The 128,519-nt window shown below is 43.8% G+C and overlaps 1 protein-coding gene across 6 annotated transcripts; it reads right to left on the bottom strand.

Moving 5' to 3' along the window:
• Positions 1-65,302: 65,302 nt before the first annotated feature.
• On the bottom strand, positions 65,303-128,280 carry SLC9A6 (solute carrier family 9 member A6). 6 transcript variants are annotated; one of them, XM_053201727.1, is made up of 17 exons: positions 128,093-128,280; positions 118,502-118,726; positions 108,890-109,089; positions 106,334-106,411; positions 105,983-106,059; positions 105,570-105,682; positions 102,723-102,828; positions 97,929-98,075; positions 95,936-96,036; positions 95,542-95,630; positions 92,591-92,704; positions 87,570-87,681; positions 86,509-86,662; positions 80,132-80,162; positions 77,591-77,670; positions 71,807-71,912; positions 65,303-68,042 (listed from the first exon to the last, which is right to left on the bottom strand). In XM_053201727.1, the coding sequence occupies exons 2-17, from the start codon at positions 118,668-118,670 to the stop codon at positions 67,770-67,772; spliced, it is 1,950 nt and encodes a 649-aa protein (XP_053057702.1). In that variant the 5' UTR covers positions 118,671-118,726; positions 128,093-128,280; the 3' UTR covers positions 65,303-67,769. The 6 variants fall into 6 exon arrangements, with proteins under 6 accessions (XP_053057702.1, XP_053057703.1, XP_053057701.1 ...); XM_053201728.1 differs by lacking the exon at positions 128,093-128,280 and adding an exon at positions 126,606-126,739; XM_053201726.1 differs by lacking the exon at positions 128,093-128,280 and adding an exon at positions 118,858-118,943.
• Positions 128,281-128,519: the final 239 nt, after the last annotated feature.

The raw sequence follows: 128,519 nt of genomic DNA, 5'->3' as shown, positions 1-128,519 counted from the left end.
TCCTTCCTTCCTTCCTTCCTTCCTTCCTTCCTTCCTTCCTTCCTTCCTTCCTATTTTTTTAAGTAAGCTTCACACCTGGCACGTAGCCCAACATGGGGCTTGAACTCACGACCTTGAGATTAAGACCTGAGCTGAGATCAAGACTCAGACTCTTGAGCCACCCAGGTGCTTCATAGGCCTTCTTTAAACAATTTTTTTTCAGTTTCCAGAGCATAGGTTTTACACCTTTTTTGGTTAAATTTATTCCCGAGTGCTTTATTCTTTTGATGTTGTTATAAATGGAATTGTTTTCTTAATTTCAACAGCAGATTGTTCATTATTAGTGTGTAGAATTACAATCGATTTTTACATATTGATCTTGTACCTGCAACTTTGTTGACCTCATTTATTAGTATTACAAGATCCTGTCATTCACAAGTAGAGATACTTTTACTTCTTTCTTCCTAATCGGGATGTCTTTTATTTCTTTTCCTTGCCTGATACACTAGCTAGAACCTCCAGAACAATGTGGAGTGAAAGCGGTAAGAATGGACATCCTTGTCCTATAACTGAACTTAGAGGGAAAGCTTTCAGGTTTTCACCGTTAAGCTTAAGGTTAGCTGTGGATTTTTGTACAGGCAGATCCTCCCTATTACTCACTGGAGTGTTTTTATCATGAAGGGATGCTGGATTTTGTCAAATGCTTTTCCTGCGTGTATTGACATGACCATGTGTCCTTTATTCTATTGATATAGATATTCTACATCAGTTCGATTGATATGTTGTAGTACGTTGCTTTTCTGTTGTTAAATCACCTTTGCATTCCTGGGATCAATCCCACTTGCCCACATGCATAATGCTTCTTATATGTTTATATGTTGCCAGATTCAGTTTGCTCATATCATGCTGAGGGTTTTTGCACCTACATTCATAAGCGATATTGACTATAGTTTTCTTGTGGTGTCTTTGTTTGGCTTTGGCATCAGTATCAGTACACTGGCCTGACAGATGAGTTAGGGAGAGTTTCCTGGTCTGTTTTTTGGAAGAGTTTGTGAAGAATTGATATTAATTCTTCTTTAAATGTTTGAACAAATTCACCGGTGAAGCCATCTGGTCCTGGGCTTTTCTTTGTGCAAAATTTAAAAATTACTAATTCAGTCTTTTTATTTGTTAGAGCTCCATTCAGATTTCCTATTTTTTTCTTGAGTCAGTTTCAGTAGTTTGTATCTTTCTAGGAATTTTTCTATTTCGTTTATATTATCTAATTTATTGGTATATAGTTGTTAGCAGTACTCACTTATTCCTTGTAATTTCTATAAAATCAATAGTAATGTGCCTTGTTTCTTTTCTCATTTTAGTAAATTGAGTTTTCTCTCTTTTCCTGTTGGTCAGTCTCACAGAAGGCTTGTGAATTTTATTGATATTTTCAAAGAAACGACTTTTTATTTGGCTGTATTGTTTTTCTCTTCTGTATCCAATTGGTTTCTTCTTTTTTTTTTCAATTGATTTCTTATTGTACATACCTACCTCATAATCGATTAACATTTTATGCGTTAATTTTCCTTCTTTATCTTTGGAAAATTTATGTGTTTTTGTTTATATTTTTGTTTTCCTCAACTTTTTATTTTGAAATATTTCAAACCTCTAGAAAAATTGCAAGAATGGCATCATGAAAACCATCTACCCTTCACCTACATTCATCTCTTGTTAATATCTTTCCACATTTGCTTTACCTGTGTATGGACGTCTATATCTATACCGTCCTATCTATTTCTCTATCTGAACCATTTGAGAGTTATAGTTGCAGATGAAATGGCACTTCACCCATAAATATGCATTTCCTAGAAACTAGGGCATATGCTTGCATAACCTCAGTATGATAATCACACTTGGGAAATTTAACATTAATATTAAATCATTGAATTTGCATCCATAATCACATTTCCCCAGTTTTCCCAATAATATCCTTTAGAGTTGTTTTTATTTTTTTTAAAGATTTTATTTTTAAGTAATCTCTACATCCAATGTGGGGCTCTAACTTACAACCCTGAGATCAAGAGTCACATGCTCTACTGAACCAGGTAGGTGCTGTTTTTAAATCAGAATCCAATTGAGAATTAAGCATTGCATGTAGTGTCTCTTTAGTCTGCTTTGATCTAGAATAATTCCCCAGCCTTTTTTTTTTTTTTTTTTTGCTTTCCTGATGTTGGCATTTTGAGGAGTCCAAATCACTTATTCTTCTAGAAAGTCCTTCAATTTGGATTATATATGGGCAAGTATACAACATGTGTCCTTCTTAGTGCATCGTATCACAAGGCACACGATGTAAGCTTGTCCCGTAGTTATGTGAGGTCTGATCACTTGGTTCCAGTGGTTTCCGGCAGACTTCTCCATTGTAAGGGTTCCTTTCCCCCTTGTAATTAGTAAGGAATCTGTGAAGTGATATTTTGAGAATGCGCGTGAACACCCTATTCCTCAACATGCTTTCACTTGATAGTTTCAGCACCCATTGATGAATTTCACTTGAATCACTTGTTATGGTGGTGATTACAAAATGACGATTTTTTATTTCTGTCCTTTCTTCCACATTTCTGAGCTAGAACTCTCCTATAAATAAGAGCTCTCCCTTCTCCTCCGACTGTTTTTGAACTTGTTTCAGTATCTGTACGGACTCATGGGCCCTTTATTTATCATTATTCAGTGTGTCACAATACCTCCCTATCCTTATTCATTTTGAGGCTCAAATGATCCCAAATACGTCTAGTGAGGCCCCCTTCTAGCTGCCTCCTGTGTCTTTTTTTTTTTTTTTTTTTGTACATAGTCTCTCAGTGGATAGAGTGGGCATCTCCTCGCTTTCTGACATAAGTAGATATCTTCACATCATTCTTTCCTCACCTGGATATAGAATGACTCTGTTCTCCAAGGAGGTAGTGGGGTAGACGTGGAGACGTCCAGATCACCCTTCGGGAAAGGACGTGCGGTGCAGCTGCCGGGAGTGTGGTCAGTGAGCAGCCCCCAGCTGTCAGCTCCTCCTGGGTCTGCCTCAGATGCAGAACCACCCCAGCTAGGTGCACGCCTTCCCTGGGGCAACCCGCATCCAATGACTGAGGGAGACAGGGGTAGGAAGGCCCAGCTTTTCAACCCGATGCAGGACACTCTGGTAGGGCAAAATGCAGCTCCAGAGCTCCCTGCTGGGATGACGGAAGCTTTCTCAGCTCCGAATCTCCTTTCTCTTCTCAATCCTGCTTCCTCCTCCATCTTTATACATTGCCGATCCCTAGTAAATACCTTGGACTTCAAACTCCATCCCAGCATTGTTTCCAGGGAACCCAACCTGAGGTGTGTGGTACTTAGCATCCAAGATCTCGGTGCTGTGTGCTCATTGCAACTGGGATGTCATTGCTTCCAGCCCCTTTTAGTAGACAGATACGGATTTTTAAGTCATGAGTTCACGCTAGTAGCTATGTTCAATCCAGCATCACATGGTTCTTCCTTTCCTTTCCCCATAATACAGTTTGTGTTTACTTTTACTCACGGTGAGAACCCTAACTCCCAATGTATGTACTCATTTACAATGTATTGAATTATCTGCTCCATCTAATGGCACACACAAAATGGCTTCAAAATTGTTACAGCAATATATTGCCAAAAATAAACTTACCGAAAATCTCCAAGATTACTTTACAGCTATATTTGAACTTTGTATAACGTATCCCACTGAATGTGGACAGTGAGAGTGTCAAAAAGTTATTGGACTAACAAAAAAAAAGTTATTGGACTAAATTGTGTTTTATTCTGCTGTGTAGCTATATTTTCAATGTGGTGTGCAGTTAGGCTGATTTATTTGTGTTGAATTTTAGCTTTTTCCTCACATTAATTCAATTTTTGGAATACATAACAATTTATATATAAATATAAAACAGAAAAACATACAAACACGTACTCCCAAAAGTCCCATTGCCCTTTCTTGCATTCCATTTGTTTCTTTTTAAAAAAATATATGTATTTATGTATTTCTTTTTTGAGAGGCAGGGGACAGGCAGAGAGAGAAGGAGAGAGAAAATCCCAAGCAGGCTCCTCACTGGCAATGCAGAGCCCGATGCGGGGCTTGAACCCATGATCTGTGAGATCATGACCTGAGTCAAAAACAAGAGTCAGACACTTAACAGACTGAGCCACCCAGGAGCCTCTCTTGCATTTCATTTGCATCTACTTCCTTCAGGGAATCACTTTTCTTAATTTCTGGTTTATCTTTCCTGCAAAATGTATTTTGCAGATATTAGCAGATACGTACATATGTATTTCCCTTTTGTTAGACAAAACGTAGCCTACTGTATATAGTATTTTGCATCCTGCAAACACAATACAGTCTATGAAGACATAATACAAGGTTGCTTTAAAGTCCTCTTTAGATTGTCCTTCTGTCTTCATTTTTCAGTTACTGGGTTTGCTGACCACTTGCCAGGGTGCCCATCTTCCCATAAATTTGGTTTTGGAGCTAATTATCTGTGGGGATTTTCTTCTTGTATGCCCATCCCTGTGAGGGTGGTTTCTCAGTGGCCTCAGGTCTGGCCCCTCAAGTTAGCGGCAGCTCAGCTTAAGGGTTCTTCCTGCAAGATTTCACAGCGCTAACGCCCATGCCCACACGGCACAAACCCAGACGTAGGGGCCATGTTAGAGTTTTCTAATCAGCGGTTGCCTAAAGCAGGCAGGAGATACTGGCCCCATCCTGGTGGGTAGGCAGAATTCTTCCAGCCTTTGCTGTCGGGGAGAAAGCACAGTTCTAGGCCTTGGCCTCACAGCGGGATCCCAGTCCCAGCCCTGGAGCACATACTCAGCAAGTTTGGCTCCATTGCCCCATGGACTTGAAGCCCCAGTCCCGACTGCTCACGGCTCACCACTGTAGTTTCTTTCTCTGTTTTGGTCCATGCCGATTTTCCTCTCACATTTGCTCTTTATGTACTTCTGAATGCACCTTTAAAGACGTTATGGATCATTCCCGTGTGTTTGAAATAGCACGGGGAGAATTTTGCATGTTTGCTTCACCATCTTGACATGAAACGATTCATTCATTGATTCGATGAACCTTTATTGAGACCCACTATGTGCCAGGAACAGGTCCGGATTCTTGGGACACCAGAATAAATTGAAACTATCATAGGTAATCAAAGCTCACGCTTTTTTTTTTCTCGTTATGCTTTGTTTATTAAAAAATGTGCACTTTGCCTTCATAACCCAATAAACCTTTCAAATATGTTACGATTGCTAGGATCTCTTGAAGGAGTGCTCACCTCACCCGCCTCCTCCTCCCTCACCTCTACCTGGATATACACTCTCAAAATAAGAAGCATTTCTATAGAGGGGCACCTGGGTGGCTCAGCTGGTTAAGTGTCCGACTTCGGCTCAGGTCATGATCGCGCGGTTTGTGGGTTCGAGCTCTGCATCGGGCTCTCTACTGGTGGTACAGAGCCTGCTTGGGATTCTCTCTCTTTCTTCCTCCCTCTCTCTCTCTCTCTCTGCCTCTTCCCCACTTGCACTCTGTCTCTGTCTCTGTCTCTGTCTCTGTCTCTCTCTCTCTCAAAATAAATGAGCTTTTAAAAAAAAGCAAAGCATTTCTATAAAAAGTAAAAACTCACCCCGAGAAGAAAAGCTTTTCCTTTATTCCTTAAATCCTCCCATTGGATGCCCAGGAGCCCTTAAATGCTAAAATGGACCACGTGAATTTTTTTTTTGTAAAACAAAAACAAAAACACAAAAAACCCTGCCACCTACTCAGTACTCTGTATTACTCCCCAGGACCTCTTATGTAGATGGGATCTTGACTTTTTTTTAAATGGTAAATTATTTTAAGGAATTCACTGCTGATGTGAATTCTGGCTTCCGGGCAGACCTCTTACTTCTGTGGCCACCCTCCCAACGTTTCTTGGCTGACCAATGTGTACTGACGCCGTGCGTGACATTTTTCCTGATTGTTGTGTTTCACGTCTTTTTATCCTTCTCTGGAAATGCTAAAATTGGAGGCATTTTCAGTCTCTGGTTCAATGCTGAGACAAAAGGCCTCCTCTGCTCTTTGATATTTAACAGGCTGATGTGCTGACTAATTCTGCAGCAGCCTTCTGCATTAGTTCAGTTGCTAAATATAGCAGTGGACATAGTGTCTGATAAAAGCAAGTTAATTAAACATTACTTTTCAGCCATTAATATTTCAGTTGTTCACTGTTTAAGCACCAACAATATCGTGCAAAAAGCACAAACCAAAAGCGCGTGCCTATTCAGAATAGTTAAATGCAAGAGTCAACCATTTTTCTGCCATTTCAGAACAGGAAGCCACTGATAACTGCACTTCTTTCCCCCCAAAATGTGATCTCACCCACATCAGAGGCTAATGTTCCCTTTTTAGAATTGCTGAGGGCGAAGGGGGGCCAGAGAGACCTACTGAGGCAGAGCCAACTTAGGCTTGGGAGGGTTGTTCTGTCTGGGGTTAAATCACGTCAGTGTAATTGTTTTCTTAGTCCGGACTCTACCATGTATGCTTATGGTACGAATATGTGCACCCCTGGCCTGGGCTCCCCAAGCTTCGAGTCAGCTGAATATGAAGCAGCTGAACCCCAAAGAGCCAGGTAATTTATGTTGGGTATTGATTTATGATTTTGGCGACGTTGGACGAACATGCGGGCAAGTGAATTCTTGACTTGTTTTCTAGACTGGCATAGTTTAGGAGTGAGAGCCATTCTTGGTCGAGATTAGGCCTATATTTGGGAATTGGGTAAGAAGTGATTCTCTGTGAAGCTCACCGCGAGGACAGCCACAAAGGGGAAGCCGGTGACTGAAGTTACCGTTAGTTTGGGTCATATTTTTTCTTTTCTGGGTCCCCCACCCCAATATCTTGCTCAGACAGCACATCGTTAATTGCTGTGAATTCAGTACAAATGGAAACTGTCTTAATTCTATGTGTTTTTTTTTAAACATGGCAGAAATAAAGAAATAAAAATAGTTTGTGTTTGTTGACTACTCTGGCATTTTTTTAAATGTTTGTTTATTTATCTTGGGAGAGAGAGAGAGAGAGAGAGAGAGAGAGGGAGAGAGAGGCAGAGAGAGAATCCCAAGCAGGGTCTGCACTGTGAGCGCAGAGCCCGACGTGGGGCTCGATCTCTCGAACCATGAGATCATGACCCAAGTTGACATCAAGAATCCAATGCTTGGGGCGCCTGGGTGGCTCAGTCGGTTGAGTGTCCGACTTCGGCTCAGGTCATGGTCTCACAGTTCGTGAGTTCGAGTCCCGCGTCAGGCTCTGTGCTGACAGCTCAGAGCCTGGAGCCTGCTTTGGATTCTGTGTCTCCCTCTCCCTCTACCCCTTCCCCACTCAGGCTCTGTCTCTCTGTGTCTCTCAAAAATAAATAAATGTTAAAAAAAAAAAAAAAGAGAATCCAATGCTTAACCGACTGAACCACTCAGGCACCCCTGTGTCTGGCATCGTTTTAAGAACTTTACATGTATAATCTCATTGAAACTTTACAGTAATCCTATGAAGGAGGTACTATATTATCCTATTTCATAGATGATGAAACTGGGGGTTCAGAGAAGTTAAACAACTTTCCAAGGGTCACACAGCCATTAAGGGGTTTTGAGGGGCGCCTGGGTGGCTCAGTCAGTTAAGCGTCCGACCTCGGCTCAGGTCATGATCTCGCAGTTTGTCAGTTTGAGCCCCGCATCAGGCACTGTGCTGACAGCTCGGAGCCTGGAGCCTGCTTCAGATTCTGTGTCTCCCTCTCTCTGCCCCTCTCCCACTCACAGTCTGTCTCAGTCTCAAAAATAAATAAACATTAAAAAAAATTTTAAAAAGAGGGGTTTTGAATATTCAAGGCTGGGCTCTCTGACTCCACTGTGCTGGCATAGATAGACTTCTTTTCATTTTCGTGTTCCTCGCCATCGTGTATAATGTGTTTTAGAGGTGTTGGATCATGATTTGCCATTGACTTACATCATCATTTCAGGAGAATTTTTGACCATAGCCTGGCATACAGTGTTTCAGGTGTGCAACATCGTGATTCATCAATTCTATGCATTCCTCAATCCTCACCCAATAAGTATAGTCACTACACGATATTGTAATATTATTATAATTAATTGGGCAATGAACTAGTATTTATTTACTACTGTATGCCTAGCACTGTGCAATCTGCTGCAAAAGACTCAGAGGAAATTAAGGCAGGACTATGTAGTGGAAAGCCCTCCACTGGCTTCTAGACCAGAATAAAATCTGAAACTCCTGCCATGACCTATAAGGCCTTGCATGCCTGGCCCTTTCCTCCCTTCCCCATTACAGCACCTACCAGCCTCCCCCTCTTCCTGGGCTCCAGCTACACTAGCCTTTCCTTCACTGAACACACTCAGCTTATCTCTGCCTCAGGGCATTTGCGCTGGCTTTTCTCCCTGCCCAGAACCATCTTCCTCCACAATCTCATGTGGCTGGTTCCTTGCCATCAAGTCTCCTCTAACCACCCTATCTCAGCACCCACCCCCAGGTCACTGTCACAGATCTTGCTTTTATATCTTCACAGAGTCTGTAACGATGGGAAGTGGACTTGAACGTTTGCTTATTGTCTCTTTCTCCCACGAGAATGTGAGCTGCACAAGGGATTTTTGTCGCTTTTGTTCTCTGTGCTATCCCAAGTACCTAGAACAGCACCTGGCATCTAGCAAGTGCTCAAATAAACATTGATTGAATGACTGAATGATAAAGTGCTAACTTGCTTGTTACCCAGATATGTGAGTAAATCACAGGGGTTCTGAAGAAAAAGAGAGAAACGAAAGAAAATTTTAAATAGGAGGTCAGAGGAGCCCCTGAGTGGCTCAGTGGGTTGAGCATCAGACTCTTGATTTCGGCTCAGGTCATGATGCCAGGGTCGTGTGGACCGAGGCCCATGTTGGGCTCCATGCTGAGAGTGGAGTCTGCTTGAGATTCAACCTCTCTCTCTCTCTCTCTCTCTCTCTCCCTCTTCCAGCCTTTCTCCGCTGCTCCCGCGCACTCTCTCTCTCTCAAATAAACTTAAAAAAATAAAAAAAATAAAACAATAAAGAGGAGGTCAGAGTTCAACTGGGAGATAGGTTTTAAAAAATGACGACTCAGAGCGCATTTTATTGTTTTTCGATGTGATTATCTGTGGCTCCTCTGTCAGTTAATCATATTTAAAAAGCCTAAAGACATCAGGGGGATGCCATGGAACAAAAAAAAAAGCTTTTGAAATTTTAGGATAATTAGCCCTGTTTTATAAATAAGACGTCTGGCACTTGAGTCAAAACAAATTGAGAAATTGAAAACTAATCAGTTATTGGCTAATTTCGAGCAGTGATGATTGCTCCAAATCTCAGGAGAGGATTGAATGTGCTCAACAGTCAGACTCAAAGGCCTGCTGTGGGGGGGGGGGGTGGTGGTGGCGGTGGGGGACAGGCAGCTCCTGCAGGGACGCCCCTCCAGCAAATTGGAGTTGCGGCCCCCGTATATGCATGCAGCAGTGTAGGCCTGACACGGCCAGGTTTTCCCCCTTTGTTTGTTTGTTTGTTTTTTTCAAGAAAATCCAGAAATCCAGCTTTTTAGGTGAAACTGCTTGATTTTTCAATGTTGGCAGCTAATCTAAATAGTTTTAAAATACCACAGGGGCCAAATAAAACATGTCTACAGGCTGAACTTGGCTCACGGTCTCCTGCCCTGGCTTTCTAAAGTTCCTTCCAACTTCTCAAATGCCTCCAGCCCATGAAATTTCTTTTTTAAAGACACATAATCTGGGTAAACATCTTAAAACCCTGATTAGCATAGGAACCTTTTTTTTTTTTTAGATCGAAAGAAGAAAACAAAGTAGTTGAGATGTCTTAAAGCCAAGATGAAGAAGAAATGGGGACCAGGCTCGGTAGGTGAAAGGCTGGTGTAAATTTATGTTTAGTGCAAAACCCCAAAATTTATCCAAAACTTTAATTGCAGAGTCTTGATCTTGGTCTTTGAGAAAATTGTAATCACATTGGATCAGATTCTCAGTTCATTAAAGAAAGGAGGAGATTAATACCAGCACCCAGGAATTTTCCATGTCCTCTAGAAGAATGATATAGAAATACCCACTCGTCTGAGAAGTATACTAAATAACTATCACCGTACAACTTTCTAGAAGAACCAAATAAGCAGTTTCACATTAACTTTTCTCAGATAAGATGGGGTTGGCTTAGAATTTTTATAATATTAAATCCATTAGTGAAGTCAATTGTTTCCCTATTACCGAAACACATTAAGAGGATAATTTAAAAAGTTTTATTACTCAGCAGACTATTGCAAAACATTGGGACCCCTGAAAACAGCAACCTAAACATATTACCAACCTTTGATTTTAAACTTAGAGGTTGATTGTGGTGATTTTTTAACCTCTTATTCAAAATGTTACAGTAACAGAAACAACAAGTATTGATGAAGATGTGGAAAAAAAGGAACTCTTGTGCATTGCTGGTGGAAATGCCAACTGGTACAGAGGAAAACAGTATGTAGGTTCCTCAAAAAGTTAAAAATAGAACTACGCTATAATCCAGTAATTGCACTACTGGGTACTTACCCCCCAAATACAAAAACGTTAATTTGAAACAATACATGCACCCCTATGTCTATTGCAGCATTATTTACAATAGGCAATGTATGGAAGTGGCCCAAGGGTCCATAAACTGATGAATGGATAGAGAAGATGTGATATATATATATATATATATATATATGAATATTAGTCATCAAAAATAGTGAAATCTTGCCATTTACAATGAAGTGGATGGAGCTAGAGAGTATTATGCTAAGCAAAATGTCAAAGAAAGACAAATACGATAGGATTTCATTCATATGTGCAACTTAAGAAACAAATGAGCAAAGAAAAGAGAGGGAGTGAGAGAGAGAGACAAACCAAGAAACAGACTCTTAACTGTAGAAAATAAACTGATGGTTACCAGAGGGGAGGTGGGTGGAGGATGGGTGAAATAGATGATGGGGATTAAAGAGTGCACTTGTCATGATGAGCCCTGGGTGATGTATGGAAGTGTTGAAATCACTATATGGTCCACTTGAAACTAACATAACACTGTATGTTAACTATACTGGAATAAAAATTAAAAAGAAGTTAAAAATGTGACAGTAACAATTTGAAAATAAAATTAAGAAAAAATCCATTTACAGGGTGCCTGGGTGGCTCAGCTGGTTGAGCATCCAACTCTTGATCTCAGCTCAGGTCTTGACCTTGGGGTTGTGCATTCAAGCCCTGCCTTGGGCTCCATGTTGGGCAAGAAGCCTACTTTTAAAAATCATTGAAAAAAGAAAAATTCCATTTAAAATAGCATCAAAAGGAATGAAATACTTAGGAATAAATTTAACAAAAGAGATATAAAACTTGTACTCTGAAAAGTACAAAGCACTGTACAAATTAAAGAAGATTTAAATAAATGAAAGATATACCACATTCATGGAAGGAGAAGATTTAATATTTTTAAGTGGTAACATGCCCCAACTTATCTACAAATTCAATGCAATCCCTATCAAAATCCCAACAGTCTTGGGGCAGCTGGGTAGCTTGGACAGTTAAGCATCCGACTTCAGCTCAGGTCATGATCTCATGGCTCATGGGTTCAAGTCCCACATTGGGCTCTGTGTTGACAGCTCAGAGTCTGGAGCCTGCTTCGGATTCTGTGTCTCCCTCTCTCTCTCTTCCCCTCCCCCACTCATACTCTGTCTCTCTCACTGTCTCTCAAAAATAAGCATTAAAAAAAATTTCAAGTCTTTTTTTTTCTTTTGCAAAAATGGCAAAGCCCATTCTTAAATCCATATGTAATCACAGGGGTCCTGAATAGTTTAAAAAATACTGAAAAAAAAATACAGTTGGAATACCAACACTTCCTAATATCAAAATTTACTACAAAGCTCTAGCAACAGAAACAGTGGGGTACTGGCATAAGGGTAGACATATAGACTAACGAAATGAAATTGAGTGTTAAGAAACTAACCTATACATCTATGATCAATTGATATTCTACAAGGGTGCCAAGATTATTCAGTGGAGAAAGAATAGTCTGTTCAACAAATGGTGGCGAAGCCACCATTTTGCTGGATATCTACATGCAAAAGGATGAAGTTGGACCCCTACCTCACACCATATATAAATATTAACTCAGAATGGATTAGAGACCTAAACATAAGAGCTAAACTATAAAACTCTTGGGAGAAAATATAGCAGTAAATCTTGGTGACTTTGGATTAGGCAAAACCTTCTTAAATATGACACCAAAGGCACAAGTGACAAAAAAAATAGATAAATTGGACTTCATCAAAACTAACAACTTTTGTATTTCAAAAGGGCACCATCAAGGAAGTGAAAAAACAACCCAACAAAATGTAAGAACACATTTGCAAATCATATACTTCAGAAGGTGCTTGTATACAGAACATATAAAGAACACTGACAACTCAATAATAAAAAGGCAATCCAAATAAAAAGTTGACAAAGTACTTGAATAGACATTTCTCCAAAGAAGGCATACAGATGGCCAATAAGCACATAAAAAGATGCTCAAAATCACTAATTATTAAGAGAATGCAAATCAAAACCACAATGAAAGGGGAGATCATAAACATTTCCGTCTTGGGGCGCCTGGCTTGCTCAGTCGGTAGAACATGTGGCTCTTGATCTTGAGGTCATGAGTTTGAATCCCATGTTGGGTGTAGAGATTGCTTAAATAAATAAACTTAAAAAAAATTCCCATCACAAGGGAAAAAAAATTGTTACTACATGAGGTAATGGATGTCAACTAAACCCATTGTGCTAATCATGTTGCAATGTGTACATATATCAAAGCATTATGTCATATGCCTTAAACGAATACAATGTTATATGTCAACTATATCTGAAGATAACTGGAAAAAATAAAGTGAAAAATCATCTAAAAAAGAAAATAACAAATGCTAGAGAAGGATATGGAGAAATTAGAAACCTTGTACACTGTTGGTGGGAATGTAAAAAGTGATGTAACCACTGTGGAAGAGAGACAATTTCTCAAAAAATTAAATGTAAAATTACTATATGATCCAGCGCTTCCATTTCTAAGTATACACCCAAAAGAATTCAAAGCGGACTCTGGAAAAGATACTTGTACACATATGTTCATAGCAGCTTTAGCCACAATAGCCAAGAGATGGAAGCAATCCAAGTGCCCATTGGTGGATGAATGGGTAAGCGAAATGCTGTGCATACATACAATGGAATATTACTCAGCCTTCAAAACAAAATTGTGATACATGTACAACCTGGATGAACCTTGAGGATATTATGCTAAGCGATATAAGCCAGTCACAAAAAAGCCTAACATCTCTCTGTCTCTCAAAAAGTGAATAAAAACATTAAAAAAGCTTTTTAAAAAGTGGTTAAGATGGCCAATTTTCTGTTATGTGTATTTTACACAATTAGAAACAATTTTTTTTTTTTAAATTGGCAAAGGATCTGAATAGACATTTCTCCAAAGAAGATATACAAATGGCCAATAAGCATGTGAAAAGATGCTCATCATCCACTGGGGAAATGGGGACCAAGGCCATAATGACCTGGGGGGCGCCTGGCTGGCTTCGTTGGTAGAACATGTGAGTCTTGATCTCAGGGTTGTGAGTTCAAGCCCCACATTGGGCACAGGGCTTACTTAAAAAAAAAAACCAACCATAAAAACATGCCACTTCACACCTACTATGATAGCTATAATAAAAAAGACAGACAATAGCTAGTATTCACGAGGGTGCAGAGGAACTGGAACATTCGTGTATTACCGATGGGCTGTAAAATGGTGCAACCACTTTGGAAAACAGGTTGGCGGCTCCTCAAAAAATTAAACGTGGCGTTATCATATGTCCCAGCAATTTCACCCCTAGGGTCCTAGGCAAGAGAAACGAGAACGTGTGTTTCTCCGTAAAAATGTTCATAGCAACATTGTTCATAACAGTCAAACGCGGAAACAAACTAAACGTTATTCAAGTGCAGAATGGATAAGTAAAAGGTGATATTTTCATACTTTCGGTTCCATTAGTATGAAATGTCCAGAATAGGCTGATCTATAGAGACAGACGGTAGATTAATGTTTGCCTAGAGCGCGGTTTGGGGGGGTGGTGGGAATAGGGAGCATCTACTAATGGCTGCAGCGTTCTTTTTTGTGGTGATGACAATGTTCTAAAACTGATTGTGGTGACGATTGCACAACTCCGTGATTATACTAAAAACCACCGAACTGTATACACTTTAACTGGGCGAATTGCCTGGTATGTGGGGTATATCCCAATAAAGCTATTAAAACATGAAAATCTTCTGCCACATCTACAGAAATCACAGACTTATTTCACAAACATCGATGGAGCACCTACTATATGCCCTGCATTGTGCGAGGTGCCTTTCGAGGCAAAAAGCTAGATTTTACATCTGGACTGTCTCAAAGAGCTTTCAGTACAGGATGTGTGGGCATCAGTGACTATAATGCATTGAAGAAAGTGGAGACTGAACCAAAGAGATACCAAAAGCTATGATGAGGGTAAGATACATTCTTTTTTTTTTTTTTTTTTAAGTTTAATTAAGGGCACCCAGGTGGCTCAGTCGGTTAAGCGTCTGACTCTTGATTTTCGGCTCAGGTCACCATCTCACAGTTTGTGGGATCGAACCCCATGCTGGGCTCCATGCTGGCAGCACGAAGTCTGCTTGGGATTCTCTCTCTCCCTCTCTCTCTCTGCCCGTCCTTCGTTCTCTCTCTCTCTCTCTCAAAATAAATTAAAATAAATGAAGAGTTTATTGAGTTTATTTATAAAACCTTTTTAAGTTTGTTTATTTTGAGAGAGAGAGTGTGCGCACAAGTGGGGCAGGGGCCGAGAGAGAGAGAGACAGAGAGAGAGAGAGAGACAAAGAGGGAGAGAGAGAATCCCAACCAGGCTCCGTGCTGTCAGTGGGGAGCCCGACATGGGGCTTGATCCCACAGTCTGTGAGATCATGACCTGAGCCAAAAATCAAGTCAGATGCTTAACCGACTGAGCCACCTAGGCGCCCCAAGATAAATTCTTAGTGGAGGTACCACTTGGGGTATTGAAGGGTAGTGGCATTTTGACAGGTATAGTTCAGTGGGAGAGGCATTCTATCTGTGTGTGGGGTGGCAAGGCAGGGATGGGGGTAGCAACACACAGCAGGAACAGTGGAAATGAGAAGCGCCTATTGTGTTTAAGAGATGTCACGCATCCCAGTCGACCTGGAGGTAAGACCTGGGATGTAGTGACACCCTAAGGCAGCACAGGCGGGTTGGGTCATATCCTGGAGAGCATTGGATGCCACGCTCACGGGTTTGGACTTGCCTCACTGGGCAAGAGAGAAACACGAAGGCTTTTGAGCAAGGGGGTTACCCTTGCCCCCCACACTACCTGCACCGCAGCCTGAATCACCCTCACCTTTACCCTGCATCACACATTATCAACTGCACATCTTGTCCTCCAGCGAGAGATCTGAGCAAGTGAACTAGAGAGGCTTGTTGACCCGACACCAGGCTCAGCACAGATGAAGCTGAACGGTCAAAACAATAGGTATAGTTTGTCTCTTGTGTATCTTTCTCTGAAGCTACGGGTGGATCTGCAAGAGGAGGAATTTAGGGTATGTGGATGATATATAAGGTAAAAGAAAATGAAGCAAAAGGTAATTAGAAGTTCCAGGAAAAAATACATTACAAGACAGAAAAAAATCATATTACTTGACTCCACAGTAAACGATATTAACATAGTTGTAATGGTATAAACACTTTTTCATTTTATTTTATTTTATATTTTATTTTATTTTATGTTGTTTTTTAAATGTTTTTTTTATGTTTTTTTATGTTGTTTATTTTACGTTGTTGGGGAGCCACCGACACTTATTTGATTTTATTTTGTATTTATTTTTTAATGTTTTATTTATTTTTGAGAGAGAGAGCGAGCGAGCAGGGGAGGTGCAGAGAGGGAGGGGACAGAGGATCCCAAGCAGGCTCCACACTGACAGCAGCGAGCCCCGTGCGGGGCTCGAACTCGCAAACCATGAGATCATGACCTGATCTCATGAGGTTGGGTTGCTCAACTGAGCTGAGGTTGGATGCTCAACTGACTGAGCCACCCAGGCGCCCCAACACTTGTTTTATTTTAAAGTATAATTACTTACAACTAGATAGTGTAAGATTGTTAGATTTCATCTATGTAGTCCTCTCGTAGCATAACAAGAAATCGATAGATGATGTCTGAAACCGATGAACTCAGAAATACCAACAAAATCATACTGTAAAGAAATGTGGTCATAATTACTAGAAGGAGGAGCAGAAGGTATTTAAGTGGTTGCTTCTGTGGAACAGAACTAGGGTGTGATAAAAGGTGAGTAGGGGAACTGTGGCTTTTCATTGTGTGATATTTGATTCTGAATTAATTTTTTGTAGTATTCATATATTAACAGATATTTTAAATGATGTGTTTATAAAAAAAAAAAATCTAACCGTGGATCTGCTGTGAAGTTTCACCTGGAGACGGTTGAAACCTAATGAGAAGGATAGTATGAAAGTCATGACAAGAGATACTAAGGGCCTGGGGTGCCTGGGTGGCTCAGTCAGTTAAGCGTCTGACTTCGGCTCAGGTCATGATCTCACAGTTGGTGGGTTCGAGCCCCGCGTCGGGCTATGTGCTGACAGCTCAGAGCCTGGAGCCTGCTTCGGATTCTGTCTCCCTCTCTCAAGGTCCCTCCCCAACCAGTGCCCTGTCTCTCTGTCTCTGAAAAATAAATAAATGTAAAAAAAAAAAAAAAAAGAGAGAGAGATATTAAGGGCCCGAACTAGGCTGGTTAGGCAAGCAAATGTTCAACCAGATTTGTTCAATTCACATTCATCCAGACCTTCTTCTGTCAGGAGTCTCATTACAATGTTCTCTCTCTCGTCTCTCCTATCCCAAGAAAAGACCAAAGAGGGTGGAGCCATTTCATCTGACAGAAAGCAGGGTGACAGCTGGCTTCAGGAGCACAGAGAACTGTAACGCCGATGTGTGTGCTCGCAGGTAGAAGGTTACGGGCAAGAGTGCATAACCCTTGTTCTATTTGCCCCCAAGAGCTGGAGGCTTCCCAAGATTCCATTCTCTTTATCTTCAGCAAATAGATTCTGATCAAATGCAGAATTGAAGATCCAGATATTTTCAAACAGGGTGTTTTCATAGAATTGTGTAGAGGAGCCCCACAAGCTTTCCTGGAATTTGAGAAAGCCCTAGTTCAAGAGGCTAAGTGCCTGAGAAGTATTCTATCGAGTTATACAACCGTCTAGAAGCAGTGCCCAAGGAACTCTGCATCGAAGTATTAAAAAATAAGAAACAGGGATGTTGGTTACCCCATGGTTGCACACAACCGAGTGTATATTTAGTCTGCAAGCCCTCCTCCCGAGTCCTCTTGGAACTCTGAAGATTTCCCTTCGAAGCAGAGGTTTCGATGGTAAAAGACGCCAGCACGGTTAGATTGTATGTAAGCCCTGCCATCTGAGCAATCGCCAGGCAGGTTATAGATTAAGTGAATTCAGCCATGTGTGGTGGCTGCAAATCCCTAGACATTTAAGTTTAGGGTCTGATTATTTGAGTGTGTCATGATATTGTATGTACAGACTAAACAATATCTGTTCGCTGCACAAAGACAAGTTACCGAGGCAAGAAGCCAGCTACAGGGGAGGAAGACGAGAATCATGACAGTGGCTTTGGGGTGCGGGGTGCGGACTGCGCTTGGTTTCCATCCCTCCCTCCCCCCTTGCCCTCATCGATTTCTCAGTATCCCAGCCAGGTCCACTCTGCCCCAACCCTGAGGGGCTGTTCCACCTCAAAGAATTTCACCCTTGAAACTTGGGATCGTCCCAGTTTGCTCTAACTTGTAGCAGTTAACCCTGCTAAGTCCTGTTAACCTCTGGAATTTCTAAGCTAGTCGATGCAGCTTGTATTATATGGTTTGGGTTCATTGCTACTTTTAGAATATGAAAAATACTTTTTTAATAATTGAAACAATTTTTTTAATGTTTATTTATTTTTGAGAGAGAGTGAGTGGGAGGGGTAGAGAGAGAGAGAAGGAGACACAGAGTCCGAAGCAGGCTCCAGGCTCTGAGTGGTCAGCACAGAGCCTGACGTGGGGCTCAACTCACAAACCGTGAGATCATGACCTGAGTCGAAGTCGGACGCTTAACCGACTGAGCCACCCAGATGCCCCTGAAAAATATTTTTTAAATTAGAAGTTGGGAGAATGCTCAAGAATGAGAGACCGTTTGTATTTTCACCATGGGCACAAGGCATAAAACATGTCTCAACATTGCAGCTGCTAAGTAACGCAGCCAGGTTCCCAGTCTCCTAAATGTTTGCTTATGTGCCTCTGCATTCCCATGATACCATTCAAAAGTTCTCCTGAAGTCCCCCACGATTTAGGTGCACAATAGGAACAGGAAACATCATTTCCCATTTATTCTGATTCCTTTTGCGATAGACCGAATGTTTGTGCCTAACCCCCTTCCATTCTTATGTTTGAGCCTAACCCCCAATGTGATGTATTAAGAGGTGGGCCTCTGGGAGGTGATGAGGTCATGAGGTAGAGCCCCCACGATGGCTTTAGTGACCTTATAAAAGAGACCGCAGAGAGCTCCCTCACCCTTTCCACTATATGAGGACACAGCAAGAAGATGGCTGTCTGTGAACCAGGAAGTGGGCTCTCGCCAGACACTGAATCTGTCAACACCTTGCTCTTGGACTTCCGGCCTCCAGAACTGTGAGTAATACATTTCTGCTGTTCATAGAGCCACCCAGTCTGTGGTCTTTTGTTCTAGCAGCCCAAACAGACCAAGGCATCTTGGGAACCAGGAGGCAACACCATCGCCATTCTAGACTAGACAGTTCAAAGCAGGAAGGGTTTGCTCAAGAAGAGGTGAGTGTGGTGTTTTGTCCTAAACGCTGAGGTTCTGTCATTCATCCAGTGTTGGGGCCTGTGCTGGGTCCTGGGGCTATGGGAGTGGACAAGGCAGGTCTCTTCCCTGCCCTCATCACGCTCACAGTCTAGTAGGGAGAGACAGACCCGAAACAAGAAAACAAAGGGAGAGCATTTCAGGGTGTGAGTAGAACTATGGTGGACATAAACAGGGAGGGAAGGTAAGAGTCACCGGTGGTGGGGGGGGACTATTACGGAGGTTCAACATTTTCCTTTTGGTTATGACGGCCTTGCCCCGAGAACTTTTCAGTCTAGCGAGGGAGACAGACTAAAAACAAGTAGATCAAAAAAACAAAACAAAAAAAACCCAAAAAAACCCCAAAAAAACCTAATTGCGGGTTATGACAAAAGAAACAAACAAAGAAACAAAGGGTGGTCAGAGAAGGTCTCTCCCAGGGGGTGCTAATTCAGCTGAGGCCTCGTGGGGGAGAAGGAACCAACGAGCCCAGAGCTGAGGAAAGAACATTCCAAGCAGCGGGAACAGAAAATTGGAAGTCTTTAAGATGGGGGAAAGCAGGTCATTTTCAGAAAGGAGACCAGTGTGGCCTAGCGAACAAAAGGCAGACTGGAAGAAACAAGGTTGAAGAGTTACACAAAGACCGGCTCCAGCCCGCAGAGAGGAGTGGGGTTCTTGTTCAAACTGCACTGACAAAATGAAAAAGCCGCTTATGGTGTACCGTTCCTTGGCCTTCTGTTCCAGACTGGCTCTTTGTCTGTAAACTTTCATGGGGCAGGTGGGCACAGGTTGTCGGTGAGAAATGTGAAATGTTTGAAAGCAGACTAAGCTAGCCTTGGCCTTTAACAGCCCATAGATATCCAAGTGAATATTCAAAGACAGTGGTTATACGCAGACCGATCCTTCTGGACCATTATGGCCAGCAACCTGGTAAGCCAAGTGAAGCTTGAGTCTCTTCCCCCTTCACTTTCTTTAAAATGTCTAGCGGGGGGGGGGGGGGCCTGGGTGGCTCAGTCATTGAGCGGCCGACTCTTGGTTTCAGCTCAGGTCATGATCCCACGGTTCGTGGGTTTGAGCCCCGCGTTGGGCTCTGTGCTGACAAGGGTAGAGAGCTCTCTTTGCCCCCGCCCCAGTACTCATGCCTGTTTTCTCTCTCTCAAAATAAATAAAAATAAACTTAATAAAATGGCTAGCAAGGACAGTGTTTCTAACACGCAGTGATATTTGTTATGTTCATACCGTTTTCCTCTCTTAATAAGTAACTGAAGTAGCAGTTTGGTCAGTAACATACTGCCTCCTTCCAAAGGGGATATGAAGTGGGTCGCATAAATCCATGTAATACCACAGGATCAAAAATGATCAATAGATAAAGTTCATGACCAAGGGGAAATATGGGTAGGAAAAAAACATGAAACCGGGAAGAAAGTCAAAACAGTTTGCTGGAATTCTACAAGTGGTTCACAAACCTAGATACAGGCTGTCTGGTAGACGAATAAAAGAAGGAAGCAAGACCAAATTCATAATGTCTATAAGGTAAACCATAGTTTTGCTCAAGATAAGTGCAGCTTTTCCCGGTATGGAAGCCTGAGAGAAATGTCTCTCATGGGTCCTTCTAGACTGGGGACACTGTGCTCAGGTGCACTTATGTTGTTTTTTTTTTTTAAAGCAACTTTATTGAGGTATCATTTACATACCGCAAAATTCACCTGTTTTTTAAAATTTTATTTTAGTTTTTAAAGTTTATGTATTTAGAGAGAGAAAGCGCAAGTGGGGGAGGGGCAGAGAGAGAGAGAATCCCAAGCAGGCTCTGTGCTGACTGTGCAGCATATGGGGCTCGAACCCACAAACCATGTGATCAGGAGCTGAGCTGAAGTCAGACACTTAGCCACCCAGGCGCCCCTCACTTGTTTTTTGTTTTTTTTTAAGATTTTATTTTTTTACGTGATATCTGCACCCAACATGGGGCTGGAGCTCACAACCCCAAGATCAAGATTTGCACTCTACTGACCAAGCCAGCCAGGAGCCCTCAAATTCCCCTGGGTTTTTTTTTTTTCTTTTGAAGTTTATTTATTTATTTTGAAAGAGAGAGAGAAAGCATGAACGGAGGAGGGGCAGAGAGAGAGGGAGACACAGAATCAGAAGCAGGCTCCAGGCTCCGAGCTATCAGCGCAGAGCCCAACGCAGGGCTCAAACTCATGAACCAAGAGATCATGACCTGAGTCGAAATCGAGAGTCAGATGCTTAACCGACTGAGCCACCCAGGCGCCCTCAAATTCACCTGTGTTACGTGTGACATTTGCCTGTGTCCCTGGGTCTTCTGCAAGGCTTCTACATAAGAACACCTAAGGAGGTTTTGGAATCGGGGGAAAGTATTCTCTTTCCTTCAGATAAAGTGATTCACGTGGGTAATCATACTTTCTCCTAGCAAACAGCTCTATAATTGTTAGCATATTCCTTCTAATTGCTAATCTTAAGGATTACAGTATTAGTTCCACTTGATAAGATGGAGAACCTAAGAGCAGGGAAACTGAACAATTTAGCTGAAGGCAGACATCTGGCCGGGGCTAGACTTCAAAACTGGACTGTTACCCAAGCCATATTCTGATTCGAATTGCTTAATATGGGTTGATTTCTCCCTGTTTACAGATGGCTACTCCTGTAGTGTGTACATCTCACTCAATTGAAGTCCGGAAATGTGAAAGGGCTCCAGGAATTCAAACGCCCTTAAGGCCCCATGTCAGATGGCTAAGCACAGATTAACTGTGACTAATACACTCCAAAGCTATAAATGAAAAAAAGAAGATGTTTGCTTCTTCATTTTTGGAGACGCATACGAACATTTTATTTTGAACTTGAGAAAAGTACCATCACGTTGGTCCAACAGGGATGTATAGATAATCACTCAAGAGCACAATGTGAAATATGAGGATATTATTGCAAAAGACCTTGTTATTGTCCAGAATACACTAACAGAAGAATAGCAGGCAGACCGAAACGTTCATAAATTCATCCTTTTTGTTCGTCTGGCATTTTTGCACTCCTTGTAAAGTATTCTACACGGCCAAGCAAGGATTTGACCATTCTGGAGCCCACAGTCCTCGACCAGGACATTTTATGATCTCTCCAGACTCCAGCCAGCACAGACTAAGAGCTGGAGAGGGACAGAGAGGCCAGAAGGTGCTTTCTGGGATCATCTAAGAGTCCTGCACAGTGCTGAGAACATAGTAGGTAGTCAGTAATCGGATCTTAACCCGAAGATGCTAGGGTGGGGAAAGAGTTATTATTTTCCTGTTTTTTTTTTTTTCCTTAAAAGCCGACTTTTTTGTTGAGTGTAAGTGTATAGCTTGGTGAATTTTCACAAGCTGACCACGCCTGCCTAACCAGTTAGCCATTTCCAACGGAAGATTTTTTTTTAAGTTTATTTATTTCTTTTGAGAGACACAGAAAGTGTGAGTGGGAGAGGGGCAGCGAGAGGGAGAGAGAGAGAGAATTCCAAGCAGGTCCCACACGGCCAGCCCAGAGCCTGACGTGGGGCTCGAACTCACGCACTGTCAGATCATGACCTGAGCTCAAGTCGAGAACCGGACGCTTAACCGACTGAGCCACCCGGGCACCCCTCCGATGGAGGATTTTTAAGGAGAAATGCGCAAAAAAAAAAGAAATAGGCAAGACCTATCCTCTGCACTGGAGAAAAGCATAGTCTAGTAGAGGAGACAGATGGCAAGCAAAAATGCAAAAGCGTGTCATTATCATCCATGTGCTGAGGGCCCCAATAGAAGTGTGTACAAGGTGCCCAGAGACGCGGTGGAGAAAGGGGTTCACCCTACTTTGACTTACTGAAGTCCTCGGAGAGGAGGGGACATTTGGGATGGATCTTAGAGGACACGAGCGTCTTGGGTGGGGGAGGGTGGGGACAGAATTTGGCACGTGCAAAGAACCGCGTGGACAGAGGCAAGTTTGGGAGAACTAAGGGACGGAGACTGCAGCAGGAATGCCGGCTGCGGGAAACTTCCCCCGTTGGCCCCACAGCCTTCTCCCTCAGACACTCTCCTTTTCTGCCTGCCTCACAGAGCAACTTCTCCAAAGATTCGTCTCCTCACACCGCCTTTTCGTCCCCAGCCCCCATCCACTCCTCAACTCACTCTGATCTGTCTTCCTCACTCTCTACTTGACTGAAACCACTCTTGCTGAGGCAGCCAATTTACACGCTGGCAGAGCAAAGGAACATTCTTCTGTCCTATTATGTAGCCTCTCAGCAATATCCAGACGTCAATCCTTCTTTCCTAGGACTCTCTCTTTTCTTGGTTTTGGTGGCATCCCACATCTTGGCTTTCATCACGCTTCTCCTTTGGTGCCTTTTGCTAAATCCCCCTCTTCCTCTGCTCTTGCAAAGAGTTAATATGCCAATGCATGGAAAGTGTTTAGAAAAGTTCATGGTAAATAGTAAACACTCAATAAATGGTACGTGTTATTACTTCTAGTGTTCCTGTGTCATCTGTTTCATTTTTCCAGTCCTGCCATTGATTTACGCTTATTTTAAGTTATTATCCAACCTCTGAATTTTGTTGTTCCTCAGGACTCATGCTTGAAATGCCATCACCTAATTATGAATCACAAATTTCCAATTCTAGCCTTTCTTATCCACTGAACCCATTTTTAAAAAAAAATTTTTTTTAACATTTATTTATTTTTGAGACAGAGAGAGACAGAGCATGAACGGGGGAGGGGCAGAGAGAGAGGGAGACACAGAATCGGAAGCAGGCTCCAGGCTCTGAGCCATCAGCCCAGAGCCCGACGCGGGGCTTGAACTCACGGACCGCGAGATCGTGACCTGAGCTGACGTTGGACGCTCAACCAACTGAGCCACCCAGGCGCCCCTGAACCCTTTTTTTCACACAGTAGCCAGAATATTTTTTGACAGAGAGAGAGAGAGAGAGAGAGAAAGCAAGCATGCGCATGCAAGTAGGGGAAGGGCCGAGTGGGAGGGAGAGACAGTCTGCAGCAGCCTCTGAAGTGGGATCCGTGCCGACAGCCGAGAGCCTGAAGTGGGGCTCGACCTTCCGACTGTGAGATCATGACCTGAGCCGAAATCAAGAGTCGGACCCTTAAATGACTGAACCACCCGGGCACCTCCAGAGTATTCTTTTTGAGACTTACAGATCATCATATTCACTGGTGGATATATTGAGTAACTAAGATTGGTAACAAGGCAACAATATCTGCTTTTTTTTTAGAATAAACTCTGTGCCCAGTATGGGGCTTGAACTCACGACCCCGAGATCAAGAGTCTCCTGCTCTACTAACTAAGCCAGCCAGGAGCCCCAAGAATGTCTACTCTGGTCACTTTTTAAAAAGCCCAGTATTGTTAACATACAGTGTTATAATACTTTTGAGTGTACAATATAGTGATTCAACAATTCTATATATTACTCAGCGCTTATCATGATAAGTGTATTTGTCAAAAAAAAAAAAAAGTTTTATTGGGGCCCCTGGGTGGCTCAGTCTGCTAAGTGTCAGACTTCGGCTCAGGTCATGATCTCACAGTGTAAGTTCGAGCCCCACATGTGGAGCCTTCTGGGTATTCTGTCTCTCCTTCTCTCTCTGCCCCTCCCTCCCTTGCTCTCACTCTCTCAACATAAATAAATAAACCTAAAAAATAAAACAATTAAAAAGTGTTATTTATTTAAATGATCTCTACGTGCCATGTGGGGCTCGAACTCACAACCCGAGAACGAGAGTCGCATGTTCTTCTGACAGCCAGCCAGGCGCCCCTACTCTTGTCACTTTTATTCACCACCATCCTGGAGGTTCTAGCCAGTGCAGTGAGTCAAGAAAAAGAAATGAAGGCATACAAATTGGGGAGGAAAAAAATTAGTTTTATTCAGATACCATAATTGTGTATAGAAAAAAAATTTAAGGAATCTACAAGAATAAAACAACTACGGTAATAAGCACATTAAGCAAGGTCACAGGTATAAGATCAATATACAAATTCATTGTGTTTCTATATACTGGCAATGAGAAATCGGGAGATGAAAAATCAAAACACATTATTGTTTGTGATAGCATCAAAAAAAGCCTTCGAAACCCAGAAAAAATCTAATAAAAGACATTCAAGCTCTCTAGATTGAAAAATAAAACACATTGCCAAAAGAAATTAAAACAGACCTACATAAATGGAGAGATACATCATGTTGATGGGCTGGAAGTATCAATAAGGGTAGGATGTCAGTTCTTCCCAGATAGATCTATGGATTTATTGCAGTCCCATTTGTAATCCCAGCAAATTCCTCTTGTAGAGATTAACAAGATGATTATAAAATTTATATGAAAATGCAAAAGATCTGGCCCAAACAATCTTTTTTTAAAAAGTTTTTTTTAAATGTTCATATTTGAGAGAGAGACAGGGAAGCAGATCGAGAGCTGGGGAGGGGCAGAGAGAGAGGGAGACACAGAATCCGAAGCCGGCTCCGGGCTCCGAGCTGTCAGCACAGAGCCCATCGCGGGGCTCGAACTCACGGACCGCGAGATCGTGACCTGGGCCGAAGTCGGACGCTCAACCGACTGAGCCACTCAGGTGCCCCAAACCAATCTTAAAAAAGAAAAACGGTGGATGTTGCACAGTATCTGAATTAATGCTTAATTCTAAAGCTAATAATGTGTGATACTGGCATGAAAACAGACAGGTAAATAGAAAATGTAGGGAGTCCAAAAATATATATTCAATTGGTTTTCAACAAAGGTGCAAAGGCAATTAAATGGGGAAAAGATAGCCTTTTCAGCAAATGGTACTTGGAACAGCTAGATATTCTTATGGAAAAAAAAAATGAACATTGCCACCCCCTCACTGCTTACTTAAAAAGTAATCTCAGGGGGCACCTGGGTGGCTCAGTCGGTTGAGCGTCCGACTTCGGCCCAGGTCATGATCTCACGGTCTGTGAGTTCGAGCCCCGCGATGGGCTCTGTGCTGACAGCTCGGAGCCTGGAGCCTGCTTCAGATTCTATGTCTCCCTCTCTCTGGCCCTCCCCCCGCTCACACTCTGTCTCACTCTCTCTCAAAAATAAATAAACATTAAAAAAAAAGTAATCTCAGATGCATACTGTACCTCAATGCAGGTAGGTATAGTTAAAACTATAAAACTTTTAGAAGAATATTTGCATGAACTGGGGAAAGGCAACAGTTTCTTAGACAAGATATAGAAAGCCCTGACACGGGGTGCCTGGTTGGCTCAGTCAGTAGAGCGTGCAACTCTTGATCTTGGGGTTGTGAGTTTGAGCCCCACGTTGGGTATAGAGATTCCTTTAAAAGGAAGAATAAAGAGGAAATAAATAAAAGGAAAAAAAGTTACAAACTTTTTTTTAAAAAAGAAATCACTGACATAAAGAAAAACAAAGACAAATCAAATTTTAATCAAAATTAAACATTTCTTTTCATCAAAAGACACCCGTAAGAAAATGGACAATCAAGTCACAGATTGGGAAAAAAAAATTCACCATACACATTACTGACAAAGGACTGAAGACAAAAACCCCAATAGGAACATGGGCAAAAGGCTTAAACAGACACTTGACAAAAGAAGATAGATGAAAATACACACAATAGGGGCACCTGGCTGGCTCTGGCAGAAGAGCATCTGACTCTTGATCTCAGGGTCGTGAGATCAAGCCCCATGTTAGGTGTCGAGATTACTTAAATAAATAAAACTTAAAAAAAAAAAAGAAAAGAAGCACAATAAACTTATGAGAAGGTTCTTGACACTATTGGTCATCAGGGCAATGCACACTAGAGCTGCAGCGAAATACCTCTTCACGCTCTTTAGAATGGCTAAAATAAAAAAGACTGACAGCATAAAATGTTAGCAAAGTGGTGGAGCAACGGGAAACCCCACACGATGTTGGGGGGAATATAAAATGGTAAACCATTTTGAAAACCTGTCGAGCAGATCCTTATAAAGTGAAACATACATCTTGCCTGTGACCTAACACTTCCACACCTGGGCATCTATCCCAAACAAATGTAAGCTTATGGCCGCAAAAAGGCTCACATAAGAAGACTCCCAGTGGCCTTAGTCATGTAGTCGAAAACCAGGAGTAGAGGACCAAAACGTATGTACATCCACGGGAGAAAGGGCAAACGGTGGCAAATCAATAGCCTGGAGTATCAGTCACCAGGAAAAAGAACAAACTACTGATACATGCAACAGCACGGATGAATCTCAAAAATACAATGTTGAACAAAAGAAGCCAGACATAAGAGTGTATACCATTATGAGTTCATTTATATGAAGTCCAGGAACAAACAGAACTAATCTATAGGTGGGGGTAAGGGGCATGAAAGAACTCTCTAGAGTGATGGAGATGTTTTATTGATTTTTTTCATTAAGTGTTTCATTTTAATTCCAATATAGCTAACATGCGGTGTTATATTCGTTTCAAGTGTACAATATCGCGATTTGACAATTCCATACTTTATTCAGTGCTCGTGATGGAGATGTTTTATGGCTTGATTGGGGTGTTGGTTACACAGAGGTTTATAATTGTCTAGACTCGCTGAACTTAAGATTAATGAATTTTTGCAAACGTATAATTAAAATTTAATTAAAAGTATACATTAAAATGCAATTAAAATTAAAAATAAAGCCCCGGAGCCTGAAACAGCAGCAAAAACACGTCTTTTATCCCAGCTATTCGATTGGCAGCACTGCTTGGATGATTACGTAGGCATCTCAAATGGAACTCGGGTATTGAATGGTGGTCTCAAAATCCTTTGACACCATGAAGAGAATAACATAAGGTCATGTGATGGAGGATGACTGGACAAGGGATTATTTTAGTTTGGGTAATTAGGAAGCCATGCAGTGAGCTGAGGAAAGAATGTTCCAGACAGAGGGAAAGCAAATGCAAAGACTCTAAGACAGAAATGATCTGGCCACATGCCTGGAACTTAGTGAACAAGGGAGAAGTGGGGACATCAAGAGGACCTCAAAGAGGTCGGGCTAGAACGGTAGGGCCATGGTGGAGAGCTTGGATTTTGTTTTGTGTGGGATGAGAAGCCGTTGGAGGGGTCCAAACAGGCCCACCGTCTGCCTTACATAACAAAGGATCGCTTTGGCCGCTCTGTGGAGAGTCGATTGGGAAGAGTGGAAGCAAAGTGACCAGTCAGAAGCTGCACTGGTTTTTCCCCTTAACCTCTTTACCTCTTACCCCATTACCTTCTCTGCCTTCTCTGACCCTGAACGCTGAACCCCGTAGATAGAATCTTCAGGGCTCCTTTGCTGGCTGGTTTCTCGTTGAATTTGGCCAATGGCAGGCATTGGCAGGAGACCAGAAGGTGGAGAGGAGACATCGGGGTCCTCATTGCCACTCTTCTTGCCCCATTTCCCTTCTTCCTCAACCAGGTCCTGGCCATGGCTGTGTTGCTGAAGCTCCTGTGCTGGTTGCTGGTGCTTCAGACCTTTTGGTTGTTTTCTTAAGCCTGCTCATACCTTGGTTTAATGGTCAATAGCTCATGGTTTATATATAATAAAGTCAAGAATATCTTGTTTGCCATGATAAATTGGAATTGTCGACTAGGCATTCGAAGGGAAACATCACACAGGCCTGCAGACACACGAATCTGGAGCTCAGTACAGATGTTGGCTAGAAACAGAAATTGGGGGGGGGGAGACATAGACGTTTGGGGGCATCGGTGTGTCGGGAGGCAGGCCCTGACTTCCACTGGGGAAACTGAAATTGCCAGACACTCACTTTCCCTGACCCCCTGCAGCCGGGGCCCGGATGTGTGAGCGAGGCTCAGCTGCCCTAGGACTCCCGTCGGGGACTTTGAATCTGGAGCCAGTGTTACAAAGAAGCAAGGGACAATTTCGAATTTGTCCTGATGGCAGCAGCTGTGGCATCAAAGCGGTCCCCGGCAGCGGTTGGCGGTGACAGTGTCAGCCTTTGGTGTCCAGTCCAGAGGCACCTAACCAGGCTGTTTTTGTGGTGTGAGCTTGGCTGAGATTCTGACCCCTCAGTCCCAGATTGTTTCCAAGCCTGGTTCACTGGTTTTGCTGTCAGTTCTGTTTGCTACCTGATTCCTGCCAGTAAATTCCTTTTCTCCTTCCGTGAACCAGAGTCAGTTTCTGTTGATTGCAGCGAAGAGCCCTTTTAGCACCATGCCTTGAACTTGGGAGGCATTCAACAAGTATTTGCTGATTAAGTGTCTGAATAAGTTCCCCCTCACACAAAATTACTCAGTAAGGAGTCCCATGCTTTTCTACCATGGTCTAATGGCGGCCACTCTTTGTTTTGTTTTGTTTTGTTTTTTTTCATTGACAGCTTTCCTTGGAGTTTCTAAAGGACTGAGAAACAAGAGGTCAGCAGCTGAAGTGACTGTCATCCCAACCTAACAGGAATAAACATATTGACTCATGGGTGAAGTCAGTTTCCTTCTAAAAATAACACGTGGGAATTATTATTCATGGGGAAGGACCTTCTCTGGATCCTCTGTTATTTAATGATGTCCACATCAACCCACTCACCAGTCCCCACCTTTTCAACAGCACTGGTAGAGCCCATGACCTCCTGACTTTCACATACGTGTCCACAATGAAAGCAAGGATGCCTTTTGTACTTTGCCACGGGAATAAAGAGATCACATTTTCCCTTTCAAAACTTCTCAAGGTAATTCAATTCCTCCCTCCCCTCCAGTGCTTTTAAATGAAAGTCAACTGTTGTCTTTGAGGAGATTTAAAGAAACTATTGAAACAGCTGGACTCTAAATCTGCTTTGGCAAAAGCAAAAACAAAAAGTGTGGGATTATCCTTCACTGCTCTGTCTTACCTTTTATTAATTTTGAGCTGCATAAGAGGCCATCTGCTGTGACTCCTGGAAAGAAACCAACTTTCTGTCCACAGACAACTCCAAACCCCAAATGAAGGCCAGCTTCTCAGCTGTGGTGGGGACCCAGTCCAGGAGAGTGTGCGGTCCCTTGGAGCCTTTGCTGATGGAAAAGGGGGAAATGTCAGCAGATGGAGAAATGAATTAATTTAAAAGGGATCACTACATCTGATGCTAAATTCTGTCACTTCTACCTTCATAGCTGTCCCATACCTACGCTCTCCTGTCTATCTTTGTTTAGTCTTGGACATGAATGCTTCTCCATTTTTTTTAAAGTTTATTTATCCATTTTGAGCAAGAGAGAGAGACAGAGAGAGACGGAGGGAGAGAAAGAGAGAGGGGGAGAGACATGTGAGCGAGTGGGGAAGGGGCAGAGAGAGAGAGAGAGAGAGAGAGAATCCCCAGCAGGCTCCACACTGTCAGCGCAGAGCCCGACACAGGGCTCGATCTCACTACCGTGAATCCTGGGTCTGTAGCATTCTCTTTGTCTCTCTCCACTTATATTTTCCCAGGAGCGCCCAGTGTTCGTAGAATGCAACCTAGACCCCGTACTGCGGCACCATCGGTCTTTATGCCTACAAGCCTCTGAACAGCACTCTTTTCTACGTGCGCCCCGCAACCCAGCCGTCCCACAATCTGTGCTCTCTCCCAGCTCTACGTCTTTGCAAGTCATTTTTGTACTTCTTCAATGGGGCCTCCGCCCCTCCGCCTAGGGAGCGATAGTTTGGTAAGCGTTTTCCTTCTCTCCACAGCTCCTGCCTCCTTCACAGAGGGAGGACCTCTTCTTATGGGTTCCCACAGTCTCCTGAAGATATCTCTCCCACCGGTCTCATTAAACTACATTTTAATTGCGTTTATTATTCCCTAGTACTAAATTGTGAGCTCCTTAAAAGCATAGGCCTCCTTCCTTCCTCCCTTCTCTCCTCCCTCTCTCCTTCGGTCCCTTCTTCTCTCCCTCATTTCTTTCTTTCTGTCACACTGAACTATCTGAAATTTCTGAAATCTCCGGTCTGTGGGACTTTGCAACACTGTTTTACCTTCCTGGGCGATCCTTTTCCTACCTTCTAGACCTGGAAACTCCTATTCCTTCTGCAGGATTCCGCTGAGATGACATATACTCCAAGGAGCTTCCATTAATAATTCTTACCCCCAGTCCACCGCCCCCCCCAGCCTGACGAGGGGCTCCCCACCACACTCTATGCAAACATGTCATCGCACTGATTACACCCTACTGTGACTGAATGTTTACTCGTCTACCCAGCTAGACCAGGTACTCATTCATTCACTTATTCGTATATTTATTCATTTCCTCAAATATTTGTTGAGCACCTGCTGTTCTAGGCACCAGGGATACAGCAGTTAACACAAAAGGCACACGTTCTGCTTCTGCTTCCTTGGAGCTTGCATTCTCATGGAGGGAGACACACTCTAGACAAATACATATATCAGGTGATGATAAGGACTTTAAATAAAAAGAAATCAAGTCAAGGCGATAGCGAGGGGCGGGGAGGTGTGCTATTGAGGGCGGTGAGGAAAGGCCTCTTGGGTAAGATGGTACGTTTGGGCAGAGGACTGAAGGAAGGAAGGGACCAAGCCATGCAGGTATCTGGAGTGTTCTAGACAGAGGGAACAGCAAGCACAGAGGCCATGAGAATAGAATGTGCTGGGCATTTTTGAGGAACAGTGTGGAAGTCAGCGTGGCTGGAGCAGTATGAGTAAGGAGGGTGGTGGGAGGCAGTGCTGAGCCTTTGAGTTGGACAACCTTCAAAAGTAAAGAAGATTGGGGCGCCCGGGTGGGTCAGCCGGTTAAGCGTCTGAGTCTTGATTTCAGCTCAGGTCATGATCTCCTGGTTTGTGAGTTCAGGCCCCACGTTGGGCTCTGCGCTGACAACGAGGATTGTCTTGGGATTCTCTCTCTCTTTCTCTCCCCCTCTCTCTCCTCCCCTTCCCTGCTCTCTCACACACACACACACACACACACACACACACACACTCTCTCTCTCTCTCTCTCACAGAATAAATTAATAAACATGAAAAAAAATAAAGGTCACGGACTAGGGAAGACAGGGAGCTTCACGCATGTTCAGCACCCAACACAGAATAACATTTCGTGAGTATTAAGAGCCGTTGTTTACTTCACCTCTGCCATGGGCTTATTATCTTTAATGCTCACAATAACCCTGCCAGGGAGGGGGTGTTAACTGAATTGTACACATGAAGCAACTAAGCCTACGTGATTTGCCAAAGGTCACTAAGATAATAGGTAGGACAGGAGGGAACAGCACTTGGGTCCGTCTGACTGCAGGATGTATCCTTATAGCCGAAAAGCAGTACTGAATAACGCCATGGCCTGACTCGGGGAGTGAAATGAAACATTCGCATAGCTTGAACGGTTAAAAATAAAAAAGGGCACAGCATACCGTTTAAAACTTAGAAGTACAAGAAACACCAGGAGCGTGATGCCATGGTGTTCTTACCTTGACAAATGACCACAAACTTGGTGGTCTACGAGAACTGAAATTTATTCTGTTCTGGAGGCCGGGAGTCCAATACCAAGATGGCGGGCAGGGCCAAAGTCTCTAGGGGGAGAGTCCTGGTTGGCCTCCTCCGGTTTCTGGTGGCTTCTCATCTGTCTTAAACACTTGTCATGGGATTCAGGGTCCACCTGGATAATCCAGGATGATCTCGTCTCGGAACCCTTAACTTATTACATCCGTGAAGGCCTTTTTTCCAAATATGGTCACACTCACAGGTTCTAAAAGTTAGAAGGTAGACATATCCTTTTGGGGGGGGGGCACCATTCAACCAGTTACAGCTGGTGACATGACATTAAGAGATTCATAGTCCTCCAATGACCATCCTGACCACATTTGGGCCCCCACACTCCTCCTGAATCTCAGTCTTTCTCAAATGCCTCAGATCCTACAAAGGAGGAAGCAAAACCGTAATATCAGGTGTGTGTGAATTCTGCATTGAAGTATCAAAGTAAATCCAATAGGTTTGTATTTCGACAACCGTGTGCTTGTCTGTCACTCCAGACAACCACTGGGGCGACACTCAAAATATTTAACAACTGGTCTGATGCAGGTACCCACCCATCCGAATGGGCATAATCAGTAGTAACTGGTCACTAATCCATCCCGTTCCAGAAGTTTCTTGGTCTTCAGAGTTTTCTTTCACATTACTTACACTATTTGGTTTCCTCAATGACTCTGTGAGCGTAGCAGAGCATGTTATCTCAGAGATGAGCAAACAGAGGCAGAGAAGTTAGCTGACCATCCTGAGATCACTCAGTTTTGTGTGTTAGATGGAGTTCTTGAACCTTCTGATTCCTAGGCCAGTATTTGTTCCATGTTACCAGACTTGGACTGCTAGGGTAGACTTAGTTTATTTTGCAATGAATGTAACATCCATGGAAGATTAAGGCTGACCATCTCTTCAGGAAGTCAAATGGAGGAGCCAGGCCAGTGGTCAAGACCCAAAACGCCTTCAGGAGTTGGCAGGTGAACAAAGAGAGCCCTGCCTGGGGGTGAGACAGACAGCAGAATGGAGCCTGCGTTGATCTGGAAAAAAAACATATCTTGCCTAAAGGTGTTTAAAATAATTTTTAAAAAATGTTTATTTACTTATTTTGAGAGAGAGAGATAGAGAGCCTGAGCAGGGGGTGGGCAGAGAGAGAGGGAGAGAGAAAATCCCAAGCAGGCTCTGCACTGTCAGTGTGGAGCCCGACGCATGGCTTGAACTCACGAACTGCGAGATCATGACCTGAGCTGACGCCAAGATTCAGATGCTTAACAGACTGAGCCACCCAGGTGCCCCCCCTTTTTTTAATAACACTGAGCTCCCCAAACACAACACATCTGCTGCTTTGTGTGTTATGTACCCTGTGATACTCCAACCATCTCAATGACAGAAAACAAATTTGAGATTCAGAGAGGCCAAGAAATTCTCCCAAAGTCAAATAGCTTGTTATTGACAGCTGAGATGAAAACTGAGCTCCGCTCACCCCTGCTCAGTCCTCTTCCCATGCTTATCCCCAGTCTGCACTTGTCCCTATAGAGCCTACCACCCCCAGGACTGTGGATCATAGTCCGGGCTTTTCCTATCCCGGTGGCACCAACCTCCCTGGGTCCTCATAATCGATTCCCCAAACCTTCTCCCTGTTCCCTATGGCCCTGCCCCATGTTTGGCCTAACCCAAAAAAAGAATTCTTGCTAGCATAGCAGTGGGAGGCAATGCCTTAGTATGAATCGGTACAGCCAGTTAGGTCGGTTGGCTATGCCAAGTCAAGGATAAATTCCTTTATAGCAGAGTGGTCAGGGAAGGCAATATAACATCAGGGCTAACAGTTTGGGATCTCCACTTACAGGGACCTGGGTTCAAATCCTGCCCATGTTACTTTGGAAAAGTTACTTATCTCCTCTCTGCCTTAGTTTTCTTCTCTGCAGAATTGTTTCAGATTTGGTTTTTGCTTCCCAGCACTACAATGAGGATTAGAGAGAGTACACGCAAAGTTCTTAGCACGGTGTCTGGCATTCGGTAATCCATCACAAGTGACAGCATTTGGGAAAAAAAAAATCAATAAAAAAATACATCCCAATGATGAGTATTCTTCGGCAGTCTGGGCTGCTTCCGTACTCCAGGCCTAACCGGACTTCAGAGAAGAAAGGGGTGAGAAGGAAGAAAAAAATCTTCTAGGTCAAATGTGTTCCCATATGTGACTATATGTAGCCAGATTATGTTCATGTAAAGAAGGGATCTTTCATATACTTTCTCTGTAAATAGGGGTTCTTGGCAGGGATGTTTTTGGTGCACCAGGAATAAATTGACAGAAATGGAATAATCACGGAACAGACAAATTGAGACCAATATATATAATTGGGGATACCAGCCAGGAAACTGGAAGAGGCCAGAGATGACTGGGAATAAACCACAAGGGAAAGAAAACATGGGGCAGACTCCATATCCTCTTGTCCTGCTCAACATTTCTAATCAGTAACTGGAATTCAGACTAGAGGGAAAATTAATTGTATATGGAGGCAGCATACACCTTGCAAGGGATGGTTAAATACCTCACATGACAGAATCAGGTTTCAGAAAGACTTGAGGGGCACCGGGCTGGCTCAGTCAAGAGAGCATGAGACTCTTGATCCCAGGGTTGTGAGTTTGAGCCCCATGTTGGGTTTGGCGATTACTTAAAAATAAAATCTTAGGGGTGCCTGGATGGCTCAGTTAGTTAAGCATCTGACTTCAGCTCAGGTCATGATCTCATGGTTCATGGGTCAAGCCCACGTTGGGCTCTGTGTGGACAGCTCAGAGCCTGGAGCCTGCTTCGGATTTTGTGTCTCCCTCTCTCTGTGCCCTCCCGCCCCCTGCTTATGTTATGTATCTTTCTCTCTCTCTCTCTCTCTCTCTCTCTCTCTTTCTCTCTCAAAAAAAAAAAAAAGAATAAATAAATAAATAAAATCTTAGGGGAAAAAAAAAAACCAACCTGAAAAGAAATCTGACTTCCTGGCCCAATAAGATAGCTATTGCAACTAAAAAGCCCTGGACACAACAGAACAAACAAACATATGAAGACTCTAAAAGGTGTAGAGAAGAAGGCAGACTTGGCCAGGGACCTCAACACCTCAGGAATGACACGGCAGTGAGTTCTCTGGGTTTCCCTTTGCTGCCCATATATCTGGAATGGGCACTGGAGAAGCCTGCAACCTGGAACAACCAACAGGTATAGATGAAAAACTCTCCAAGAAGGGCCTGCTCTTTCTACCCGAAGGACTAGAAGGGTGGCCCACAAGAAGAGAAAACCTTTTTGACATTATCTGCCCCACCCCAGCTAAACACCAGTCTGTGTGTCTATCTCTCCACCAATTACCACGCTGTCTTGATTACGATGGGTATACAGTGCATCTTCCATTGGATGCACATTTCAATTTGAGTGGGCACTTTTATTATTGACTTGGGACATTTCCTCTTTTCTAATGTGTGAACTTAGTGCTGTGAATTGTCCTTCGGCACTGCTGTAGTCGTGTCCCACAAATTTGGATGTGTTGTACTCTCATTGTCATTTCTTGGAATGTATCATTTTGTTTCCTTGAGCCTCTTGGCCCATAGACTAGTTAGAAGTGTGTTACTTAGTTTCCAAGCACTGGGGATTTTCCTTTTATCTTTGTGTTCTTCCTTTCCAGTTGGTTTGTGGTTTGATTCCATTGTGGCTGGAGAACACACACTGTATGATTTGAATTCTCTCAAATTTCTGAATGTTCTTGGTGAATGTTCCATGGGCACTTGAAAATAACATGTATTCTACTTTTATTGGGTGGAGTGTTCTACATACATTGACTGGATACTGTTGGTTAGAGGTGTAATTGAGTTCTCCAATATCCTTGCTGATTTTCTTTCTAATTGTTCTACCAATTGCTGAGAGTAAGGTGTTGAAGTCTCCAGGTATAACTGTAGATTTTCCATTCCTTTTTTCAGCTTTTTCAGGAAGTTTTTGCTCTATGTATTTTGAAGCTCTGTTGTTTGATGAACATTTAGAATCACCGTGTCTTAGTGGTAGATTGATCCTTTTATCATTATGTAATTTCCCCCTTTCACCTGGTAGTTTATGGTTTTGGTCTGAAGTCTACTCTATATGATATTAATATAGCCACTACTACTTTTTAAAAATTAATGTTTGTACAATATTTCTTTTCCTATACTTTTTCTTTCAATCTCCTTATGTTGTTATGTTTGAAGTGGATTTCTTGTAGAGTTGGGTTATGCTTTTTAATTCACTCTGACATTTTCTTCTTTTAATTGATATATTTAAGCCATTTACATTTAATATAGTTACTGATATATTAGGATTTAAGTTTACCATTTCATTATTTTTTTTCTCTTTGTTCTCTCTGTTTCCTTTTCCTGCCTTCCTGTGGATCACTTAAACATTTTTTAGAATTACATTTTGATTTATGTATATTTGAAAAATGAAGAGTAAAAAAAATCCTACCAAAATTCTTTTTGTGATGACATATGAATTGTCTAAGATGATGTAGGCTTTCTTTACCATGCTCCTGACTTCCCCCTGAGCTCTCCCTGGCAGAATCTTTAACATCTATATTTCTATCAACAGCCTGTCCAAACTAACATAGTATTTTTCTATCATACTTTTCAAAATTCTCCCAGCCTCTACCCATTACCCAATTCCAAAGTCACTTCCACATGTTTAGGAATTTGTTGTAGCAGCACTCTCCTGGTACAAAATCTGCATCAGTCAAGTTTCAACCAGAGAAATAAAACCAGTTTGAAATATATATTGAAATTTATTGGAAGAAATTGGCATATGAAATTGTGGGAGCTAGCTAGGCAAGTTTGAAATCCACAGAATAGACCAACAGGAAGGGCAATCGGGAATTCTTGGTCATGAGCTGAAGATGCTGTCCAAAGGCAGGATTTCTCTGCCAGGGAAACCTCAGCTCTGCTCTTAAGACCTTTTGCCTGATTGAATCAGTCCCACCCAAATTATCTAGGATAATGTCCCTTACTAAAATTCAACTGATTATGGGCTTTCATCACATATACAAAATACTTTCATAGCAACACATAGATAAATGTTTGGTTGAATAACTGGGGACTGTAGGACACATAAAACTGGCCATGACAGACTGTAAATTACCACAGTCACCTTTTAAAACTGTTCGACAGCATATACTAAAGCTAAGCATACATGTACTCTATGAACCAGCAAGTATCCTTCTAGGTTTATACCTAATATAAATTCACGTATCCACCAAAAGTCATGTATAAGAATGTTGATAACAACATTATTTGTATTAGCCTGAAATTGGAAACAATGCAAATTTCCATCAACAGAAGAATGGATATGGGGCGCCTGGGTGGCTCAGTCGGTTGGGCGACCGACTTCGGATCACGTCATGATCTCACACTCCGTGAGTTCGAGCCCCGCATTGGGCTCTGTGCTGACAGCTCAGAGCCTGGAGCCTGTTTCAGATTCTGTGTCTCCCTCTCTCTCTGACCCTCCCCCGTTCATGCTCTGTCTATGTCTCAAAAATAAATAAACGTCAAATAAAAAAAAATTTAAAAAAAAACAGAAGAATGGATAAATAAATTGTGATACATCCACATAATGGACTACTACTTAGCAATGGAAAATAACCATCTACTGCTATATACAAGGGTATAGATGAATCTCAGGACAGTAATAGTTAAGCAAAACAAGCCATTCACAAATGAGTACATTTTGTATGATTCCATTCATATGAAGTTCAAAAACATGCAAAACTAATCTGCAGTGTTAGAAATCCCACCTTGGGGTGGGAGTTATTTGACTGGAAGCCTTCTGGGTGCTGGTAATGTTCTGTTTCTTGATCTGTGTGATGACTAAAAGTGTGTGTGTGTGTGTCGGTGGGTGGGTGGGTGGGAGAGGGAGAGAGAGAGAGAGACAGAGAGACAGAGAGATCAGTCAAGCTGTGCACTTAAGATCTATACACTTTACTTAAATTATACCTTAATAAAATTTTTTTTTAAATAATAAGAAGGTCCAGACAGGCCAGAATAATGAGTATAATGAGTAAAATGTCTAACAATTTTAAAGTAGTGTATGAGGAAGGCCTAACTGGCAGTGTGGAGAAAAACTTGGGGGCTTCAGTTAACCACAAGTTCTGTATGAGTCAGCCACATGACGTGGCAATTTTAAAAGCACGTGTAATTTAAGCTGCTTTAGCAAATGCAAAAGCTTCTCTTATATTTCATCTTGTTGGTTTTGGCCCATCATTTTCAAATCTCTTTGGATCTTCATTTTGTCATGTAGGACAGAATGGGGTTGTAAAAAGAACTCCTGGCTAGGAAAATAAAGACTTGGAACTCCCATCCTAATTGGGACAACCATTTTTAATGTCGAGCAAGAGTCCAATGAGTTGTTTTCTTTATGCCTGGGCTTAGATTTAGAGAACAAATGCAATGCTGCTGGAAAGTTCTTGACAAATTTAAGAGGGTCCAGAGGCCAATAGGAGGACAATGGGTAGTAACCCTGCCATATACGGAGGAGCTTGGGATAAAAACCTAAGGAGGGATATGGAAGGGTTTTTTTTTTCCATTTTGAATATTGGAAGGGCTAGTTTATGGAAGAGGGAATAGCTGTTCATTCCCAAGGGCAGAGCTAAACCTGCAGGGAGGTGTGATGGGAAAGCTTGCCTGTGTTCTGTATTAAGAAGGAACTGCCTATGGGGCACCTGGGTGGCTCAGCTGGTTAAGTATCCAACTTCGGTTCAGGTCACGATCTCATGGTTGATGAGTTCAAGCCCCACATTGGGCTCTGTGCTGACAGCTCAGAGCCTCGAGCCTGCTTCAGAGTCTCTGTCATCCTCTCTCTCTGCCCCTCCCCTGCTCACGCTCTGTCTCTCTCTCTCTCAAAAATAAACAAACAATTTCTTTTTTTTTTTTAAAGAAGGAACCGCCTAATGTCTGGGGCCCTGAGAAAGGAAGAGGAGGTGGCCGTCATGGGTGAGTTTAATCGGTCCCTCAAAGACCACAAGCTGGCTAGTGCTCAGAGGACCCTGCTTCACAGAGCCTCTTTCCAGATGTGAAGAAGCAAACAATGGCACCAAGGGGAAGGAAGGAGCGATTGCAAAGATAATGAGGAAGGACTCATGCTGATACCTGTGCCCCATTACCACTATCCATTTGCAATCTCTTAAAGGTGGTCTGGCGCGGGGGCTCTACAGGTAAAGCACCAAGCATTTTAAAACTAGAAATGGACCAGAAATAGAAGGAGAGCTTTGTTGCAGCTTCCTCGACTCACCTCTGCAAAATGGAGCTCGTATCAACCACCAGCATAATGTTTGTAGAACAGAGAGGCCATCCAAGTGTTGTTCAGACTCTCCAGTCCATTTATGGGGCCACCAGTTTCCAAATCTTGCTTCTGTCAAGCGGCATAAAAAACACCTTAGTATATAACCCTTTCAAAAACATCCTCTCCAGCCACACTCCCACTGCCCCTCCAAGATCTTCATGTTCATAAGAAAGTGATTTTGCTTTAACTGTATTTAATTTAGCCGAGCTGGCATCAAATACAAAGGATGCTGCCAGCAAGGGTTGGGCAATCTGACCCCGTCCAGAATGCGATGCTTGTTTTAATATAAGGCTGCAAAAATATTGTCACAAGTATCCCTGACTATCTATAAAGTACATAAAGTTATTAAAATACATTCTCTCACTAAAGCAGTACAAAAAATCGCATAAACAAAGCTAGAAGCAAGCATATTTCATTTGCTTAAATAACACTAAGGAAGCCACTGAAGCAAAGCTTCTGATGGGCTGGCAGGCAGCAGGGAGATAATTTCAGCGATGATATGACATGATAAATTGCCTCTGCTGTCCACAATTTTCACTCAAGAAAATAATTCATTCCTACTCCCATCACATTGTTCTTTCTCACTGATGCGTGTGTCGGTTCCGTCATCTCTGGTATCTGAGGACCAAGGTTGTCGTTTGTGGCTGTATCTCCAAAGATGCAAAAGCATGAAAGAAAAATAAACCCACAAAGTACAGCCTGCTTTTGGACAACTTCTTACATGTAAATGTCACCATTTGGGTCCCATGTACGCGTTTGCATTGAGAGTCCAGAGATACACATAGAACGGTACCTTTTTGCAACAAGGTACCTTGAGAGGAGGCAGAAGCAGCTACACGGTGACCCTATGGATGCTTGATTTGGAATTCTAGCATTTACCAGATGTGTGGGTTTCAGTAATTCACTTAGCTCTTCAGTTGCCTCAGCTGCAAAATATGGAGGTAATACAACTTCTTAGGGTTGTTACGAAAATTAGGTGATGTCATCAATGTCAGGTGTCTAATCACACGGTTTGCGTCTGTTAATTGGTATCACCTCGTATAGTTATTCAGTCTTTTGAAAAAGTGTATTTATTTATTTTGAGAAAGAGAGAGAGAGAGAGAACACAGGGGAAAGGCAGAGAGGGAGAGAGAGCATCCCAAGCAGGCTCCACGCCATCAGTGCAGAGCCCGAGTGGGGCTCGAACTCACGAACCATGAGGTCATGACCTGAGCCGAAATCAAGAGTTGGGGACACTTAACCAACTAAGCCCCCCAGGCGCCCCAGTTATTCAGTCATTTAATGAATATTTACTGAATACCTATTTTCCAAGCACTGTTCTAGGTGCTGAGAACACAGCATATGAATAAAGAAACCAAAATCCCTTCTCTAAAAGATCTTAAACCTACTGAAGGGAAACAAACAGTAAACAAACAAACAAAAAAAAACCAAGTATAACCTGCAGGTTGTGAGAAGGCAATAATTTCCATAGAGTGCACCATGGCAGGGGAAGGAGAATAAGCAGTGTGGGGATTGAGTGTGGGGTTGCATGTTTTCATGGTGTGGTTGCCTAAGATGATGGCATGTGAGCGGATGCCTGCAGGAAGTGAATGAAGGAGCCGTGGGCTATGAGCCATATGATGTCCAGGCGGTATGTTGCGGACAGAGGGAACTGTAACGCAACAGCCTTGAAATGGAAGCGGGAAGAGGGTGTTCAGAACAGCGGGGAGGCCATCGTGGAGTTGTATGAATGATGGGGGTGGGGAAGTAGTAGAAAATGAAATCAGAGAAGTACGGGGCCAGAGCACAGGAGACCTTGCAGTGCCTGGCATCTAGCAGGTGCTATGTATGTAATAGGTATTATTATGTAATGCCTTCCTTACCATCAAACTTAAATATTTAAGGAATCATCCTTGGGGGCGTCTGGGTGGCTCAGTCAGTTGAGCGTCTGACTTTGGCTCAGGTCACGATCTTGCATTTGACGGGTTTGAGCCTCACGTCGGGCTCTGTGCTGAGAGCTCAGAGCCTGGAACCTGCTTCAGATTCTGTGTCTCCCTCTCTCTCTGCCCCTTCCCTGCTCATTCTCCGTCTCTCTCTGTCTCAAAAATAAATAGACGTTAAAAAAAAATTTAAAGAATCATCCTTTTCTGGGGCGCCTGGGTGGCTCAGTTGGTTAAGCGTCTGACTCTCAGTTCAGGTCATGATCTCACAGTTTGTGGGATTGAGCCCTTTGCCAGGCTCTGTGCTGACAGCATGGAACCAGCTTGGGATTCTCTCTCTCCTTCTCTCTCTGCCCTGCTAGGTCTCTCTCTCTCTCTCTCTCTCTCTCTCTCTCAAAATAAATAAATAAACATTAAAAAAATCTTTTAAAAAATCCTCCTTTTCTGGGTTGGAAACTATAGAAGGCACAAGGGTGGCAACAGGGAGATTATTGAAATAATCAGGTGAGAAATGATGGTGGCATGGACCAGAGAAACAGCAGTGGAGATTGTGGGACACGGTTGGATTCTGGATATATTTCGGCGTCAGAGCCAGCAGGATTTCCTGATGTAGTAGATGTCGGGTGTGAGTGGAAGAGACGAGTCAAAGATGACCTCAGGGTTTTGGTGCCTGAGCCACTGGAAAGATGGGATTGTCATAATCTGAGATGAAGACTACAGGTAGAGCAGATTCTAGGTGGTCAGCAACTTGTTTTGGCCACATTATATTTGAGAGGTCTACTAGACACCCACGTGGACAGGTTAAGTAGGGAGGTGGATACCCACATCTAGAATTCAGGGGAGAGGCCCATGATGGTGGTATCAGTATATGGATTGTATTTAAATCCACGGAACTGGATGAGATCACCGAGGAGTAAGGATAGATAACGAGGAGGCTTCTTCTGAGGGCTGGGAAGAAGAGCCTGCTCCAGGCCTCTCCCCAGCTTCTGCTGGTTTGCCGGCAGTCTTTGGTGTTCCTTACTTACAGATGCACCGCATGGATCTCTGTCTTCATCTTTTTTAAAAATATTTTTTAAGTCGATTCATTTTTGACAGATACAGAGCGTGAGCAGGGGAGGGGCAGAGAGAGAGAGGGAGACACAGAATCCAAAGCAGGCTCCAGGCTCTGAGCCGTCAGCACAGAGCCCGACGTGGGGCTCGAACCCACAAACTGTGAGATCATGACCTGAGCTGAAGTCAGATGCTTAACTGACTGAGCCACCCAGGCGCCCCTCTGTCTTCATCTTCACACGACGTTCTGTGTGTGTGTGTGTATGGCCAAATTTCCCCATTTTTTTTTTCAACGTTTATTTATTTTTGGGACAGAGAGAGACAGAGCATGAACGGGGGAGGGGCAGAGAGAGAGGGAGACACAGAATCGGAAACAGGCTCCAGGCTCTGAGCCATCAGCCCAGAGCCTGACGCGGGGCTCGAACTCACGGACCGCGAGATCGTGACCTGGCTGAAGTCGGATGCTTAACCAACTGCACCACCCAAGCGCCCCAAATTTCCCCATTTTTAAGGACACCCACCAGTCATGGGATTAGGGCCCACACTAATGACCTCATCTTAATTTGACTATCTGAAAAGACCCTATTTCCATATAATGTCACATTCACAGAGACTCGGGGTTAGGATTTCAACATCTTTTGTGGGGGGATATAATGTAACCCATAACAACCATAAAGCTTAACTTTTAATGTTATTTTTCATTGTTCTCAACTACTTTTTTAGTTATAAAAGTTAACATACTGTGGCCAAGGGGCACCTGGGTGGCTCAGTCGGTTAAGCTAAGAAGTTAGAAAAAAGAATAGGTAAATCCAAAGAGATGGAAGTAGATTCATGGTTGGCTGCGGGTGGGGACAGAGAATGACTGTTCATAAATAAGGGTTCTTTTTACAGTGATGCAAATGTTCTGGAATTAGATCATTGTGATGATTACCAACTCTGTGAGTACACTAAAACCCACTTGATTGTACATTACAAAAGGGTAAATTTAATGGTACATGAATTATATCTCAATTTAAAAAAAATGAAGTCAGAGGGGGCTCCTGGCTGGCTCAGTCAGTAGAGCATGGGACTCTTGATCTTGGGGTCATGAGTTCAAGCCCCCCGTTGGGTGTAGAGATTACTTAAAAATTAACAAAAAACAAGGAAGTCAGAGGGAGGAGGAGGAATCAACAAAGGAGCAGTCAGTGAAGTGGGGAGAAAATGAGGAGAGTGGATTGTTCTGGAAGAAAAGAGAAAAAAAGTGTTTCAACAGGAGCGTGTCAAATTCTGTTGAGACTTAACCTAGGTTGAGGTTCTATCATTGGCTTTAGCATCATGAAGATCACTGATGACCTGGAACAGAGCCATTTGGGTGGGATGATGGGGTGAAAGCTTGATTGGCCTGAGATGGAGAGAACATGCATTGGTCACTTTTGGAGGGTGCTAAGAATCCAACTCATAAGACTGGTAAATAGAGGGAAAGAATCAAGCATCCTTTCTGCCTTTCTATACAAATGGTACCACTATAAAACCATATAGTAGATGAGGGGTCATTTCTATTTGTAGAAGTATTTCCAGGGGCACCTGGGTGGCTCAGTCGGTTAAGCCTCCGACTTCAGCTCAGGTCATGATCTCACGGTCCGTGAGTTCGAGCCCCGCGTCGGGCTCTGTGCTGACAGCTCAGCTCAGAGCCTGTAGCCTGCTTCGGATTCTGTGACTCCTTCTCTCTGCTCCTCCCCTGCTCGCATTCTGTCTCTCTCTCTCTCAAAAATAAATAAACATAAAAAAAAAACAAGTTATTTCCAGCTGATAACTGAAGATGGGATGGTAGAATTCTAATATCACCACTTTGCAATCTTCAGTGGAAATCTATGCCTGAGATGAGCCATATTGGCAAGAGCTGCTAACATCGCACAGACATGATCACGTTTTCATACTTCCCGATGGAAGCACACACCATCACCAACGAAGTGGTCTTGCTAAAAGCAAAAACAAAACAAAACAAAAAATCAAATCTGGTTAAGCCTCTAGATTCAATCACCAATATCCAAAAAAAAAAAAAAAAAAAAAAAGAGGAGACACAGGAGCATGTTAAATATCTCGTGAATCTGCTGACTAATCTTCGTTTCCATCCACCGCCCTGATCTAAGCCAACATCCTCTCTCACCTGGATAACGAGAGTCATCTCCCAACTGACTTCCTGCCTCCACTCTCGCTCCCCTACAGCCCAGGTTCCCCATAGAATCCAGAACAATGGTCTTTTCAAAACATAGATTGGGTTATGTCTCTCCCCCACTTAAAACTGTTTGATGGTTTCTCCACTGTCATCAAAATATGAATCCCAAATCCATAACGTGACTGTGTCTACACCTCCCTTCTCCCCTCCCAGGACTCCGTCCCCTTCCTCATGCTCTGTGAACTTTTCTTAGTCCCTCAGACATACCTATGCACTGTGAGCACCGGCCCTTCAAGTTTATTGTCCCTTCACTTCACCTTCACCCCGTGGACCTGGTTGACTTCTCATCCTTCAAGTCACAGCTTAAATGCCACTTCCTCCAGAAAGCCTACTTTGGCCCTTACACTCGGGTTTCAGGGCCCTTGCTCTGTTTCCAGAGCTCTCCACATATTCTTCCTGTCCTAGCCTTGATTTAACTGAATTGTAGCTGCCTCTTTTCTGTCTCTCCATCTAGATTAGAAGCTCTGGAGGCCAGAGACGTCTCCTCATGTATTCCCTTCTTTATGCCATGTGTCTAGCTCATAGTCAGCTCTTTGCTTCAGCCCAGGCTTATTCCCTCATCTTTGAAAGTCTGGCTCGTCCTTTGCATCTCAGGCTTGTGGTCAGGATGCTGTCCCTGCCCACCCAGTCATTCTACCCCCATTCCCCCACTTTCTTTAAAAAAATTTTTTTTAATGTTTATTTGTTTTTGAGAGAGAGAGAGAGAGCATGAGCGGGGGAGGGACAGAGAGAGAGAGGGAAGATACAGAATCTGAAGCAGGTTCTAGGTTCTGAGCTATCAGCACAGAGCTGGACGCGGAGCCCGACGTGGGGCTTGAACTCACGGACCGTGAGACCATGACCTGAGCCGAAGTCGGAGGCTTACCTGACTGAGCCACCCAGGTGCCCGCCCCCGCCAATTTCATTCGCTGTGTGGCACTTACCACTCTTGGATCTTTTACTTGTCTGTGTTTCTTTTCTTTGTTTATTGTCTACCTTTTCAAGCAGAAATGTACACTCCATGGGAACAGGGACCTTGTCTGGTTTTGCCCCCACGCCGTACCATGGTGTCTGGGTTAAAGCTTGGCACATGGTGGGATGAATGTTGGATGAATACACGATGGATGAATTGAATGAATGAACCAATGTATAAATGAAATGAATCAAATGTAACCCTCAGAGGAGAGCAGCAGTCCTCACGTGGGAGCAGTAAACTAAGTGACGAGCCTGGAAAGTCTTGGCTCGGGCCTAGGATGGGTCACCAGTGGTTCCCTAAGGGCTGTTTTTTCCTGCTTCCTAGGACCATCTCCTAAATAAGTTCTCATGTTTTTTTTTTTTTATTGAGAGAGAGAAAGAGAGAGAGAGAGAGAGAGAGAGAGAGAGAGGCGCTATCCCAAGCAGGCTCTGAGTGGTCAGTACAGAGCCCAATGCGGGGCTCGAGCTCACGAACCATGAGATCATGACCTGAACTGAAGAGTCAGATGCTTAACCGACTGAGACACCCAGCTACCCCCCCCTTTTTTTTTTTTTAAATTTCCAAATGGGACAGACCCTTGATACCGAAAGAAGAAAACATAGCCCCGCTCTGTGGCTGGCTGAAAAAAAGGGGCTGGCAGAGTGGCTTCTCAAAACTTTCATTGGGGTGCTGGAGACCAGTTAATTGGTAATAGGTAAGGCCTGGGGCATAGATGTCCCACGAACACTCATGAGAACCAGCATCCTGCTGGCTAGTGACAAGACCCAGGGCAGGACTCAGTGGCCTTTTAGAACAGTCCCAGCTTTTCTGGAGAGCAGTGGAGAGGAATATTGGCAGACAATGCCCGCATTCCCTCGCTGCCCTGCCTCCGTCTTCAGGGCTCCCACGTTCCCACCCCCACCCCCCACTCCCCACCCCCACACCACCACCAGCAGGAACAGAAAGTCATTCCATCTCCAGAAGTTCTGCCCACAGGAACGTGTCCAACCTACTAAACAGAGTTCTTTGCTCTTGTGAATACTAAGTAGGGAACCCAAAGGGAGCCCTTGCCAATATAACTTCTTCCTTGCTCCGCATCAAAATTGAGGTTCTGAGCTTTCCAACAAACATCTCTGAAGCCACCCCCTTTCTTTTGTTGAAACTGCAAAGTAAAGAGCTCTCTTGAAAAAAGCCTCTCCCCTACCTCTCCCTTTGGTGGAGAGCCATGCCCGTTTGGACATCTCCCAAGGACCAGACTTTTTATGCCAGGCTTTTTATGAACAGAGTGCAAATTCCCTCAAATGCTGCCTGATGGATCGAAGTCCTGTGGGATCCGACCCTTGGAAGATTGACACCCAAAGGCCTCTGGATTATTAAGTACTAGCAGAATGGACAGCAAACTCAAAATATAAAACCAAATGCCCCAAATCCCATTTGTCCTCTATTTCACATACCACCGTAGACAATTCAGCTCATTTATGTGCCCCTGGTTCAAGAGAGCCTATGTGGTGCTGCCCGAATAATAGAAGACATAATTCCTACCCCTCAAAGAGTCCAGTGGGGCCAGATCGACGAATTCGGGAAGGACACACGTGACAATGAAGAATCGTGCAGTACAGACACATACGGGGTGACCAGTATTCTCTGCACCACCTCTGGGGAGTGGTCAGAGGTTCTCCGTGTCCTTGGGGCCCCAGGACATAAAACACCTGGCTCCAGAACTCGAGGACCACCCCTCACCCAGGGCTGTAGATAACAGCTCAAGTTTGAGATCTGGTCCCTGGAACAAGAAAATCTCGGAAGAGCAAAAGAGCTTCCCAACTGAAACCTATCTTTGTTAGACTTCCATTCTTTGTTAACTAAGAGTCACTTGGGAAGCACATTCTCCCGGGCGCCTGGGTGGCTCAGTCCATTAAGCGTCAGAGTCTTGATTTGGGCTCAGGTCATGATCTCGCAGGGTTCGAGCCCCGCATCAGGCTGTGCACTGACAGTGTGGAGCCTGCTTGGGATCCTCTCTCTCTGCCCCTCCCCTGCTCTCTCTCTCTCTCTCCAAATAAACTTTAAAAAAAATTTAAAAAAGAAGGCACCAGCCCCCCCCCCCCCACTCCTCAGAGCCAGGGTGGGGTGCGAACCCAGGAGCACTGGGGAGGAACGTACACTCATGGCTCCAGTTCTAGTCTTCCTTGCTTTCTGGTGATCCACTAGATCGGACTTCTTCATGCAAGCACATGGGAAGTATAAGCACAAACTCAGATCTGAGTGACTTCCGCCCCCGCCCCCCCTCCCCCGGAGGCCCAGAAGAAATCAGTGAGCTCAGGAAATGCAGACATTTTGTGTGAGAGACAAAAAAAGAAAGAGAGGACACACAAAAAAGCAAGTTGGCGGAACTGGTTATCTCTTCGCTTCAGAGCTGGCCACGCAATATCCCCATTGCTGAATGAGTGGAAGGGAAGTGAGAAAGCGGAGATGTGGGGCAGAGAGTAGGGATATCATGTTTTTGTTTGTGTGTGTGTGTGTGTGTGTGTGTGTGTGTGTGTGTTTGAGAGACAACAAGAGAGAGCAAATGAGGGAGGGGCAGAGAGAGAGGGACAGAGAATTCCAAGCAGGCTCTGAACTGACAGGGCAGAGCCTGACTCAGGGCTCGATCCCACGAACTGGGAGATCACAACCTGAGCTGAAATCAAGAGTCGGTCACTTGACTGACTGAGCCGCCCAGGCGCTCCTGCATCTCGTGGTTTCCAGAAACCACCAAATGGCAGACACCCTCTGCCTCAGCAGTCCAGAGCACACAGCGGTCGGGTCCGTGAGACAGGAGGGACCACCAAATGTTGACCTGCCCACTGCCTCCCCTGTCCGCCAGCAAGCCCAGCCCTCCCGAGGCAGTCTCTAAATAGGGAGGGGAAAGCCCCACGCTGGGTGTTTCATTTGGTGAGGAATCAAATGACCCAAATGCCGGCAACATACACAGAATCCCCAAAGGTGTTTCTGAAATACAACCCTGGACTCCCAATCCCTGGGGTGTGGCTGACATCCCTTTTTTTTCTGAAAAATCTTCTGGGGAGTGCTTTTTAGGGAACTGCCTTCGGAACCTGCAGCCAATTCCTTGGGATTGCCTCGGTGCTAAATTGATTTTGTTTTTTAATTGGCCAACATCTGATCCAGGGCCGCTGGGCCAATGTGCCAACAAGGCCACGCTACTTTGGGTCCAAAGGGAGGGTGGAGGGGATTATTCTCAGGTGTCACGTAATGTGGCTCTGAAGAGCAGCCCCTGAGATGTCCAGCATCCTGGCAGCAGCCCTGGAATAAGTGTGCAATCTCCCAAGGGGGCGTCTTGGAAGGACAACGCGCGTTTACTAAATGCAAAAGTTCTGATGTCATTGAACAAATAGGAAAGCTTTGATATGCTTGTTAAAAATCAATCTCTCTCTTTTGTACGCCATGTGTTTGGGGAGGAGGGGAAGGAAACGGGGGCTGCCACTAAATTCACACGCTCTCTTCCGGGGGCTGGGGGGAGAGGGGCGGTGGCTTCAGTGCAGGGCCTGGCAAACGTTTTCTGTAAGGGCCAGATAGCAGATCTTTGCAGCTTCGTGGGCCACGTGGGCTCTGTCGCCTGGGCTGAACTCTGCCTCTGTGGTGCAACAGCAGCTACATGCAATGCGCCGACCAATGAGCATGGCTGTGTGCCAATAAAACTTTATTTGCAGAAACAGCCGGCTGGGACTTGCTCTGTGGGCTGAATTTGGTCCGCGGGCTGTGGTGTGCGACCTCTGCTCTCTGCGGAGCGAACACTCACTTGCAGACTTCTTGTTTAACATCTCCCAACAACTTGCTGAAAGGTAAAGGGGCAAGTTTGGTCCCTAGGCTCCCATGATCACTTGTCTTCAACCATTCTCCGTTGAATCCCATGATGTCATGCTGCAATGCAGTGGGTCATTGACGGGGTCACATTACTCAGAGAAAAACAGGATGTTTGACACCTAAAATACTCAGAACAAGCCCAGAGCTCATCTCTGCAAAAATGCTCTTATATAATGGGAAGTCAGGACAAAGGGAAGGCCGCAAGGGGTGGCTGCGTGGGGACAGCCACTCCCATGGAGGAGGCGTGCTGGTCCGGGCTCAGATGGCAGGCCTGCTGCCCGGAGGGAGCACATCTCTGCTTGCAGCTGTCACTCTAGTGGGCAGATGACTTCATTTCGACTCCCCCCCCCCCCCAATAAAGGGGTAATAATCTCCCACTTGGGAGAAATACCATATGGTAGATGCTTTGAAAAGTTGTAAGAAAAGTATACATTACTTAGAGGGGGGGCAAGCTATATACAAAAGCATGACATTTGTCTAGAAAAGGATCAGGCAGTTTCTTTGAAATGCCATAGCTTCCTAGAAAACCAAGTCTAAACCAGCGGGATTAGGTAACAAGAGGGGTATTATCAAGGCAGATCATCGGGGAGATCTGGCTCTTGTGTTTACATACCTTCAGTGCAGCTCAAATCCAGAACACTTATCCGCACAGCTCTCCCGTGACCTGCCCCTGCCGGAACCTCAGTGCCCACCGCTCTCTGCCCTGTATCCACGCTCAAAAATATATGACATAACGGCTCCTAGTTCCCCAGACGCCCAGAGGTATGTGGCTTCCTGCCTCTGAGCCTCTTTCTCGTTGGGGTTCCTTGTCCTGGAAGGCCCTTCTCACCCTTCAAACTTCAGCCCCCTTTGGCTATTCCTTGCCCCCCCAGATGTGTTCAGCACCCCTTCTTCTGTGCCACCCTGAGGTCTTACACATATTTCTCCTGTTGCACTTACCACACTGTCTGGTCATTTAATTGAATATACGACTGATTTCTTCCAGTAGAGCGTGAGTTCCTTGCTGTCTGATTTGTCTCTGGATCCCCAGAGCATAGAGGGCATTGGCTCACAGGAAGAATACCATAAACCTTTGTGCCAGTGGATGTCCAATCATGGGGACACCTTACGTGTCCAGCTGTTGTCTTTTGAACCAAAGCTGTATTTGCCAGGGCTAGCCTGAGTTAGGGCTCCAAGTTAAGGTCTCTACAACACAACCACCTTTAGCCTTGGCTTCCTGGGCACGAGGCTCCCGGCAACTGAGTCACTGGCATAGCTCTTCTCTTAACTTCTTTTTTTTTGAGAGAGACATAAAGAGAGAAAGTGTGAGCAAGTGGTGGAGGGGCAGAGGGAGAGAGAGAGAGAGAGAGAGAGAGAGAGAGAGAGAGAGAGAATCTCAAGAAGGCACCGTGCTCAGCTCAGGTCCCACGACCCTGAGATCATGACCTGAGCCGACATCGAGAGTCGGACGCTCACCCGACTGAGCCACCCAGGCGCCCCTCTTCATTAGCTTTAACTGAACTCATATACACCAAGACTTCCAGTCCTGTTACTGGGAGTCTCCCAGCCAGCTCCTTCTTATCCTCCAGGGGCTCATCTTCAGGGTCTCCTCTTCTGAGAGGCTGTCCCTGACACTCCAGTCATGGGTTGGTCTCTCCATCACTTTGCCACGGCACACGTTCTTTTTGCTTTCTCCCACTCATCACAATCTGTAAGGATTGATAGTGTCTCTTTACTGGCTTAAGGTCTGCTTCTCCTACTAGAGGGTTAGCTCCATGAGGAAAGGGCCCACCCATCTCCTTCACTGTTGCAACCTTGGCCTAGCACAGCACTTGGCATTTCGTAGGCATTCGAGAGATATCTGTTGAGTGAACGGTATGAAGTCTGAGCAACACAACACATCCGGAACGCCTCACGCGGTACCCACTGCCTGTAGGCTCACTGTAAATGTTTTCTTTATCAACATCTCTTCCATCACACAAATCCCAGGAAACAACCAGGATAATGAAGCTACATTTCCCCCACGGCAGCACTTACAAAAATGCTTTCCTTCACCTACAGGCAAACATAAAGGGAGATGATAGCCAAAAAAAGAGATCAGTTGTCATCTTTCATGTCCAAATAAGACGCGTGCAGAGTTGATGGCATTCCTATTTCCCTCAAGTGCCGCGGAAGCTAAATCTCTCACAGCTTGAGCAAATGGAAAGACCAGAAACGGTCACACATAACCTTAAAAGTGGATCTGACCATACTGCAGAGCGAGGCGAGCCCGGGTTAGGAGATTATGCCCATATAAGGCCCTGCAGGCAGCTCCCAGTGGAGCCTGACATAATTTGGCACCTCTCGGCAGAGAACAACAGGATTGCTTTCAGGGCTGTGTTCACAAATAATCCTAGAGCTGCTATCTACATTTTCATCTAAACATTTGAGGGAAAACCTAATACCACCCTAAACATCTCAGGCCTCAAAGACTCTTGACAGAAGTGCTGAAAAGAACTCAGAGGCAGCCATCTTGGACACGCTGAGGAAGAGGGTGGGCTCTGGACGTCACCTGAGTTCAAACACGGGCTGACATCTGCTTTTTTTTTTCTGCCGGTTTCCTGTGAGGCGATGTGGGGGAGGAGTTGGCAAACTCTCCCTGTAATGAGCTAACTTTGTGGGCCGTGTGGCCTCGGTCACAACTCCTCAACTCTGCTGTTGCCGTGGAAATGGCTTAGATCGTGTGTAACCGAATAGGTATGGCTGTGCCTTGATAAAACTTTATTGATAGACACTGACCTTTGAGTCTCAAGTAATTTTCACTTCAAGAAGTATTGTTTTGATTTTTTTTAAGCATTTGGAAATGTAACAGCCATGCTTTTGTCTTGCCAGTATAAACACAGGCAGTGGGGCACCCGGGAGGCTCAGTCGGTTAAGTGTCCAACGTGATTTCGGCTCAGGTCACAATCTCACGGTTCGTGACTTCGAGCCCCACGTCGGGCTCTGAGCTGACAGCGCGGAGCCTGCTTGGGATCCTCTCTCCCTCTCTCTCTGCCTGTCTCCAGCTTGCATGCTGTCTCTCTGTCTCTCTGAAAATAAATTTAAAAAGAACAGGCAGTGGCCAGCAGCCTTGGGCCTTTGGACTCACTTGGGTTTTCCAAGCTTACTTCTGCCACGTTTTGGTTAGGTGGCCTTGAGCAAGTCCACGGAATCTCTAAGCCTTAGTTTCCCCATCTGTCAGGACCAACCTGCCAGCTGTGGAACAGAGGATTCACAAAGATAAGGCATGGACAACGGTGAGTACAGTTTTTGGCACTCAACACCTGTTAGCTGAAATCTGAAATTCCCTTGGATTTGAGCTGGGGCTCTCCCTCCTGATGAGCCAAGTGCCTAGCACATTGCCTGGCACACAGTAGACCCCCACGGATAGTGCATTGAATGAACGAACAAGTGAACGAACGAACGAACGAATGAACGAACGAACGAGCAGCTATTGCCCGGGCCAAGTCCTCTGGTATTTGAAGTCCAAGAAAAACACCCTTTCTCCCTCATCTCTAGGGCTCAAGACGTTTGCAGTGGTCGGGGGGGAGGGAGGGGTGGCGGCAAGAAGATCACCGTGCGGCACCACCCGCCTTCTGGTCCCGCGGGGGCTGCTGGCCTGCCCACCGCCAGCCTCCCTGGACGACACGGCTCCCACACAAACACACTGGGGCTTTTTCGAGCCAAACTGCTCTCTGCAGACACGCCCGCTTCCAGAGGACTGTGTGCTCCAGCTGCTAAGGTAAAAGACGGGTTAGCCAGTGACTCAGGCCCGTGTGCTTCATGGGGGAAGCCATTTATTTTATATAAACAGCATCTGGTGCTCATCTACCCCTCAGGAGGAGGCTGTGGGGATTCCTGGCACAAGGGTCATTTTAAGTTTCAAAGTTCCTCCCGGGTCCAGGAAAAAAAAAAAAAACACGGCAGAAAACACGTCCCTGAGCCACAAAGAGCATCATGAGAGGATCAGAGGCCCCAGCAAAGGGCTCACTGGGGAAAGGCCCCCGCAAGGCCAAGGTGGGCCTGATACGGTGCTGGTTTCCCACCCAGAGAGGCAGCGCGGGGGTCACTGGGCGCCCTGTCTCAGCAGCGTCCTGCTTGGATAAGCCTCGGCCTCCGGAGACACCGGCAAGGGGCCCGGGGGCTACGCGAGCACCGACGAGACCCTTAGAGGCTTCCAGCCTTCCCTCCAGAGGAAGGCTTGACTTGGCTCCGACTACAAATACCGTCAACCACATCACAGCCGTTTCACAAAAGTGCTCAGAAAATGGAAAATGTCCAGGGCATTTGTGGGAACCAAGAAGGAGCCAAGCACAAGCATGGCATCATTTTTCCCCACCACCCAAGGAGCCACCTTCCCAAGTCCTAAAGAGGCAGAAAGCGGGGGCGGGGGGGGGGGTGTCAGGGGGCCTGGGGGCCCACTGAGCCGGCCTCTGTGAGCTCCAGGAAGCCTAAGCCTGTCTGCATCTCAGAGCCTGCTGTGGGCCTTTGAGCCCATAATAGTGATAATATCCGTAACAGCTACCACTGACGGAGTGTTCACGGTAGCCCAGGCACTCTACTAAGTAGCTGTGTGACCTGGGACATTCACCGAACCTCTCTGAGCCTCAATTTGTTGCTTATGTGTAAAGAGGGAGAATGGGAGTGCTTAGCTCAGAGGGCTGTCGTGAGGACTCATCGAGGCGATGTGTGTGAAGGCCTCGACCATGTCCCTAGCCCCTATCAGGCATGCCGTAAGTGGCCACGATTGCTATTATTATTCCACGTGAAAACCCTCAAATGATTAGGGTCAAAGGGGAAAATGAGAACAGCCTTGACTCTGTTTGACTTCTGCCCTCCCTCACCCTCCGTCTTCTCACCTTACCTGAGACACAGACCATTTCAACTCTCTCCCGACCCCCCGGGAGGGCAGACTAATCACTCGTCGGTCTAGGTGCCCATCAACGGCAACTCTGAGCAGACTGTCTCTTCCTCCCTCCGGGCCGGGTCTGTTTTCTGCATTTCACATCCCCTTGACAACGTGACCTTGGCCTCCACAGGGCAACGCGTGAGGCAATGTGTAGCTGTGAATCAGAAATGCCAAGGCCGGGGCGCCTGGGTGGCTCAGTTGGTTAAGTGTCCAACTTTAGATCAGGTCATGATTTCACGGTTCTCGAGTTCGAGCCCCACATCGGGCTCTGTGCCTGAGGGGTGCACCGTCTACTGGGGGAGCCGAGCAAAATAAACGAACACTTCCGATGTGCCGTGAAAAGTTCTCTGCAGCAGAGGAGTTCCGGGCACCGTCGGGCCCCAGAGGAACGGGAGCCGAACTCATCTGGGGGTGTGTTTGTTTTAGTCCCAGAAAAAGCCGGCGGCAATGACAAAACACAGGCTTTGCTGAAAACAAGTGGGATTCAGCAGCCCAGGAAACCAAATGCAGCGGGTGCGCCACCTGCAAAGGCAGCTCTGGAGCTTTCTTCCTCTGGGTCATGGTGGTTCTGGCTTCCTTTCCCGTCCACCCCGGAGGCTGCCAATTATGCTCCTGCCCCCAACCCACAAGGAAGAGTTAATCCTTAAGAAGATGCCCACACGGGCGCCTGGGTGGCTCAGTTAAGCACCCGACTCTTAATTTCAGGTCAGGTCATGATCTCAGGGTTGTGAGATTGAGCCCCGCATTGGGCTCTGTGCTGAGTGCGGAGCCTGCTTGGGATTCTCTCTCTCCCTCTCTCTCTGTCCCTCCCCTGCTTACGCACGCTGTGTCTCAAAATAAATAAGTAAACTTAAAAAAAAAAAAAAAAAGAAAATGCTCACAATTTGAAGTTACAAAATACACAATAAAAATACAAAATCCGGGGCACCTGGGTGGCTCAGTCGGTTAAGTGTCTCTTGGTTTGGGCTCAGGTCATGGTCCCGCTTTGTTTGTGGGATCGAGCCCCGCATTGGGCTCTGCACTGACAGAGTGGAGCCTACTTGGGATTCTCTCTCTCTCTCTCTCTCTCTCTGCCCCACCCCTGCTTGCACACTCTCTGTCTCTCAAAATAAATAAATAAGCATTTTTTACAAATGCAAGATCCTGTATACACTGGGATTTCAATTTTAGACACTTCGTTTCTGTATGTGGGCGTGCATAGACACATACAGTAAAAGGACCAGAAGGAAACACATCAAAATGTTAATGACGGTTATCTTTGGGAAGCATTTTTATATCTTCCTGTTTCTTGTTAAACATTTACATTTTCCCACACTGAACATGTATTAATCTTTATTATCGGGATGCCTGGGGAGCTCTGTTGGTAGAGCATCAGACTTTTATTATTGGAAAAATAATGTTGATTTCATAAGTAAAGAGCCAGCAAAAGGCTACTTGCTGTATGACTCTGTTTATATGACACTCTGGAAAAGGCAAAACTATAGGGACAGAAAACAGTTCAGTGGTTGCCAGGTGCCTGGGGTGGGGACACAAGGGAATTCTTTGGAGTGATTAAAAATGTTCTGTATCTTTATTGTGCTGATAGTTACATGACTGTGTGTTTTTCAACACTCGCCGAACTGAACACGAAAAAGGATAAATTTTACTGTATACAGATCTATTATTCCTCTGACAAACCTAGGAAGATAATGAGAATTTTGGAATACATGATTTCAAAAGAAGGATTAAAGAAACAAAGAAAATTTTCCTCTGCCTGTCAGTCTCTCCAAGTTTAGCCTTGGATGGCCAGGGCTTGAGTTTTATGTTTTGTTCTTTGCTCCTTTTTTTTTTTAAAGTCACCTGCAACCAGGATTTATGTGAAAGATATAGTTTTCCTTGGTATTTAATGAGGTGAATTTAGTATGAATTCAAGTATATGATTTACAAGTGGAGTGGTATCTTTATGAAACATTTACATCTGTGACAACACCTAATAAAACGTTTTATTGGAAACATGGCTTGCACAGTTGGACCAGATGCATCACAAATTGATCATTTATACTGCTGCTCTTGCCAGCATCGTATCTAAATTCAATCAGATGGGGGAATCGAGAAAAGGGCAAGCCGGTGACATCGTTTATGAAGATTGGAGTTTTCACTTACTGCAAGGGACATGACATAAAGACTATCGTAGAGTAGGAAACTATGTGAGACTGAGGCTTATCTGTGGAAGGAAAGAGGAATACGGACCCTACCTCACACATAAAGTCCGAGGGACTACTGTCTCTATGGCACAGGGATAGGTGCTACGTTTCATGTTCTGAATGCCCAGGGTAGACGCTGTCGAATTCAGTCATGTGCTTTAAATACTTGTGACTGATTTGTGCTTTATTTAATATAGAATCAGATCACTGTCCATAATTACGGACACTGGATGCTGTGTACTTGAGACAGAATCCGAAGCTGCCCTTAGGTTCCCAACGAGAAAGTTCTATGATACATCAATGATACGGAAAGGTGGGTAACTGGCTCAGTACAGAGAAAAGAGTTGTCCCTGCTAGTTTTTAATTCGCCTGTAAATTCTTCTGTTTTTCCTTACAAGTGGCTCCAAATGCATGGTACAGAAACCACACATACGGACGCTTTGGGTTCAAATGAAATCAGTCGAGAAATCACAGAGAGATACCGAGAATTAGGAAGTATCTAAGCAATTGATCCTGGCAAAGGGCATGACGAAAAGGTGGCATGGAGTTTCTGCAGAAAACAACTGGCCGTGTCAGTCTACTTTATTTACAAACTAGGATAGTGGCCATCCTCACCTGGACACCCACAGGTACCTCATACTCGGTGCGTCCAAACCTGAACCCCTTCCCTCTCCCCCTCCCCCGATCTGCCCTTCCTCAGTTCCACGTCGTAGGGAATGGAAACACCACTCGCCATCAGTCACTTGGGCCGATAACCTGGCAGTTAACCCAGATGTACTTTTCCTCACCTCCCATGTCCAAGCAGTCAGTATGTCTCTCCTAAGCCTGCCTTCGCTATTCCCTTACTGTCACCGTTGGTCAGCGACGCCTCCATATTCCTGGACCCAGTGGACGATCCTCTGTCTTTGTATTACTTGATCTCTTTGCTGACTTTGGCATTACTGGCCATCCCCTCCTTATAAAAATTCTTTTTTCTCCCTTGATATCTGTAACCCCACTCTCTTGTTTGCCACCAACTTCTCAAGTTATTCCCTTCCAGTCTTTTATTCTATTTTCCCTTTATTTTTAAAAAGTGTTTATTTCTTTTGACAGAGAGAGAGAGAGAAAGAGAGAGAGAGAGAGAGCGAGAGAGAGAGAGAATGCGCACACATGCGTGGGCTGGGGTGGGCAGAGAGAGGTAGAGAGAGAATCCCAAGCAGGCTCTGTGCTGTCAGCGCTGAGCCTGACACTGGGCTTGAAGTCACGAACTGTGAGATCATGACCTGAGCCAAAAGCAAGAGTTGGACGCTCGATTGACTGAGCCACCCAGGCCCCCCTACTTACCCTTTAAATGTCACTGGTTTTGTTTGTTCTGGTTTGGGTTTGGCTTATTTCATATTTTTTTTTTCTAGGACTCCCTCTACCATACATACACTGTCTTTTGGTGATCCCATCCACATCCAAAGCCTAGATCTCTCTCTCCTGTACTTCGGGCTCATAGATCTAACTTATCCTTTAAGGCTCAATTCAACCCATCTAAATACAGGTCTGTCTCTACCACTATTCTGTGAGCTCCTTGAGGGCACGACCCTTGCCTCATTCACCTTTGAGTTCCCAGGACCTAGCCTAGGCACTCAGGCAATGTTTGCTGAATAAATAAATGAGTGGTTAGTAGAATCAAGTAATCACCTATGAAAGGTAGACGTTTGACTCCCATTACTGGCATCACTACCAATGGGTCAGAAAAAGTAGAGCTCGGCCGGAGAGAGTACGGAGTAACGAGGGCAAAGTTGCAGGCTCCGCCATGACACAGATCAGTCAGCTTGTCCTGGACAGTAACCACAGGCCAACTTTGAACTCTGACCGGCCATCTTGAAAATGTAAGGTTGGTCACCAAGAGGAGGGGATGAGAACACAGAGTCACTAGCCCAAAGGGTGGTAGGGTCTAGCCCTAGCAAGTTATCTTCCTCTCTCCTCAGTATCTCCACCTGAGATCCCTTTGTGGGGTGGGGTGGGTGTGTCGGTTCAAGGAAACCTTGGAGAGACGGAGAGACTTTTCTCCTTTAGTGTCTCTAGGGGCTACACATCTAACCCACTCTCCACTAGGAAAGGCTAAGGTGAGCCCATAAAGCTGTCTTTATAGTGTGAAGGGCATACGTTGTGAGATTCGGAGTCCAGTAAACACTTTCAGGAAAGCACATTCGTCCTACAATTTCTGGGTGGAGGACTAACATCTTGCTGAGGAAGGACTATAGTCACGAATTAACATAAAAGCAATTTTAGGAAATACTTATCAGGACCCATGTTACATTTTTAAAAAAAGGGACACCTCTCCGAGGATCATCTTTCCTTCAAGGTAGTTCTCAAGTGACTTTTCCCAAGTCTGGAGGCAACGAAGACTCCATTTTGGAAACATTGGCTGGGGGAGCTGGTGACTCACACCTCAGATGAATTAATAAAAGTTAAGAAAACAAAAACCAGATGTTTCCTTCACTTTAATATAGGCCTCTATGCTTTCTTTTGTCCGTTACACTGTCCATTGCTGATTTCCTTCTACTGAGGCAAAAATCAATTTTTACAAAGTTTGAATCCCTCCTGCATATTCGGTGAACTCTGTCCCAATAGTCGCTATTTGGCTGAAACTTCCACAAAGACAAAGTGCTTGAGAACAGCATAGCCGAGAGCTCTGGATTTGCTAGAGAACTCTTATAACGGCCTTTGGGGAAAAGCACAAAATGAAGCGGTCTCCTTGTTTGCATGTAAGCCTCCACAGAACCAGAAAGGGTCTGGCCAGCTAGCCGTGGCTTCCTTTCCAGATCCAGTGTTCATTCCTTGGCCCTTGACCCTCCCGGAAAATGCTAAGAACTGCATTTTAGAGAGCCCACAACATATATTTTCATTCTTCTGGCCAGACCGGTGGAGGATACACCGAAATCCAGAGTGACGCACTTTTTAATTCCCTAATAACACCACCCATCATTCCCTGAGAACTTCGGAAGCTTTCCACTTTTTGTAAGGAGGGAAAATAATTTATTTTTTCCTCCATCTATTGTACTTTGGTTAAAGCAATTATTTTCCCCAGACACCACCCATAGCAGAAAACTCCAGATGTTCCTGGGTTATAATGGGAGAATGGATTACAAGTCCTGGCGCTGTTTTCAAACTTGGCGTCCTCTCCCAACTTTCTCAGTTGGGGCCCTCAGTCCCCGTCTCCCACCCCCTTCCCCATTGGGCTCCATCTTTGCTTAAGTGATCCAGAGGCAAACTTAGATTTGTACCTTGCTGGCTACGTCTCTTCACTTCGTCGTCGTGAAAGTATTTTCTAAAATTGCAGTTACTGCCATTCTGCCCACCCATTTGCCCAACCCAGGCTGCTGGGAATCACTGTAACCGCCCCCCTCCCCAGTCATTCGCTACACTTTAGTCTCCGAGTCCTGCTGAGTCTACTGACTAAATGTCTCCTGCACCTGTTCTCTCCTCTCCACCCCACCGATAGTTCTCTAGTCCGGGCCAGCTCTCTCACCTGGCCAAGTGTTCTGACCATTATTCCTTTGTCTGTTTTTGCTCCTGTCTGGATGATCCGTCCTTCCCATGGCAGTCACAAGAGGGACCTTTCTAGAACCCAACTATTTTTTTCTATAATTTTTTTTTTTTTAATTAGAGAGAGAGAGAGAGAGAGAGAGAGAGAGAGGGAAAGAGAGAGAGAGAGGTGGGGAGAGGGGCAGGGGAGACAGAGAATCTGAAGCAGGCTCCAGGCTCAGCGCAGAACCTGACACAGGGCTCCATCCCCCGACCCCGGGATCACGACTTGAGCCGAAAGCAAGAGTTGGATGCTCTACCTACTGAGCCACCCAGGCGCCCCTTAGAACCCAAATATGATCGTGCCTCCCCCACACTGCCACTCCCTGGTAATGTAGCGGGCATGGTGGCCTAGCACAGAGCAGACACGCAAAACTCAATAGTAACGGAGACCACGCTGTCTCCCTCGAAGGCAGCGTGTCCGTGACCTATTTATTGCTGCCAGAACAGATTGCCATCGACTTGGTGGCTTAACACAATGCCCACCTGCCATCTTAGGGTTCTGTAGGACGTCTTTAGGGACCACTAGTCTGCCCACGTAAGCAGCAATGGGGGAGGGGATGCCATCTGAATTCCCTTGCTACTGCTTTTCACACAACGGCAATGCTTTCACCTAATTGGCCACAGTCGCCTGTAGATCAAAACTGTGACTGCGTCCGCCCTGTGTCGCCAGTGCCTGGCCCAGGGCTCAGCCCGTATGCCATGTTCAGTGTTCGCTGACTGGAAGTGAGGAAGTGAATTATCGGTTGGCTGGAATGTTTAAGTATCAACCTCTTGGTTCCCCTTAGAAGGCGGGGTTGTGATTGTCAAGGTTTCGAGAAAGTGTGAAAAAAACCCCAATTTTGTAGCACAATCAGGGGTCCAACTGCCATTCTCTTGCTTTCTCACACTAAACCAGCTCTATGGTTAAAAAACAAAAAACAGGCATCTCCCACTATTTGACAGAAGTCTTCCAGATTTTTCAGATGAAAAAAAACAGCTCACATGCTTTTTGCCTAGTCTACACGGGAACACAGCTGTAGAGGAAATTCAAATGAACACACGAAAAAAAAAAATCATGCAATAAAGCCTCGTGACTCCCAAAGCAACTGAGAATTGAATACTTCTCAAGCAATTTTTGTAAGATTAGTATTTAAGCACGCAGTGAAACACTTCAGTTCCAACAAATCTGGAGAAATCAAACCTCGTCTCCAAGAAGTGCTCACTGAGCCTTCGGTGCATTTGATTGCATCACTGCAAAAGAAATAACTCGCACAACTAGGCTGTGTCTCTTTGGTGGGACCCAGCGCCCACCAGACAGCACCAACTGGAAAATGAGTAGACCTGGTGCCCAAGCGGATGCCAAGGGCAGGACTCCCAGGATAGAGGTGCAGTATGGTGCAGGGAAAAGGAGAGCAGCTCTTTGACTAGGCAGACAGAATTGCCCAGAAACCGTCAGGTCTCAGGGAGTTCCGGCTCCAGCCACGACAGCCCCAGCCAAGCCGGTTCCCAGAGTTCAGTCTTCACCGTGGCAACCGCTTGGGACACCTCCAACTTGCTGAACTGGAGATTTCAAAGGAAAGGAGCCCGGGGTAGAATCATGGTCTGGAAAGTGTTTTCCGTATTTTACTCATATAGCACCTCATCAGCGAAACCTTACCGACTACTCAACCTGTTTCCAGAGCCTTCTGAATCCTGGTCAAACCGTTACAATGTACCTCACTTCGTCTGATCCTCTCAACGAAGTAGCTGGCAGCTACTTGGGGCTGGAACCACACGGGACAGTAGCTAAATAAATGTTTACTGCATCAGTGAACTGTTGTCATTTTGTAAAAGAAGAAACGGGCTCAGAGAGGTTGAAGTGGCTTCCTAAGAGCGCCCAGTGGCAGGCGGGGCTGGGCCTCTGGCCTCCCACTTCTGTCCCACCACGGAGGCCTTCCAAATCCAACTCGGTAAAGGTCAGGAGGACATTTGGCTCCTTTTCAACACACATTTGTTGAGTGTCCACCCTAAACCAGACCTTTCCACCACTCTTCCCCCGATGTCTGCCTGGCTGGTTCCTTCAAGCCTTGGTTTTCATGTTATCTCTGGAGTCCTCCCACACTCTTCCCCTGCCAACTGCCACATTCCCTCCTTGTCACTTAGCACAATCTCTAACTATTTTATGGATTTGTTTATTTCTGCTTGGCCTTCCCCGACTGGGACATAAGCTCTGTGAGGGCAGGGAGCCGGCTCGACTTTCTCGTAAGATGGGGGGACATGTGGCCACTGAAACAAAAAGCCAGTGTGGTCTCGGGCCCATTCATAAACAAAGTCTAGAACCGTAGACTCCTGGTACATGTCCAGAAGATAGGAAGACAGTGGGGCTGTTAGCCTGGGGGCAAAAAGACCCAGGAGACATACCCGTTCCTCTTTTCAAATGTCTAAAGGCTACAAGCCAACAGAGGCCACGGACCCGCCTTGCAGGTGCAGCAGGGAAGGGCTGAAGGGGAGCAAGTCCCAGGGGCAGGTTTGGCTTCAAGGTGCCCCTCGTGACAATTGTCGGGTACTGTCTGTCACTCGATAGCTATTTGATTGGATGTATCTTGTGTGGACGATCAAGTATAGCTGGCGAGTTGTCACTGTTCGCTCTGCCTGGGATGCTCTGCGTTCTCACCTCCCATCGTCTGGCGGAGCCCTTGTTCACCTTCGAGGTCTTAGCTTAAATTCCACCTCGTCCGTAAAAGCTTCCCTATCCCCCTACCACCAGTCCCCCTCCTGGCCTCCCGTACTCTGCCATCATAGCCTTTATGGCTAGTGTAGCTCATGCGACCTGCTGATTGTTTAAGACAGCTACTCCTCTGCCAGGAGGCAATCAGTCCTTCTTGCATGAATGATTCCTAACAACCCCATGAAACAGCTATTGGCATCTCCTGTAGAACATGCTCTGTGAGAGCAAGGATCGCTGTGGAGTTGTTCCCTAGGGTATCCACACAGTAAGCGGAAGCGCTCAAATATTTGTTGAGCGAATTAACTCTACAGCTAGGCAAGTGGAAAGGCCCAGCAAAGTCAAGTAACCAGCTGGCAGGACACAGTGAGCAAAGAGCAGAGACTGGATCTGAAACCAGGTGTGCGTAACTCCGAAGCCTGGGTTTTTTCCTACGACACCGAACTATGTGAGCGCAGAGCCGCTGTTTAGGACCACACGCTCCGCCGTAAAAGATGGGCCCCCTTGGTGAAAACGGCGGAAGGCAGAGTGGAAAGGCATGATGCTAGGCAGGTTGACTCGGCTGTGGGCTCAAAGAGACCCAGGAGGGCACTTTGCTAAGAATTCGAGAAACTTCCCAACCACGATAACTCATGTCCAGCAGCCAACAGTGCGGCAAATGGAGGGACACAGCTGAGACTTCATGCCCCACCCTGGCCTGATGTCAAGCGAGTGGTGGCCAACAGGACAGAAGTCTGCAATTCCCTGCATCATCCTTCTAGTTCTCCAGATGGATTAGCCCATAGCCCACCACTGGAGCCACCCAGAGCAGCGGTTAACAATCTAGACTTTGGATCCAGACTGGATTTGAGGCCTGTCACTTACTAGCAGTGCAACAACTTTCCTGCACCTCAGTTTTCACATCTGTGAAATGAGAATAATAAAACGTACCCTCACAGCATGATTAAGATTAAATTAAAATGAGGGGGCGCTTGGGCGGCTCAGTTAGGCATCCGACCTTTGATTTTGGTTCAGGTCATGATCTCACAGTCGTGGGATAGAGCCCTGTGTTGGGGTCCGCACTGGGAGTGGGGGCTGCTTGGGATTCAATCTCTCCTTCTCCCTCGGTCCCTCCCCCTCTCACGCTTGCTCTCTCTCTCTCTCTCTCTCTCTCAAAAAAAAATTAAATTAAAATGTAAATTTGAAAAAAGACCGTGTATACACACAGCCTGTATCAGAGAGGGGTGCAAAAAATGGGACCTATTATTATTATGATTTCCAATTTATTCCAAGCCTCATACCTTATACTGCATAATCCGTACGGGGGGCTTCCTATCAAGGATGTCCCGATGAAGTTCAAAACATCTATACTTTCATCTCTTTACACTGCTGCATTGGGTCAGGTTAACAAATGTCCCTGCTCAAATCAAATGTTGGGTTTCACCTGTGAATTAGAAAACATACGTTTGTGGGGCGCCTGGGGGGCTCAGTCGGTTGGGCGTCTTGACTTCGGCTCAGGTCATGATCTCATGGCTCGTGGGTTCCAGCCTCGCGTCGGGCTCTGTGCTGATGGCTCAGAGCCTGGAGCCTGCTGTGGATTCTGTGTCTCCCTCTCTCTCAGCCTCTCCCCAGCTTGTGCTCGCTCTCTCAGAAATAAATAAGACATTAAAAAAATTTTTTTTTTAAAGAAAACATGGGTTTGTTCCAGAAGAGGTGTGGTGTGTAGGCCACCTGTGTCTCTCACTGGATCACGAACAAGAAAGCTGGCAGCAAAACACAGAACCAGTGTGGTCGGTGCCTTTACTAGACAAAGTTGCTGTCAATAACAATCTAACCTCTAAAACTGCTCAGGTACAAAAAGAAAGACCTATCTTTAACTTGCAAAAAGGATTATTTGCATGATCATGCTTTCCACCAGACTTGGAACTGCCTTTCTCCCTAAGCAGATACAGAATCTACTCTTGCCAAATAATGCAATGAACATTTTCGTGACATTATCCATTACCAAGCTAACAGGCTACAAACCAATGTGACAGAATTCGACTGCCCTGAGTCGAATTGTTAATTCGACTGCCATTTGTTAAATGGTTCAATCGTGACCATAAGCAAATATGTCCAGCCTTACCCATAAGCCCTCCCCCCCCCCCCAAATTGGCAACCCCGTATGTTACGTTCTGGTAGGTTTCTGTTTGTTCTTTTATTAAACATCAGTCTTTCCTGCTTTCCCAGTAGGTGTATAGGTAGAAAAATAAATGAAGTCAGTACTCTTTACTGCTTTCTCGCTAGAATAAACTGTGACTCAAATACGGTGACTGGTTATTTGCAAGGCTATAATTTTTTTTAATGACAGATTTTCCTAAAAGAAACCACTATAACATCTGTCCAAGTACTGCAAGGGAAAACAAAAAATACATACAGATTAAGTCTATTTCTTTAACAGCACATTGCCAAACACAGACAAGGAGGATAGATGCCAAGGAACCTTACAAAATGACTTTAAAAGATGCAATGTTTGAGTCATTCAAACGTGTAGGGTTCACAAAGAACAGAACAGCAAGTCCGAGAGCAGCTCTACTTGTGCGTGATGGTAACTCAGACTGTCCTTCATTCAAGTTCACTCAGGTGTCTAAAACCAATGGGTATGAGAGCACAGTTTGTGTTTTCTTCTTTGCTTGGAGATGCACACACAGATCAGAGGAGAGGAGAATCTTCCAGATGCTGACGTAAGCACAGAAGGCTTGGTTCCCCTCTGATACAGCACGAAGGCAGATTCAGTTGACTCAAGCTGTATCGGTTTCCCTAAGAAAAAGTCTTATGCATGCTGAAAGAGACGAGTTACTGAATTTGTCATGCTAAGTATTTACAGCCATTTTCATGAAGTGAGCTCAGTAACCTGACAGAATATAAAAGGTAGTTGTTCATTTTTTGTATGACCTTTTACAACTTGAATAACTGCGTGGGTAAATGATGCTGAAGTTCAAAGCCCCTCAAACACACATTAGCAAGAATTAGAGACTGCATGAAGAGGCACACATTCATTATATAAAATGCACACTTCGCGGGGTTCCTGCATAGCAGGAAAGTCGGTACCACTACATAACAAATGGCTATCTATGCCAACAGTTAGAGCTGCCACTCAAGGGTACAACGGGAGAATTCCCTTAAAATCTCCAGGAGTGTTTGCAACAGTACAGCTACCTGGGGGAGAATATTTTGCTCGGAAAAGATATTTTTGGCTGGAAAATTTTAGTATCACGTAAACAAATCAATTTTGCGAATTGGGGAAGATTTAAGGCAATGCTACTCAGACCCGAGGGGGGAAAGACCCACAAGAGCTCGTATTTTTCTTCTGAAACCTTAACAGGTCAGGATCGACATCAGAGACTAACCCCCTTCTAAGCGTTCAACGCACCTGCAGGTGTTTCCAGCATTACAAAGTAGAATCTTTCATTGTCTCAGTAGGAAATGGGAAGTTGCTATGTACTCTTCCTTGAAAACTGTAAAAACAAAAAACAAAAACAAAAACAAAACCCACCACACCCACACACACCCACACACCACCCACACACCCACACACGGCAGCTTGGGCATTTCATATTAAAAAGTCACATGAAAACTAAGACAACTACCGCCGGTGCACATAAAGGAGCCACTGCCCTTATGATAAGCTCTCCAGGGCAGCGCGGTTCTTTACGACGGACTTTGATGTAGTGTGGCAACGATCATGGAGTCATAAATTAACTTTTAACATCAAGTGCAGGCTAACGACTGACAATTAGACACAGTAAGTTCAAAAATTTTACATTTTGCTCCTGTTTGGCTGCTAAAGAGCAGCAATTTAAATTGATATAAAAACATTTGACCACAAAGCTTGCTATACAGATCAAGTTTATAATCAAAAAGTAAGCAGCAACTGAGTTTCTTATTTAAACTTATCTGGTATTGAATATTTACACATTTGGGAAGAGAGATCTCCGAAAGACCATCCCCCCACCCCTTTATTCCCTTCCTGTGCTCTGCCCCTGCCCCTGCCAACAGAAACCACGTGCCCTGAACTATGAACACCCGTACTTTTGGCTAAGCTGGCCCGATAACGCGACGCCTTCCTACGGTCTTGGTCTGGGAGAAAAGTAACAAAGTCTTGGATGTCTTTTCCGAACACCAGTGTCACTGAATCTGTTCTTTCACGGCGAGGGGGGAAAGCGCCCCCCACCCCGCCCATTTCACTCCCAAGCCCAGCGGGGCAAGATCTGAACACCCTCAGCCTCTAATGCCACAACAGGCCACCGGAGAAAAAAGAAAGAAAAAGGTCACATCCAAGGCAGGAGCAATGAACACGTGCTTGTTTCTCTCCTCCCTGGGCTTCCCCAGAAATAACACGCCCTCTTTCCTCTCCCTCCCCTCCCACAAAACAAAATTAATTCACGGCACAAGAACTTGGTACTCTGGTTAAGTATCAGGTAAGTGTAAGAAAGAGTACATGTGTCACTTTTTATACTTTAACTGAGACGTAAAGCTAACGGAACACACAACATCACTGTGAAAATAACTTTTTTCTAAAACAGATCCAATCTACATAGTGCAGCCAATGAAACATAAGGGAATAGTTTGTTCACAACCTGCCTTGTACAGGGTATTTATATTCTCTCGATGCCATATAAAGAGCATTTATATAGCTTAAACATTCAGAGACATGCACTGGGACTTTTTAGGTAGTACAAATTTCTTCACAATCACATGTGCAAATTTTACAAATCACTAAGTGAGTATTAGTAAGCTTAGGCCGGACTGTGTCTCGTATTATCTAACAAATTTAATGGGGGTTCAGAATCATCCATGGGAAGAACCAAGCGTGTTCCCCGAATGACCAGTTCGTGGTCCCCAAATGAGAGCTCCCGATCCAAGGCATCTTCTGAACTATTTCCCATAAACCTCCTAGGGGCACCGGATGTTCCTGATTCGGTGTTCACAGTAGAATCCCCATACGTCAGACTAATGTCGCCATCATTGAGAATGAGATCGGAGTCATCGTCTTTCAACTGCTCCTGGTTCTAAATGCAAATAAAATAAGTCTTAAGAATTGCTGTGCGACTCAAGAAACATTTCCGACGGAAGAATTTTCAAGGATTCCCTATTTAAAACCCTCCAGCACCAGCCTGCTGCCTTCAGAAGGCCTACAGTCCTTACCTTAAAGACGCCTCGTGACCCAGACCCTTCACCCTCTGCTGCAACTGCTTCACCCACTCCAACTACCCCACCGTGTGCCTGCCATCTGAACCGCTGACAGGTGCCCCAATCGCTCACGCTTTCCCCTATCTCCCGTCTCCCCCGCCTTCCTTCCTGTGACTAGAGCCTATCACTGAGGTCGCAGCTTAAAATAAAGTCCCCTTCTCTGCCCTGATCCAGCCACCTGACGGTTCAGGGCACACAGAAAGTATTCTCCAAATGTTAGTTTAATGGATTATTGAATGGGTTTATATAAGTGAAGCTTTTAACGTCTGTATTAACAATGCCTAATAAAAGAATACCCCCAAATTTGTTGAACCCTCACTGTGTATTTGTCTACCAGCTCAATAAGCCTCGGTTGTAACGGAGACTTTGTGGCCACAAAAGTATAATTAAATAACGTTCTACAAAAGGGGGAAAAATCAAGCATGCATATAATGCCATTTTGGTCAATGAAAAAAATGTACGTGTGCATAGGCTGATAGAAACGGCTTACATCCAGCTCTTCTAAGCTGTGTGTTTAAAAATCTTAGAATTTGTCTAACGTAGACTGAGGAGGCTGTTAGACGCAAATTTAAAACATCTTTAATTTTTTTTTAAAAAATTTTAACTTGTTTTTAAATTTAAAACTTTAATTTTCAAGTGGAAATTTGCCCACTCGAAGATACGTGAATCAAAACCCAAACAAGCCCGCTCCACCAACCAACCATAATCCCCTTCTGCCCGATACAAGTTCGAAGGCTAAGTCTGAGCAGCGTCTACCCCCTCACTGAGCAATACTTCCAACGAAGTTGTGGCGCCTTCACGCGTCAGTGGGGCTCTGGAGCACCCTCTAAGGTCTTCATTAAGGTTGGGGTTTGGGCCAATGTCTACCAAATTTTAAAATGTATATGCTTTTTGCCCCAGCAATTTAACCTTTAAGATCTATTTTATATACCTTTATATGTACTTGGATAAATTCATATGTAACAAGAACGTTCACCATAACAGGAGAAGCAGGAAGCAATAAATGCCCCTGCCTTCTGCTATAAACATTATTTGTAATAACAAAGAAAGAAAAGGAAACAACTTAAAGGTCTAGCCAAAGGCGGATGATTAAGTCAATGTTGGTGCAAGCACTATGCAGCCATGAATAAAGAGAAGGCAATGGGTTCTCATGGACTCCTCAAAAGGTGGCCACAATGTATCAGTAAGTGAACAACCCAAGTAGCAGGAGGATGCAGTTGTGATCTCATTCGTGTAAGCCAGTAACAAAGCTATACACACATGTATAAGTTTGTGCGTATAAAACAGATTAGGAAGTACACACAATAAATCCTTCGTAAAGACTGCCTCTGCGGGGGAGACATATGTGGGAGGAGGGGACTTCGATATTTCGTATTGTCTATTCCACACTATTTGGCCACAAGTATGTTTTTTTTTACGTTTATTTATTTTTGAGAGAGACAGATTACGAGTGGGGCAGGGGCAGAGAGAGAGGGAGGCACAGAACCCAAAGCAGGCTCCAGGCTCTGAGCCGGCAGCACAGAGCCCAATGTGGGGCTCGAACCCATGAACCACGAGATCATGACCTGAGCCGAAGTCGAATGCTTAACCGACTGAGCCACCCAGGCACCCCTTGGCCACAGTATGTTAACTTTTATAACTAGAAAAGTAGTTGAGAACAATGAAAAATAACATTAAAAGTTAAGTTTTATGGTTGTTATGGGTTACATTATATCCCCCCGCAAAAGATGTTGAAATCCTAACCTCGAGTCCCTGTGAATGTGACATTATATGGAAATAGGGTCTTTTCAGATAATCAAATTAAGATGAGGTCATTAGTGTGGGCCCTGATCCCATAGGACTGGTGGGTGTCCTTAAAAATGGGGAAATTTGGCCACACACACACACACACACAGAACGTCGTGTGAAGATGAAGACAGAGGGGCGCCTGGGTAGCTCAGTCAGTTAAGCATCTGACTTCAGCTCAGGTCATGATCTCACAGTTCGTGGGTTCGAGCCCCACGTCGGGCTCTGTGCTGACGGCTCAGAGCCTGGAGCCTGCTTTGGATTCTGTGTCTCCCTCTCTCTCTGCCCCTCCCCTGCTCACGCTCTGTCTCTCTCAAAAATGAATCGACTTAAAAAATATTTTTAAAAAAGATGAAGACAGAGATCCATGCGGTGCATCTGTAAGTAAGGAACACCAAAGACTGCCGGCAAACCAGCAGAAGCTGGGGAGAGGCCTGGAGCAGGCTCTTCCTCCCAGCCCTCAGAAGAAGCCAACACTGCCCACACTTTGACCTCAGACATCAAGCCTTCAGAACTATGAGCCAATACATTTCTGGTGAACCATGCGGTTTGCGGTACTTTGTTATGGCAGCCCCGGGAAACGAACACGATCATGTTCTGTTTAGCTATATTCCACAGGGCACGCGGTTGTTGGGGAACTCGTGGCTTCTGGTGACGGTGAGCAGGTCTCTGGAACCCACGAGCCGACGCTCCCTGACTGGACTGACGAAGCTGGCTGTCCCCTCTGCACAGGGCCTCGTGGACTGACAGGGCACAGAGGGGAAGGAGGCCGCTTGAAAGGGAGCCCGGGAGATGCGGGAGAGAGAGGCAAGACAACACGCGTGTCCCCGCCGCACGAGGCACAGTCTGTCAGAAATGTGCACGGACTCAGCGGAGCACAAAGCTGTGGGGCGGCCCTCCCTGCTGGTGCCACCCCCCTCAAGACTCCTCTTCCGGTCCATTCCCTGGGGGGGTCTGCTCTCACGTGCCACAGAGGAGGCCGTAGGGAACGGAAGGCTGCGGGTCTACACTGCTTCACCGCTGCCTGGCCTCTCTACTCATGGTGTTGCATCACAGTGGTCAAGTTGGTGGGTTTTGTTAACGTGGGCACTTTATGCGATGCCACAGGTTATTTTTGAAGGGTTGGGTTAGAAGCAAATTAAAAAAAAAAAAAAAAAGAACTTGAAAAATAAGAGGTTCGTATTTTCAAATAAAGGCTGGTTAGCACTGGCCATTTCTTTCCGTGTTGCAGCACTTGCCGCACCACCAATCATGTGCCGGTAGCTAAGGAAAAAAATCTGGAATCTCGATTATATGTAGATATGCTAGCATATCCTAGCAATGTGGAACACGGGTAGATAAATGCTCGCTGATCCTCAAACGCTGGCAGGTTTCAAGTACGAGACCATCTGGCGCGCTGCAGGGATATCAAAGTTTGCCGCGTCAGTCCTCTCAACACGTCTGCGGCCGCTGTAGTCCGTAGGGGAAAACAGGACACCTCTAGCTCAGAGGTGACACCGAGCTCAGGCCACATACCGCAAATACATGAAAACCGGCACGGGACCAGAACCACGTACTAAAATCACGGACAGTAAGGTGAGGGAACGCGCCGTATCTGTTTTCAAATGACGTTTCAAAGACTGTGAATGGTAGCTGCGGATTTCAGTGTATTTTCTGGCTGAGCAAACTATACTTCTAGTCCCTCTTGTGGATTCTGTACGTCAGAGGCAAGCAAAGCAAAATCAAACCAGCGACCCGTCCACAGAGCGGATGAATTTCACTTCATGAAGAACTTCGCTTGTGGATAAAACCAACTTACCTCATAAGCTTGGGGGCTGGTCAGGCATCTCGCGATGGGCCCGCAGCAGGCGGGGAGCGTGGTGGTGAGGGGAGGCCCGCTGTGCGTCAGCAGAGGCTTCAGGTAGCTGTGCTGGTTAAGGAAGAGCCAGGTTCCGTTCTTCACAAATTCAAAAGAGCCACCCCTTTGATCACTACCGCCCTCGCTGCGTACCTGCCACTTCGGAGGAGAGCAAAGGGCTTTCACTTATGCCGCTCATTTTGTCACCGTGGTATACGCCCGTGAGATAGCCAAGGGAGAGTTTGTGATGACCTCTGTTTCACAGAAATGGAAAGCGAGGCTCAGAGAAATCAGTGATCTGCCTGAAGTCACACAATGAAGCAAAGGGAAGGACCAATACACAAACCCAGACGGGTTTGATTCCAAGTGCCATTTCCACGGCGTCCTAGTGCCTTTCTGATTTTACTAAAGCCAAACGGAAGACAAAATCACTCTCGATTCAGCACCAAAGGAGATATGGAAGAAAGTAAAGAGTGGTAAGAGGAGAAAAAAGATGAAATATTCGGTTGCAGAATATAGTGACAAAAATGGTTTTAATCATTTACTGTGAGTTCAGCTGGCCTCTCGAATGAGTTGAAACTTAGTATCAAAGGAAATTCAATTCTAAAAACGTTTAAAAAATGATGTATCGTTGAGTTCCTCTATCATAGACCCTCATTTCAGTATTCATTCATCTTCAAAAACTAAAAACAGACATGGTAACATATGTGATACTCAGAAGAAAACAAGAGGGAATCATAAGAAAAAGTAGAGAGAATGGGAGAAAGACACATACACATATACATTACAAATGAGGAATAGTCTGGGCACCTGGGCAGCTCAGTCAGTTAGGCATCTGACTCTTGACTTCGGCTCAGGTCATGATCTCAGAGTTTGTGAGATCAAGCCCCACATGGGGCTCTGCACTGACAGCATTGAGCCTGCCTGGGATTCTTTCTCTCCCTCTCTCTCTCTGCCCCTCCCTTGATCATCCTCTCTGTCAAAATAAAGAAATAAAAATTTTAAACATGAGGAATAGTCCTGTATCTATTAAAGAAATTAACAACCTTCTCAGACAAAACACTGCAGGCCCAGGTGACCTCACCGGTAAAATCTTCCTAGCATTTAAAGGAAAAAAACCCCACCAATCCTCCAGAAAATAGAAAAAGAGAAAAATTCTACCCCCTTCATTTTGTTAAACCAACATGTTATCTTGTTAACGATACCTGACAGGGGCATTATGACAAAACAACAACAACAACAACAACAACAACAACAACACAAACAAACCCCACAAGCCAGTCAGTATCACTCATGAAAACAGACACAAAAATCAGACACAAAAGATTAGTAAACTAAATCTAATGGTACATACATGGGATAACATATCATGACCAAGTGAGATTTGTTCCAGCAATGCAAGACTGGTTTAATATTCAAACAGTCAGTGGGGCGCCTGAGTGGCTCAGTCAGTTGGGCATCGACTTTGGCTCAGGTCAGGATCTCACAGTTTGTGGGTTCGAGCCCCACATCAGAATCTGTGCTGACACCTCAGAGCCTGGAGCCTGCTTCTTATTCTGTGTCTCCCTCTCTCTCTGCCCCTCCCTACTAATGCTCTATCTGTCTGCCTGTCTCTCTCAAAAATGAATAAACATAAAAAAACCACAATCAGTGAAAATCAGCACAAAGGCAGATTAAAGGAGAAAAAACAAATACATGATCATCTCATTTGATGCAGAAAACTCATCTGATAATATTCAATACCTGTTCATGATAAAAACTCTTGGCAAACTAGAAATAGGAGGGGATATTCTTAACTTGACAAAGGCTATCTCAAAAACCTACAGCTAATATCATACTTAATGGTGAAATATTGAAAATTTTCTTCCTGAGGTCAGGAATAAGACAAAATGTCCACTTATATTCAACCTTGTACTGGAAAGGTCCAGCCAGTGTAGTAAGATGTAAAAAAAGAAAATATAAGGAATTAGAAAAGAAAAAAAAATAGATAAGACACTATTATTCACTTGATTTTATGAACAGTAAATCAAAAAGAATCTATAAACTCTTCAATAATAAGTGAACTTAACAAGATTGCTGGATACAAAGTCAACATATAAAAATCCCAATTACATATCTACATATTAAGAGTAAATGAGTAGAAAATAAAGTACCATTTGCAATAGCATCAAATACTTAGGGGTAACAAATATAATGAAAGATGTGCAAGACTTGGCACTTAAAACTATAAAACATTAATGAGAGAAATTAAAGATCTAAAGAAATGGAGGGATATACTCTGTTCATGGATTCGAAACTCAATACTGTTAAGATGTCAGTTCTCTCCAAATTCGTCTACTGATTTAATACAAACCCCAAAGAATTGCCAGCAGGTTTTCTTGGTAAGTGTGTGTGTGTCTGTGTGTGTGTGTGTGTGTGTGTGTGTGTGTATGGAAAGTGGCAAGCTGTTTCTAAAATTTAGATGAAACTGCAGTGAGCCTAAAATAGCCAAGGCAATACTAAGGAATAACAAACCTGTAGGCTTTCCCTTATTGGACAGCAAGATTTATTACAAAGTGTAATAACTAATAGAGTGTGGTATTAATGTGAAAAAACGACAAATAGAAAAGAAAGTCCAGAGGCAGACCTCCACTTATATGGCCAAGTGGTTTACAACAAAGGCTCCAGTGCAATTAAGAAGGTTAAGGACAGCATTTTCAATAAATGGTGCTGGGTCAACTGAATTCTTATATGGGAGAAAAGTAGGTCTTGACCCATACCTCACACCATACACAAAAATTGACTTGTGGCGGATCGAAGACTTAAATGTGACAGCTAAGATAATCACACTTTTAGAAGAAAACATAGGACCTTGGGATATAAAAGATTTATCAAGACATGAAACCACTAACCTAAAGAAAAGAGTAATAAAGTAAACCTCATTAAAATGAAGAATTTCTGTCCCTCACAACATAGGATGAAGAAAATGAAAAGGTGAGCTACAGACTGGGAGAAGATACTCATCGTGTGTATAATCAACACAGAACCCAATTCAGTAACGCAGAAAGAACTACAAGCTAATAAGGAAAAGATAAGATGCCTCAAATAATGGGCAAAAGAACTAAACAGACCCTGCTTCATAAAAAAAAAAATGACATCCAGGTAGCCAACAAATATATGAAGGGATGCCTGGCCTCACTGGCCGTCAGAGAAGTGCAAATTAAACCACATATGGTAGCACTACACACCCACTGAAATGGCTAACATTTAAAAGGTGGATTAAAGATTGAGTTTTGGTGGAGGTGTGGGACAACTGGCACTCCCTTAAGTCACTGGTGGGAGTGTCAATCGGTTTATAGCCACTCTGGAAAACTGGCTGCCAGGATTGAGTCCAGCTCAACAATACACTTGCCCTAAATTTTTCTCCTGGGTATACACTCAACAGAAATGAGTGCTGGTGTTCACCAAAGGATGCATACATAGATGTTTAACTTTGTTTGTAATAGCCCAAACTGGGAAATGACTCAGATGTTTATCAACAGTGGAATGGCTGGAGAAAAAACAAAACAAAACAAAACAAAACAAAACAAAACAAAACAAAAAACAACCCTGTAGTATATTCACACTGTGGAACACCACACAGCAATGAACAAGAATGAATTACTGGCACAGGCAACAATATGGATAAATTACACGTTGTTAAGTGAAAAGAAGCAAGACATAAAATAATATGTAATATAGGATTTCATTTAGTTGAAGATAAAAACCCATGTTGCTAGAAATCAGAAGAGTGGCTGCCCTTTGAGGGGGGCAGGGAAGGCACTACTGACACTAAGGGAACACAGGCCAGCTTCTGGGATGCTGGAGGATCTTCTATATATCTTTAATTTTTTTTAAAGTTTATTTATGTGAGAGAGAGAGAGACAGCGCGTGATCACAAGCAGGAAAGGGGTAGAGAGAGAGGGATAGAGAGAATCTCAAGCAGGCTCTATGCTGTCAGCACGGAAGCCCAATGCAGGGCTCAAACCCATGAGCTGTGAGATCATGACCTGAGCCGAAACTAAGAGTTGGGCATTTAACCAACTGAGGGCCACCCAGGTGCCCCTATATCTTCAGATGGGTAGCAAGCACACAGGCATATACATAGGTCACAAGCTTAAGATTTGGATATATTATTTAAGGTATATATATCTCCATTACAACAAATAATCTGGCTATACAATGGAACTGAGATCTAGAGTGTGAATGATTAATTTTACTAGGGCACTAGGTATGAAAATTACTGGGTCTTAGTCCAGTAGTACTTAAAAGGGTAGTACTGAGTCAAATCTTGGTGTTTACTTCTGTAAGAATACACAGAAAAATAAACTATCATTCTACACTTTCTCTACATTAGGATTGTTTTATACATATATTATGCAGAAAATGTATAAAACATTTTATTCAGGAAATATTAAACAATTTTTGTTAAATTAGAGGGATGAAAAAGCCCCAAGAGATATGGGAGTGGCTTATACCCAAAATGCTGAAAATGGAGCCAAAAGTAATGACATAATCATTAAACAATTTTAAAGAGCCAGGATCTCCTACTGGGAGTCTTAATACAACAGATATGATTGCATTCTTGTTTCCATATACTTATTTAATTTTGAGTACTTGCAAAAAGTGATTATAAAAATCCAGCCAACAGAATATAGTAAGTAGTAGCTTCCAACGAAAAGTGCCAAGTGCATTTTTCTTTAAGTTTATTTATTTATAAGATGGGGGGCAGAGAGGGGGCGGGGAGGGAGAATCCCAAGCAGGCTCCACACTGTCAGCACGGAGTCTGACACGGGACTCAAATTCACGAACTGTAAGATCATGACCTGATCCGAAATTGAGCCAGACACTTAACCAACTGAGCCATCCAGGGCCCCCCAACTGCATTTTTCTCAAATATTCAAGGCTTTCATCACAAAGTCAAAAGCAAGGGAAAAGTTTTTACATGGTTGTCCCAAATTGCCTTCAGTAGAACATGAGCCAGGTTTTGATTCATTTACTAATAAGCTTCAGCTTGAAAGAACTCCGTGGTCCCTTTTTCTAGTTCAATTTTCAAGTAAGAAATTAATTTTAATAAATAGTAAGAGATAAAATATTTTTTGAAAGGCATGATTTAAACAGGTCATAGGACGTAACACAACCCAAAGCAGAGGTATGAAGAAGACGACTATGATAGGAGAAGAAAGAGATTTGGCAAACAGGGAAACACTGGCACCCTTAGTGGAGAGGAGAATCTTCCAGTCTTCTGAAAGGTCAGAGAAAACAGGCCTGTCCCTGCCTACTGAGGTATCTAGTATTTCTGTGTTTTCCATCTCATCCGCATGCTTTTCCCTAAGGCAGCCTTTCCTCTTTGACCCTAGAGCAAGTGCACTGACAAGGACCAACAAACACCTTTTGCAAGATTCACTAAATTAGGTAAAAGACCATGACTGCTCAATAAGTAAACCAATATATGGGACAGAGTCTATCGTAAGGGCTCCTGAGTCCCCCCTCTCACAGCCAGCCTCTGCACTAACCAGTCCCTACTGGTTTCGTAGGTTTTCAGGGCAATTCATTTGTGTGGGTTTCCTTTAATAGCTTTCTCCATCTGCTCCACTGAAGGGGAAAGGGAAGCCCAAATGTGGGTTTTGTATTCCACTTCTGGAAGGGAAGAGTCACAACAGTTGTTCCATTCAATTGTAACTGGCCACGTTCACATTACCATTTTTCCTCCTCAGTTAAGGATACTTATGATCAAAGTTGTACCATATCCGGAAAAGCCAGGCGCTCTCTGCTTTGGTGGTTCTTCTTTCATTTTCCGGAATGCCCTGCAAACAGATAATAAAGAAATCAATCCATACACCAAGATAAAAGACACATTTATGTAGAGTCATTTCTTTGTAGACTTGGAAATATAGCCTGCTTCATAGAAGATACTCTCTATCATGGGTAACATCAGAAATTTACTAGCTTGCATGTTGCAGCTTTGGAATGTGAAATGGAAATGTTTTTCTCAACACCTCTATTACTCAAGGCTGCCTGCTGATTTAGGAGTCTACTGTCATTTAAAAAAATCAATGTGGAATAATTCATCCCTAAATCTGAAAGACTTACACCCACAATGTGAATTGCATCTTAAGTAGAAAACATCACATCGACATCCCTATCTTTGGGAGTTGTTATGGGTCCCAAAAGTAACTGGCATTTTCAAAGGTGCTACTATGTTCTGAGAACACTAGTAAAATAAAGTAGAAAAAACCCATGGTAGGCCTGACTGGCTAGAAGAGAAAACTAACACAGCAAGCGGGCCTCTTCTAAAATAGCTTCCAAAAACAAACTGGATCCTTATTCGTAATGTGGTACAGTCAGCAGCGGGGCAGTTAGGTGATCTGGTTCATCTCAGCTCTGACATGGACTAAGCTGGACAAGTCCCTTCCCCTCTGAGGGCCTGGATTTCTTCACGTACACGGCGTGAGGCTTAGAGAATCTCAAAAGCCCTCTGCAGCATGGATGTTCCATGGTTCCATGATTTGTGAAGAACACAGTTTAGATTCTGGGTTTTGGTCCTTTCCTGTCCTTCCTGGTCTTCAAACTAAATAAATCTTCCTCTCAGCATGTACCAAAACATACACAATGCAAGAATCTTGGAGTACAGGTGTACTTCCTTTCACACCAGTACACAGAGGTTTGCGTGCCTCTGCGTTTCCAAGGGCAGTTAATCTACAAATCTCATGACCCCTTCAGCACAGAAACACCTGGACACCGACCCCCACACACTCCATACTTACTATCATGTTCCTCTCTGCTTCCCAGTGGACACTCGCAACACTGACTAAACCATATAACCAACCAAGACATCCACAAGGTTTTGAGGGCGAGGGAAAAATGGTATTTTTTCTGTATGTCCCAGCTGGGACTCACCTACCTGGCATTCTCTCTCCATTTCTATTTGTCCTCTGTGGTGACTGAGGTGACACAGCGGGTGAAGACTTATGTGGATCATGACAAAGCATTTGTCTGGTGAGCCGTGTGATATTTTATTCTGGTTTGGACACACGGGTGGAGGCACTGGGGAGCTACTACCTCTTAGACACCAATCCAATCAGCGCAGCATCATGGGGATTTATCCAGCCTTGTTTGTGCAAGTATTTCAAGCCCACGAAACTACACTTGTATGGTTCTGACCACAAAAGAGGCGAGTACTTACTGTGTTGCATACATACTCATCATTCAACAGCTGACAAAATTAGCATCAAGGAAATGAATCTGAGAAATGTATTTTTGGGGGGAACCGCACCCTGAAGACAAATAGACCACGGCTCGTTTCAGACCAGAAAAAGAATGTATTTTAAAAGAGATGCTTTCTACCTTTAAAAATTTAATTTCTGTGATTTCCCATCTAATGTCTTAGGACAGAGTCATGTATTCAGTGGTGCTCAGAGACCCTTATAAAGCAGATGGGGGGACGCCTGGGTGGCTCAGTCAGTTGAGTGTCCGACTCTTGATTTTGGTTTAGGTCATGATCTCACAGTTTCATGAGGTCAAGCCCCGCGTTGGGCTCTGCACTAACCCTGCAGAGCCTGCTTGGGATTCTCTCTCTCTCTCTCTCTCTCTCTCTCTCTCTCTCTCTCTTTCTCTCCACCCCTCCCCTGCTCATGCTCTCTCTCAAAATAAATAAATAAACTTAAAAAAATTATTTTTTAAAAAGCAGATAGAAAAGACCAGAAAAGGATGGTCAGTCTCAGGCTCAGGTTCAGAGGAACAAATGAGAAATGGACACCTAGGATTAAGCAAGGTTGAGGCCCAGGGCAAGGAAGTGCATTCTCCTGAACAGTCAGGGAAGACTGGCTGAAGACTGCAAAGCTTCCAGGCGGTTCTCAAGGGCAGCTGCTGGTCATCCAATTGGAAAGTTACACAGGAAGAGCAGCTGGAGTGAGGCTGACATCAGAGACAAGCCTTCATGCTCAAACCAGAGTGGAAAAAGGCTCCCTGTGCCAGAGCAGTCACTTGAAAACCCAGGAGTACTTAAGGGACTGTTCCCCTTCGTGGCCAAAGCCCAGGCTGGCCCACAGATAGGAGAGCTGTCACCCTTGATAACCACATGTTGTCTAAAATTTGGTTTTGTCTCTATCAAGCGGTGAGAAAAGCCAGGAATGATGTCAGTTAAAAGCTGGTACAAACAGGACAGGGTCTAAATAATAGTGGCGTGAAGTCTAGAGTAGACCATTGTCTTTCCAAACGGCTGCACATTCGACAAAACTGCTAGAGACAACACAAATGCATATTTACCAAATGTTCTTGGTCGGAATCAACACCAACCCTAAAGGAGAAACACAAAAGGCAAATGAGATCTTGAGGCCAAGTCAAGGTCTAGTCACATACGAACAGTGTCAGGCAGCTACTTTTCCTCACACGCGAGCTGCGGAATGGTTAACATTTTCTTGCTTCTCTCTGGTTGTTGATGTCGATTTTTGGCCCCTGCCACTTTCCTTAGCAACAGCTTGGATCCTGAGGCAGGCAGGGTCTACTAATGATTCCCTTCCTGCAGTCCCACTGACCAGTTTCAGAAAAATAACATTCTCGGCCCCGAATGGAAGTGCACTAGAAGCAGAGTCGGGGAAAGCAGCGCCGCCCTGATTGCCAGCGGTTCCTATTCGGACCTCTCAGCTCTCATGGCAACATTCTGTTATGATGGCTGAAGAGAGGGCCCGGTTACAGTTTTTTTTCATAGGCTAATGGACAGATATTAGCCTCGGTTCTTCATAATTATCTTTTATGTGCTTAAAATTCCTGCTTTCCGTAACCCAGGGAACAGCTTCATTATGAAGCTCTCTTTGATTCCCCTCTCTCCCCTCAAGACCAGCACCCACCAACTTTGTTCATTCTTTCTCTAAACCGTTTCCCAAATCTTCTTTCCTTTCTATCCCAACTGCTCGGGCTCAGGCCTCATTCTGACTCATGGGGTTGGAGGCAGTTGGCCGAAAGGTTGTCCAGCTGCCAGGCTGTCCCCTAGAGTCAGGTGTCTAAAGCATGGAACTCACTGGGTCATTCCCTTGGCAAAAGACTCTGAGAGTGACTTACAAGCGACAGGGCCAAGTCTAAAGCCCCTTGGGCGGCTTTGAAGATGCTACAAACTAGCGACCCCTGCCACTCTGACCTAGCTCTCCACTCTCATTTCTCCTCATTCTCCTGTACATATCCTCTATTAGCCATTCCCACCCCCTTCTCTCCCTGGCCCCTGTCCTCTCCCAAGCCTCCATGCCTTTGCTCAGGCCATCCCCTCTAACTGAAACACGTGGCCCTTCATGTGTTCCCAACAACTTTTTCTAATTCCGAACGAATCATTCTATAACCCCTGCAGGTGGAATCATTCTTTCCTCCATGCTTCTACAGCACTTTCTAGATTCCTCTATTAGAACACTCAGCACAGTAGAGTATAATTATTTACCTGTCAGTCTCCCCAAATAGACTGTGAGCTCCTTGAGGGTAAAGGCCATGTCTCAATTCATCTCTGTATCCCCAGAGTCTAGCACAGTACCTGATACACAATAGGTGCTCAAATGTTTATCGATTAAGGTCACTACTACAGACAACACAGAAAAAACAGCAGTGTGAGAAGCTGCAGCAGGAGCATCTCAGAATACAAACACACCGAAGGGAGGAAAATGATGCAAGACCTCATCTGGAAGGCAAGTGAATCATGGTCAAGTACTTGAAAACGGACAGCCATGACCAGATTCATAATTCAAAGAAAGGCTCAGTTCTTCTGTGTTAAATGGCCAGAAGCTGTTTAATACCTTCTCAGCCATATTAAACTCTGGACCCATTTGTGTACATAAAGTGACATCTAGTGGTCTTGGAGATAGCACATTTGTAACACTCAGAATGTTACCAGAAGCCAGGTCAGTGTAATAAACATCTACGGAGCATTTATTATCTGCCAGGCACTGTGCTAGGCACAGGGCATAGACACGAATGAGACACAGCCCCTTCCCTCAAGGAGCTCACAGACTAGTGGGGGCTACAGAAACAACTAGAGCGCAATCCCCCAAGGGCTCTGCAATCAAGGAGAGCTGGGCTCCAGTTTGGCCTCGGCCCCTTTCTAGCTGTGTGAACTTGGGGTTATGCAGTCCAATGAACTCCAAGTTTATCACCTGGAAAATGGGGATAATACCCACCACTTAGAGTTGATGCAAGGATTAAATGAGAAAATGTATCTAAAGGTTTTAAAGGTATCTGATGCATCACTTCATCCTCACTAAACAGCAGCTCATACAGCATTTCTGTCATCACGAGGCCGACCCAAATAAGCGTTGTCATAGAGATACCCGCGGGAAGCACACGGAAGGAAGAGTGGCTCCGTTGGAAGAGGGCAAAGGGAGGAGGCCTCAGAGCTGTGCTATTTCCTGGGGGTGAAGGAGAATTCCAGGCAGAGGAAACAGTAGGAGCAAAGGCTCGGAGACAGAGGACTGCCAAGTATGTGCGGGAAATGACAGGGAGCCAAGTGTGACTGTCACAAACTACCTGAAAGGACACAGGGATAAGCTGGCTGGCTGGCTTCAGCTCACTGAGGACCCTTTGTCCGCACAACAGCTGGAGTGATCCTTTCACACCGTAAAACAGATCATGTCACTCCCTTGCTTTAAAATCCTACACGATTTCCAGCCGGATTTAAAAATCCAAACTCCTCACCACGTCCTACAAGACCAAATAGCAGGGTTTCCCAAACTACGGCCCAGAGGCCACATCTGGTATGCCTCCTGTTTGCTGGGAACTCAGCCATCACAACTGATTTACATATTATCTATGGCTGCTTTCACGGTAGGGCTGAGTAGTGGAGACAGAGACCATATGGGCTGTAAAGCCTAGAATATTTACTACCTGGCCCTTTACAGGACATGTTTGCCAACTCCTGCCCCTGTAGGGTCTTGCCCACCTCATTTCCTACCTACCCATCAATCACTATTTCCAGCTATGTGGGCTTTTTTTCTGTTCATTATACAGGCAAAGTTTGTCCTGCCTCAGGGCCTTTGCACTTGCTTTCCCCACTGCCTAGACCACTCTTCTTCCCGCTCACTGTTTAACTCTCAATGTCCTGTCATTCAGGTAGACTGAGCTCAAATGGAACCTGAGAGACCTTAGCTTACCTCTGTGTATAAAGTTCACTCTATCCCCAGTCACTATCACAGTACTGTGTTTGTCGTCACAGTATTTAATACCATCTAAATTGTTTTCTTCATTTATTCATTTACTAGCTTATTGTCTGTCTTTTCCCGCTGAAGTATAGATTCCATGAGACCAGGGACCTTTTCTATCTTATTGCTACCACTATATCCCTCCCTCCAGAGCAGGGTCTTTTAAGCTTTGCATTACTGATATTTCAGCCCAGATGACTGTTTGTTGTGGGGTGCTGCTCTGTGCACTACCAGACATTAAGGGGTATCCTTAGCCTCTGCCGACGAGATGCCAGGAGCAGCCTCCTCTCTTGGGATTGTGACAATCGAAAATGTCTCTAGACATTGCCAAATGCCTGCCCTCCCCCCACCTGAGAACCACAAAGAGTCTAAAACAGTGCCTGGCACATGGTTGGTCTCCATTGGTATTAATCAAATGAATGAATAAAAGGTACCTTTGAAATGTTGTGCTAGGAGCTTTACAGACATTAGCTCACTGAATCCTTACAACAACCCTGGAGGAGGCAGGTACCATCACACACACGTTACAAATGAGGAAACAGAGGCTCACAAAGGTTAAAGAACTTGCCCAAGATCATAGAATTGGTGAATGAAGGAGCAAGAACCCAGAGTCAGATCTAAGCCTGCATGAATCTTAAACTTTAAAGACTTATCAGCATCCTCAAAATTGCACTAGAAACATTTCAGGGGAGGGAAAAGAAACGTAAAATCCAGCCTCTGCTCACAAAGAGGTCATAAAACCCCAAAACAACAATAAAAAGAACTAATCTAAGACTGTAAGGCAATGCATATAATTAAGTGCCAAACTATGCTACGGGACAGGCAAGATGGGCCAAGGCACTTGCAGAGCTGGTGAGACTGATTCAACTCTATGAGAAGGGTGTTTTTCTTGGAGGGGGGGTAAGCATGGGTAATTTTGTGTGGATCTCAGTCAGGAAAGAGAACTGAGACTCTACTGGACAGCATTATTTTTCATAAATTATCTTATATTTAATTTTGTTCTTCTCAGTAGAATAAGGAAAAATCTTCACCTACAAGCTCTTAAGAAAGGAGTTTAATCCTTCTGAAATTTAACATCCTCATTTCTCAATGCAGCACAGTCCACGAGAAAGGTGAGACTGGAGGCTTCTTTGTCTGCTACTTCATTCTCTGTATGACCTTGAACAGCTTAGAAACTTCTAAAGCCGCTATTTCCTCACTTGCAAAATGGAGGTATTGTGATAAGATAAATATGTGAAATGCACTTAGCACAATGCCCAGCACATAGCAGGTGCTCAACAAATGCCAGGGCTTCCCTGAAGTCATGATCAGAATTATAAGAACATTATTTTCGATTATATGCCATAATAGCACAGAAATTGGAAGAAAGGAGTTTGAATAGCAAAGAGAAATAAAGACAAAAATAACAACATTCAAAGTGTGATTTAGGGCTGGCTGGTCTTTAGAATGTTTAAGAGAAAGGCATAATAACATGAAAAGATGCTCAACATCACTCCTCATCAGGGAAATACAAATCAAAACCACACTGAGATATCACCTCACACCAGTCAGAGTGGCTAAAATGAACAAATCAGGAGACTATAGATGCTGGCGAGGATGTGGAGAAACGGGAACCCTCTTGCCCTGTTGGTGGGAATGCAAACTGGTGTAGCCGCTCTGAAAACAGTGTGGAGGTTCCTCAAAAAATTAAAAATAGACCTACCCTATGACCCAGCAGTAGCACTGCTAGGAATTTACCCAAGGGATACAGGAGTGCTGAGGCATAGGGGCACCTGTACCCCAATGTTTAGAGCAGCACTCTCAACAATAGCCAAATTATGGAAAGAGCCTAAATGTCCATCAACGGACGAATGGATAAAGAAATTGTGGTTTATATACACAATGGAATACTACGTGGCAATGAGAAAGAATGAAATCTGGCCTTTTGTAGCAACATGGATGGAACTGGAGAGTGTTATGCTGAGTGAAATAAGTCAGTCAGAGAAAGACAGATACCATATGTTTTCACTCTTATGTGGATCCTGAGAAACTTAACAGAAGACCATGGGGGAGGGGAAGGAAAAAAAAAAAGTTAGAGAGGGAGGGAGCCAAACCATAAGAGACTCTCAAAAACTGAGAATAGGGGCACCTGGGTGGCTCAGTCAGTTAAGCGTCTGACTTCGGCTCACGTCATGATCTCACGGTCTGTGAGTTCGAGCCCTGTCAGGCTCTGTGCTGACAGCTCAGAGCCTGGAGCCTGTTTCAGATTCTGTGTCTCCCTCTGTCTCTGACCTTCCCCCGTTCATACTCTGTATCTGTCTCAAAAATAAATAAATGATAAAAAAAATTTTTTAAATAAGCCTGAGAATAAACAGGGTTGATGGTGGGGGGGAGGGGAAAGTGGGTGATGGGCATTGAGGAGGGCACCTGTTGGGATGAGCACTGGGTGTTGTATGGAAACCAATTTGACAATAAATTTCATATTAAAAAAATAACATAAAATAAAATAAAAAAGAGAAAGGCATAATAGAATGAAAAACATGGAGAAGAGATTTTATAAAATGTGAAGTGCTGTTTTCTCTAATGAACCCTACATGTTCTAGAGGCTCAGTAGAGGGTCTATGAAGTTTCAGCCAAACACAGAACTAACATCTATAAAAGCTTTAGCAACACAGGCTGCTGTATCCATGGAAACAATGCAGAACTCTTGAGATACAGGGAGCTTTCCAACTGAATACATTAATGAGTATGCATTTAACCCTTCACAATCTTGGCCTTGGATTGTCAGGTTAGCAACAGTGCTGATCATAAAGTTGAGAAAGAAAGATAATGTCTAGGACTGATTAGGGTTGGGACAAACTGGATTGTCTCACAGGCTGCAGATAAGAAGAAACAGTTTTGATTTGATCGGGTGATATGGGTCAAAAGCCTTAAATATATGCATATCCTTTGATTAAGCAACTCCACTCCTAGGAATGGATCCTGAGGAAATGATCAAACAAATGCACATTGGTGTATGCGTTTATGAACGTTCACACTGTTAATGGTAACACTAATAGCAAATCCTCAAATGTTAATGCTACTAGAAAAATCTTAGAAACAATGCAAAAGTCCAAAGACAGGGATTTGTTTAAATAGCTTATGATGTATGCAGCCATTAAATTATGATGTAAATATATTTACTGACATAAATGTCCATGCTAGATTACAGTTAAAAATCACTTTACAAGAATCCCTGTAGCGTTGCCCCTTTTTTGTTAAAAAATATATATACATAATGCACAGCAAGAGATCTTGGAAGGACATCCCTCGAAGTGTGAACAACTTTCTTTTGCCCATTTCCCATTTTCTTTGTACTACGTTGTATACTTTTTTAAAGGAAAGAAATAAAACCTCATACATTCGTCAAGGCTTAGAATTTTCTCCTAATTAAAAGAAAAACCCCCCCGAGTGATCATTTAACTGCAAATGAGGTCCCCAGGCGCTACCTACCTTATATGCAAGCATGACAGCATGGCAGTTGTGCCGCCGCCAAATACCCATACAGTAAAAAACACAATCAGAAGCGTGGTGCTGAACATCATCTGGCGTGCGTAAGTTGCAGTATCCCGAATGGCCAAAGCAAATGCCATTGCGCCGCGGAGGCCTAGAAGGGAACGGAAGAGGTCTTTTCCTTCGATAACTCATTACCAACGCGAGCTTCATAAATTCAGAGAAATAAAGCACATTCTGAGAACTCAGAAGCACGTGAACAACTACATGAACATACGAAGCATACACAGATAAAGAGAATTAGTAGATGATACTGACATGCCCTGACCTTTTAATAATAGTTAACATTTTATTTTTAAGTTCACATATACTAAAATCTACTCTTTTCTGGTGTACAGTCCCATGCGCTTTGATGAGGCATCAAAGTGTGTGGCCACGACCACGACTAAGACACAGTACAGTGTCGTCGCCCTCACCAACCCCCTCCCCGAATTCCTTGGGGCCACACAGTTTTAGCCCAACCTCTCTGTCACCCTGCCAAACCCCTGCCAACCCCCGAGCTATTTCTCCATCACTACGCTTTTGTCTTTTTTGAGAATGTAACCTTTTGAGACTGGCTTCTTTCACGCTGCACGATGCCCTGAGGGTTCGTCCATGTTGTGCTTATCCACAGTTTGGTGTTTGAGTGCTGAGGAGCACTCCGTGGCCTCACGGACATCCTACAGTTTGCCTATTCATTCACCCACTGGGCTATTTCCAGATTTTGGCAATTGTGAATACAGCTGTCGTAAATACGTAACAGGTTTTTGTGTGAAAATACATTAATCTTTATCTTCTCCACTACATGTGCTGTATTTCTGAACCAGGAATTTGAAACCAGAAAAACATTCTCACAGAAGGGAATCGGACACTATAAAAAGAATTTTCTATTGGAGGTTGCGACTTCCACCTTTCAGGGAGTCTCATCTTACTAGCACATCATTTCCATTTAAAATCAAGTTGGCATATGTGTGGTGAGTGGCTTCTTGGAGTAGGCTAAGAGAGGGAAAGTTACAACTTACCAGCAAACATCATCATGTGCTGAAAATTTGATCCAATCTTACTTCTTCTACCCAAATTAAGTAAGAGGGACAAGGGGTAAATATTAGCAGCTCTTCCCAAGAAAATAGCAACCTAAAATTAATAGGTTAAGGCAAATTTCTTTTTTACCATTAATGCTATTTACACTACACATTCAAGATGGTGAAAGACCATCTTCAGAAGTTCGGTCTCCAATGGTGGGAGCCAGGTTTCTCACTATTGGAATCGGAGTTCACAGATCAGTCAAGAGGAGGCGGCCAGGATGATGCACGTGATAACGGATTAGAGTTGGAGACATCAGTATGAACTTATGTTTAGCTTAACAGACATACGGATGGTTACATATGTATTTATAGATATACGCACATATAGCAGCTAGCATATACATACATATTTCCTCCCTGTGTTAGCTGAGAGGGCCTAGAAGCCAGGATACCTCAATGGCACTGAATACACTACAGCCCAGATCCTGATATCTAATACCATTCCCCAATAAGAGGAGCCAGGGATCCTTGGAAAAATGGCTGATTCAAGGCTAGGGCAGAAAATATACAAGAAGAGTCTGAAGCATCTTCCCTAGGAAGTAAGGAAGTGTTCAAAGGGTGTCTGGGTGGCTCAGTCGGTTAAGCATCCGACTATTGATCTCAGCTCAGGGCTTGATCTCAGGGTTGTGAGTTCAAGCCCTGTGTTGGGCTCCACGCTGAGTGTGAAGCCTACTTAAAACAAAAAACAAAAAACAAAAAAAACACAAAACTTCGGGGCCCCTGGGTGGCACAGTCGGTTAAGCGTCCGACTCTTGGTTTCAGTTCAGGTCAGGATCTCATGGTTTGTGGGTTTGAGCCCTGCACTGTGCTCTATGCTGACAGTTCAGAGCTTGCTTGGGATTCTCTCTCTCTCCCTCTCTCTCTGCCCCTCTCCTGCTCATGTGCTGTCTCTCAAATTAAATAAACTTAAAAAAATTCAAAGCACATAACGATGGTGGTAAGGGGACAAAGGGACAAAGTACCCACTGAAAGAGTTCCAAATGGCCAAAGCAGGAACAGTTTGGGCAACAAAATTTTAGAAAGTAGTAATGTATCATGACCCAAAGTATAAAATAAATATCATTGAGTCCATCCTGATATAAATGACAAGAAAACAATAAATGGAGGGGGACAGATAAATACCCCATGGAAAGAACTCCTTGAGGAGATGGACTCCATCTAAGCGGTACGATATAGAAAGGGGGAAAATGAGTAACTTTACAGTGGAGTGGCCTGACCAACACTATCTCAATCAAGTGATTAAGGCTGATGCCAACGTTATTAACATGCCTGCAAGTATGTACCTTTGATACAATGCGAGGAGAATGGCACCTTACCTCTGTGACTTCCTCCCAAAGAATGCACAACCCCAGGCTAATCACGGGGGAGATGTCAGACAAATTCTGGTTGGGACACGCCCTGCAAAACATTTTACTGGTAGCCCCTCAAAACTATCAAGGATCATCAAAAACAAGTTTGCAAAACCGTCACGGTCGACCAGAACTTAACAAAGCATGACAACTAAATGAAATGTGGCATCGTGGATGGGATTTTGGACGAGGAAAAGGCCATGAGGGAAAAATTCTGAGAGCCTGAATAAAGTATGAGCTTCAGGTGATGATAATGTGTCAATATTGGTTCACGAACTGTGACAAGTGCACCATGCTAATGTGAGATGTTAATAACAGGGGAACCTGGGCATGGGGTATATGGGAGCTTTCTGTATTATGCTCACAATTTTTCTGTAAATCTAAAACTACTCTAGAGTACAAAGACCATTAAAAATAGCGATTCTGTGGGGTGCCTGGGTGGCTCAGTCAGTTAAGCATCTGACTCCTGGTTTTGGCTCAGGTCATGAGCTCATGGTTTCATGGGTTTGAGCCTGCTTGGGATTCTCTCTCTCCCTATCTGCCTCTCCCCCACTTGTGCAGTGTCTGTCTGTCTGTCTGTCTCTCTCTCTCTCAAAAATAAATAAACTTAAAAAAATAAAAAATAGTGATTCCTTGAAAAAAGAAAACACAAAATAACATGTGGGCCAACATGGCAGTGAGTGCTAGTGTTATCCCCAATATCTATCTTTCCCTTCCTCTCTAGGAGGAGACACTCCTCACTTCCGCCTCCAATTTTCATCTGTGTACACGGGCACCTAGATAAAGAATGTAATTCCCAGCCTCTCTTGTAGGTAAGTGTAACCCAATGGATGTTAAAGTGGAAATGATGTGTACCTATCCTGGGTCACGTCCTTAAAAAGAATCGGCAGACACAGGGCGGAGCCACCTTGGCCCCTAAGAGAAAGGGCAACTCCCCAAGGATGGTTGCAAGGAGGCTGCATGGGTCCCTGATGACTTTGTGAGGTAGAGCTGCCACACCAGTTCAGACTTTTACATGAGAAAGAAAGAAACTTCTACCTTGCTTCCACCTGGGTTAATTTGGGTCACTGTCACATAAAACCAAACCTACCTCCGAACTAACATAGCCAGCAAGAGGACAACTCTCTCCCGGTAAAAGTCAATGTTCATGGTAGGCGTTTGTACCGAGGAACCGGAATTCCTAACAGACTCAGAAACCTATGGAGAATATTTAGCCTCGTTTCTGGAGAAGTATAGTGGATCAAGCCACTTGACTGCTCAAAAAATTCTCAAAGACTGGCAGGATAGGAAGTTATACTGGTCTCATGGGAGTCTTCCAGCTAGGGTTCTTCTCTTATTTATAGGGTTTTCTCTTTTTTTGCCTGAAGTTCGTTCCCAGAAAACGAAAACACTCCAGAATGGCATTTCAGTAAGACCTCACTTTCACAGACATGCTGCTTAAAGTCTTAATTTAAAAAATATTTCTGCTAATCTCTGTTTTTTTAAAATTTTTTCTAAGGTTTATTTATTTTTGAGACAGAGACAGAGCATGAATGGGGGAGGGGCAGAGAGAGAGGGAGACACAGAACCTGAAGCGGGCTCCAGGCTCTGAGCTGTCAGCACAGAGCCCGACGCAGGGCTCGAACTCACGGACCGTGAGATCATGACCTGAGCCGAAGTCGGACGCTTAACCGATTGAGCCACCCAGGCGCCCCTCTGCTAATCTCTTTGGCAGAAACTTCATTCTGAAGTTTTTAAAACTATTTCTTTTGGAAACCACTAATGCAAACATCTCACCCCCAACCACACTCTCTGCTTCCATGTTTGTTTATCTATCCCACTCGGATGGTTCCCCCACCTCCCTGGGACGTCCCACGCAAAGAGTTCTCAACTCTTCCCTCAAACAACCAGTCCAGCCCTCTCTGCTCTTTGCTTCCATTCTCAGCCACATCTTATTAACACTCTTCCCGGGGCGCCCGGGTGGCTCAGCTGGTTAAGTGTCTCGACTCTTGATTCCGGCACAGGTCATGATCTCACAGTTTGTGAGATCGAGCCCTGAGTCGGGCTACATGCTGACAGCACGGAGCCTGCTTGGGATTCTCTCTCTCCCTCTCCCCCACTCACGCTCTCTTTCTCTCTCAAAATAAAAAAAAAAAAAATAAGCTTAAGAAAAAGAAATTAAAAAATAACACTCTTCCCTATACCCTGGATTCATCTGCCCCTCTCTGGGATTTCACTGTAGTCACTGGACTAGACCCCAAACCTGCAAGGACCCATCTCAGTCTTCTTCATGCTGCCAGCCAAGTACTCCTGGACACAATAGTACAACAGGGCAGACTGATTCCACTGTCAGTTACCTATTCCTCAAACCCAAATGGGTCCTTAATACCGCTCAGCAATCCCACAGCATTTCTTTGGTCAATTCACTCGCTCACTCGCTCCCCCACTCTCTACAGCTATTTCCAAATCTCCTCCAAACTCCTATTACCTGTGGAAGACAGCCTCCAAGATGGCTCCCAATGATCCCTGCCTCCTAGTACTCGCCCCTCTGTGTAGTCCCCGCTCACACTGTATCAGCGTCCATCTGTGTGACCAATAGGTGGAAGGGATGATGGTCACTTCCTAGATTAGGTTATAAAAGACACTCTGGCTTCCATCTTGACGCTCTCCCTCTGGGGGAAGCTATGTTGTAAGCTGTCCCATGGAGAAGTCCCTGGAGAAAAACTTAGGCCTCCAGCTAACAGCCATGGGAGTGAGCCTGGAGAGGATCCCCCACCCTCGGTCAAGTCCTGAGAGAGTGCAGTTCCAGCCCAGAGCGAGACAGTAACCTCGCAAGAGATCTTTGTGCCAGAACCCAGCTAGGCTGTTCCCGGATTCCTGACCCTCAGAAACTGTGCGAGGTAATACATATTTGTTGTTTTAAGCTGCTAAATTTTAGGCTAGTTGGTGCTACAACAGAAAACTGATAGGCCACCTGCTCCTACCTCCTTCTCAGCAGGTGCTCCCACCTCCTACTCCACAGATAAAAACAGAAGCCAGCAGACAGGAATGCCATCTTACTTGTGTACGGCAGCCATCTTTACACGCCCTGTCCTCTCCTGGGACAACAGTGGAGCTGTGCCTCCTCCCTCTGGAGGCCAACCCCTCTCCACATGTGTTAGATTCCATTTTCACCTGCTTTCTCCCGAGGCTGGCACTCGCTTTCATGGACTCAGCTTTTCCATTTCGACTGCTGTTTAAAGACAGGGACAGAGACTAAGACAGAAGAAAGCAGCCTCCGTCGGCCTTTGACCCTCCTGCGACCACTGCCTTAGGGAGCAGAGCGCAAACTCTTCCCCAGGACCCACTCTTTCTCTCTCCCCTTCAATGACAGAGGACAGTTGTATTCTGGGGGACTGGCGGGATGGGCGGGGGCTTCCTTCTGTCATTTTGACCTGTATTATCTGTGCACTCAACAACAGCGGAGAGAATGGAATACAGAATAGGAGCAAGAGTCGAAATCCTTATTCGTTTTGCTCAGAGGGAAATTTCATATACTTAAATGTATTCTTATCAACCACCCCTCCAGAAAACAAGCGCAAGCCTCAAGTGAAAACAAGTTTTCAAAATAGAACACATAACAAAGGATACAAATGCACCTACTACAAATGTCGGGTTAAAGACATGGTTCTGGAAGGTGAACAGTGTCAGTCCCATGTAGGAGAAGATGAAATTCTCTGCCAAGAAATTGAGAAGCTCAAACAACTGAAACGAAATTTTAAAAGGTTAGTCCAGTAAGTGCATTAAGTTACGTCATTTGAAAACACGACTATCACTAAGATAATGAAGCAGACCCTTCCCCTAGGTAAAGCCCACGTACATCCCCAAAATATGTGCTTCAGAGGGGAGCAAACGTAGACAGGACATTTCTGGTCCCACGGAGAAAGCCAGAAATGTCGCCTCTGCACGTCCCTCCGTCGGCTTCCTTTGCCCAATCCCCATGTTCAGTCATTCTCCTCTTCCTTCTCCAAACCTTGTGAAGTGTTCTCTGGGGATGTTCCTTGCCATCCCTGCCACTGCCTTCGTCTGTCTTTCTGGCTTTCATCACCGCCCGCCCCTACTGCTGCAAAGGGCCCCTGACTGTGTCCCTGACGCCCCCATCCTGCACCCTCACCCAGGGGGTCTCTCTCAGCATGGCAGTTTGAAGACCCTTCCCTCTTTTAGGCTGGAATATCTAGTTCAAATTCTCTTCTCTTGGCATTGAACGCTTCATGACAAGTCTTGTATCACCTCCTCGTGTGATTTCACTTTTGACGTGGGTCTTAGCCCTCATTTAGGGAGCAGGGGCTTACGCGTTATAGCCACATGCTCTGTCCCCTCCCCTGCTGCCTGCCCACCCCCACCACTTCACACCACGGCCTGTCAAGTGTTACTGACACGATAGGGATTCAAGATTTGCCGACTGAATGAATTCCAGGCCCTCTGTAATCCACATCCTTCGGTCCATCAGAGTTATCTACCACTGCTCTTGAACGTGAGCCCTCTGGCCCACTAAACAGGGTAGTGGTTAAGTAACAACACGGGCCCGGGGGTCAAAATGCCTTGGCTCGAATCCTGCTTTTCCCACTAGCTGGCTGTGTAGCTCCGGGCAAGTTAACCTTTCTAAACCGGAGTTGCCTCATTCTTGAAAAATGGGAATGAAAAATGGAAATAAGTAAGTATATATTTAATTTACTTTAAATGACTTAATATACTATTATTATTAGTTACTCATTTGCTTAATTATCAAGCTAAACTTTTTTAGTTTAATAGCTAAGACAGTTTTTATCACGCGCCTGGTACTATGCTTGCGACTTTTACAAGCATTATCTTGTTTTAATCTCACAACTCCGTGAGCTAGGTATTATGATTATCCTCATTTTGAAGATAATAAAACTGAAGCACAGAGAAGTTATGTAACTTGCCCCTGTCACACAGCCAGCAAGTACTGGAACCAGGATTTGGAACAACACAGAATCTCTGTTTTAATCCACGACACCAAGGGTTGGCAAACTTTTCCTGGGAAGGACCAAAGAGAAAGTAAATATTTGAGGCTGTGCAGGCCACACGGTCCCTGTCACAGTCACTCAATTCTGCCAATGAAGCACAAAAGCAGCCACGGACTACATGTTTAAAAAAAAAAAAAAAGGGTGTGGCAGTGTGCCCAGAAAACTACTAGTGGACACCGAAATCTGGATTTCATATCATTGTCATGTGTCACAAAATCTTCTTCTTCTTTTGATCTGTTTCCAACCACTGGAGAAATGTAAACATCATCCTCAGCTCACAGACCTTACAGGCAGGTCTGGTCATTGACTGCCAACCCCCGGGGCCACACTTCGCTGCTTCCATTCGCTAACGTTACCTACTTTCTGTTTCTACCTTTGCTGGTATTATTTCCCTGTGGGTTTTTTTTCTTATGCTTATGCTTTTTCTAGGCTTTTCTGAATCCTTCCCATCTGTCTAGGTGTACCATTTCTTCTCTGATAGTTTTCCCGCCTCTTCAGGCCTCAAACCCTCTCTCCACTTCTCTGACCTCTTGTAGGACATATCATCTGAAACACAGAATCTAGAAGTTCTATTAATCTGGGATTTTTTTTACTGCTATACAAGCTTCATATCACCAATAAGACTGGAAACTCCTGCCTTGTTGTTTCTGAATTCCCCACCTCATTGTCTAGAAAAAATGCCAAATACCCCAGCTGATTTTCTTCTCTACACTTAATGAAGTGAATGAATTTGTAAAAGGGATTTGTAGCCCCAGTGTATATGCTTGGGGAAGAAAAGTGTAATCTCTTGAGGAGTTAGAAAAAAGCACAGGTTCATATGCTACATTTCTGGCTCCAGAAGAAAGAAAAAAAGAATTAGGGCATTTGCTCCTGCTTTATCAGAGGAGTCCTTTCCTGGGTAATCTCACTGTGTTCTAATCATTTGGGAAAACGGAAAGCTTGGATTTCTCGATATAACCATAATCGGGCATGTTTCTATTCCAGACATTACATAATTGTTCATCCACTCGTTCCATACGCTTCGTAAGACTAGAAAACCCTACGTCTATTTCCTTTAGAACTCCCTTCAGGTACCCTGCACAAATGATCATTCAGTACCACGGGAAACCCAAGCACTGGTGTAGCTGACGTTCCTGGAAACACAGCGGCTGTGAAGTGCCTGAAAGGAAGTCGATCTTCTCTTCTCTGGGGCACCCGGCAGCAGACCCAGTCGGATCAGAAATGAACCTTATTTCTATCACCCGGAGGTACTTCTAGTCAGACCTGAACGAACTTCCAAAACGTTCCTCTTAGGAAAACAAGGAAAGGAAGCTAACTGATCGCTGGAGCCACGATACTAATGGCCCCTCGCTTTTGTGCTGAACTATCTCTACCTTAAGAGCTGCCACCCCTCAACCCCCATCGATTTCCAGAGTCAAAGTGAGAGAAGCTGAAATGAATAGGCACTGTTTGGAACCAACTAAAGATGATTTTTCAGTAACAAAAAAAAAAAAAAAAGACTTCTGTTTTGCTGCAAGGAGGAAAAGTTTATTCACAAACTAAAGTTTGTCTTACCTGTTTAGTTCTATGCTGAGACTCTGTGGACAGATTATTGTACGTGTAATGGGCCTGTGTGATGCCGCAGAACAACACCGCAACCACGCCTATAAAGACAACAAGTTCCAAGTTCACATCAAAGGAGAATTCCCGACTTTCAGAGTGAGGCTTTTACTTCACAGAAGATCATATGCTCAGTGTTGGAATTTCCAGTTGTCACTTACTTTGTTAAGAGGAACCACTTCCGTTAAAAATCTTTTCTTTTTATACCATGAAGTAACTGCGTAAATCCCAACCCTAACGAGTTTGTTCCAATACTAGAAGCTCTGCCCATAGGTAGAAAAAAAAAAAAAAATGACTGCTAAAGTCACTCCCTGTGAACGTTTACAATGAAAAGGGGCAAGGACCCTACCTGTGAAACCCCACGCTTCAGCCAAGAGGAAAGTACTCCAGGACATCAAGAAGAACAAGCCTGTCTCCAACAAATGGAACTCCCGTAATTTGGTGAACTTTGTCACGTAAGACCGTCAAGGTTGATAACAAGATCTCGTGATACAGAAGTGCGACTAGAAAAAAAAAAGTCGAAGCAAGGCAACCACACAAGAAGGGTTCTCCGGTCTAACACAAAAGTCACAGAATAAGGAGGCACCAAAGCGAAGGAACTCTTAAAACGAGCGTCATACCGAGGAGTCAGCAGTCTTTGCTTCCGTGAGGAAGCCGCAGTTTTGTCAATCCGATCATTTTATGGGTATCGCATGCCTTGCCGGAAACCACATCATAAAGGACAGGCAGAGACGGGAGTGACAGAGCAGACACACAACATGCCAGCTCTGATTATAAATCTGCAACCCGAAGCAAGACAGCTTCCGTAATTATAGCGATTTACATTCACTCAGTACATGGCATTTCCATGAGATTTCATGTTCATTTGATCCCCTAGCACCTCTGTGATGCAGAGTAGTCCATGATGAAGCAACCGAGGCACGTCACCCACGTACACTAATCTCAAAAGTATTTTGTTAGTCAAGGGGAGAAGGGCCTGTGTAGGCCTGTGACAAATCTCAGACTGGAGTCTACATTCACTTCAACAACTGTGTACCACAACAAAAAGATTCCTAACAAGATATACTCCCTACCCTCAAGGAGATTGTTAATGGGGCAGTGATACGATCTGTCCTGGCCCCTCCTTCAGAACATCTTACTGTCTCTTTGTGCCTCAGTTCACCTGTAAAAAGCCATAAGACGAGTCCCTTCCAGCGCAAAGCTGAAGTAGAGCAAACTTACAGATCCTTGAAAAAAGTTTTTTTTTTTTTTTAAGATTTTATTTTTGGGGCGCCTGGGCGGCTCAGTTGATTGAGCGTCCGACTGCGGCTCAGGTCACGATCTCACGGTTCGTGAGTTTGAGCCCCGCGTCGGGCTCTGTGCTGACAGCTCGGGACCTGGAGCCCACTTCGGATTCTGTGTCTCCCTCTCTCTCTGCTTCTCCCCTGCTCACACTCTGTCTCTCTCTCAAAAATAAATAAAGATTTAAAAATTTTTTAAAAAGATTTTACTTTTAAGTAGCCTCTACACCCAATGTGGGGCTTGAACTCACAACCCTGAGATCAAGAGTCACACGCTCTACTGACTGAGTCAGCCAGGTGCCCCAAAGAGTATTTGTTTTATATAAAAATATCTTACAGTTCTCGAACTGGAAGCTCTTTAGAGGTCATCTAGTCCCACTCATCTTCCCTGCTGTCCCCACCTGCCACCTTCCTACACTAAAGGTCCGTCCACAGGCGAAATGTCGGTGCTCCTATACAGGAAGCACCAGGAAGGCAGAGGCCACATTTGTCTTGTCCATCTTTGACGCCCAGAGCGTAGCATCTGGCATGCAGGAGGCAATCAGGAAGTGTTTTTTGAATGAACATAAGAATGGCTTGCCCAACATTTCCAGTAGCAGACTGGTGGCAATGCCAAAGACTCTGGAACAGAAGGTTAAAATCGGTTAAGAGCTGAGATGAACTCCCATCTGTCCAAACCCAGGAAGCCTCTTTTGTTCAATAGGCATCGTGGTCGCACATTTCTATTCGTCCTATTCAACAAAAAGCAAATGAAGAGTAGTGCAGAATACTCCGAGGCTCTGTGAAATATATTTACCTTATATCAATTTAGTCTACAATCTTGGAGGGGTCACTGTCTCTAATTAGACTTTTTTAGTGAAAGTTTGAAGGCATGGAGCTGAATGCAAAACGATGAAATTCCTTTATTTATCTATCGGAAAAGATGACTGCCTAACGTTTTCAAGCCAAGTACTTGGTTATAAGGTTAATAATTATAACACAGTGACAATTATGGAATTAGGAGAAACCGTGGAATACAGTATTCAACCACTTTGTTAGGTTAACAAGGAAAATTAATAAAAGGATATTAAAGCTGTCACCACACCAGTAGCGGCACCCATTGCGAAAGATCCACTGAAGATCCCAAGGAAAATCCCAATGGACTTGAACATGGCTGTGACATCAAAGGTGTGGCTGTTGTCTCCGGCTGGCTGGTATGCCACTATTGAGCTACAAAAGAGTGACTGTTTTTACTTCCAGAAGCAGGTTTTACTTTAAAAACATGTAAAAAAAAAATAAAAATAAAAATAAATAAATAAATACATCATCTGGTGTAGCAGAGCTTGAAAGATGAAATTGGGGTCAGGGTGAGGGGTGTGGGGGAGAGGACAAAAACTTTCTATTCGAATTGCCAAAACAAGGACAAAAGGTTACCAAAATGCCCTGTGGTGGATGCAACTAGCAAGAAAACTCCGCTTTTATGTAAATGACATTTTCAGGGGACAGAATGTTTTACGGTCCTCTATATGAAGTTGCACCAAGGCTTTTCCTCCAGCGACAACATCCTGTGCAGCACTATTCTTTCAGGACTCTGTTTAAGACTTACTAGCACTCAGTGCCTACAAGCCCTGACACACTAATGTGAAGAAACTAATGAAAAATTCCACTTATTTCCAGCAGAGGGATAAGAATATAAAGAATACTGCTCAATACTGTTCAGTACTCAACCAGGTCACATTTTGTTTTCCCTGTCGACTTTTAGAATACCAGAATGGGCCCTATGCCTAACATCCATTCACTCACTGAAATGGACTTTTACAGGCAAATGGGCCTGAAAGTCCATCCAAGGAATTTGAATCCACTTGACCGTACTTTTAGCTTGCCCAGCTGGATCTCCACCTCAAACTTCTGAAAGAAAAGTCATTCTGCAAGAAGCTAAGACAGACAATTACAGGAGACACTCTCCATCTTGAACCTACAGTCCAAACCTGGTCTTAAAATGCTTCTTTTTAGAACAGTCGCCCAACAGAAATGGCGGAGAAAATCACTGTTGCCAGCAGGTGTCTGGCGAGAGTACCTACCATTACTAAATCAGTTCTCATCTCAGTTAATTGAGGTCCGAGGGTTTTTATAAAAAGTCTAGACTCAAAGATGTCATATAAGTCATGTCAAAGAGACGAAGGAGAAAAAACACATTCCTAGGAATATATAATGAATTCTCCCTGTGGTTACTGCAGTGTGTGTGTGTGTGTGTGTGTGTGTTTTAAGGTTCAAGGCTGAAAAATGGGCTTGCTACACCATGTATACCAAGTTCTTCTCATGCCTCCGCAGTTAGGTTAAAAAATTATTATTTTAATAAATAAGAAATGGCCTCTAATGTCATGCTATCTTGCCCATACATAAAGGGCCTCACCACCATAAATGAGATTTGACCACACAAGAACAGGAAAATGTAGCAGCTGGCTGGAGAAAAGAATCTTGCTGCTACAATCTTCTTTCTCCCTGGTGACAGCTTTCAAAATGCTGGCTGGAACAAAAAAAAATATCTACGCCATGCCTCCTAAGATTGCTTTCCCTGGATTCGTTCATGTAAACTCAAGACTCACACTAGTCATGATTTTGTTCTTTAATCACTAAAATATACAGGAACACATGAAAGCATGGTGGGCTGAGAACACACGAGAGGGTTATTTTTTCTTGTCAAACACTGGCCTCTGGATTGATATCCTAGCTCATCTCTTCCACAAATATTACTTTATCTTGAGGCAGCCATATTTTTATACTTTAAAATGTTTTAAAATGTTTATTCATTTTGGAGAGAGACACACAGAGAGAGACAGAGTGTGAGCAGGGGAGGGGCAGAGAGAGAGGGAGACACAGAATCCGAAGCAGGCTCCAGGCTCTGAGCTGTCAGCACAGAGCCCGATGCAGGGCTCGAACCCATGAACCGTGAGATCATGACCTGAGCCCAAGTGGGATGCTCAACCGACTGAACCACCCAGGCGCCCCTATAAATACTTTTGTTAATCCTAAAAGTAATACAATGTACAATCGAGGGGGAAAAATCATTCCTTCGTTCTACTGCCCTGACAGAGCTGTCTTATTTGCCTTCTCTATTTCTTTCCCCTCTACTTGTTACATGTGTGCTATTTCATGTTTAGTTGTAATTATAGGGAATATATGGTTTTTAATTCTGCTTCTTCATCCGACAATGACATAAACTATTAGTCTCTCTAACCATGGTTTTTAAGACTTCAAAAATGGTCCAGATGGATGTAACGATTTGTTTAACCATTTCCCCACTGTTAGATATTTAAAAGTTGCTTCTAATATTTTTGCTACTCTAAACAAAAATGTGAAAGAGCATATTTACACTTTTTACAAATTTTGGACTATTTTCTTGTGCTACATTCCTGGACACTACATTACTATACCTGCGGCTCCTTTTACATGTTGTGCAACTTTCAAAGTAGATCTGTTTTTAGAGGGAAATAGGACCACCTCTCTCAATGTTTTACTGGTCACATCCATTGGCCTAGAAATTCTACTTCTTTTTTAAAAAAAATTTTAAAGTTTATTTATCCTGAGTGGGGAAGGGGCAGATAGAATCCCAAGCAGGCTCCACACCATCAGCACAGAGCCTGATGAGGGGCTTGAACTCACAAACTGCAAGATCATGACCCGAGCCAAAACCAAGAGTCAGATACTTAACCGACTGAGCCACCCAGGCGCCCCTAGAAATTCTACTTCTAAAAAATATCCTACAGAAATATCCATAATGATTCATAGAAATTTACACATAAATATGTTCACTGCAGTGCCATTCACAATAATGTATTAGAAAACACCACACATTAATAGGGGATAGGAGAGGTAAATTTGTGGTGTATCCATACAATAGGATAATAGAAGTTATTAATGTAGTAAAATGTCCAAATGAGGAAAGCAAGTTATAGAAGAATATGTTTAGTGCTATGCTTTTGTTTAAAAATTATTAACATATTTATATGCATTTTATTATTCTAAAGGAAAAGTCTGGATGAAAACTTTAATAGTGGTTATTTCTGAGAGCTGAAATTTCAGGAATTTTCTCCATTCTAAGTCAAATACTTTGAAATTTTTGTTACAAACGTATTAATTTTATTATCATAAATAATGACAAAAGATAGAACACAAAAGAGTAGGTGATACTAATTTCAATGTTAACAATGTAAAAGTGATCTTGGTTAGAACACCAGGGTTTCTCAGTCCCGGCACTATTGATATTTGGGGCCAGAGAATTATCTGTTGGGTGGTGAATGCTGTCCCGTGTATTGAAGGATACTGAGCAGCATCCCTGGCCTCCACCCACTAGACGGTTTGGAGTAAAGGCAACTGTTTACAGGGCTAGGTATTTGCTTAGTAGGAGTGGATTGGCAGGATTGAATTCCTCAGAGGTTTAGACTCATTCACCTGTAAACACTTCTAATAACATGCATAGTAATTTCTATAAGTAGATTAAAATATTGCTCATTTCAATAACTGTCCTTAAAAAGTGTATTATTTGGCACTTCTGAAAATTAACAAATGTTTCTGCAATGCTTATGTTAAAGAAGAGAAATACAACTTGAACTACAACGAGAGATTGCTCAATCATCAAATTGGCAAAAATACAAAAGTTTGACAAATATTCTGTTGGTGAAGCTATGAGGAAACAGGCACTCCCATAATTCAATGGTTAAAGTACAAAATGGCATAATCTCTTTGACGGGCGATTTAGCAATGTCTAACAAAAATACAAATGTATTGGGGCGCCTGGGTGGCTCAGTCAGTTGAGCGTCTGACTTTGGCTCAGGTCATAATCTCGCAGTTTGTGAGTTCAAGCCCCGTGTCGAGCTCTGTGCTGACAGCTCAGAGCCTGGAGCCTGCTTCGGATTCTGTGTCTCCTCCTCTCTCTGCCCCTTCCCCACTCATGCTCTGTCTCTCAAAAATAAATAACATTAAAAAAAAATTAAAAAAAAATTACAAATGTATTTACCGTTTAACATGCTAATCTCACTTCTGGAAAGTTATCCCACTAATATACCTCTGTCCGTATAAAACAGGTGAGTTCAAGGTTAATCACTGCAGCATTGCTTGGGATAGCAAAGGACTGAAAACTCTTAAGTTTCCAGCAATAGGAGACTGATTAAATAAACTATAATACAGTTCATAGTATAGTACATAGAATGAGTAAACCCTCTGTATTGATATGGAAAGATCTCCAGGATATAGTTGCATGAGAGAAAGCTAGGTATAGAACATATTTATCCTGCTTTTAAAATAAGAACTAAGAGGCAAATAAAAATATTTATTCATATGTGTATTTGCATTTGTATAAGACACAGGAAGACACACAAGAAATTAATAAAAAAGGTTACATATCAGGGGCTGGGGGGACAGGTGGATGAGAACAGGAGTAAAAATGTGACTTTTCTATGTCACCTCTCTATATGGTTTTGATTTTTGAACCACGTAAATATATTATCTGTTCCAAAATTTAATTTAAAGAGAAACATTCATATTATAATGTTAAAAAAAAGAATAAAAAATTATATACACGCCATAATCACAACTGTGTAAAAATAGCATGGATACAAAACAAAAATAAAAGGCAATGTACCCTGAATCTTTATAGTAACTGTCTTTAGGTGTGAGGAGGACATATCATTTTTTTCTTCCTTTTTCTTCCTGGAATTTTCCATGTTGTCTTTAAGTATGTATTTCTTTAAGAGGAAACAAAAGCCTCATTCTTTCAAATGTCTGCATTCATAATGCACTTTATTCAATAAGTAACTTGTGGTTCCTAGTACCCTGACATTGAATATACAGAATATAGTAAGAAAAAAGAACACTTACGAAGACAGCACTATGGCAACGGCGTCATTGAGGACACTCTCCCCAAAAAGAAGTGCGTAGAGTTCAACATCCACTTGAAGCTCGTGGAATATGGCAAGGACAGTCACTAGCAAGTAGAAAGGGTCACAGGAATATTCAGATATTACAAATATAACATAGTCGTCTCCACACGTGATTATGATGGTTACTTAGAAATTCATCTCTACCTCTTAGGATCCAATCCTAATAAACATTCTCTTATATTAAAGATTAGGTAAGTTCATGTCGATACTTCTCTCTTCCCTAATTGTGTACCTGCAACATCTCCTTTATCTTACAAAGAGCTGAAATTAGCTTGGAGGACTGAGTTGACCTACATGTGTCATGCAAATGCTAATATTCTTGTCTTGTATATTTCTTTTCCATAAAGAATATATACAAAATTTCTTACAGACCAGGCAATCATTAATCTTTGATGAAGAAGGGTATTATGAAAAGCATCTCTTCCTGCAAATTTCCTTTTTTTCTTTGGAGACTTACAACTCATTTCTATTTGACTTGCAAATTTCAAGCACACTGGGTTAGCCAAGACAGTAGGAAGTGAAAGGCACAAGTTTGGTATTGGTTGAGATAAAATTTATGACCAGAGTTATAGCTTCTATATTTAATAAGAAGCCAATGATCAGACGATTACAGCTTGAGAAGATAAAAAAAAAATCCTTCTTCTAGGCAACAATTCTATGAGAATTCTTAGAAAATCAGATGAGACTGAAGTTGCGTTATAACTTTGATTGCTGAGTCACATACAGCTCACTCCCTAGACAAACCCGAGCACACATGAAAGAATATTATAACCAGAGATGGGATAGCTCTTTCAAATGCCAACCAACAAAACAGGAAACTTCCATTTTAAAAGATGTAGTTTCTACTGCAAAGCATTTCATCTGGAATATATGGAGATAAAAGTTTACCAAGCGGAGGAGAAAAGGAGGGCAAAAGCAGTGCTGAAGAATTTTGAGAAGAGGTTTTACAGCTCACCCTTCTAACAAGTATACAATTATAAAATAACAGAATTATTATAGGGGCAAATGCCTATATAACTCAGAAGAGATGTAACTGTCCAACTTAATATAAGCAAAACAGTTTCGCTAGAGCCATTCTGGCAATATTTTGTAACCAAAACAAAACCGGAAGACTGAAGTAACGTAGCTAGTCCAATTGACTCAGATTTCTCATAGACATTGCAGTCGAGGACCTTGCTTCCAAGCAAAAGGACCCAGAAAAGAGAGACCACTGGCTCCTTGCAAAAACCATCCTATTTTCACACTGATAATGCGTGCAGCTCTAAACAGTAAGGTGGCAGCCTTTATTGTCTTTAAGGGAGCAATTTGATTTTCAGTTTTAAAAATGTTAAACTACACAAACGCCTCTCTAAAATGCCCTCTGAGCTTTATAAGATCATCTCATATAGAGAACATATTTTCCTACTTCCTGTAATATAATTCCCTGTGTTATCAGTTAACACAGGAATTCAGAGTTAACCTTAAGATCATACCTTGAATTGTACTGGATGACAATTAAAGTAGATCAGTAAATGAACAAGGGCAAAAAGTAAAACAGAACAAACCTCTGCCAAGGTTCTAAAGCCTAGTAAAAGAAACCCTGCATCCTGAGTTCAAAAACTGCAGTCTACGTTCCCATTGCTACGTCTTCAGCCTGCATATTCTCTAAATTTTTAATATTTATTTTTGAGAGACAGAGTGTGAGCGGGGGATGGGGGGAGAGGGAAACACAGAATCCGTTGCAGGCTCCAGGCTCTGAACCGTCAGCACAGAGCCCAACGCCAAGCTCGAACTCACAAACCGTAAGATCATGACCTGAGCCAAAGTCGGACGCTTAACCAACTGAGACACCCAGGTGCCCCCAGTGTGCATATTCTCTAGATTCCTAATGTGAATGTAGCTGTGAGGCTCACCAGTACTGTATCACAAAAGCTACAAACTAACTCTATAGAATTACATTCATTCTCCAGCTGTGCTCATATCAAAACTATTTCATAGCTGTAAAACCAATCCTTTAATGTACAGTAAGGCCCACCAATGATGCCAAATCACGCTTATAGAGGCACAACTGCCTTCTTTTTTAATACACATTCATAAATATTTTTATTTTTTCATTTTAGAGAGATAGAGCAAGTGTGCAAGTGGGAGAGAGGGGCGGAGGGAGGGAGGGAGGGAGAGGGAGAGGGAGAGGGAGAGGGAGAGAGAGAGAGAGAATATCTCGAGCAGGCTCCATGGTCAGCATGGAGCCCAATGTAGGGCTCAATCCCATGACTCTAGGATCATGAGCTGAGCTGAAATCAAGAGTAGGGCCCTCAACTGACTAAACTACCCAGGTACCCCACACAACTGCCTTCTAACAATCATTTAAAAACTGTTTTTCTTACTCTTAAATGCAGATAGTTGAATATAAACATTATATTTTTAAGGAAATGGTTTCCAGAAGCTTGAAAGAATATACTATTATTACCCATTTTAACTAATCTAGTTCATAGTCACCAAATACCCAATTACTAAAGATAGAACCAACCTGAATTTCTGAAGCAAAGGCCTTAGAGCCCTCATCTAAATAGCATCAAACTGTGGACCACTAATGAGCAAAAGTAATAAAATAAAATAAAAACAAAATGTATGTTTAAGCCAAAAGGGCCCATACATTTTGTTTTTTCCTCCACAGTTGTAAAGTATAATACTATGGGAATTTATGAATTCTACACCTAAAGGAAGGATCACACACACACCATTTTGCTGGCAAAACATGGTACCGTAAGTACTTAAGAACTTAAGCTCCCCTCTCGTGGACACATACCTGGGTCAGTTGCTGATACAATGGCACCAAACAGCAGACAGTCTGTAAAGTAAAAATCTCCCGCAAGCTGTCCGGTCACTTTCATCAGTGTGACACAGCCATACATTATTGACCTGGTCAATAAACACATTTCTACTTTAGAGAAAACAGTAACTGTTACAGAAGTTAGAATATCCTAAGAAGATGGGTCTACTGTAGTACTCGGTGACTAATCGCAAATTTAACTCATGTCATTTAAATATGGTAATACCTTGGCCTTAAGGAAAGTTCAAACAACTTGATATCTATGTGAATACATTTTACTGAAAAAGGTCCTTAGACACACTCAGGAACAATACCGCAAAAATTGAATATGCATTATTTAAAAAGTATAATTTGAAGGATAAAAAGTGTTTTAACCTTCAAGTACTTACCCAATTACAAAACAAGAAATTGCTGTTCCAAGAAAAGCATATGCTAGGATAGACCCAAGGTTTCGAAAGAAATGTCTCTGATAAAAAAAAAAAAAAGTTATAGTGCGTTAGAATACTTACCAATTATTTGAAAAAGAAAAGGCTTTCTATTCTAGTCTGCTTTGCGAATATTAAATGCATTATTCATTAAAGGAAATAAGTAAGAGAAAGAATTTTTGTGCAGGCATAAATTTCAGCAGGGAGAGAAGGGAGGGAAACCTGGAAAGAACTGCCTATTTCTGAAGTGACAAAGATGAAAAAGCCCATGGAGGTTAAGGTCATTTAAAGTATATGAAATACAAAAGCACTTACTCTTTTCAGACTATATCCTGCATAAAATATGATAGGAGGAAGCAATATGTTGAAAAATACTTCTGGATCAAAGGTAACCTGTTAAAATAAAGAGTTCTTTTAGATGAATTCCCTTAGGAGACCTCGTATTACATTATCAAATTATCAAAAAGAAAAAAGATTTAATTTTAAACTGGTGAAAGGCAAGAATATTACTGTGGTAACTGCAAAATATTTCATATAGGATAGCTGTTGTTCTATTTCTCAACCAAACGACAAGGAGACAGTGTCGGAGCAATCTGTTAAGTCCTATCTGTGGAAAGCGTGTTACAATACACGCATTAGGGGCACCTGGGTGGCTCAGTAGGTTAAGCTTCCGACTTCAGCTCACATCAGGATCTCACAGTTCGTGGGTTTGAGTCCCACGTCGGGCTCTGTGCCTGGAGAGCCTGGAGCCTGCTTCAGATTCTGTGTCTTCCTCTCTCTCTCTGCCCCTCCCCCACTCATGCTCTGTCGCTCTCTCGCTCAAGAATAAATAAACATTAAAAAATACTATGACATGGGAATGCAAGCTGGTGCAGCCACTCTGGAAAACAGGATGGAGGTTCCTCACAAAACTAAAAATAGAACTATCCTCCAACCCAGCAGTTGCACAACTAGGCATTCATCCACGGGATACAGGTGTGCTGTTTCGAAGGGACACATGCACCCCATTGTTTATGGCAGCACTATCAACAGTAGCCAAAGTATGGAAAGAACCCAAATGTCCATCGATGGATGAATGGATACAGAAGATGTGGTATATATATTTATACAATGGAGTATTACTCGGCAATCAAAAATAAGGAAATCTTGCCCTCTGCAACGACGTGGATGGAACTGGAGGGTATTATGCTAAGTGAAATTAGTCAGAGACAGACAAAAATCACATGACTTCACTCATATGAAGACTTTAAGAGACAAAACAGATGAACAGAAGGGAAGGGAAACAAAAATAATATAAAAACAGGGAGGGGGACACAACAGAAGAGGCTCATAAATATGGAGAACAAACAGAGGGTCGCTGGAGGGGTTGTGGGAGGGGGGATGGGGTAAATGGGTAAGGGGCACTAAGGAATCTACTCCTGAAATCATTGTTGCACTATATGCTAATTTGGATGTAAATTTTAAAAAAATAAAAAATGTTTAAAAAATACTATGACATTAAAAATCTTAAAAATGGGGGGGGGGCGCCTGGGTAGCTCAGTGTGTTGTGTCCAACTTTGGCTCAGGTCATGGTCTCACGGCTGGTGAGTTCAAGCCCCGCGTCAGGCTCTGTGCTGACAGCTCGGAGTCTGGAGCCTGCTTCGGATTCTGTGTGTGTGTCTCTCTCTGTCCCTCCCCTGCTCACATTCTGTCTGTCTCTGTCTCAAGAATAAACATTTAAAAAATCTTTAAAATGGGAAAAAAAAACCATGAACATATCTTTGCTTTAAATAAAAGAGACCTCAAACTGGTAACAAAATTTGGGGGTATGGCATTATTGCTGGCAAGAAGAAACAGACTTCTTACATAGGGAACATCCCTAAAAATATATAGCATAATATTACAGTTAAAATACTTCCGTGTGACTAAGATTTCTAGTCCTGACAGCCTATTTCTTTTAATATCTATTCCCTATAATAATACAGGCATCCCTTTCTGTTCATGAGGCTACGGTAGGATCTGACATGAACAGAAAGCAGCTACACACATAGCCCATGCTAAAATTTTATTTACTAGAACTTTTAAGGAACTGAAATTTTCCACAGGTGGAAAGAACTCTTGCTGCAAAGTAAATGAAGTTCGTATGAAATTTTAAAAAGCATTAAAGATGGTCAGGACCACAACCAAGTAGCTATGAGAGCCAAGTCCTGCCCATGCAGAAGACAGAAATGGAGGCAAATGGCCAAGGGTGGGCGGAAAAAAAGAGACATGCGCGATGAAGCCCTTAGAAGCTTCACGGGAGGGGGGACTATGATGGGGACAGGAGAAAGCAGCTCCAGGAATGTCTGGGAGCCAGTAAGACTGCAACACAGCCTCCTACATAAAGCTTTATGCACAGCATGGTACAATAACTGATACTCAGAATGGGGACCCTGAAGTTGTGCCAGATTATGAATCAAAGAAAGATTAAATTGTCCTCAGTACAGAATACAATCAAAGCAAGAAAGAATTCAGAGAAATATTAATGGAATATTTTAGGTATTACTCAATGTGCTGATGTACGATAAAACTCTAAAGACCATCTGCAAATTGAAAGAAATGCTTATGAATTCTGCTCAAGTCAATACTGGTCACCATTTATTACAATTATAAACATCATGCAGTGAAACAAAAAGGATTACAGTACTTAGCCTCAATCAGAAAATGAAATGCACAGATGTCCATTTCCTTAGCATTACGTTTGTTAATTGAGATCTTTCTCCATTTTAAAAGACAGATGATTTTAAACATCATTAAAAATTCATTATAAATTTTTCTCCTGAATCATTTTGCTGCTAGTTACATATACACTTTTTAAAAAAATCCCAATAGTCCCTTTAACTGAGAACTTACCTTTCTAAGCATTTCATTATCTTGCACGTTATTGAGTTCATGTGAACTGATCTCTCCTTTAAGTGTATATTCATAAAACTTCCCACTAACATTTACCAATAAGGTAGTTGGGCTTGACTGCACTTCACAGCTCAGGGTCACATTATTTACATCGCTTGGGACATGAATGCCATATCGAAGCACAAGGCCCACCAAAAGACCTGGAAATAATAAAAGAACCATATAAGCTCTTCTCTAGGACAAAGACTACTTCTTTTATACCCCATACATACCTTTGGGTTGAGAGCAAAAGAACTCTTATGATAGTCCCCTGTGCTTCAGAACCAATTTTTAGGCTGAACGCAGTTATATTTTAAAGTATTACTCAATTCACAAATCTGAGTCCAATATTCATAGACTACAGTGGGACAAGAGGGAAAAACATTCCCTAGGGTACAGCATATATCACTGCCTTTCTAAGTCAACAAGAAGTAAGTGATGACGAATGTAACAAAATGAAAAAACACCTTCAAATTACCTGCACACAGAATATGCTCTAAGGTGTCCCAAACGGACAGTGTGATCATGTTAGAAATATGTTTACCACCTCCCCCTCCATCCGCCTATTCACAAGACTGTTAAACAAAACACAACATTTCTCAAGTTATTGAGAAATAACTCAACCCTACAGTACCGGGTTGGCCAAACCATACACACTTAACAAATTGGAACGTCAATAATATTTGTGGATCGATCCAGTTCTTCTACCACTAAAAGGTCAGATTGTAATTTTAAAACATGTGCTTTAAAATCAAAACACGGAATAGAAGTTCTCAGCCTGGCACTATGACATCAACATATTGCTAGAATTGTTCTTGGATCATCATATTGGTATTCAAGTGTGCACAAACAAAATCTATGTTGATCAAACTATTTAATAATGGCTTTACTGAGATGTAATCCACATACCATAAAGTTTACCCTTTTAAACCACACAATTCAGTGGCTTTTAGTATATTCACAAAGTTGTATACTGATCACCACCATCCAATTCCAAAACATTTTCACTGCTCCAAAAAGAAACCCCATACCTATTAGCAGTCATTTCCACTCCCCTCAACTCCTAGGCCCCGGCAATCACTAATCTGTTTTCCCTATATATAGATTTGCCTATCCTGGACATTTCATACAAATAGAATCCTATAATATGCGACTTTGTAGGTCTGCCTTCTTTACGTAGCATCGTGTTTTTAAGGTTTATCCATGTTGTAGCATGTATCAGAACTTCATTCCTTTTTATGGTCAAATAATACTTTATTGTATAGATATACTTCAACTGCAAACTGAACTCAAACTTCTGGATCTTTGCTTAACTCCAAGATGTACAGCACACCACTATCACATTTTACCTCCCTGTTGCCTTTCACACTAACTTGCCAACCATCCTTTTAATATATACAAACAGAGTATTGTGCTGAGAAGGTCCCCAGGGTTCAGAGATGAAAACAAGGTCCCTCCTCCAAGTAGCCCTCAGTCCAGTTAGCAAAACAGACAAAATAAACAATTACAGCACAAGGTGTTTTACAAGGTGTTATAAAAACAGAAAAGAGGTACCTAACCAAGCCTGAGGAAGTGGGACAATAGGGAAGCCTTTCCAAAGATGTCACCTAAGCAAGGAAACAAGTAAAAGAGGTTTTCCAGGTAGGAGGCACAGTAGTACACATCCAGTCACAGAAGAGCGAGAGAACACAGCCCATTCAGGGAATCACACGTAGCTCAGTATGGCTGGGTTATAAAGTGGCAGAGCTAAGGTGTAAAAGATCGGCAAGAGCTGAGTCATAAAAGACCTTGCAAGTTGGAGAAGAGAGTTTAGACTATATCTCGAAAACGAAAGGAAGTCATAGAAGGGTTATAAATAAACAGGGGCTTGACATCAGATTTCTATTTTAGAAAGAGATGGTTGGTCCAGACTACGGAGGTTCAAAGAGGCCAGAGAGAAGGCCACTGCAGTCATTCAGGCACTAAGAGCTTAGGGCTTAATCTAAGAGAGCAGAAAAAGGGACAGAGAAAGATTTTTAGAAGGTATTATCCTTTAGAAGGATTCAGTGACTGAGTAGACCAGGAGGAAGGGAGACTGGGAGAAAGACTGGGAGCCAAACTGACTTGGCAACTAGGTGGGTAAGCTGGCCTGAGCGACCAGACAGGTAGCAACAGGGCCATTCTGTGAGAAAGGGAAAAGATTCACAGGGGAAAATGTACAGTTCTGTTTTGGACATGCTGAGTTTGATGTACCTGTGACACATGCACAGTGGAGTATGTGGGATCTGAAGCTCAAGGAAGTACGGGGTCTCAAGTGGAGATGGCTGAAGTCAGGTGCCTTTGAGATTACCTGGGGAGCAAATAAAATGGGAAGAGGACTATGGATATACGCCGAGAGCTTTATCCCAACATTTAATAGCCAACATGAAGAAGCTGGTAGAGGAGGGGCAACTGATGGAGGCGTCTAAGAAGGAAAAGCAACAGGAGTAGGAAGAAGAGAGGAGGGAGTGATGTAGACAATGCTGCAGCAAAGTCAAGGAAGACAGGTGTTAAAAAGTGTCCATTGGGTTTGGCAACAAGGAGCTTCCAGGTGACCTTGGTAAGGGCAGTTTCAGTGGAGTGGTAGGGGCAAAAGTCAGACCAGAGTGGGAAGTGATGAAATGGGGGCAGAGGAGAAGAGCTAAGAAGTGGGGAGGGAGGAGAGATGAGGGGTTCTCCGAGGCAAATTACAGTCATGCGTTTTTTAAAGTGAGCAGCAATGAATAACTACTACACATTACGATGATCTCAACCTTTTAAAAAGGTTTAACAAAGTTTCAGATTGAAAATAAGTGAAAGAGAAAATATTTTCAGGCCATATATCTGATAAGGGACTAATATCCAAAATACATAAAGAATTCACAGAGCTCAATAGCAAAAAAAAAAAAAAAAAAAAAAAAAAAATCTGATTAAAAAGTGGCCAGAAGATCTGAACATTTTTCCAAAGAAGACATAGAGATAGCCAACAGGTACACGAAAGCATGCTCAACATCATTAAGCACCAGGGAAATGGGGAAATGCAGATTAAAGCCATGACGAGATCACCTCATACCTGTTACAATGGCTAAGATCAAAAAGACGATAAATAATAAAAAGTGTTGGCAAGGATGTGAACAAAAGGGAGCCCTTGTGCACTGTTGGTGGGATTGTAAATTGGTGTAGCCACTATGAAAACTAGTATGGAGATTCCTCAAAAAATTAAAAATAAAACTCCCATATGATCTAGTAATTCTACTTTGGGGTATTTATCAGAGGTAAACAAAAGCACTACTCAAAAAGATAATATGCACCCCCATGTTCACTGCAGCATCATCTACAATAGGCAAGATATGGAAATAACCTAAATGGCCATCGATGGATGAATGGAGAAAGAAAATGTGGTATGTATACACACACACACACACACACACACACACACACACACACACACACACACTGGAATATTATTCAGCCATAAAAAAGAATGAAATCTTGCCATTTACAACAATATGGATGGACCCTGAAGAGGTTCACTTATGCTAAGTGAAATAAATCATACAGAGAAAGACAAATACCATTATGATACCTCTTATATGTGGAATCAAAAAACAAAACAAAACAAAACAAAACCAAGCTCATGGATACAGAGAACAGACTGGTGGTTGCCAGAGACAGGAGGTGGGGTGGGAGGTGCAAGAAATGAGTGAAGTATACACTTATTTAAAAATTTAAAAAATGAGCCTGAGTGGCTCAGTCAGTTAAGCATCCAACTGGATTTCGACTCAGGTCATGATCTCATGGCTTGGGAGTTCAAGCCTCATGTCTGGCTCTGTGCTGACAGCACGGAGCCTGCTTGGGATTCTCTCTTTCTCCCCCTCCCTCTGCCCCTCCCCTGCTCATGCTCACTCTCTCTGTCGTTCAAAATAAATAAATAAACTTTAAAAAAAAATAAAAATTAAAATTAAAACAATGAAAGATACACTGTGAAAATAGCCCACCTCTAAAAACCAAAATGAAAAAGTGATGGCTGGGTAACAACTGGGTTTGATAAACACAGCCTGGGTGAGAAAAGGCTATAGGTCCATAGTCATCCTGCCTACATGATACGGTAAGAGCTCTTTTGTCTACTATCCCATAAGACCTAATTAAGAGGTGAAGAAAAAGTTACCCCCTTATGTGTATGTGCAAAAATCAAAGCTAAGCTACTACAAATAATAACAGCAGTACAAATTCTTTCCAAGTCCTTAAGCCTGACTGTGTAAGGAATGGTATCTACCCATTCTATTGCACTCTGACTCAAAGCTGAAATGTCGCTGGGTGCCCTGAGGAGGGCTCAGCGCTTGGACAAATTTGGAACACACACTTTGGCAGTTAAAACTTCAGTGAGGAGAATAATTACTTAGGTTGGAAAAAATCAAGATCCTTTTATTACAGCATCAGACATCTGAAAAACTGGAATTTCTTTGAATAAAGTTGACAGTTCAAGTTAATTGGGGTTCTGTGAAAGGTCAAATCATCATCACGGAGTTAAAGCAATTCTCAGTCAAGAGAAAGTGCACAAAAAGAGGGCTTTGTTAAAGGGATAAGGCGGAAACTTCTAGCCTCCCACAGAGGCACAAAAAAATATTGATATCACGAAATTTAAAATCACCACTAACAGGCAACAAAGAATACAACCACAAAGCGCTATCTTTCACAAAACAGAGAGGCCCCACCCCTCCTACACATTCTTGACCCTCTTGTGTTGGAACCCCTCCCAGGGATAAAGAACTCAGTATCACCCAAAGCCACAACACCGTATAGGTCTCGCCATCAATGGAAATTGATTTTCTAATAGATTTCAGCCCATTTTCCCAAGCTATCACACTAGAAGCCTCTGATAGTCAAAAATACGGAAGGAACATCACTGGGATATTAAGTGTGGCCAAAATTGATAAAATTTCTACAGATTAACAAGTGTTCGTATGTACATATATATTTATATACACATAGTGTATGTAGGTACATATATATTTATATACACATACCTGTGTATGTGTGTATATAACATTTATCTACTTCTTGAAGAATGCTGTTAGATTTTGTTTTAAAAGTCAACTCGACTTCAAGACAGCCAAAAAAAAAAGGCAAGGCCTTTGCCAGCCTCTGGTTAGTTTTACATGTGTTTATTTTTTTGTCTTCTAGCACATTCCCTGTAGTAGCTCTTCCAATCTTGACCCTCCTTCTCAGATCCTCAATCTCACTGCCTACTTTTCAGAGAAGCTATAGGCCATCTGATGTACACTGCCTCAATCCCATGCCTCTCCATGTCAACATTAGCTCATTTCCCCTAACCCACCCCCCCTTCTCGGGGAAAGATCAACCTCTTTTCCAAGGGAATCCTTTCGCCTAGCACCCTGAGTCAATCAATCTCCATCCTAATTCTTTCTGCATATATTATCTGATCCTCATAACCTTATGCAGTCCACACTATTATAAATCTCTCAGTCACTGTTTCCTCATCACTAAAATGGGGATAAATGATTTGCCCAACAGTATTTGGCATTAAGTGATAAAAACCAGCAAGGAAATCTGATTTTTCTATTTCCAAAGCCTCTCTAATTTTCTAATCATCTCCTGGCTCTCACCACTAACTGCTTCAGTGGTTAAGGTCTCCGTTCTCTCACAATCCACCTCCAAAACCCTTATAACTGTATTATCTTTCTACATATCCGATCTCATGAAATTTAGTACAGCATAGTGTACGATGTAGGAGATAAAGCACAAGTTTGAAAGTTAGATAGATGTATTAATTCTGGCTCTATCAAGTTCTAGTCTGTGACCTTAGGGTAGATAACCTCTCACTGGACCTCAGTTTTCTCAAATGTAGTAATGAGAATACTAACCAGTTTATCGTTACAGTTAAGCTTTATCTCTCCAATATAAGGCAATATGGTTCCAGGCTAAGAGAATGGGGCTTCTGAGCCAGGCTGACTGGGTTTGAATCCTGGCTCAATACTTACAAATTATGTCACTTCAGACAGGTCATTTAACCTCTCTGTGCCCCAATTTCTTTACCTGTAAATGGGAAAGATAACAGTACCCATCTCACAGGGTTGTTAGGAGCTTTAAATGAAATGATACTTGTAGAGTGTGTTATAATGCTCAACAAACATTACCTATTAAGGCACTAGATCGTAAGTGCTTTGTGGGCAGGGATGATGACTCATATCTGTATTTCCCATCACATCTCATACGTCAAAGACACTTAATATTTACTGATGAATCACATCAGTTAAGTGTAGGATCCCGGATACTATAAGTTTCAGGCAAAATATTTCTTCCCTGTCCCTTGCTTTTTATACAATCTGTAAGCACACTACAGTGGGTGATCACTTTTCAGACTTAATTAACTACCCTGACAATTTTTACTAAAGGTGACTCACTTTTAAGCTTCTTAAGCAAGCGAGCCCAATGAATAGAACACTTGGGTGCTTTCACACTGTGTCTGTAGCTGTAGCAACTAGGCTATATTACAATCTAGAAACTGACCATATTGGCTTTTTCTTTTCTTTTTTTATTCTCGACTCTCAAAAATATAAAGGAGAGGCTTATTTTAAATAGCATTTTTCCAGGATTTAGGAAGCTAAACAGACATCACAGAAATAAAACTATCAGTGGGCTGAATCTTGGAGGGCTGGATATTCCCAGAGTAAGGAGCCCATTCATCTGGAAGTCAAGCTGAAAAATAAAGGTCTTAAAATCATATATTAACATAACAGCTCTGATGGTATAAGAGTCATAAGAAAAGGTAAATGGCAGACAGTAATTAGGATTTAAAAACATCAATTTCCATGGCACTGAAAATACTTCGACCCAATCCCATCTATTCTCACGTTAGACTTGGGAATTAGTCAGGCAGGAGGCTGTTCATCCATAGCCTCCATTGCCATAGTGAGAAAATGGAACCGGCTACAGAATGCCGAGCCGTGGCAAACCAAGCCCAACATCCTTCTACTTTATATTCTGCAAGGGATACCTTTGTTTTTCCTTCACAAAATGCTAATGCTAAGGTATTCCATCACCTTTCACTAACTCAGACACACCAGGAAATGCAGTCAGTAATCCCACTTTCAATTTAGCTCAAGAGTTAGAGGAGGTTAAAGATATCAACTACCAAGGAGCAAATGTTTCCAGGGCAATTCTAAGTCCTTATTGGATAGAGAGAGAGAGAGAGAGAGAGAGAGAGACAGAAAGAAAGAAAGAAAGAAAGAAAGAAAGAAAGAAAGAAAGAAAGAAGAAAGAAAGAAAGAAAGAAAGAAAGAAAGAAAGAAAGAAAGAAACGTTTGCCTCTTAACTTATAAGAGAAATTAAAAGAACTGTTCTGAGCCTAACCTGAGAAAATGCAGTTATAAGAGCAGTAACAATAGTATCACAGTTATCATTTATTGAACATTTACTTAGGGGTCAGGTACTAAGCTAAAAGCAATTCTTCCTCGCAATAATCCAACTATCATTTTTCCCAATTTATAGATGACAGTGTAAGAGGGTAGGGGACTCTTGTCTAAGATCACGCAGAACAGATGGCACAGTGGTACAGGAACCCAGGTCTGGCTCTAAAGCAGGGGTTGGTGACTTACAGTGATGGTTTGTTTTTGAGAGCTAAAAACTGTTTTTACATTGGGTAGGTTTATAAAAGGTTTCTAAAAAGAAAAAAACAAAAAGAAGAAAACGCAACAGAGACACAGAGACATATGTGACCCACAAAATCAACACGAATTATTATCTGACTCTTCATAGAAAAAACTAGCAGACCTCTGGTCTTAAAGCCTTGCACCTTTAACCACTACATTGTACTCTCTCTCCGTATGGAGGGAAGAGGGTTCTGTGATCGGTTCCTTATTTTAACACCATAATACTCATTTGGCATTTAGCTAAATTTAAGATGCCATTATTTTGTTTATATGGCCTGTCTGCCCAAGAAAGCAAAGTTTTTTGAAGGTGGGGATCTATTTCTTTGTATTTTCTGTGCCTAATACATAGTTGGCTGCCTAGCAAATGTTTGTTGAGGGCAGTAAATATAAATAAATCATGTATACATTTGATTTTACATTGTTATACAAGAGATTATACAGAGATGTGTAGCTTATCTGGCCATTTAGCTTAAGGGGTGCTGTAAATAAAATGCAAAAAAACAGGAAATATGAAAACCAGCTAATATGTCTAAAACCCAAGAATCCTAGGGAGCAGAGATACTTGCACATAGGCTTAGCATTTTATTACCTTACAAATGAAAAAGAAGCCTGAGTTCATGCATTTTCCTGATGCACACAACTACCTTGTTGGGCCACCCCTGAGATGCACATTCTAGAAGTCTGTATGGACTGGAAATGGCTGGTGGGGGGGGGGTGGGGAGGGTCGTGGAGAAATGTCTTTTTGTGCCAAGGCTGTTTCTACCGATTTGCAAGTCCGGAAACAAAGCTCAACAAGCTCATCAGTGTAAGCTTGTTCCATGTGAAGATAATCTTCACTCACGACTGCACTCATCTTTTCAGCCGTCTATATACCCTCACGACCACATTAAGACAGTCGGCAATATGTATCTTTTCCTCTCATGAGGCCTCCGCACAGGCCAAAACGCCTGTGAGCCCATGGTTTGCTTTGCCCTACTCTGAAGACCAAAATATAAAAATACGTAAATAAATCTCAAAAAGAAAGCACACGAAGACACAAGGACTGAAGCCATTTACTCAACGATCGGTCAATAACCTTATGCCACCAGCGTCACCCATACTGCCTATGTGTGGTGTCCCTAATTACCGTTTGGCTGAACTGTCCTGATCATCCTATAGTACAACACAGCGCTGGGAGATCTTTAACTCTTCCTTGTCCTCACCTCGGTACGCCTAGATGAGGAGGGTCGACCGCACGTATACTACTCAGATGTTACAAGCATAGTACAATAAACCAGGACATCATAAAAAATACCCTAAGCCTTCTTTATAGCTTCTTTCGCGTTCAGGGCTACACGGGAGTAAGGTTTTCATTCTCAACCTCGAAAGGACAGGGCGTAGCAAGAGCGGGGGTGATGGGTAAAGGTGGACTCTTGGCTCCAAGAGGACGCCAGATTCTGAGCAGCAGAGGCACTACTGCAGCTTCAATGGACCTTAAACAAACTGACACCCCAGAGAAATGGATCGCTAGGCTGTCTTCCCCTCCCCCAGTCCCCAGCCCAATCCCAGACACCGCACCCACTCCCTTCCCATCCTCAGTCCCGGGTCCCGGTCCCGAGCTCGGTAGGCAGAGGCGGGGGCGGGGGTGGGGGATGCGTGGAAGAAAAAGGGGGTGGGGTCGAAGGAAAAAAGGTGTGGACACGCAAAGGAAAGGGGGTGCGAGGCAGAGAAAACGGGGGACGAGGCCGAGGAGGAAATGAGGTGAGGCAGAGAAACGGGGGTGAGGGGGCAGGCGAGGCAGAAAATACAAGGCATCAGAAGGGGAGCCGAACACAGGCCGAGCAGGGCCAGGAGAGGAGGCGAAGCAGCCGGCGTTCAGAGAAAGGGGGAGCGCCAGGGGGCGGACATGGGTTGAGGCACTTGCCATAAATCATAGCCAGGCCGGTTTCGTGCAGGAAGCGGGCCCGGCGGTGCTTGAAGAGCCAGATCGTGAGAATGGTGAGGGTGAGCAGCAGGATGAAGATGAGCAGGTTGGCGCTGTCCTGCCGGTGGCTCTCCTCGGCTTGCTTCTCGGACACGATCTCCTCGTCCATGGCTCTCGCCGCTCCGCCGGCGCCGTCCGAAGCCCCGGCCCAGCTAAAGACGCCCACTGCGAGGAGCAACCAGAGCGGCCGCATGAGCCGGCGGGCCCCGGGGCCGCCGCCGCCGCCGCGGCTGAGGGGCGCCCGCAGCCAGCCGCGTCGAGCCATGACTCCCCCCGCCCCCCGCCCCGCTCCTCACCCGCAGCCGCCCGCGGTCGGACCACTCCCCGAGGGCTCACGGGAAAGGGGCGGGGCCCCAGGGAAGCCGCCGGAGCGCGCGCCGGCGCCGCCGCCGCCGCCGCCGCCGCCGCCCTTAAAGGGGACGCGACACTCCCGGCTGGTTCGGCCCCATCCCTTCGTCTTTCGGGTCTCCACCGCACGGGTTTCTCCCAGCCCCGGACGCGCACCCTCAGGTACTGCCACGGAACGAAAGGCTGTCGAATCTAGCCCACGGCCTTCTGGAAAAGAACCCTCAGCCGGGCGTAATCAAGCCGAGGCAGATCGCGCTAGGTCTACTTTGGTCCTATCCTTATAGCTCTCAGGGGACTCGAGCTTTCATGAGCCATCTCAATATTGTCCCCCGGTGTCTCTTAACTGGATAAAAAGTTGTCCCCTTGGGAGATGCCTGAAACTCCATCTCATTTAAACCGGGTTCTCCTTGTTCAGCCCTCACTGGGAAAAACAACAACACTGTAGTAGCTCATAAAAGAATCGACTCAAAGGCAAGGAATATGCGTGTGCCGGTACGTTCCGTTTTCCTCACACGTAAGCCACCCGAGATACGAGTTATCGTTCACGTCAGGAACCTGTGCAGAGACACTCATCAGTCTCGCAAAGAAGATCCAATCGGTGTGCGCTCAAATCTACCTGAGCTCCAAGCACTCCTCTCCCCTCCCAAAGAAGAAATCTTTTGAGGTGTGGCGCGTTTCTCCCTATCCTCTTGCACCTTTTGCACGCTGTCTTAACGCACGTTTCACCCAACTGGTGTCACCTTTGACACCATCTCTCGTCTCTCTTCCTCAAAGAGTATTTACTCTCAGCCTCTCGACCTGGCACACCAGAAAATCCACAGTTCTTCCTATTTTCCCCCATACGTATCAGATCACACCTTAGTCTGTATGGGCTCTCTGTTACAGTCTCTGGACTTTCATCTCTACCTCTACGTGAATGAACTACATCCCAAACTCTGATCTGCCACCCTCCCTTCACCCCTCTACGGGTTGGACACTGAGCACACATCCTTTTGAGGGACCTAGCAAACTCAAAAACTAAAACTGCTTTAAAAAAAAAAGTTAATGTTTATTTATTTTTGAGAGACAGAGCACAAGCGGGGGAGGGGCAGAGAGGAAGGGAGGCACGGAATCCAAAGCAGGCTCCAGGCTCGGAGCTGTCAACACAGAGCCCGACGTGGGGCTCGAGCTCACAAACCGTGAGATCAGCGGTGAGCTGAAGTCTGACGTCAAACCTAAGACTGAGCCACCCAGGTGCCCCTCAAAAACTAGAACTGCTTTGAAATGAGCTCATTCCCCCCACTACAGACCTGAATGCTTTCTGAAAATGTTCATACCATTTCATACCATTAATGGTATCCAATTCCTATTATTCTGCTTAGTAGAGGTCCTGATTCTCAAACTCTCTCTCTCTCTCTCTTTTTTTTTTTTTTTTTTTTATCTCATGGCCATATAACCTCCTTGCTAAGGCAAATAACATCCAGGCAACTCCAAGATACCCCATTTTGGACTCACTTCCACTAACCAGCTCTTTAAGTTCTGTGAGGATAGTGAGCTGGAAAAAAAAAGACCTAGAACAGGTGTTCAACTCCAAATTCTGGCTCTGTCGCATCAGGAACTATCCTAGGGACTCTGAGCCCATTTTCTCCTCTTAGTACCTGTGTCTGTCAGCATTCCCAAGAAACCTTGTGGCTGCCTGTCCCCTATACCCTGGCTCCAGCCTAACCACACTGCCCTGTGCACGCAGGGCTAGACTTTAGAGAAGCTAGAAGCCCAGGTGAGGATCCTTCCCAGTCTCCCCACTGCCCCATCCCCAGACCTGTCTTGGTCACTCCAGAAGACCAAGAAAATTAGTTTACCTGTTTCTTCAGGCCTAACCACCTAATCCCAGGCTGTTTTGCCTCAGCACAAATCATTCTTTTAGTGTCGGGAACTTGAAAAACACCAAAGTCACAGACTGCTTCCCTGACCACACAAAGCAAATGTCTTCAAGCCCCAGACTCTGCCTCTGTTTACAGGCCCCAGAAACTTAGTAGCCCCTTTGAGCCTTCCCTCCTTTTTCACTGTGAAAATCAAGACCCTCAAGAAGACTCTGCACCGTCTTTACCCCGCAACCTACTTAAGTATCTGGTTAGGGCCCCTCCTTTCTTCTCTCCTCCAGCCTCAGGTGAAAGAGGTGCTTCCTCCTCCCTGATGAAACCACCTACACTGCAGTCTGTACTCCGCATTCTGTGACCTCCTTCCTGCCTCTTCCAGGATCTAGTCCGATAATCATCTCTCTCCACCGTTTGCAATGGCTCCTTGTCCACTATCTTTCTTTTTATTGAAGTATAGGTGACATACGCCATAGGTTACAGTGTTAGTTTCAGGTGCCCAACACAGTGATTCCACAAGGCTATGCGTTATACTGTGCTCACAAGTGTAGCTCCCATCTGTCCCCGTGCAGCGCTATTATAATACCACTGACTACATTCCCTATGCTGTACCTTTCATCCCTGTGACTGATTTATTCAAAAACTGGTCTTCCTGTTCTCCCAAACCACTTCCAGGTCTCTTCTGAGAAACAGACCTTTGTCTACACCTGCCTCCACTATCGCACTAGTTCTTTCTCCCCCTCGGCGATGAGCTTCTCAAGAGTTGGCTACGTTCTCTACACTCTGATCCCTTAGTCCAGAGATTAGCAATGTACAGCCAGCTGAATCCAGCCTGCCACCTGTTTTGGTATGACCTGAACTAGGAATGCTTTATACATTTTTTTGAATAGCTGAAAAAAAATCAAAAGAAGAATATTCTGTGGGAATGCAAGCTGGTGCAGCCACTCTGGAAAACAGGATGGAGTTTTCTCAAAAAACTAAAAATAGAACTACCCTAGGACCCAGCAATTGCACTACTAGGTATTTATCCAGGGGATACAGGTGTGCTGTTTCGAAGGGGCACATGCACCTCAATGTTTACAGTAGTTCTATCAGCAATAGCCAAAGTATGGAAAGAGCCCAAATGTCCATCAATGCATGAATTGATAAAGAAGATGTGGTGTATACACACACACACACACACACACACACACACACACTGGAGTATTACTTGGCAATCAAAAAGAATGAAGTCTTGCCATTTGCAACTACATGGATGGAACTGGAGGGAATTATGCTAAGTGAAATTAGTCAGAGAAAGACAAAAATCATATGCCTTCACTCATATGAGGACTTTAAGAGACAAAACAGATGAACAGAAGGGAAGGGAAACAAAAATAATATAAAAACAGGGAGGGGGACAAAACAGAAGAGACTCATAAATATGGAGAACAAACTGAGGGTTGCTGGAGGGGTTGTGGGAGGGGGGATGGGCTAACTGGGTAAGGGGCATTAAGGAATCTACTCCTGAAATCATTGCTTCACTATATGCTCACTAATTTGGATGTAAATTTTAAAAAATAAAAAAATAAAGTTAAAAAAAAGGATAAAAAAAAGAATATTCTGTGACACGTGAAAATGATGTGAAATTCACATTTCAGTGTCTATCAGTAAAGGTTTATTGGCCACGACCATGCCCATTTGTCTGCTTATGGTCTGTGGCGGCTTTTGCACTATAAGGCAGAGTTGAGTCGTTGCCAAAGAGACTGTGGAGCCTGCAAACAGCCTAAGCTATTTGCTGCCTGGTCCTTTATGGGAAAGGTTTGCTGACCTCTGCCATGGTCTCCACCAGTTATCCTTCCATACTTCTACTAGAGGGATCTTTCTGAAGCACAAATCTGATTATATATAGCACAGCCCAGCTCCAACCTCCCCCCCGCCCCTGCCCCACCATTGTCTTCCGTTCTGGCTCCTTAGCGTGGCACACAACACTCCCGAAGTCCTGACTTCCGACCACTTCTTTACCTCCTAGCCCATCCTTCTCCCCAAAATATATGTTGCTTCAGCCATTCTGAAGTCCTTGTAGTTTCCCAAATGCTTCACGTGGTTTCCTACATCTATGTGCATTTCCATGCACTCCCTCTGCCTGAATGTTCTTCAACCCTTTCCTCACCTAACTTCTGCTCACCTGACAAAACTCAGTTTAAAGCTTTCCAGGATGCCCTCGGGCTGAGTGTGGGGCCCCTTGTATGAGCCCCCACAGCCCCTTGCGCAACTCTCTCTTAAGCCTTCCTGAAGTATTATCATGCTTGATTTACAGATCTGTTACTCTACAGGTCATGGGAACCTTGAGGGCAGTAACCAGGTGTTACTTATTTCTTTACTGACAGCACCTAGCATAAAGCCTAACCAAAACAGGTATTCAATAAAACACATCTGGGCATCCATGACTGTCTCTCAAATTTAACTGAGTACCAAGGAAATCACCACGTTTGCAGAGGACATTAAATTCTCTTAGCGACATAGACTCGGTTCAAGGACTAAACTGAAAGAGGACTTTACAGTACTGGGTACATAGTAAGTGTTCAGGAAATACTTGGTCACTGAAAAGCGTAGATAAGTTTTGCCTCTCGGTTAGCACAGTCCTCGGCTTACTGGATGTGCTTGATAAACGTTGAGTTGATTAATTCCTGTGTTGGGGGAAATGCAAGAAACTAAGCTGAGGCCATACCTGGAAGGTCTTTATGCTGCAGACATTTTTAACTCATTTATCTCCCTGGTCAACACTTCCCCAGTGATGGGGCGCCTGGGTGGCTCAGTTGGTTGAACATGTCTTTTTCTCAGCCCAGGTCATGATCTCCCGGTTCGTGGTATCCAGCCCTGCGTCAGGCTCTGCGCTGTCATTGTGGAGCCTGCTTGGGATTCTCTCTCTCCCTCTCTCTCTGCCCTTCCCCCACGCTCCCTCTCTCTCAAAAGAAACTTTAAAAAATTCTTTAAAAAAAAAAGATTCTCTCTCTCTCTCTCTCTCTCTCTCTCTCTCTCTCTCTCTCCCTCTGCTCCTCTCCCCTGCTCGCGCATTCTCTAAAATAAAAAATAAAAAATAATAAACCCCAAACTTCCCCAATGTTAATTTGACAGCAGAAAGGGGCAGGAGGTGAGGCCAGTTGAGAAGTTAGAAAGGTGAGAAAAAAGTGGTTAGAACAGTAGTCTTGCTGAAAAGTCAGGGGGCCTTAACTTATCGGTTGCAGTAGGAATGGAAAAGGGAGAAGGGAGGCTGGATGCAAGAGCCAATGCAGATGTAGGATTAACCCGTCTTTGCAACTGATTGGCTGGGTAGACTGGGAATGCTTGAGGGAGAACGACTGGAAGATGACTGGAGGGTTTTGAACCTGCATAACTAGAAAACACAGGACTGCTGATAGCGTTAAGATGGGAGGCAGGAGGTACAGGTTGGCTCTGGACAGGTCAGTTTTAAGGGACCAGCGGGATGGCCAAGTAGAGGGTCTGCAGTTCACGAGTGAAGTCAGGACCGGTTAAAGATTTGGGAGCTATATGCACAATATTGAAGTTATGGGAGTTCATGTGTTCTCCAAAGAAGGGAAGGTAGAAAGAGACCCGGTTTGGGGGCAGTGCTATAGGGAATGCCTATATTCAAGAAGTGGGAGACTGGGGCGCCCGGGTGGCTCAATCGGTTAAGCGGCTGACTTGGGCTCAGGTCACGATCTCACGGTTCACAATCGGTTAAGCGGCTGACTTGGGCTCAGGTCACGATCTCACGGTTCACGAGTTCGAGCCCCACGTTGGGCTCTTGTTGACAGCTCGGAGCCTGGAGCCTGCTTCAGATTCCGTGTTTCCGCCTCTCTCTGCCCCTCCCCTGCTGATGCTCTGTCTCTCTCTCAAAAATAAATTAAAAAAAAAAAACTATAAAAAATTTTTAAAAAAAGAAGCAAGAGAAAGAACAGGGCACAAATATCAGTTAGGACCTGGTATAATGCTGGAGTTTTCCATCGATTTTCTAAATGTACCAGCTCAATGTGCTAAAAAAAAAAGCAAATAAGACCTCTGGTGCCATTTTCAATGCCAAGGCTACTTGAAATGAATAATCATATTAACCTCAGACAAGTAACCTAGGATACTTCGTGCAGATGTGGTAATGAAACCCCAGGAGAGTTATTAGTAGCTCTAGAAATGGTCCAGAGAAGAGCAATTAAAATCACCAAAGGTGAGAAGCAACTGATGTTTCAGGAAAAACTAAGGGATAAGGAACCCTTTTAGTCTGGAAAAATATCTAGGAGAGTCAACAGTAGCACAGCAGCAATAATGGCTAGCATTTATTTAGTACTCACCATGTGATATTATTCCAAACGACTTACATGGATGGTCTCACTCAGAACAAACAACAATCTTTCAAGGTAAGTACTATTATTATCCCCACTTTACAGATGAGGAAATTGAGGCATAGTTAAGTAACTTGCCCAATCTCCCAGATAGTAAAGGAGAAGCCAGGATTCAAATCCAACCTGATTCTAGAGCATATGCTTTTAACCCCAGTGGTATAAACCTTTCAGTGAACAAATCTTAAAGATATGAATCAAGTAATCACAGTCTTGCTTACTAAGATTCAAAACTCTAGATACCAAAGCACCACTCAACACGTTAAGAGGGATACAGCGTTTTGTTTGAATTTCTTATACTGAACATACACTATTTTTGTGAAGAAAAAAGAGATTATGCAATTATCAAGACAAATATTGAAAATAGTAGTTTAGGGGCACCTGGGTGGCTCAGTCAGCTGAGCGTCCAACTTCAGCTCAGGTCATGATCTCACAGTTCGTGGGTTTGAGCCCCACATCGGGCTCTGTGCTGACAGCTCAGAGCCTGGAGCCTGCTTCGGATTCTGTGTCTCCCTCTCTCTCTCTCTCTCTCTCTCTCTCTCTCTCTGCCCCTCTGCCGTTAGTGCTCTGTATCTCTCTGTCTTTCAAAAATGAATAAAACCATTAAAAATTTAAAAAAAAATAGTAGTTTACCCAGCAGGTGGTAAAATTCTAGAATTTGTTACCCAGTGAGGTTGGAAGAAGTATAGTTTGAAGAAAGGTTTAGTACCTGCAATAGATATATTCCTCTTCTAGATAACCTGTACAGTCAAAGGGAAAGTGGGTTTTTGAACTAGGTAGGAAAGGACAGAGCATGCTGGATAGAAAGAGAATCTGCACGGGAAATGGCACATACGAATGGTGTATGAAGTTACTCGCCTCGCTGGATGGCACATAACAAAATGAATTAACTTGAAGACAATTTTGGATTGTGGTGCCTTCACTATACAACGAACGATCCTGGGAAGACTTGATGAGTCTTCATAAATAACATCTGGGTAGGAAACACTTCAGAGGTCTTTGTCCCCACCTTTAACAAATCCCCATCATGTACCCACTGTGAATATGGAAAATGGCTGTTTCTGTGGGCAAACTAAAGGCACTTCTGGATTCACCTAGGAACTTAAATGCTCTTTCACATGAAGTTTCTCTTTTGTTATAAGAGTTCATGAACACAGCGCTGCCCCTTGCTGTACCTTGCACCTTTGGGATTAACTCCAACCTGGAATACAATGGATGAATGGACCCAAGGTACTTATTTGAATGATACAGAACTTGGTAACCATGACTATGAATACTTAGGCTTCCCTTCATGTTAAAATCTACAGATAAGACCATTAAAATCCCACTCCATGAATAGGAGTTGACCATTTACTTCTAGAAAATGTGAAACTAGCCTCGTTTCTTTTGCATTCTTTACACGGGTAAGATATTTAAAAGAAGAGAATGGGGCATTCATATTAAGAATGTAATGGTGAAAATCAGGGGCACCTGGGTGGCTCAGTTGGTTAAGCGTCTGGCTTCAGCTCAGGTCGTGATATCAAAGTTCATGGGTTTGAGCTCCACATCGGGCTCTGTGCTGACAGCTCGGAGCCCGGGGCCTGCTTCAGATTCTGTGTCTCCTTCTCTCTCTGCCCCTCCCCCTCCTCACGCTCTGTCTCTCTCGCTCAAAAATAAATAAAAAAATTCTTTAAAAAAGGAACGTGATGGCAAAAATCATATCCAGTGCCTGGTGGCTTATACAAATACCAGATTCCTTACTGGCTCTTTCTGTACCCTCATCTTTTTAAAGGAAAGGAACCGGGGCGCCTGGGTGGCTCAGTTGGTTAAGCATTCAACTTGGGCTCAGGTCATGATTTCACAGTTCAGGGGTTCAAGCCCCACATCGGACTCTGTGCTGACAGCTCGGAGCCTGGGGCCTGCTTCAGATTCTGTCTCTCTCTCTCTCTCTCAATGCCCCTCCTCCACTCACACTCTGTCTCCCTCTCTCTAAAAAATAAATAAACATTAAGAAAAGAAAGGAACCAGATCTAAGCTCTTTTCAGAAACCTCCTAATAATTTTTCTACTTCAGATAAATTAATATTAGCAGAGACAATTTAGTAAGGTGCCTGAAAAGGCTAATTTCAATTTGACCATTGTCAAAGCTAAAACCAAGTTCTTTTTTTTTTTTGGTCTTTACCTTTTCTATCTTGCTACCTCCCGGGGCGGAAGGAAGCACTTTCAAATCAGTACAGAAAGATTATTTCCTTGTTCTTCCTGATTGTGAGGTTTATAAATACACCTACATTTGTAAGGAATACATTATACTGTACTTGATATTGATCGAGTACTGTGTCAAATCTTGGCTTAGAGGTGAAAAAATTGGAGCAGGCCCAGAGAAAAATAATGACCATAATTAAGGGTTTGGAAAATGGGATCGAGGACAAAACACATAAAGTTTAGGAAATCTGAAGGCTCTTGGATGCCTTCTTTATTTTCTAATTTTGTTTTCAGCTTTGGGGAAGCTCAAGTATATAAGAAAATGTTCATCATCAATCAAAGAGTTATCAAAATTTAAGAGGGCATACAAGTCCACAGGGATTTTTGAACCCAATCCAAAATAATGGAAGGACACTTTATAGAGATCCTTTCAAACAAGGATACGTCACTCCCCACTTCTTTCCCATAATTCATTCAGCAAACATTGGTTGAATGCCTACTGCATGTGACAGGCAATGTTTCAGGCATGGACAGAAATCTCTGTTCTCTCCAAACTTACGTTCCAGTGTGGGAAGAGAGACAATGAACAAAAACAACACAACAAACATCATAAACAGGTAAATTATAGAATATTTCAAAAGGTGATATAGAAATAGAGTAGGCTACGGGGAACAGGAATGGGAGATTGCAAATTTAAAGGGGGTGGCCAGGATAGGGATCTTCGAGCACACGTCAGTTAGCAAAACGTGGAATCCTGACAGGGCAGAGGGCATTTACCTCCTAATGTGCAGCTTACAACGCTGTGCCAATCAGTCAGGGGGCACTGGAGGAGCTGAGAATGAATTCCGTTTCGGCCACATTAAGTTTGAAGTGCCGCGGCACAGAAATAAATGATTAGCGGGTCTGGAAATGCAGATCTGGAGCGAAGGAGAGACGTTTGAGATCGAGACGTCGCTTTGGAATCCCTGTGGTCGAAGCGGTGGGAATGAATAGGTGAGCTCGCCAAAGAAGAGCAGGGTGGAAAGAATTCCAGGGAAGAACTTCACTAATGAATGTCTACATTTTAGGGGATGGACACAAAGACAAATCAAGAAAGGAGAGTATACTTTTTTTTTTTTTTTCTGATCAGAGAGAGAGAGAGAGAAAATGGGCCGGCGTCGTTCGCGCCCTTTCATTGCAACCTAACGTAAACTGGCTCCCTCCA

The sequence above is a fragment of the Acinonyx jubatus genome, chromosome X (genome assembly GCF_027475565.1).
Source record: "Acinonyx jubatus isolate Ajub_Pintada_27869175 chromosome X, VMU_Ajub_asm_v1.0, whole genome shotgun sequence".
NCBI lineage: Eukaryota > Metazoa > Chordata > Mammalia > Carnivora > Felidae > Acinonyx > Acinonyx jubatus.
The sequence above is the reverse complement of the archived record's forward strand: the minus strand, read 5'-3'. Positions and strand labels throughout refer to the sequence as shown.

What these genes read in the sequence shown, in the direction of transcription:
- SLC9A6 (XM_053201730.1), bottom strand. Translation starts at nt 118,826, where the DNA reads ATGGCTCGACGCGGCTGGCTGCGGGCGCCCCTCAGCCGCGGCGGCGGC. An exon ending in CGGCCTGGCTATGATTTATG is followed by an intron (nt 109,090 to 118,501) that starts GCAAGTGCCTCA and finishes TATTATTTCCAG; the next exon opens with GTCTTTTGGTGGGCCTTGTG. An exon ending in ATTTCTTGTTTTGTAATTGG is followed by an intron (nt 105,683 to 105,982) that starts GTAAGTACTTGA and finishes TTTATTGACCAG; the next exon opens with GTCAATAATGTATGGCTGTG.